The 144179-nt window shown below is 39.8% G+C and overlaps 3 protein-coding genes across 4 annotated transcripts in view; 1 reads left to right on the forward strand and 2 right to left on the reverse strand.

Moving 5' to 3' along the window:
- Positions 1 to 29435: 29435 nt before the first annotated feature.
- Positions 29436 to 37310, reverse strand: gpx8 (glutathione peroxidase 8 (putative)). Its single transcript, XM_028802616.2, has 3 exons — positions 37065 to 37310; positions 36264 to 36525; positions 29436 to 29773 (listed from the first exon to the last, which is right to left on the reverse strand). The coding sequence occupies exons 1-3, from the start codon at positions 37272 to 37274 to the stop codon at positions 29610 to 29612; spliced, it is 636 nt and encodes a 211-aa protein (XP_028658449.2). The 5' UTR covers positions 37275 to 37310; the 3' UTR covers positions 29436 to 29609.
- An 8341-nt stretch (positions 37311 to 45651) lies between these two features.
- Positions 45652 to 107526, forward strand: LOC114652884 (cell division cycle protein 20 homolog B-like). Its single transcript, XM_051928037.1, has 10 exons — positions 45652 to 46032; positions 47532 to 47641; positions 68262 to 68349; positions 72937 to 73050; positions 84640 to 84836; positions 88501 to 88595; positions 95480 to 95705; positions 97480 to 97605; positions 98416 to 98533; positions 107037 to 107526. The coding sequence occupies exons 2-10, from the start codon at positions 47627 to 47629 to the stop codon at positions 107141 to 107143; spliced, it is 1086 nt and encodes a 361-aa protein (XP_051783997.1). The 5' UTR covers positions 45652 to 46032; positions 47532 to 47626; the 3' UTR covers positions 107144 to 107526.
- Positions 107527 to 129860: 22334 nt separating this feature from the next.
- The window catches only part of LOC114652713 (mast cell protease 1A-like), a 17734-nt gene continuing 3415 nt past the window's right edge, over positions 129861 to 144179 (reverse strand). Inside the window, exons 1-5 of one of the 2 annotated variants that reach the window (XM_051928184.1) lie at positions 143267 to 143322; positions 137692 to 137848; positions 135039 to 135177; positions 131287 to 131532; positions 129861 to 130638 (exon numbers count right to left, since the gene is read on the reverse strand). In XM_051928184.1, coding sequence (XP_051784144.1) covers positions 130465 to 130638; positions 131287 to 131532; positions 135039 to 135177; positions 137692 to 137848; positions 143267 to 143318 — 768 coding nt within the window. In that variant the 5' untranslated portion in view covers positions 143319 to 143322 and the 3' untranslated portion in view covers positions 129861 to 130464. Of the gene's footprint in view, positions 130639 to 131286; positions 131533 to 135038; positions 135178 to 137691; positions 137849 to 143266; positions 143323 to 144179 lie in introns of those variants that run through there. The other variant, XM_051928183.1, reaches the window with a different exon arrangement.

Genomic DNA, 144179 nt, shown 5'->3' on the forward strand with positions numbered 1-144179 from the left:
CACAAACAGATGTACACTTTTGGGTAAAAATAGAAATAATTGCCATAAGCTTCTTATTCCTTCCATCCATCCATCCATCCATCGATCCATCCATCCATCCATCCATCCATCCATCCATCCATCCATCCATCCATCCATCCATCCATCCACTTCTTAAACTGGTTGCCCAGTTCAGTGTGTCTGGGAGCCACAAAGCAAATTGATGTTGAAATATTGACTGTTGGAAGTTCCATGCTCTGTGATACATCCAGTTTATATGCAGCAGGCAAAGAAAAAATTGTCAAACATGTGATCATTCTATTGCATTTGTGCTGATGACAGCTTCCGCCATGCCGGAAGGAGCTATAATGCCATACGTGGCATACATACTGTACCACCCTTTCATATTAGTATGAGTACATTGGTTGCAGAAGAGTTTTAGGAATGAAAATTTTGGCGTGACCATGCAGATGAGAAAGATGCTATCAAAAGGGGAAGAGCCATTCTGAGAAACTTTGTAGAGTAGGGGTGTCAAACTCCGGGCCTGGAGAGCCGCAGTGGTTGCAGTTTTTCATTCTAACCCTTTCCTAATCAGTGACCAGTTTTCATTGCTAATTAAATCTTCTTCCCTTCATTTTAAAAGCCCTGTTTTTTAAGGATTCAGTCCTCTGAATTAATAATTTTCTTCATTAAATGACAGCCAAACAGAAATGAGATATTAAACAGATGACCAGCTAAATTGGGGCTTCAAACTCCAACCAATTTCACTCCAATCATTTTCTTAATGAGAAGCCGATTCTTGCTGTTAATCAAACTCATTATTTAATTCCAGGGCTTGTTGCTACTCTCATTCTACCACAGCAGACATTTCTAAAATTGTTGATTTTCTGTTTTTTCTAAGAACACCGTCACAATGTTTTGGTAAGCTGAGAGATCAACCTTACTTTATTTTCAGATATTGTGTAGATGGGCACAGCTGAGCTGGTCATGTGGCAGCTTGTTTTGTGTCTCATTTTTTGTTTGGCTAAGGGGCCTAGGTCTAAGTAATTAAAATTAAGGCAAAAGAAGTTTATTAGCAGCAAAAACTGGTCAACAAATAAGAAGATGGTTAGAATGAAAACCTGCAGCCACTGTGGCCCTCCAGGACTGGAGTTTGACACCCGTGTTGTAGAGGATGTGTGTGTGTGTGTGGGTGTGTGTGTGTGTGTGAGAGAGAGAGAGAGACAGAGAGAGAAAGAGAGAGCAGGAAATAGGGAGAGATGATCAAGCACTCCAATAGCAGCACTTACTAGACTTGCTCTGCTGGTTAAGTTCATTGGTTTGTGTACATGGCTGTCAGAAAGTCTTGGGAAGGAACCTGACTTAGATCAGCTCATGGAGTTTGGGAAAGTGAGTGTGGATAGTGTGGCATCTGGCCTCAGGTGAACAGTGTGAGTGTGCAGACAGTGGATACAGCAAAGAAAATATCATTAAAGCCACATAAAAGAAGCTGAAGAAGTTAGGAGAGACAGAGGTGATGCTAGAGAACATCTAAGGAAGGAGACAGACTCTAGTAAACCTGGCACAAGGAAGTGAGGGAGAGACAGTATGCTTGACAATTAGACTACCAGCACCAATAACAGCATCAAAACATCACACAAAATAAAAGTCAATCAACACTTTTGTCATGCAGTACACTACCATATATCTTGTGACTGGGTGAAACAGACAGGGAAGCCAACAAAATGCTGGGGTGCCAACAAGACAACCCCTTTTAATCATAAAAAAATAAAAGGAATAATGCCTCACATTAGTCTATCTGAAGCCAAGCTCAAATGAAGATGGTATCTTTGCTGCACAACTGCACCATTGCTGAACAACACACTGTACTGAGTTTTCTATGGACAGAGGAAGTGAAACCTGCTGAAACTCACTGAAGAATGTTAGCTCAGTACGGCAGTGAAAACAGCAGGACTCAATAAAAAGATTATGAATGGGTAGAAAGGTTAAAAGAACAAGTGTAACTGAAGACGCTCGTCCTGGTCGAATATCAGCGTTGCACACACAAGCCCACATTGACATGGTGAATGCCTTCAACAGAGAAGACAGGCAAATTACATTGCCCACTGATGCTGCACATTCAGATATCAGCAATGGATCTGCACATGCCATCGTGCATGATGACTTGGGGTACTTTAGTGAATACAGTGCAGTTATACTAAATGCGTGATGTTTAAAATATAACATCTATCTATCTATCTATCTATCTATCTATCTATCTATCTATCTATCTATCTATCTATCTATCTATCTATCTATCTATCTATCTATCTATCTATCTATCTATCTATCTATCTATCTATCTATCTATCGTCATTCATGCGGGCACAGGGGTCACCTTAAAGGCTTTACTGAGGTAACCAATACCACCCCTGGATGGGACGAGGTGCTAACAGTAACAACTTCTCTTTTCCACCCATAGATCTGAGGTGCAAGCAGTAGAGGACTACTAGCGATACAGTGATGCTCAAAATAAGTTCTGCCCTTTCTGGGTTGGGGTAGCATATGTTCCAACCAATGGACAGAAAAAGGGGTCACATGGACTACCGAGAACCATAGGAAACAGGGTTTCTTAAAACTTTTGTCTAAAGAAAGAGCAACAGGCGGGCAATGAAGCCTTTGTTAGAGCACCGCACTCTTTAACTTTTGTCTGTTTCTCTTTGCTTTATTAAATGGAGAACAGCTGGTTGATGCCATAACATTTTTTTGGTATCTACCTAAGTCTGTGCCATCACACTATCTATCTATCTATCTATCTATCTATCTATCTATCTATCTATCTATCTATCTATCTATCTATCTATCTATCTATCTATCTATCTATCTATCTATCTATCTATCTATCTATCTATCTATCTATCTATCCTGTTAAAACAGATGGCAGGCAAAATGTTTTTTAATGAATTGAATATTGCTTACATTACATCCAAGTGTAATGTTTGGATTTATTGTTTAAAAAGTAAATAAATATGCATATAGAGTAATCATTGTACTCATTAATTTGAACAGCTTGTAGGTGAAATGGTTGTAAATCAATGAAATGTTGCTTAAATTCTGAAGTTCTCCTGACCTGCTCAAATGCTGTTAAATTTTGAAATCAATTCGTGGCCGTTGAGTGAGGGAGCTGCTGTCTCTTACTGCCTTAAGGATTAGACCATGAGATACAATACGTAGGGCGGCACGGTGGCGCAGTGGTAGCGCTGCTGCCTTGCAGTTAGGAGACCCGGGATCGCTTTCTGGGTCCTCCCTGTATGGAGTTTGCATGTTCTCCCCGTGTCTGCTTGGGTTTCCTCCGGGTACTCCGGTTTCCTCCCACAGTCCAAAGACATGCAGGTTAGGTGGATTGGCGATTCTAAATTGGCCCTAGTGTGTGTTTGTGTGTGTCCTGCGGTGGGTTGGCACCCTGCCCGGGATTGGTTCCTGCCTTGTGCCCTGTGTTGGCTGGGATTGGCTCCAGCAGACCCCCGTGACCATGTGTTTGGATTCAGCGGGTTGGACGATGGATGGATGGATACAATACATAAACAAGACCCTGGTACTTTTGAGGACATACAGGTCTGGTGTCAGGCTTTCACTTAAGTACAAGTTGATTTTCTAAATATAAGAGAATGTTTAGAAAGACCAGAGATCTCTTATTGGCTGAGCCAAGCATGTCATCATCCAGCTCTCTTCAAATCACAGCAGTCCTGCTCCACTCCGCTGACTATTTTTATCTCTTGTCACCTACCCTAAACGGTATTGGCCTCCTGAGCTGAGATAAGGCAAGTGCAATTGGAGCTCCCATGGCAGGTGTGAACAATGGATCAGGCATCGCATTCCTGAGGCCCCAACCTTGTAAACACCGTATCTGCCAGAGAGCCCTTTGCCAAGTGCAAAGCTACAACATCTTTCACCCTTTGATAGAAGTTTACTTTGCTTGCGTAACTCCTTACCTATTTGCTGTGCGTTCATTGCCTATAAATAGTGCACCACCATGAGGAATTCAAATCACCTTCAGTAGTTATTTGACTAAGAAGTCTAAGAATGACCACTGAGGTCATCCAGTCACTGTTTTCCAAAGGATACATGATTATGTCTGTGGTATGAAAGACCCTGATTTTCATCATTCAGACAATTATGGGAAGTGCAAAGTTAGAAAACTGGCAATTCTTAGGAAAAAACAAAAATAGTTTGAAGGTTTCCATATCAAACCTGGTGCACACATTATGTCACAACATTTTCCAATCCACCTAATCCAGACCAGGGTTGCGGGGTCGGGGCTGGAGTCTTCCTCAGCCAGGATAGGGTGCAAAGCAGGAACAAACCCTGGACAGGGTGCCAGTCCATTGTACGGTGAACACACACACACACATACCCACCACACACCAATGCCAATAAAGCATCACCAGTCTACCTAACCTGCATGTCTTTGGCCAGTGGGAGGAAACCAGAACACCCAGAGGAACATGGGGTGAACATGCAGACTCCACACTGGGAACACCTGGGACATGAACCACGCACACATTATGTATTTCATTAATTCTAACCAACAATTACTTTATAATGGAATAAGATTCATGACTAAAAGTCTCCATATTTTGAGGGGTCTTTTATGGGGTGAGTGTGATATGTGTGGAAAGGTACTGATACTGTGATGCCACATAAAATTACTTTCATTCATTTTGTAGTACTAGGGTGTTGTACTGTGTTAGCCATTATGAATGTAGAGAAAAGCCAAGCAAAATGACACCTTTTATTGGCTAACTAAAAAGATTACAATATGCAAGCTTTCGAGGCACATCTTGCCTGAAGAAGGGGCCTGAGTTGCCTCGAAAGCTTGCATATTGTAATCTTTTTAGTTAGCCAATAAAAGGTGTCATTTTGCTTGGCTTTTCTCTACTTTCATTCATTTTGAAACCCATCCATCCATTTTCAAAACCTAATTATCCTGAGTAGGGAAGCAAGGAAGCCAAAACCCACCCCAACAACCATCAGATCACCAGACAGGAACAAACTCTGGAGGTGGCTTCAGTCCATCACAGGGTGAACAAACACCACACAAATCACGGGCAAATTTAACATCACCAGTTCACCTAACCCTAGTGTCTTTGGATTGTCAGAGGAAACGGGAGAACCCAGAAGAAACCAATATGGACATAGAGAGAATATGCAAACTCCACACAGGAAGCATCTGCAACGTGACACCCCACTCTCCTTTGTTGAGCGGTAGACGCGCTACCACTGTGCCACCCCACCTAATGCAATTCAGGGTCCTGCGCAACTGGAGTCTATGTTGGCACACACCAAGTTGAAACCTATCCTGGTTTCCAATGTTGGTTCCTGGCTTGTGCCATCTAAGCATACCAAGAATTCATCTTTGTTGAGGAAACAAATGAATTGCAATCCCATCGAGGGTTACTCAGTTGCATCTGTCATAAAATAAATTTGGGGGGAGGGGGTCTTAAACCAGACCCCCACCCATTTCCCCCTCTCCTGTGGCAACACCTAAGTGTGTCATAAACAGTTGATTTCCATTTTGTCCTCTTATTATTTTCTCTATATTGGCACTTCATAGATCATTATTTGCAGTAAGAGTGCATTGTGAGCTTGTCGTTTATTAGCATCTGGAAAAAAGTTTTGTTAATTATCTACTTTTAATAATTCATTGATGAATACTTTTAAACATTTCTGCAGATTGTGAAGACAGAACAAAAGATGTAAATAAGATGTCTGACCTTTTTTACGTTGGTATGAGATAATTACTTGTTTTGTATATTTAGCTAATGCCAGTGGACGTTCGGCTAAGCTGTTTCTAAAAATGTTAGACTTCCACCTTGTGGCCATTCTTTAAATTACACTGTGCTTTTGGTAGAAGACCGGCGTTGAATTGTGGTCGGTACTAAGTCTGCTTTATTGTAAAAATGAGTAATGCTTACATATGATTTTACTAGGCATTACATACTAATTGTCAATTTATTTGGAATCAATAAAAAATTCTTCTAAATAGCCTTTATTATGTGCAGTAAATGTTAAAAAAAGTTAAATTATTGTGATTTCACTTACTGTTATGTGTAAATGCAAATGTAAGAAAATAAAGGTAGAAATAGGTAAGCTTTACTGAGTATTTTTAGACACATCAAAATATAAGTAACAAACTTCAGAGAATTGGTGGTGCAATAAGTAGAGATGATTCCTAATAAATCTGGAGAGGTGAGTTTAATGTCCGACCTGGTCACTGGTAAGGTGGTATCTGAAATACTAGGTGGGGTATGGAATGATAAAATCCCCAAAATCCAACAAGTAGAAGTCTACTTAACAGTATGAGGGGTGGGCTTGGGCTTGATGTGATTGGGAGGTTTTGACCCCCTGGAGCCCGGCCTGGTTAGACTATTGGGTGGTTGAGGGTACCTGAGATGTACTGGCATCCCCTTCAGTGTTGCTGGAGGTAGTTTGCCTGTTAAACACACCATGGCCATACAGCTTTACACACCTGCAAGCCTGAGCTGCACTAATTTTATTTAAAATCCTGCATCACCATGGACCCCTAACATGTAGGACCACAAGGGAAGAAATCCAGGTCAGCAAAATCATCAAAGCCATTGATAAGGTAGATCCAACAGAACAGATGAAATATGTACTCAAGGACATCCGTGGAAATTAAGGAGAAGTGCATTTAGGACTTAACCCAGGAAGTACATCTTTACTAAAAGAGTTGTGGGACTTTGGAACAAACCTTAACAACCTTTCAGAAGAATCTGGATGAGGTATTGGGACAGCTCAGCAGTTAACTAAACAAATGAGCCCGATGGACTGAATGGTCTCCTCTCATTTGTTCTTATGTTTAGGAATTTAATAGCAGAGTGCATAAATAATCCCCCATTCACCCCACCCCACCCCACCAGATTGACGTATCCTTTAGGAACCTACAAACATACTAGTAGTTTTAAATTTTAACTTTAAAAATGGTGGATAAAAAATGTACATATTTAATTACTTTACTGTTTTGCATTATTCTAAGCTATTCTAAATAGTTACTTAATTGTGAAAGAAAGCAAACGGTGGAAATTTAAACAAGATTATGATGTTCCTAGAGGGCAATGAATGAGCGTAAATAAAGTTCTATCTATCTATCTATCTATCTATCTATCTATCTATCTATCTATCTATCTATCTATCTATCTATCTATCTATCTATCTATCTATCTATCTATCTATCTATCTATCTATCTATCTATCTATCTATCTATCTATCTATCTATCTATCTATCTATCTATCTATCTATCTATCTATCTATCCACCAAGGATTCTTCTTAGGACTTTATGCTATCAAAAATCAAATATGTCAAGAAAGGAAAATCCCTGATGTGTTTTAGATGAGGCTTAATGTCTACTATAATATCACTCTCCTGTTTTAACCTAAAATTGTTCCTACTACACCTTTTAAAATGCTGGTCCTACAATAGCACTTTACTGGATTGTAAGGTTGCTCTTAGAACCATTGCTTGACAAAGAACCATCTCATTCTGTGAAAGTCATCTGCCCATGAAAGTGGTCCTTTGACCTACGAAAAGGTCCTTAATATGGGGACAAAACAGAAATCTATAATGTCTAGTAGGCTATCTAGCAGGACACTTAAAGAGCAAGTAAACCTGAACTTAGCCTATTATTGTATGCAGCAAGGATCCTTTTAAAATTAGGAACCTGATGGTATTCCAGAAATCTGTTATTGTTTGTTTATGTCTATTTATGCAACCTGTTATTGATCAAAATAAATAATGGCTTTTCCTGCAACCTTCAAATGAATGGTCTTCTTGGTATCCAAAAATGTTTCCCCTGTGGCATTGCTCTGAAGAACCACTTTGGCAACTTTATTTTTAAGAGTGTACTTGTCATTTGCAAGCTGCAGTTTTCCTTGGAATTAATACACCATCTATCTATCTATCTATCTATCTATCTATCTATCTATCTATCTATCTATCTATCTATCTATCTATCTATCTATCTATCTATCTATCTATCTATCTATCTATCCTGTTAAAATAGATGGCAGGCAAAATGTTTTTTAATGAATTAAATATTGTTTAAATTTTCAAAATTACACATGTTCCAAGTGCAATGTTTGGATTTATAGTTTAAAAAGTAAATAAATATGCATACAAAGTAATCACTATACTTATTAATTTCTTGTTTAATCAGTATTGATCTTAGTGCTAGAACCTGATGTTGCTTCCTACGGGAGGTCCAGTTAAGTTCAGTTTATTCGTATACAGAAGACAGGCACAGCAGTACTCACAATAAACTAAACACCCACCAAATACATCAAATGAAAGCCTGCTTCTGGTGAGTTAATTAATTGTAAATTGGAAGAATAACAAGGGAATCAATTAAAACAAATGAAACAAGCATAGGTGAAAGAAATATTTGAACAAAAGAAATGAATATATAACATCATTTCAAGTATTCTTTACAGGTTAACAGTAAGAATCACAAGTATTATGAAGAAACATATAGGCAAATTGAAAGCTTACACCAATGAACATAATAATAATAATAAACAAGAAAAGGTATCTGTGTTTTTATAAGCCTAGTGGGTACGACTTGAATTATTTTTTCTGTGAATTATTCACGTCTGAGAATTATTTTTATTTTTGCCTTACATGATTATCTTTGATAATTTAATTCATTTTTGACATTATTTTTCTGATTTTCCATTTTCTATATATTTTAGTCCATTGTGTTAATATTTTAGTTTATTCGTCAATAACTTTGCACACCTCTACTTATTTATTATTATTTTCATTGGTGTAATCTTTCAAGTTGCCTATATGTTTTTCATAATGTAGTATTACTTGTGATATTTACTGTTAATCATATGAAAACAATTTGTAACAACAACTTATTTCTTATATAGCACAAAATCACACAAGGAATGTCTTATTCACAATAATATAATATATTCTCACAAGTTCACAAACACAAAACAGCAGAAATATACAGAATTAGAGCATTTACTTGCCTGTAAGCACATGTTACTCTTAACTCTAATGCAATAAAACTATCTTGGTGCTTTGTTCTAATTGCTCATAAATGTTTAGTCTGAGAAACATCAGCTTTGAAGAATCAAAATAAAATGTAGCAATACTTCACACATTTATCTAAGAAATGGTAGAACCTGTTAAAAGCCTAACACCAGGAAACAAATAAGTCCAGAAAAACAACATGCCATAACATTTCATGTATTTTGTCAAGGAACACTTTATATGATTTCTAAGGAGGTTGTGAAATGAGTTATTTTCTTGTGAAGTTCAATTACTGTGATTGTAAAGTACAATAAATATGCAAACAGGCTCTACAAAGCAATCGGAGAGTCACTGTGAAAGGTGCTATATAATATAAAGATCAGGAGACTGATCGATCCAGAATGAACCGCCTGCTCAACTTGCCCTCAAAACGTTGTGATCTAATATGAAGTGTTTTAAGAAGATAAATGAAAGGCGCTATGAATTATAAAGAACTATGGCCTTTTTATTTTGTTGCTGTGCACTTTTTCTAACGTACGCATTATTTAAGCATTTAAAGAAAAGCAAAACAATACTGATATGGCGATGCGGTCTTCGTTTATTTTAATTTTCCTAATTGCAATGTCATGTGTATTTATTTGTTTAATGTTATTTTATTTCATTTTGTTTGCCTTTTACTATGCCCTTAGCAAACCTGTCAGGTAATGTAGTCCAATAAGTAAATGTATTTATTAGGCAAAGCCTTGTTGTTGCCCACAAATACCGATCTGATTACAGATTTAAAGGGCCGGGTGAAAATACCGTTGACTGTTTCTGAAAGGAACGCAGCCGTTTGCTGATTAAATAAGGAGTACGAGAACATTAACAGCTGGGAGCAGCGTCATTGCATCCCTAAAGTGGACTCAGAAGTGTAAACAGTGGGTCTGTTTCCTTGTGTTTTGTTAAAAAAAAACAGCTAAAGGCTTTAGAAGCCCTTTGTTCGGGGGCCAGGCACGGGGGACTGTGTGCAGCGGACATTTCTGTCCGTTATTGTGTCACTGGCAGCGCCAATATCTCCAGAATGGCGCTTGCAGGTTGAAAAGAACTTTTCCCGGTGCGAAATACCCGCCAGTCCCCGGCACAACGCAGCGGTCACCTCGGTAACAACGACCTACCAATGCAAACAGGCCGCAGGGATTATATCTCCATGGCAACCAGGCCAGCCGGGGTCGTAACCCGCCCTCACCTGAGACGGTTTGAGAGGGGAGATGGAATTCTTCAGAGTTAAAGACCCACTAGTGATAGGCGGAAGCTGAGATCAGCCGCTGCTGACGCTGAGAAGTTCAAGAGTGCCAAGGTGAACTGAAATGACAAATACATGCAAACGAAAACGATAATAAGCTCTTATATTAATAATCTGTGTTAGTGTTTCAAGATTTCTACCCTCCAGCGATAAACGCCAGAGAGGAACCAATATGGTAACACAGATACGCAATGAAAAATTGTTTTGATTACTTCATTTGATACCATTGTATTTTTAATTGCTGAATTCAAAAATGAAAACCATTTTTCTCCATCACGTAATTTGTTTCACAAAACAGATTTGTTGATAATTATCTATCTATCTATCTATCTATCTATCTATCTATCTATCTATCTATCTATCTATCTATCTATCTATCTATCTATCTATGCCAGTATAAAGTCCATCCATCCATCCATTTTCCAACCCGCTGAATCCGAACACAGGGTCACGGGGGTCTGCTGGAACCAATCCCAGCCAACACAGGGCACAAGGCAGGGAACCAATCCCGGGCAGGGTGCCAACCCACCGCAGGACACACACAAACACACCCACACACCAAGCACGCACCAGGGCCAATTTTAGGATTGCCAATCCACCTAACCTGCATGTCTTTGGACTGTGGGAGGAAACCGGAGGGCCCGGAGGAAACCCACGGAGACACGGGGAGAACATGCAAACTCCACGCAGGGTGGATCCAGGAAGCGAACCCGGGTCCCCTAACTGGTGAAATAATATTAATTTGAACCGAGGATTTATGTGGCTGTGGTTGTGCCTGTTACAACAGTAACAGATTGACTTCTGGAAATTGAGTCAACTATATAAAATCTATGTATAGTTACAACCCACGAATAGGGGGCAAATATATTATGATATTATAGAGTTAATTTCTTCATAATTGTATCCACAGTTAATGGTTTGGCATTTTCTGGACCTCAGCAAAGTTTTACTTTGTTATGGTGCTGCACCAGAAGAACACATGTGTTTTCATCCTTCCATGAACAATATATTTTAATTCTGACAAGTATTCCGTACCTCAAAATGATTATGGGCACATCCTTAGTTCAATAAAAATACATAATGTATGTCAGTGTCATTTTCATCTATAGAGATTACTAACACGCTGAATGCTATATAAATACCACATACGCTTTGATCATCAATATAATTGACTCCTTTACACTTTTCCTGGGAAGATCACAGTAAAAAAACATACTGCTCTAGGCTGATCTACGGTATCTTTTGCAGCTTTCTCCAGACCTTCCAAGGGAATGCATAGGAGTTCCCATGCCATCTGGGAAATATAATTGCTTGGGTGTGTCCTGTATCTGCACCTTGGCCTTCTCCGAATGGGCTGCACCTTCCACACCACCTGTGGATGACACCCAGGGCATACTGCAGGGGCGGCCTTAGGGATGTGCAAACTGTGCAACTGCACAGGGCCACCAAATCCCAGGGGCCGCCACACCAATATATATTGAATATAAAACAGAAAGAGAAAATAACGACACAGCTGACGGCAATGTGGCCGAAAAACATCGTGTTTCTTGTTAATTAGTACGCTGTATTTACTAATGTCGCTAGAGTTGGAGCAGTAATATGTCATGTACGCTTGTGTCATGAGCACGAGGCGGCTATGCAGTGTCCGCAATGGACGTGGCCAATCGCCGTGCATAAGATACCATATCGACATTGGCGCCACTGATTCTTGCTCTGACCAGGGCTGCCATGAGCCTAGAGCCGCCCCTGCATACTGTAACTATCAAACTCACCTCAATGGACTCTTTTTGATTTGGAGGAGCAGCTGTTCTACTCATGTCCTCCTGGAATTCAGAACAGGTAATCCACCTGAAGCTAAGCTTATCTGATCCTGGCCAGTGCATGGATGGGAAACCATCTACAGAAAACTTAGTGTACTGTTGGAAGAGGTGGAGTGGGGCACGTATTCTGTGGTCTGTGTGTGGATCTCACTGCCCAAGTGCAGAGACAGGAAAACTGTGCTGTAAAAATTGGTGTCATCCTTCAGATAAGATGTAAAACTGAGGTCCTGACTCTTTGTGGTTATAAAAGATCCCTGGAAATCTTTTGAAAAGAGTAGGGTGTATGATGTCCTGGCAAAATTACCTATCATGGTGGGCTTGTCCACACTGGAACAAGTCATCCGCCTGTCCATAATTTACTACTGTATCTCTCTCACTGCTTCACCTCATAATAGCTAATGTGTGTTGAGTGTATTGACACACAAATGGCTGCCTTTGCACAATTCATGAGGATGCTAGACATTAATGGTGCTTGAAGTGGATCCCCATTATCTACATAAAGCACTTTGAGTAAATTAGAAATGGCCAATATAAATGTAATTTATTATTATTATTATTATTAAACCCTGCATGGATGGTCCACCAGTCCCTGTTCATACTTGCTCACTCACAGTGCAACCACCACATAGCTCCATGGTAATGGACTGTCAGGTAAGTAGCTGGTGGTTTTTGTGTCATCATAATGCCTTAAACTAATCAATAAAATCACATTTTAGGATGATATCTTTGTTTCTGACTGCCTTGTGCCCTGTGTTGGCTGGGATTGGCTCCAGCAGATCCCCATGACCCTGTAATTAGGATATAGTGGGTTGGATAATGGATGGATGGATGGACCTTTGTTTCTTTAAAGCAGTGAATTGTGAACAATTTTAGTTGGTTATAACAAATATGTTTGGCAGTATGATATCACTGTAAATGAAAAGTTTTTAGCTATCCATCAATTTTTGGACTTGGTTATCAAGGTTATGTTTGCACTGACCAGAAGCTGTCTTAGCAGCAATAGGTAGATGATGGGTACCAATCCTTGATAGAGCTCCAGGCCATTTCTGGGCACACAACCATTCATGCCATTATGATCCTCACTGTCCCACCCATTTTCTGAACTTGCTTTATCTATGGAGAAGCTGGAGCCTATCTCATCAAGGATAAGGTGCAAGGCATTAACAATCCCTCGACAGGGCACCGTTCTATTACAGGGTGAGCACATCCACAACTAGCATCACCTAACCTGCAAGTCTTTGGACTGTGGGAGGAAAGTGGAGCACCAAGAGATGGGGAGAACATGCAAACACCACGCAGGGTGGAGCCAGGACATGAACACACCCACACTAGGGCCAATCATCAAACCACCTAACCTGCACGTCTTTGGACTGTGGGAGGAAACCGAAACCGGAGGAAACTCCTGTGGACACGGGGAGAACATGAAATTCCATGCATGGAGGAGCTGGGACCTGAACACCAGCCTTATTGTTACAAGTTAGCAATGCTACCACTGCGCCACCATGCTACACACATTCTGTATTGTTAAAATTATAATTAAATATGCATGAATTGTATTAAATAGCCTAGCTCATATGTCATTTTTAAAAATCATGTTGAAAATTTAATTAGCTTTACTTGCAAAGACATAAAGGAATAACCGATGTTTTCCTAAAAAAAGTCAAAATAAATATACCACCATATTATTAGGGGCACCTTATTTTTTTGACACCAAGGGGTGGTGTCTACTGCTACGAATTGAATTGAGTTTTTTCATTTTTGCTCAGCATCTGCTACTTTCCCGTTGAAAACACCTGGCACACCACCGATGGATGGGACCAGTAAGTGCGGAGCAGCATAGAACTGTGGAACATATGGTGGTGGCAGGTGGCGAAAATGCAGCGGCTCTTATTTTCATATCACCGACAACACGAGTCCGCAATGCACGCTTGATGAACACCGGGAAAGGCCGCACGGATGAATTTCCTAATTGTGGCCGCTTCGTTTGTCACTTTAACCCATATGAGGCATTATTAAACTGCATTGTGCTCCCCGAGCAGCACAGTTCTGGATAAGGGCGTCAAAAACGAAAGAATGAACGAGTGCATGTGCGAGCGAGTCGTGCTCTTCACACGAAAGGCGCGTTATTGTATCGTCAGCAATGCGTCCGATCAGCCAATCAATCTTTTAGTGTAGCTCCTTTATTAACGAAGAAGACAAAACTTTATGAAAAGCAACAGCCGATCTGTATGTGATGAACTAAATAAGCTGATTTTAGATTACGTCATAGTAAAGATGTTAACGATTTCTATATTTAGCAAAACAAAGTTCGTTTTAATTTAGCATAGTCATTTCGTCTCTATCTTGATCACCAAGGCCAAAACATTTCGAATAAAGTAACACTTACTTCATTATTTCATAATTATAGTAGCTCTGTTGATCTGACACGAAAATTAATAAACAATAGCGCAGAGCTTAGCACCACTGTCTGACGGGTTAAGTTCCAATCACGGTACGGATACTATATGTAGCGCATGCGCATTCTCCCCAGGAGAACATATGGTTTCTTTCTGTTTCCTAAATATCTGCAGGTTAGGTTAGTTGCTATCTTTAAGTTACTCCAGAGCGGTCTTTGAACTGGATATACACAGACACACACAGTGAAGTCCCCTGGGGTTGTGGGTGCAAATCCTTGACACTGTGTGACCATGAGCAAATCACTTGACCTCCTTGTGCTCTAATTGAAACAAAATAAACAATTGCCTCTCTCAGATGTGGTAAGTCGTCTTGGATAAAGGGGTCAGCCAAATAATAAATAATACCACTCTGTGATTGTATTCTGTTGTTTTTTGTGCATAAAGTCAAAATGAAATATCACGAAAAGCTAACACCTATTGTCAAAATATCCAGTGGTGTGTTGATGACAGATTCTTGAAAATGTGATAGGGGAACCAGTTTGAGTTCCCAAAAGACCCATCCAAGTGAAGGTTCTGGAATGAACCCTTCTTTTTAAGATGTGTAATAGGCTTCATACAATAAATTACCACAAGATGGTAACACATTTGTGGGGCACAACACATACATGGACGTGGTAGTGCCGGGAGAAAGGGTAATGATTAACTGCAATGAAAAGCTTGCTTTCTAGAGGAAGGGGCCCACGGGGACTGCTTATGCATAGGGTCCAGAGTTCTGTGTTACATCCCTGACACATGGGTCATCATTTTAAAAGGTCTCTTGCTGCATACAACAGACTAAATCCAGATTTTCTTAATCTGTTAGTGTCCTGACAGGTAGCCTATCATTCGTTAACAATTTCAGTTTAGGATGTTTTTCCAAACACAAAGAACTAGCTTCATATGCAAAGAATCCTTCCCAGATTGAAATGGTTCTTTGTCTAGTAGTGGCTTTATGGGGAACCATACAACCCAGTAAAGAACCATAAAGTGCCAACAAATAACTATTATTTTTAAAAGTGTTATAGAGAAATCAAATCCTACCTAGTAGTATTTTTAACTACTGCGCCACCTTGCCTTGCGCTAAACAAAAACCTGCAGTAAATAACAGGCATGGCTCAGTTTCTCCCCCGCTTCGTAAACCGCCACATCGCTTTTGCTGATGACTTTCCCCCGCCAGTCTAATGTTGAATTTGGCGGGTCTTCATTCCCAGAGATTAAAACCCCAGCCAAGGTGTTGTGTGTGCGTGTGTCTCCAGAGAGACTGGGAGCTTCTCGCCTTAGGGGATCTTCGAGTCGCGGAGCTTAGGAGAGGGAATCCCTCACTCTGACGTAACATATTGTTTGACGGCTGCTCTAGCAAATCAAATCAAAGTGTGGGTGATTCCCGCTGCGCAGGCCGCCGATGCCGTCTATTTAAAGGTAACTTAACAACCGCACAACAGAGCAGGAAGGGAAGTGAAAGACAACAGTAGGGTTCAAAAATCATAGAGTCATGGTGCTTAAACACGGAAAACAGTAGAGCGGAGCAGCCTTGACACATGTAAATATTCGGTTGTAGATAATACTGACAGGTAAATCTGTTCATAATGGAATGGAAACTGGAGCGGTATTCTCGTTACAGAATTAAATCTGAAGAAGCAATGCTGTGGGTAAGTCCTGTGCCAAAGTCGTGTTGCTTATATTTTTTATGGAGCTTTTTAAATCAACCTGATGCGATACTGTGCGCAATCTCCGAATGCTGCTACATTAGTTAAGAGTTGAATATTTAATTACCGTGAAGGAGTTCAGTCTTTATAAGCGTTTGACAATGTTTCTCTTCTAGGGAAATATTATGAAAATACTCTCAGACGATTTCATGCGGAGCAGAAAACACCAACGCAAGACAGGCAAGGTAAGAGCAGTCTGATAGCTGGGGCTGGACTGACAGTTTAGTTTAATCGGTTTAATTAACGCACTTTGTGTGTTAGTAAATCCTTTATTCCTGGAATGTATCACACAATTTGTAAGACTATTTAGTTCTCTATTCTGCAAGCACTCTAATGGTACCACTCTGGTATCTTTATTTTTAAGAGTCTATCTATCTATCTATCTATCTATCTATCTATCTATCTATCTATCTATCTATCTATCTATCTATCTATCTATCTATCTATCTATCATACAAAGGTTTATTTCATGGAACGGTCCTTTTTATTTCTCCCTGCTTTATTTACCAATCAAAGGTTAATCAATATGTAAGTCTAAGCACTTCATTTTACAGTACATGTGCACACATTCCAAGAGTCTCCTCCAAACTGTTCTGTGGTAATCTCAGCTAAAACGACTTGTCTGACTTGTGTGCCCTGTTTAGAACCATTGACCATGACGTCATCCTTTCCTCACATGACACCAACAAGGCACATGATGTTAAAGAGTATTTTAGAGCCCAATAAGGATCCATCCATCCATCAGTTTTCCTAGCCTGTATAAACAGAGCAGGGTGATGGGGCAGCAGTCATTGTGTGCAGGGCAGGAACAACAAATGGACAGGGCACCAATCGATCCCAGGGTGAACACACACACACACAGGCCAAATTAACACTTAAGCAATCCTGGAATTCACGCAACGTACAGATACAACACTCGCTCATTCTGCAGCCTTTGCAATTGTATTTACATTGTGTGTGATGTGTTTCGTTCAGCTGGATACATAATTTATTAAATACATACGTTTATTTTATTTAACGGAAAACACAAATCAGCTTGTTGTCAACTGAACCTCAGGGAAATGCCTTATGTTCTCAGTATATGACGGTATATAAGTATTTCTTCATATAGGTACTGTATATGCGTATGGATATGTATGTAGACATTCTTATATTGTACGTATACCGTACAAGTGCATATGCACTGAATTTTGATATATATTCACGTACATTAATTAACGTATACTATTCTGACGGGTTTTGAACATGAAGAAATGTTTGAATGAAAGTGTGCATTAAAAGACTCCGAAAGCTCAAGCGTGCGCAGTCCTATTAAACATACGCTTGATTCCGCACAGTGCTTTCAGAAGTCCAAATGCTCATTAAAAGTTCAAAACCAAGTGCCTGTCGTTTTATTGTCCGACCATTAAATGGTGAGTTGCACGGCATCCTGCGCCATGGGTCCTCATCCTAATAATTGCCAGTGCAATCCGATAAGCCAAAGTCAAAGGTGACACATTAGTGTAAAAAAAAAAAGATTATCAGCTCGACGTCATTTTTGCCATAATGTCTAGTGGCATCATTCATTACATTTTATCGAGCCAAACACCGACCGTTATAACGAAAGGAGTATTGTTTAAAGAAACGACGTGCTTTTTACACCAGTTGGCATCCTTAAATAGATAAATAACGAATAAAGACTTTCGCGAACGTGTATGTGCTTTGTCTTCGTTAAGATATCAATGTGTACTATGAGCAGCTTTACGATCAGAATCAGAATTCACATTATTGGCCAGGACACTAATGTGTATACTATAGTGGTTTGTCTTGGTAGAACTGATTGTGATCCAAGGACCACAAAAAAAATTAAATATATACTCATATAAGGGGAACAAAAATATACAGAGATAAAAAAAAACGATAAAATATGAAAAAAGAGCCACACGGCTGGAAAGTCGTGTCTGCTTGTGTCGGGCTGGCAGTGTACCGTTAGCTGGCTGCTTAACGTCCAGAGCAGCCGCTACTACTTTGCCACCTGCTGCAAGACAAGTACCTGAATCATCCTAAATGAGGCTTGCAGAGAAGAAAGGAGAGGAGCCGCAGCTTCCAGCTCGGATTACGTTAAGCTGCATGTGCTGTGTGGCGAGATGGCAGTGTGACGTTAGCTGGTGTCACTGCATCACAGCAGCTGACGTTTCAGTTGCTCTTTTGCTGCCCAGATCATACCAACCTGGAAACTGTGAGTGAAGATCATCAGCAAGAAAAAAAAAAAAGCTGGAAGTGTTTCGGGATGACTGGGAGGCAGTGTAAAGTTAGCTGGTTTATGCACAGCCGCCAGCTTACTTTTCTACTGCCCTCCGGTTGTTCTCGTACAGAACATCGAGTGCAGGGAAATGTCACACGGGCGAATGTTCAGGGGGTACTTGAATCACTAAAAGCTCTTTTATTGGAATTTATTTGCACTGCCGCTCTGCGTGTCAGCTACAACACTGCTGTTTGGTTTGTTAAGATCAAACTCCGCAGACACGTGCACTAAATTCCTAATAAATGTAGCTTAACACGTGTGGGCTGATAAGGCAGTGCACTGTTAGCTGGCTGTCTGCTTACACCAGCAGCTACTTGCACTTCCACATCAGTACACGCCCTGCGGCAGGGACATGTGGCCACTCAGTCATTTTGCTTTTGTACTGTAGTTCCAGATGTACGGTAAAAGGCTTTGTGATTGAGGAATCTGAAGACAGGGGCAGGCATGGGAGGAGGGGACCCTGGGCTAGAACCACTGTTTGGGCCCCTCACAGCAGTTCTGAGGAATCCATGGAAAATCCAGTATGTAATCTCAAAGCTTAGAAGTCGCACTACACAGGAAGAGCAATAAGTAAATGTAGGGCCATCACAGAACAGCATCTGAGATTGGCAGTGATATATAGAGACGGGGATCCAGAGTATAACAATACCATAGCTTAGAATTATTGATAACCACCAGAACCCAGAATGGAGTGTCAGTGGATTCAGACACGCAATTTATTGTGTTATGGATTTAATTTTAAATAGGTAATTAGACATTTTTGCACATCAGTCTACACCCAATAACCCATAATGTCAAAGTGAAAATGTGTTTTCAGTAAGGTTTGCAAATGTATTAAAAATCAAAAACTGAAATAGCTCATTCAAGTAAGTGTTCAGACCCTTAATTCACTACTTTGCAGTACTTTGGTAGCAATTACTGCTTCAGCTCTTCTTGGGTTAAGTCTCTACAAGCTTTGCACACCTGGTTACAGACAGTTTCCCTGATTCTTCCTAGAAGATCCTCTGAAGCTCCATTAGACTGGAAGGGAGAAATCAGTACACAGGCATCTTCAGGTCTCTCCACAGATGTTTTTTTGGGTTTTAAGTCTGGGCTATGACTGAGCCACTTAATAAAAAAAATTTAAAAACACTTATTTCTTTAGCATACAAAGGATGTAGCTCAAAGTGCTTTATAGGATGTCAGACAGTTACAAAAATTAGATAAGAATGGTAATGAATAAGTAGTACACAAAAATAAATAATGTACACTTACATAAGATAGATATTGTGACAACTAGAGGGTGACACTGAGACTCGAACCACAGACATAGCAATATTCAATACAACCCCGGGTTCAAATAAAGAATTTTCACTGGCCAAAGTGCCTTCCACATACAATTAACAGCAAAATAAACCATTCACAATGCCTCCTTCCTCCTCTAAAAAAATGCTGCCCACTGCCTCCTGACTCTGACTCCATTAAAGTGAGGCACTGGGCTTTCTTTTTGCTGTTTAACCTGAGAAGTTTTTCACTACCCTCTGTGCCTGCACTCATTATAAAGTGCAATACAAAAATAAATTCAATTGAGCATTGAAATGCCGGAGCATATCTGGGTTGTGTGGAAGCCAAGACAGACCCCCAGCGGCAGCACCCTCTGGTGGTCCTCATAACCCTGACAGGGCTGCGTTTCCAGACTCCAACTCCCATGCCAACCTGTGAGTGCCATAAACTGGCCCAACCTTGAGGAACACTGTTGCCTGTCATGTGGGGGAATGAATGGTGAGCCCATTCGCCTGCTCCTTCCACTATGGCCTCCTAGCCGGGCATGAATCCTTCCTTTATCCCAGCCAGAATGCTTGTCCTTCCTCTCTGGCACCTACAATATATAAATAAGATAAGCACAGCCCTTAAATATAGAATTGGTCCTTTAAGTGTGTAAATGTGAGTCTGATGATAAGGTCAGGTGGCCAGGGTGAACAGAGAAAATACAAAAAATCTCCATTTAAGCTGAAGAAAATAACCAAGCTAAGTAACCATGCAACCTCTATTGGGCATTTATCCTACCATAAATGTTCTAAAGTCATTCTTTATTGCTTTTTTTAAAGCTTCTTCTTAGAGGATTTAACACAGTGGGTCTCATGGAAGGTGGGCATATCTGCTGTCATTCGGCCATTCAAACATCACAGGCAGCTGCACAGGACTTGGCGCATAACACCACCACCACAGAAGAACCAGAAAAGAAATCAGCGAAAAGTATAATAAACACTGCAGATACATTGAACAGCATAATTATATACATATCTAGTTTATTAGGAGTAGAACTAACGTGTATCTACAAAAAAAAAAAGTAAATAAGAGGTCGTTTAGGAGTTTTTTTTAACATGATCCACTAAAGGACATGTCCCAAAGGTACTCAAGTGTTGTCTTGGCTGCATGCTTTGGGTTATTATCATGCTAAAAGGTGAACTGCCAGCCCAGACTGAGGTCATATACAATCTAGAGCAGGTTTTAATAATTCTTTGCATTTATATAGCACTTTCTCACTACTCAAAGCGCTCAGCAATTGCAGGTTAAGGGCCTTGCTCAAGGGTCCAACAGTGTAGAGTCTCTTTTGGTATTTACGAGATCCAAACCGGCAATCTTCTGATTGCCAGTGCAGATCCCTAGCCTCAGAGCCTCCAGTGATGGTTTTCTTCAAGGATTGCTCTGTATTTGGCTGAGGTCATCCTTTTTTCAGTTGTTCCCCATAGCAGGATGCTGCCACCACCATATTTTGGAGTTCAGCACAAAGAGTTTGATTTTTGCCTCATCACACCAGAAAATCTTTCAGAGTGCTTTAAAAGCAATCTGGTAAACTAAACCAGTCATTCCGACAGGTTCTCCCATCTCAGCAGAATACTCCTGAAGCTCTGTGCTTATGGGAACACTCAAATCTTTAGAAATGGATTCATCCCCTGTCCCCCATTTCTTTCTCACCATAGCTTTATCACTGAGGTCTACAGTCGTGGCCAAAAGTTTTGAGAATGACACAAGTATTGGTTTTCACAAAGTTTGCTGCTTCCATGTTTTTATGATATCCTTGGAATTATACTTCAGTATACCATAGAAACCTCTGACAAAAAAGATCTAAAAACACTGAAGCAGCAAACTTTGTGAAAACCAATACCTGTGTCATTCTCAAAACCTTTGGCCGCGACTGTACAAGGAGTTCCTTGGACTTCGTGATTTGTTTTTTGTGCTGTATGCAGTGTGAATTGTGGGATCTCATATACACAGGTGTGTGCCTTTCAAAGTGATGTTCAACTCAGTTTGCCATAGATGGACTCCAATCAAGTTTTTGACACAAGTCAAGGAGAATTAAAGCACACAGAATCCACAATTTGGAGTGCCACAGTAAAGGGTCTGAAGACTTACAGAAATGAGAGATTTCGGCTGTTGAGTTATAATAAATTTGCCTACTTTTCTGAAAACATGTTTTCAGTTTGTCATTTTTAGGAATTGAATGCAGACTGATGGGCGAAAATGACAAATGTGTCTATTTAAAATTAAATCTCAGCACAACAAAGGGGTCTTCTTCTTCTTCTTGTATTCTCAAATTGACACACGAGACACCCAAATGAAAAACTGCTGTACATTGTAGGTCCTCCAGGCTGCCATGGAGCCTCTGGTGACTCCAGATCTGGAGTCTCATGGCCTCGCTGAATACACCTTATGGACAACTCAGTTGCTGTACAATGACTGCGTTTCTTCATGCCAAATGACTTTTCCTGATCAGATCTGACTTGTCAATAACAACATTTTGTTCACATATGTAAAGCGTAAAGAACCTATCCATCTGTGCCTCAAGAAACAATGTTGTTTGCTGAAAGGATTTCTCAGTAACGTGCAAAGTGACATAAAACAAAATGCAAACACCAGAGATGTACTCTGGGCTGAACTATTTTTCAGTTGTGACCTGCTGTTCATAAGCTCATATCAAATAAAGGTTTTATTGGCCAGTACATTTCAACTTCAGGATTATGGATTATTATATACGATAAGTGCAAAATAGTCAATAGCTTGTCATACCTTACATTAAATCACATGTGTGTCCTGTAATTTTAGTGAGTGACGCTGGATGAGTTGCTGTACACGTCTGTTGGGCTCAGTCACAATTACATCTAGCATGCTATTACTTATGCACAGATTAAAATTCTGTAGGTGATCATGTTTCTCATACATCTGTCTTGTGTTCAGGGAATCAGTGAATGGCATCTTTGACAATGCCACGCATTCTTGTTACACCAGACACATTGAAACATGGCATTGCAGTTACCGTTTAGGTAAAATCATTACCGTCATATGCTTTGCTATCAGTAGAACTAAACCCTGTAATGCCGTCACTGGCCATTTATGAGGAACTGTCACTATTATAAAATGAAAAATCTCGTTCTACTTTACACACTTTATACTCTGACAGCATGTGTTACACTGTAGCAGCAGCCACCCTGCGTCACTAGCTGGAGTTCACAGGAGATGCATGAGCTCAGGGATGACAGTGTGTGTGTGACTAGCAGTTTAACTCAATTGAATTTATTTTTGTATTGCACTTTATAATGAGTGCAGGCATGGAGGGTAGTGAAAAACTTCTCAGGTTAAAATAATTACATAATGAGTACATCGTGCAGCCATACCACATGCACTTCAGAACAGGTCATCCACCTGAAGCTAAGCATATTCGGGCCCACCCAGTAGATGGATGGGTGACCAACCAGGAAAAAGCTTAGGTTTCTGCTGGAAGAGATGTTGGTGATGCCAGCAGGGGTTCTGAATGTGGATCTCAATGCCCCGGTGCAGTGATGGGGACACTGTGCTGTAAAAATGGTACCAAAATCAAGGTCCTGACTCTCTGTGGTCATAAAAGATCCCTGAGCAGCCTTCATAAAGAGTATGGTGTATTCCAATGTCCAGGCTAAATTTCCCACGTGCGCCTAGTCATTCTGGTCCACTAATAATCTCCTGTCTCTAATTGGCTATCTCTCTCACCCACTCACCACTTAATAGCTCATGTGTGGTGGATATACAGTGTGGTCTGGATATAATTATGCAATTATTGCTTTGCATTTCATTAAAAGTTGCATAGTTAGATCTAGACCACCTTGTACTGGCATAAAAATGGCTGCCATCACATCATGCAGGTGGATGCTACACATTAGTGGCGGTTGAAGTTGCTCCACACTCACTATGAAAAATGTTTTGAGTAGTGAGAAAAGTGCTATATAAATGTAAAGAATTATTATTATTATTAAGACGCCAAGTAATTTGAAAGTTATTAACATAGATGGAATCAGCAATATCTACCCATTAATGAGATTGTTGAACTGACATTGGAAGAGAGGAAAACTGAAACTCCCTAGAGAAAATAAACTTCTGGAGTGTCCACTGTCAGATATAACAGAGAAAGTGAAAAGAGAAAGTCACACACAGTCAGAGTCCTGGAGACCTCGTCCAACTAGCCATCCACCTCTTGGACATTCTACTGTAGAGTCAATGATCTAACGACAGAATTTTTCCATCCATTAATATTTAGGCTCCCAATATCCTGGGTGACTTTCCAGAGGGCCACAGCTTGGAAGTAAAGCAATGGCACCAAGTATAACAGCAGAATAAGGAGAAGAGAAACTGGACAGAGGAGCATGGGCAGAATTTGACATGTAGGCTTAGTTGGCAGAAGAACCATGAAAAATAACTGGATTTTCTGAGTCTCAACATTACTGCTATTTACATCACATCCCATGTCAAATATGGGAAATTGGTTATAATATAAATTTACAATATGAAGTAAGGCTCACTTACATTAACACATTAAAAAGTCTGAAATTATGAAAAGTACTCAAATAGATTAATAAAGTATACCAAAAAATTTAAATAAAATACCATTGGTGACATTTAAATGACAGAAAATGTTGCCTTTTACATTTGCATATTTTAATTGTCACAAAATAAGCACATCTGTCTGGCATCTGCCTTTTCTCGAAACTGTGAGAATCATGGCGGCCCAATGCCATTTACCTTTTTACAGTGCTCATCACTGTAAATGCCATTCATTAGATATAATAATTCTTTGCATTTATATAGCACTTTTCTCACTACTCAAAGCGCTCAGCAATTGCAGGTTAAGGGCCTTGCTGAAGGGCCCAACAGAGCAGAGTCTCCTTTGGCATTTACGGGATTCGAACCGGCAACCTTCCGATTGTCAGTGCAGATCCCTAGCCTCAGAGCCACCACTCCGCTATGAGAGTATGCCAACTTTGCCAGTCTTTTTGACCAGGATACCTGCATTGGGCCAGGCATAATTCAAATGCAATCTGTCTGTCCTTAAAACTGTGAAAATTTGGGTGGCCCAGTGGAATTTAACCCTGTATAGTGACACTTAAAACATCATAGTGCCATTCATTAGATATGGAAATGTGACAAATCTGTTCGACTATTTGACCCATGTAACAGCATTGGATGGGACAAAACACGACTATTATTTGGCAAAGTCATGTCTTGCTGTTAATGCTGAATAAGTTAACTGGTGTGCACAGGCTGTGTGAATATGTATCAGGCTGGAAGCGAATAAGGAGCTGCAAATGAATAACGAACTTCAGCCTTTGTGCATCTCCCTTATGCATATTCATTGAATATTAATATTTTTACATTAACTGTAAACTTTAAAAAAGTAAAAAAACACTTTATTTCAGACTTACTTTACAGTAACATACTGTAGTTCTTTCATTTGGGGTGGGGGGGGGGCAGGCCCCCTTGGCCAACCTTTAAACTCCACCCATGCAGAGGGGGTTTAGTAACAGTTAATAAATATCGTAATTCTTATATTTTTCATGCAACATACACAGCAGATCAGCAGCTCTAATCATGGTGTGCTAGAGTAAAGTTGTGAGTCTTCAGCCAGGATTTAAAATTCTGAGACTGAAGGGGCACCTCTTATAGAAACATGCAGGTCATTCCACACATTTGGGGCCCTAAAAGCTCGATGTCTGACTGTTATTTTATTAATCCTTGGAATCTTAAGAAGGATTGCATCTTGAAATCTCATTGTGTACTCAGGATTGTAAGTAATGATATGTTCAAACAAGTAAGCAAGTCCTGGGCTCTTTAAGGCTTTATATGTAAGATGGAGGATTTTCAGATCAGCTCTAAGCATAATTACAATCCAGTATAAAGATTTCAGAAAAGGAGTTATGTGGTTATACTTTGTAGTTCTTGTAATGATACTTGCAGCAACATTTTGATTTAACTGAAACACCTGTGAAAAACACCTTACAGTAGTCAGTTGTGCTGGAAAAAAGTCTGAATTAGCATAAGCTATCATAATTCAGGGTGTTCATAAGAAATGCAATGATTTACTTCATGAGATGGAAGTACATAATAAACAAGAATAGTAACATCATATATTTGAAATATTAAAATGTGTGCTTCAATTCAAATGTTTAAAGTCTAAGTGTTCTCCCATTTTAATGGATTTTGTTTACATTTTTTCACCCCCGATAGAGGTCATAGAAGGCTAGATCTATAGTAAAAAATGAAAAATGACACCATATTTGTAATCAATGAACTTGAAATAGACTAAAGCAATGCCCCACATGCTTATGATTGACATTTATCATTTTTAATCTTCTGGAAAGGTCTCTTAGAGGACTAGGATTACTGGTAAACAATCAATTATCAAAAAATAGTATCATATTTGTGATTATCAACCTCGAACTACCATAAAATGACACGCCACACACCTATATTATCAATTCCCATTTTTTCAAAGTTTTGTGAAAAGGAATAACTTTGACCCCTTGTATTCTTTTATGGGGTCAAACCCTGTATTAGGCTGATGTGGCATGCGCAACTTCAAGTCCTTCTGATCATTTTTGTTGAAAACACCTACTGATTTACTCTTTATCATAAGGGTGTTATTTCCTGAACATAACTTGGCCTGAAAATTGCCCAAAAGTGAGAGTTTTTCGGGTCTAGAGGGCAAAAATAACGGTACCCCAAAAAGCTTGACGTCTTGCATAATTAGACACAGAGACCACATCATATGTGAGGGTTTCCTTGTACCGGTAAGTCAGGAGGGACAATGAAAACAAATGATTTAAAAAAGGCAATTCAAAGTGATTCTAATGAAAAGGAAAAAATGAAAATTTGAAGTGTCCCAAAAGCACAGGCACCCAAAACATTTCCAAGGTTGCCCACTAGAGGGGGGAAATACCCCAACTAGAAATAAAAAGGGCCAAGATAAATCTTGATAAAATAAAAGGTTTATTTTCACAAAAGACTGTGTAAGCCCCAAAGCTCTGAAGAGCACAAGGAGATGCCTAAAGAGGCAAGGAAGACACAACAAACAAAGTCCCAAAACAGAATTCAAAAATCGTGGTCAAAAAACAGAGTAGAGGTTGAAAATAACAATAAACACAGTCCTAATATGAAAACCAAAGACGTGGTCAAAAAGTAGAGCACAGGGTCGAAAAGCCAATAAATTAAAAGGTACAGTAAATAAAGAAACACTCAAGTCCAAGCGCATTCAATGAAACGCAAGGAATCATGGGATAGATCCTGCCATAAATAAGATGGAGGGCCGTTCCTAGTGGTAATGGACAGGTGGCCCGCCCCTTGTAGGATCACCCACAAAACACAAGAGACAAGGACAAATGAACACAAAGAAAAACATCCATAATAAACAAAATAAACCATAATATGGATAAATGGCATAAAATCACACAAAACAAACAGGAAACACAACTTTGAACACCAGCCAAGGGGAACATGCTGGCTGAACCGTGACAAGCATGAATTCATTTTTCATTGTCCTTCATATTTACCAGTGAACACATTATCTCAGGAATAATGGAAAGGGGGACAAAATGGCTGGTCTGCAAACAGTGATATTTCTTTAATAAAGAGAAAATATTTTGATTATTTCGGGGCTAATTTACAAGAATCTCTGGTGTGGCTATGGTGGGTTCAACACATAATGATACAAGAAGTTGTTGATGATAGAAGTGCTTACATCAAAGTACCCCGATGGTGGATGGGGTACAATATAAATGGACCTTAGTTCCTTTGGTTAGTAACTTAAGAGTTGGGAGACTGCTGGTGACAAGAGATCAGCTATTCAGAGAGAGAAAGGAGAGTCAAAGTAGCAGAAGATGAGCAGGAGAAATAAGTGACATGGCAGTCACAGGCTACTGCTGACTAGACAGCACCAGGGGAGTTGAGGGGGACGTTTCAGAAGTGTTAATTATTTTCTGTTCCCCTATATTACCTAATTAGATTTTGTTATTAAAGTCTTTTTTTTTGTTTTAATCATTTTTGAACCATTGCTTTGGCATTAGGGGTTTTGGCATCAGCTCATGAAAGCTCCCAGAGGTGACACATAGCACTCACAATAAGCGATAGTTAGAAATGATGATGAATATCCAACCATACAAGCTTTCAAATATTTAAAGATCAGATATTAATATACAACATGCATGAGAGAGAACAAGTAACAATCAGGCAATACAAGTAACTGAGTGCCACAAATGTCACTAGCTGTAAATCAAAAGTACAAACTGATGGACAGTATAGCAGCTCAATAATGATGGGTGAAATGGGAAAGTTTCAGTTCGCATACAGCTGAGTAAAACTGAGGAAAGCTGGTAGAGAAAGACCAGTGCCCACTGACCCAAGGCTGTCATGGCTGACCACAGTGACCACAAACAGGTGATCTCCATTAAATTGCTTCTAAAACCAATTGGCTGCACAAGTGATTATTTAGGTTTGTTATATTAAGAGGGGTGAATACTTCTGTGTGATCAATTATTTTGTGTTTAATATTCATAATTCATGTATACGACTCTGCAGAGAGTTGCTTTCACTTTGACATTAAAGAGCAAAAAAAGAAAAAAAAACAAAAATTAAATTCACTGTAATTCAATGTTGTATGGATAATAAAAATATGAAAATGTCCTTTGGGGGGTGGTTCTTCTTATAAGCACTGTCACCATTTCCAAAAACTAACTAAAACTTGAAAAGGTATTGGAAATTCTCTTCTTGGCATTTTGACCTGCATTTTCAATCAACAACACATTTATAAGAATCACAAATGACAAAAGAATAAAAATGTGTAAATGCTACTTCTTTTTAATAAATAGCTCATTTGCACAAAACATATGTGATGGTACAATTAAACCTTAACATCTTTTGACTGCTAGCCAAATCAGTTGTGCTAGAAACAGAAAAAGCAGGCTGCAGTTTAAGAATGCAAAAGTTTTGGGGACAAAACAGTAATTGTCATCCATCCGTCTTGTACGCCATTTTTCTTCTTCTTTTTCGGTCAGGTATGAGGAAAGCCAGTCTGGCCAAATTGATTAGCTGGAATCACCTCCTGATAGAAAGGCACCCAATTTGGAGTCTCCATTCAAACTACCGCCATATGCTTGAACTTTAAGTTGAAGACCACCTAAGCACAAGGGTTATGTGGTGGCAACCTGCCCAATTCTTCACAGTAATACCATGTCATACCATTTTCCAAGCCTGCTAAATCCCGAGGTGGGTTGTGGAGTCTGGAGCTTTTCTCAGCAAGCACAGGGTGCAAGGGTGGGTGGGTACCTGTCCATCACAGGGTGAACACTCATACTCACACACACACACACACACACAAACACACTAGAACTAATTTAGCATCACCAATCCACCTAACCTACATGTCTTTGGTCTGTGGGAGGAAACCCACATAGACATAGGGAGAATATGCAAACTCCTCGCAGGGAGGACTCTGGACACGAACCTCACTGAGAGGCAGCAGTTCTCCCATTGCACCACTGTGCTGCCCTTCACAGTAATATGTTATACTTAAAAAAATGAGTAAGAGGGGATTAATCTGATGCCAAATGCTTTGCCAAAATAGTCATTTTGCACTTTCAGACTGGACAAACAATGGCTGTCACACACAGAGCCTATGAAAGGCTACAAATCTTTCAAAACATGTTTAGACCCTTCTGGTGCCAAACATGCAGTGGTTATGAAATAAGTCAGTTTTGAACCAATGCCTTAAGCAGAGCTTCTTTAAAGTTCTTCTTTCTTTTTTAAAATGATCTCTCTCACCATAGCAGCAACTTCCTGTTTGATATTTTCAAATGGCTCATCTGGTCGCCAGAATTTTATCACTTGACCTTGTGGATTTATGAGGTATTTCCAGAAGTTCCATTTTGGTAATTGCTTAGTAGAATCTGGTTAGAGAAAGGAAGAATTAATAAGCATTGATCACAGTTACAATTCAGTTTTGTTGTTGATAATCATTATTAATATATCAATTGGGTTTCATTTCCATTATCATCTCACTGATGCCACCATGGTAGAGGCATTAACACTACATATATATATATATATATATATATATATATATATATATATATATATATATATATATATGAAGAGTTAAAAAGAGATATACATTACCTAAATATGTGAAGGTCATATCAAAGGAGTGGTCATTAAAAATTCAGTAAACAAGACATTACTACATCCATCCATCCTCTTCTGCTTAACCGAGACATTACTACAAGTCGGTCAAATCTATGTTGTTGGCTGGCATACAAACATCCTAAACTGATTGGTTCATTTTTGCAACCATTCCAGAAGCCCGAAGTTTCTCTTACAGTAGAGCTTTACTCAGGCTGTATGCAAACAACTGGAATTCATGCTGTATGACTTTTGCAAATTAGAACCTCCGAGTCAAGTCCCAGTCCTCGGGCAAGCTATGGAGCACACAAAACCGTCAACTCTGACTCCACAATTTATTGTACCTCCGACTCAAACTTCGACCCCACAGTTTCTAACTAGTCTCATATATGTAGTACTAGCGATCCCCCGCAGCTCTGCCCGCATAGTAGTGAAACGGGACAAACTTGAAAAATCATTAAAAAATTTGTATTGAGAAGAACTTATAGTAATAGCTTTCGTCTCCAAGGGCCTCTTGACATACAATAATTTTTAATTTCGCTATCAGGGGCGAGAATGTAGCTATGATCTCTTCGCCAAAAATGTAAAAATTTGGCAAGGTATCTCTGGCCAAGCGAAAGGTAGGTACACTCCACTGTATCTAATCGTGTTCAGCTCTGATGGGAGAGCATCCCCCGCATGGGGTGAAGAGCACGTGACCGTGATATCTCTGCCAATGAGCAGGTACCCTCTAAAACACACGTAGCTGCAATCTCTCTTTCAAAAACATCAAATGTTACTCTCTAACAATTTCTAGATGATAATGTCTGCTGAATAAACAGGTATCAGTAGCTAAGTGAAGCTCCAACATGTGGCGAGAGGTAGAGTGACTTGAATGGAGGCTGGCGCATGACTGAGGATGGCCCCACCCAGCTCCCTACTCCTAAGGTCCCGCCTCCCCCTTCCCGCGAATAAATTGGTGCATCAACTGAACTATAATACCAGAATGTTCAAGCAAATTATAGAAAAAAACTTGATCTAAATCCGTTAAGTAGTTCTCTTGTGAAAAGCGGACAGACAGACGTTGGATTTTATATATAACAAGTCGTCCGCCGCAGCTTCGCCCGCGTAGTAGTGAAACAGGACAGTGAGAAGGGCCCTGCCCGGCTCCCTACTCCTGATGTCACGCCCCCCCCACCTTGACTCGCAGCCTCTTTGTCTCAGATTAGCGTGAATATATCGCTCCTTCAAGCGAAATACGATTCTTAGCACAATGAGAGAAGTCGCAAAATCAACCGGAATGTTCAAGCAAATTATAGAAAAAAAAATGATCTAAATCCGTTAAGTAGTTCTCTTGTGAAAAGCGGACAGACGTACAGACAGACATTGGATTTTATATATGTAGTATGTTGATTGAAAATACGTAGCATACTATACAAGACACAAGACAACTGCCAACATAATTCATCAGGCTACTCTTTAACACCCTAACCTGTTAAGCTGCAGAGAGATGCTGTTGTAGGTTTTAATACATTATACTATTCTATATTTATATCAAAAGGCTAAAAGAAAAAAATAGTTTAATCAAATTAGTATATGCGAAAATTTACATTTTAACACATTAAATTACAATTTACATCTAGTCAGAGTTGGTACATTTTTTTCGACTCCGACTCTAGTAACCCAATAATTGCTTTCAACTCAGACTCCACAGCCATGATCCTCACAGCTGTTGAAATGTTGTGACATGATCTGAAGGTTCAGCATATCTGTAAATACCAGAAAACAGTTCCATGATGAAGAATGGACCAGGTAATCTACTAAATGCTGCACAGGTCTGATCAGACAAGACAAATTTCATTGAGGTTACCATATTTGGGCTGAAGCAGGTTCTATCAGATAGATAGATAGATAGATAGATAGATAGATAGATAGATAGATAGATAGATAGATAGATAGATAGATAGATAGATACTTTATTAATCCCAATGGGAAATTCACATTTTCCAGCAGCAGCATACTGATACAATAAATAATATTAAATTAAAGAATGATAATAATGCCGGTGTACTTTATCAGTTACTTAATCTAAAATTCTTTCAGAAAGTATTCAGATCTTTCTACTTTTTTCACATTTTGTTATGTTACAGCCTTGTGCTAAAATCATTTAAATTAATTTTATTCATTCAAATCTGTTGGGCCATTAAGCAAGGCCCTTAATAACTTGAAAATTGCTCCAGGAGGCGCTTGTGCAATGGCTGACCCAGCACTCTAACCTTCAAAGGTCTTGCAAAAATATAATTTTCCCCACAGTATATCAAATCAAATTAAATTCATTCATTCACTGTCAGCAGAACTTACCACCTGTGCTTCAGAACAGGTAATCTGTCTGAAGCTAAGTATATTTTGGCCCAACCAGTACTTTGGTGGATGACCATCTAGGAAAATGTGGGGTTGCTATTGGAAGAGGTGTCGGCAAAGCCAGCAGGGGATGCTTACCCCGTAGTCTGAATGTGGTTCCCAGTGCCAAAGTGAAGTGATGGGGACACTGTGCTGTAAACATGGTGCCGTCCTTCAAACAAGGAGTAAAACAAAGGTCCTGACTCACTGTGGTTATTAAAGATATCTGGGCACCTTTCAAAAATGAGTAGGGTTTATCCAGATGTCCAGGCTAAGTTGCCCATCACGGCCTCCATTCTGGCCTCCTAATCATCCCCTGTTGGCTAGCTCTTTCATCACTTCACCACCTAATAGTTATTGTGTGGTGAGCATACTGACACAATAATGGCTGCCATTGCATCATCCAGGTGGGTTCTACACAGTGGTGGGGGTTGAAATGGTTCTATATTGTTGATACAAGAAGAAAATGTAATTAATTATTGTTTATTATTATTTTTCCCTCATCAAACAGCAGTACCCCAGTATGGCAAAGTAAAAACAGAATTTTTGGAATTTTGCAAATTTATTTCAAATAAAACACAGAAATATCACACTGATAAAAATATTCAGGCAGATTTGCTATGGCACTGTGACAGTAGATGGATCTATACCAGCACTTAACCCAACACACACAGATGCAGGTGGCACACTTTCAAAAGCACACCTGATTTTATTTTCTTCTCCGTTGTGGGAAATGTCTTCCCCGTCTCCCACAAGCTCAACAACACAGTCCAAATAGCACAACCCAATCCTTTAGTTTTCTTTTCTTTTTCTCCTCCATTCCTCCTCAGCAAGCTTTGTCTCCCTCCTCCTGACTCTGGCTCTCCGAGTAGTGGCTGCTGACTCCTTTTATAAGGCACTCAGAAGTGCTCCAGGTACTCGCTGAGCTAATTCTGGCAGCACTTCTGGGTCTGGCGGCACCCCCGGATCCCAACAGGGCTGTATCCAACTCCATCTCCCATGAAGCCCTGCGGGAGTCCAAGGCACCACTGCAACCCAGGGGGGCTGCCATCTAGTCTACCGGGGGAGGTACTGTCCTGACTAGGCTTGCTCCCTCTGTCCTCCCAGACAAGAGGCGTCCTCCATGACAACACTTAAAATCAGTGTCTTATGCATCCTGTTCTATTAATCATCACTAAAACGTTTCTACACCTCATTTGGAGTCTGCCTGTGGTTAATTCAATTCATTGGTCCCGAGTAGGAAAGGCACACACCTGTCTACAGAAGATCCCACCACCGACAATGTGCATCAGAGCAAAAACCAAGCTGTGAGGTCCAAGGATTTGCCTGCTGAGCTTAGAGACAGAATTATGTTGAGGCACAGATTTGAGGAAGGCTACAAAAAAAATTTCTACAGCATTGAAGCTTTCAGAGAGCACAGTGGCCTCCATACTTCTTAAATGGAATATGTGTGGAACAACCATGACCCTTCCTACACTCTTAAAAATAAAGCAGTTCTTCAGAGTGATGCCATTGGGGAACCATTTTTCGTTCCAAACAGACCCATCCACGTGAAGGTTCCAGAGAGAACCTTCATTTATTTAGATCTGTAACAGGCTCTATATAATGAGTAACCATGACTAGATGGTAACAAATTTGCGAAATGCCAATGGCACATAACTTTACACACTGTGTACGTATGTAGCACAGGCTAAGTCCAGGTTTTCTTTATCTGTTAGTGTTCTGCTAGGTAGCCTCCATTAAATAGGTGGCTGTACATTTAATATTTCAGGTTTCCTCTACATATTAGGAAGTTTTTCAAAGCACAAAGGACCAACATCATATGCAAGGAGCTCTTCCCAGAATGAAATGGTGCTTTGTCAAGCAGTAATTCTACGAGGAACCACACAACCCAGTAAAGAATCATAAAGCGCCATTCAAGAACCAGCATTTTTAAGAGTGTAGAGCTGGCTATCTGGTCAAATTGAGGAATAGGAGGAGAATGGATTTGGTTAGAGTAGTGACCAAGAACAAGGTGGCATCTCTGACTGAGCCCCAGAGAACCTATGTGGAGATGGGAGAAACTTACAGAAGCTCCACCACTTTCATTTTTTGTCATTCTGAAGTATTGCATGTTATTTGATGAGAGAAAAAAAAAGTGAATTTAAACAATTTTAGCATAAGGTTGCAAAATACCAAAATGAGAATAAAGTGAAGGAGACTGAATACTTTCTGAAAGGCACTGCAAATAACAGCAAGACTAGCTGACATTTTGAACAAGAATGATCTAGCGTTGTTTGCCAGTATAATTCCCATTAAACCATCCATCCATTTTCTGAACTGGCTTTATTTCTTACATAGTTAAATAAGAACCAACTCTGGACTGGATTTTGCTTCATTGCAGGTATCACACTAACTTACTCAAGAAACACCAGGCTACAAGTATTTTAAATATGCATTCCTATATTATAGAAGTTCTTAAGATTAGTCAATTGACCATAATTGATCTCATTGTTTAATTAACTGGTCTTTCCTTTTTTTCTCATTCAACATTCAGAATAGCGCAATTCTATAAGAGATGCATAAACATTTGTGTTTTTTCTATAGCCTTAAAACTTTAACTCTCCTTCATCATTTTCCTATTATTTCACTGTTTTTTGTTAGCTCATCCCTGTACTGTATCTCAATGATGACAGTTAATGACAAGTGGTGTAGAAATGAATGGTGAAAGGCTGCAGGTGCTGGAGTGTCACATCCACTAGCATTAAACATTAAATTATTATTCCAGTATTAGACATATATAAGTGAAAGACCTGTGTGTGTGTATGGAGCAGTCCCCTCTGCTCACACTCAACCACAACCACTAGATGGCGCAGGCCTGCACTTTTACATTTTCTTGGAGCCTGCATGCACCTCATTTCTCACTACTAAAGACCTATGTGGAGTAAACGCCACCATACAACAACAGCATTGTGCTAATGACACAGATGAAAAGACACCACATTGAAACAAAGCAAACACCACGGCTCACCAATGTGCAAATAAAACATCTCAGCAATGGATTTTCAAATTTTCACTAAAACATTGTCTATCTCAGTGGTTCTCAATCTGTGGGGGGCATGAAGTAACAAAAAGGGGGGCACGAAGATGTGAAAAAAAGAAAACAAGAATCAAAAATATGAAAAATACATCTATTGAAACCAAAACCATTTAACTTAAACTACATTCTGATACTAGAAAAATAAATATAGAGTTAGATAAATGTCGATAAAAGTTAAGTAGGTATAATAAAATATGCATCTATGATATATCAATAATTTAAAAAGAACAATTTGGTATTAGTGGTCTCCTTTCAAAAAAACGTGTGGGGGGAGGGGGGGGGGCGATTAAAACTGTTATGAAAACTCGGGTCGCAAATACTTAAAGGTTGAGAAACGCTGGTCTATCTGGAGGTATTTTCTGCCTCTTCAGTTTCACAAATATAGTAAAACTGCTAGGGAGTCTTCGGGTTGTTCTTTTGTCCCAAAGACCACACACGCTGCTAGTTATGCTATATTTGAAAAATAATAATAAAAATAATATTGTTTTCTAATTTCTGCATTTACTCCAGAACATTAAAACCGGGAAATAACAGCTCACTTAATGTATACTTGAAGTATTAAAAAAAAGTTTTTTAGGAGGAATGCTTACAGCTGTGGAGTCTCTTAGCCATAAATTGAGAATTACTGTACTACCATAGAACGTCCACATGGACAAAGGATCTGATCTACTGTTGAACCCTGGTAACTGAAACAGTGAGGTAGTGGGGCTAAGCACTGTGCCATCTTGCTACTCTTATATAGTTACGTCTCCACCGCTACAGTTCTGTATGTGTAATAATTGTAAAAGATGGTGTAATACCTGTGATGTATTGAAAGGCCGGGCTGGCTTCTGTCCCCATAATCTTAATCTTGCTGAAAAGGGGAAACGTCACACCGTAGTTGGCCTTAGCGAATGCTTCAATATCCCGATCCGATCCCGGTTCGGTGTCTCCAAACTGGCCGCAGGGGAATGCCAGGACAGTAAAGAGCGAGGGCCCCAGCGATCTGTACAGCTCCTGCAGTCCTTTGTAGTTACGCTCGGTGTGCTCACAGTGACTCGCCACGTTTACAATCAGAGACGCCTGCAATGGAGAGAAAAGGCGGAGGGAGAGATTAGAAACAAAGTGGAGTTAAACGGCCAGAACTGGACATCCCGCCGCGCTGTCACGTATTAATAACATCTCGATCACTAGGCAGCGCCGGCATATCGAAGTGAGGGGCTGGAATCAGTTGAGGGACGTGGATGGGAAAGCACGCGGCAAGGGTTCAACAACTGGGGGATGTGGAGGTGCATCGGGATTACACAGCTGCTTGTAACAGTTATGGTACTCCAGCGGCACACGTGTAAACCAGAACTCGACTTGAGACAAATAACGGACATGAAATCGAGAACAGAAATTTCAAATGACAGCCAAGTAACTGCTGGCGCGGACAAACGTATATCAAGCGCGACTGGAATACTCCCAGCTGGTGTGTTCTGACCCAGCCCATTGGATAGCAGAAGTTTTGCTTTTTTCTTTATTTCTAACAAAGAGATCCTCTTTTACGTTGCGATCGGATTGTGTTAACTACGATATCTAAACATTAGATGTTGTGAAGCGTACGGACTCGAGTGACTTACTTTGCCTCTGTACTTCTCCAGAGATACGCTTCTGCCTCGAATATCTTTCACCTCGTACGAATAAAAGTCTTTAGGCTTTCTCGCCCTCGTCAGTTGGTTCTGTAGCAGGAAAAGTCCGGCCGTGCAGATGGTCATCGTGAGTAGCACGGCGAACATGCGGGCCTTCGGGACAGAGGGCTTCAGCGGGATCGGCGGTGTCTGCGGCTCCATGTTTGCGTTTTTAAAAAGAATTTTGGGAAGAAAAAGCTCATGGAGGTGGGCTATAATGAACGATGTAATACGAAACCAGGGAATGCTTCAAAAGGGGCGGACAAGACAGCGCTTCATAAGCGGCGATCGAGAGGGGGGCTGCATTCATCAGTAAGATTTGTGACAGACTGAAACGTTCAGCTTTAGTTTCCCCTAATCATATAGTAACATTCTCAAATCTACTCAACCTAAGGGCTTCAACTGTAGTACTGAGCGCAGGGAAAGAAACCAGGCGTGGATAAAGAGTCGGTCCATCGTAAGGGGGGGTTATGGGGGTGTGTTAACATTAACATCTGAAGATAGTTTAGAAAATGAAGACTCGATGGCAGATCTGCATTATGGTGCATCCCTTCAGTCGAACAGGGACTGTGCACATGCAGCAATTAATAGTGGAGTTTCTTAAATCAGGTGTTCTCAAACATTTTCAGACCAGGGACCTCGTAGAAAAGGGAAAAATAACAGACCCCCAACATAGGGGAACACCAAATAAATAATTTATCATCACAAAATGCATAGAACTTTAGAAAGTAAAACATTTTTCACCTTGTTTAGATTTAGAACTGCACTATACCACATTTTTGCATATACTTTCAATGCATTTCTAATTTAATCATCATATAGGACATCAGTGGAAATTAAGGGGAAGTGCATTTAAGACTGAAACCAGGAAGCTCTTCTTTACCAGTAAAGTTGTGGGACTCTGGAATAAACTACCAAGACAGGGAATTGAAGGAGAAAACTTGACAACCTTTAAGAAGAATCTAAGTGAGATACAGCTTAGCTTTAGCTTGATGGACTGAATGGTCTCCTCTTGTTTGTCAGATTTGTTATCTTATGTTCTAATATCCATCCATCCATCCATCCATCCATCCATCCATCCATCCATCCATTCAGTTTCCATCCCGCTGAATCCGAACACAGGGTCACGGGGGTCTGCTGGAGCCAATCCCAGCCAACACAGGGCACAAGGCAGGGAACCAATCCCGGGCAGGGTGCCAACCCACCGCAGATGTTCTAATATGTACCTGGTAAATCCACAGGATGGGTATACGTGTCACTGACTGCATAGTTTCTCAATCCTGGGAGTGTGAATGATAGGCAAACTCTGAAATCAACCTCCACATTCAAACGTGCCCTGTACTTGTCTTGATAGCAGTCATTGCTACAAAGCCAAATTATATATAACCAGTAATGGCGGACTGCACGATAACGTGCAGTGAATACACTTGACTTACAGTATTCATCCTCTTTCTCTGTAGGTTTAGCATTCGTTTGCTCAGAGGTTGATGTACTTGCTGCTTCCTGAGCAGCTCTTGTTTTCTCCACCCTAGCGGCCCAATTCTTCTCTTCTTCTGTCGGCATCTTTTCGCATTAAAACTGATTAAGTCAGTGTTTGTGTTGCAATTACTTAGTACGTTTTTCTTAATTTTTCACTTAAGCTGGCACTTAAGTCTTCAATCTGCCTCAAGAATGATTTAAGATATGAAGAGGTAGAGGAAGTGACGGCGAAGGTGATAAGGATGAGAATGGCGCTCGTATGCATGTGCTGCACGGTTGCCCTACTGCACGCTGCCGAGAGTTGATTTTACAATAAAATAAAATAAAAATAAAAAGAACAATAAAAATCATCACCCCAAAAGTGGGCAGTAGAGGTCACGTAGTATATGTGTGCCAAATTTCAGGTCAATCGGTCAAACGGTTTGTGAGCTACAGGTGATTTAAAATCTTAGACAGACAAACAGACACCCTCGGTAGAATATTATATAAGAAGATTGTCATAATATTTTCCTTTTTTAGATGAGGCTAGCTTACTATCACTTGACGAAGTAGACGCTTAACCCATGAATCAATCCGTTACTTGAAAAGTTTTCTATTTTTTTCCAAACTAGCTAAACCAGTGTCAGTGCGAAATAGCAGAGTAATGAGTGATTGACGGTCATGTGATTGACAGCCATACATAGAAAATGAGTGATGCGAGGCCTCCCAATGACTTTTATTGGCTCAGAAAATTATGGGAATGACTGGCACAAATGTAAGATTGTGTGCTTATGCTCATGCTTGGTGCAGGGGGTGTCGATATGTGTTAGAAAGGTCGGTCTTCTAGATCAGTAGTGAGCAGCTTTGGAGTTGGAGGGCCACAGTAGCTGGAAGGTTTTTGTTCCAACACAGTTGCTTAATTAGATTAGATTCTATTCAATTTCATGCCTTGTTAATGTCTTAACTCTACCATGTCAGGTCATTCTTATATCATAGATTTTTTGTCTTTACAAGGATATCATCCAAATGATTTCTCATCCCTTCACTTTTTTCTCTTCAATTTCCTTCCAAATATTTTATTAAAACCAAATAGTTCACGATGATTATAGTCAGGTGTAAATGGAGACAAGCCAGCTGTTGAGCTAGTGGTTCCTTTGTCATTTGCATCTCATTGCTAATGAGGAGTAATGAAAAACAGTGAATGATGCTTTTTAAGACAAAAATAAGCAATTGAGGGTGGGAAATTTTAACATGCAAGACAACTTAACAACTGAAATGGAGTGTTAAAATGTTGCTTGAACAGTAAGTGCTTCATCAGCAATAATTTACTTCGCATTAAGAAGTTGGGTTGGCACAAAAAATTGCAGCCACTGTGGCCCTCCAGGACGCACGTTGCTCACCACATTCTAAGTTACGATGTTCCCCTTTAAAAGCTGATGCACAGGCGAGGAGTTTTGATTGGCTGTCGGAAATCAGTGTTAGTGGGATATACTAATGTTAGTGCATGTACAAGCCTTTGCGTTGTCTGGAAAGTTTGTGTGATGTTTAGCACTTCTTTGGTTTGTTTAATAAAGGGCATTTTTTTTACATTCTAATCAGATGTCTCATTGTGATTGTTTAAAATAAGTGAAATGGAGAACAGAGAAGAAGAGAAAAACCAGACAGTTAGTACACCAAGTATCTGTGATATTTATGAATAACTTACCAAAATTTACCAGGTATTTTGCAAACATGTATCATGGACCCCCAGGGGTTTGTGGACCCCACTTTGAGAAGTGCTGTCTTAAACTATGGGTTGTGGACATTGTTGGTGATAGGTCATCATATGATTGTATTGTAAAATTAACCAAGTTTAATCAGATGTGAATTTTGTGGCGAGCGATATTCCTTCTGCCATTTAGTATACTTTTTATTGTGGCAGTATGTGAATAAATGCCATTGACCCATCATTTAATGCTTACATTTCTGTGACACAAAAAATTAACAAGCATTCTCCACCTCCAATATCCTGTCTCACTATTATATACGACTACCGAGTAACACAGGCATACATCACCACATAGACGGGGTGCAGCTCTATAGTTGGGTTCTTCTCAACTCAAGTCTATACCAGCTGTTTCACAACAAAAGCGACATCAATACATGTCTACACTACATACTAACGACACTATCCCCAAACCTAAACTTCCCCTAATCTTAACTGTTTATACTACATACTAATCAGACTAAGTCCAAACCTTAAGAACACTTAATCCTAACCTTAAATTACCCTAATTATAACATAAAAATCACACTAAGCTCAAACCTTAAGTTCTGCAGCTCTGTAGATGTATATTATTAGTTTAATGACAGAAGTTTGGAGGTTGGCACAAATCAAATTGTTGACATGCAAACCAAACCAAACCCTAACCCCTAATCTTAAGTTTATAGTACACGCTGACCATACTAACCCCTAACCTTAACTTCCATCCTAAAACTGCTGGTCTAGAACTGCTGGTGTAAACCTGCAGTGGCATACAGTATCGCTGTGCTGCTCTGCAATTGTATATAATAGTGCAGCTCTGCAGGTGGATGCTTCTCAAATAATCGGTCTGAGAAGACTGACAGCTAAGATACAGTTTTAAGAAAAGAGGGGAGAGGAGGGACTGAAACAGACAACCTTGTGAGGTGAAGAGAGTGTAGAGCTAGATTAAAACGTTGAAATGAAAACAACAGATACAGAGTACAAAATGGGACATTTTCGGGGTATTATGTAGGTTGAGTGAATTCAAGTACTAGTATTTCTATAGTGCTATGACAGTGGTAGTGTTAGTGACCATTAAAACTCTTCTGTGACTCATTGCATGTTTGCTGTTACAGCATACACTGAATCTAAGTCTGTAATTGCAATACAAAGAAGATTTTGCATTGGGTTTATTGCGCCTCAGCGAGGAAGAATTCCTTCTTGTTACACTATTTTAAAATGGTTTTTGATAAATCTCCGTCTACTGGTATTGTGTTTGTTAGACCATTGAGTACTGTAACAATACCAGAAAATATGAAAAGGCTGAAACAAGTAGTAGACATTTAGCATGGTGTCAGTCAGGAGAGTTAAACAATTCAGACAGGACTGTTCACCGAAATTTCCAGCAAAATTTATCCCATCACTCATATAAAATACAAATAGTGGATACATTTGTAGAAGTAATTTAGCCCTTATTTTTTACTTGGTTAATTAAACTGTTAAATGGAAACAGAGTTGTGTTAAACTATTTGCAAACTCAATTAGAATAATGATTTCTTGAAGGGGATGAGTTCGGTATTTTTCAATTTGAACGTATTTATTCACAAACATGGTATATATGCATTTACAATGCAAACGTGTGTTCTAAAGTTAAGTGTTTTTTTTTATAAATTTAAAAACATACCTTGCCCTCACTGGTGCTTTACAATGGAGGCTAATGGGGCGTGGGGAATTACCAGAAAGAAAAAGCTTAAAAACTTACCAAATACATCCAATACGGTTGTCCAGTATTGATCCGTGTCTTGCAATTTCAGACACATTGTAAAATAGTCTACAAATGTCACTTTTGAACAAAAAAACAACAATATTATGAGACAGAGTCATTTTAAAAGAAGATTCGCTGTACGCACCATCTCAGGCTTGTCGTCTTCTGTGATAACCTTTCATATCCCCAGGGAATGATTTCCTCTCAAAAGATGAAATCACAATAAACATCTTATGCCACGTCATTGGTTTTGTTTTGATTTACTGCCATATTTAAGTGAGAACTCACAGAAGCGAATAGAAAACGTATTCTTACCACAAGAAAAATAGTACCAGGAGTATGTGATAAAACGTTTATTTCCAGATCCCTTTTGTTGTCACAAATGTGTGCTGAAAAAACACGGAAGGCTTGTTTTCTTATATCAAACACTTTTTCGCTTCATCGGTAGGTTTTTAGCCAGAAATTACTTGTTTGCTGTGATTGCCTGTAAACAAAATATTTGGTTAAGGGTCCCATCATTTTTCTTCATGAAGCAAAACTCTAAAGCAAAGTCAGATTTTTGTTGAATACGGAATAAACAATGGTGGGTGCCAATTATTTTTGTTTTATAGTTTTAAGTTATTTTAGAGACCATTGTGGGTTCTTCTTTTTTCACGGAGGAGTACCAACAAATTTGTCCATGTAAAAGATCCTGGGTGGAAATGCCTTTTTCACATGCAATTACGAAATATTATTGACATGTTGATTCACACTGGACTAGTTTAACCGGAGATTATTTTTTACAGACTTTTTACAGAAGGTAAATGGCTGTGGACTCTTTACTGAGACATGAACACGCAGTCCGTAAAAAGCTACTGAAATGAGTGTCACTCTACCACACCTCCTGGTTTAAAACTACTTCAGACCAAACAGGTCTTAAGTTAACCCCTTTTGCGCCCACCCTCAATAGAATCTTTCTCAGAATTCCCCAGAGTGAGCTTGTTTGTGATGTCATCTGGGCAACAGGGTCAAGATGGTCCTCTGCAGTTCCTGGTTATCTGAGCTCGGTGGATTGCTCTAAGATTGCAAATGAAAGAAATCGTTTATTTTGTTGACTTTCTGGCTAACAAATTGTTTGCCCTTGTTTTTTGACCCCTATCTTCTGGGGCCTCATGTATAAATGGTGCGTATGCACAGAAATGTTGCGTAAGAACGTTTCCACGTTCAAATCGCGATGTATAAAACCTAAACTTGCCGTAAAGTCACGCACATTTCCACGGTAGCTCATACCCTGTTGTACGCAAGTTCTCTGCTTGGTTTTGCAGACTGGCGGCACCCAGCGTCAAAGCAGTGCTACTGTTCCTGTGTGGTTTCCCTTTCTTTTTTAGATCCACATCCCTGACGCGGCTTTATAAATACACTGAAATTAACTGCATATTGTTTAATTAGTTTAATTCATCTGATTGTAATTAACCTGTAACAATATAATGGTCCACAGAATGGTCAAACTATTCTAAATGCCATAACTGCTTTAGCGTTGTTACTCTCACTGCATCTTCTTCTTCTTCTGTTAGCTGCTTCCGTTAGGGGTTGCCACAGCGGAATATCTTTTTCCATATTACTCTCACTGCACCACTCGGAGTATTTATAGCACTGTATCTGAGTGTGAATCACAGATCTACAGCAACTGATCGGAAAGAGAATTATCGGTATACAGCATCAAACACTCGCTGCCTCAGCCATTTGCTATTTGAACTGCTCTCATCCGACCAACGCTTCAGAGCCTTTCCTGTTCAGACCTCGCAGTTCACAAACAGTTTAATCCCAAGAACTCTAAACACACTCAATCAGTCCATCAAGTGCTCCTTGTAGAACTGTTTGTACTTGGAAGTTACCGTGAGGTAATGTACTTATGATACAGTTATAATATTGCACAACCTGAGCCACTTTATAAAGTGCATATTTACATGTGATGACAATATCATTTTTAAGATGAAATGCAGCAAAATATATTTATTATATTATACAGATAAACTTTAACTTTAACTACACGGTGCCGCAGCGCTAGCGAGAAACTTGAGCTTCGTTCACGGTTTGTTCCTGCCTCGCGCTGTATTCATGCTGTGGCTGACGCAACACTGGAAGGATAGATGGATAGATTAAACATTACGAAGATATTTTGATGTTCCTTAAAAGTTTTGAAGAATCAGCGTTCTAAGCTTACAGATGGCTTAATGTCTATTACAGAGCTGATTGTGTGGCAATTGGGTATTTGGAGAAAGAAAAGTAAGGACTGGAATTGGGGGTTAGAACGTTTCAAAAAGACAGTACTTCTGTAATAAAGCATTTCATCGAAGGTTGCGCATGGCACAGCAAGCATCTTGCATAAGACATGAGCAATCACTGCGCCACCGTGTTCCCATGTTTAATAACATGCTTTAACTCATATCATCATGAAAATGATATCACGTATACTTCTCAGTATTTTAATTATTCAGAGAGCTGTAATATTACGAATGTAATGGATTCTGTGTCCTGTCGGAGGAAGAGCACGTAGTAATTCAGGCACATAGAGCACATAGAAGACCAAATACAAAACAAAGCATTTAACGTGCTACTTTAGTTACGATGGGATTTGAGAAACTAGTAAATTAAACGATTTTAATATGACGTTTAGGATGTTCTACTTTAATGACAAAATAAACTACGTGATTAAAGTGGAAATTTCGAGATTAAAGTTGACATTTCATGCTTTTTTCACAATGTGTGCCTTTTTTTTCACTGTATCCTAATAAGCTTTCATATGACACTCAGAAGTTGGGCTACGAGTCGCCTTTTCACGCCGACTTTGATATGTGACAACTTCTTTTTTATTTCGGGCACTGTGCGACTTTGTGAACTTGAGCTTTCGAGTTTCTCCGACACGCTATGTCACTCGATCAACTTCCTTTTGTTGCTTATATAAGTGTTTAAACCAACAAATAGTACGTTTTTCTTTGCCTCCACTTGGTATTCGCTGAAATTCTTCTATTTTTCCTTGTACTTTTGCCATTGCCTTTTCACAGAACGCTGAGCTTAAGGGCTATTTATATTGATTTGCATATTCAAAGAGGCGTAATTCTGGGAGGAGTTGGGGTGGGACAGCAGGCACAAGCGTTACTTTTCATGCTGACCGGGATTTATGTAACGGAAGAACGTGGAAGTTGGCGAACGCACAGATTTACGCATCTGGATTTTTCTGTGCGTAAGCACATTTCGGCTTTTGTGCTTACGTCATGTAATAGTGCGAATTCTACGCATGAGGCCCCTGGTCATTTTTGCTAATTCTTGTCAGTATACTAGGTAAATAGGATGGATGAACCTTTTGGGATGAACGTCCTGTTCTCGTCACAATTATTTTAATGTTCTAATTATGTTCTCCATATTGACTCTCTGTAGTGTTTATTTCATTTAAAGCATACTTGCAAAAATAAAATTGTAGTTTTGAACCCCTTGGAATTATTCCTGGTGTGGAGAGAGACCTTTCTAAATTAAATCTTAGTGATGATGGTGTCATAGACTTTTGATATTATGATTCTAAAAGACAACACCTGACATGCAAAGTGATTTTCCAATTATAAAATTTCAGTAGCTCCTAATTATGTAGTGTGGTCTTCTTGTATTTGTGCCCCTATAAACTATTTAAACTTGTACATGCATTTCTGTTCAATTGTGAAGATTTATCATACCTACAAGATCTTCCTCCATCTCCCTCTTACAGATCTCTGACAGAGGAAAAGTATCCTACACCAGATTTAAAAGCCAAATAGTGAGAAGACTGAAATCTCAGCTCCCTGTTGCTAGTAGCCCCTTGGTCACAGGATGGCAGCGGTCACTCAGCGCAGAGTTTGATAACGTCTGTCAGAAACTTGCTTTGGATCAGTCATCAACTTCTGAAAACACTTCTGACTCCGAACAGACAATTGAGCCACTGGAGACAACCTTAACGCCTGAAGGTGAGAGAAGTTTTTATTTGAGGAGTAAGCCTTATAAAGCCTGTTGCTAAGATTAAGAGTTTTATAAAATTAAACAAATTGAGACCACTAAAAGTAAATACTTCAAATTAATGCAAAAAAGATGACAAGATGGTGTTAATGTACTTTTTTCATCAGGGTCACCATAGAAGCAAGTCCACATTACTTATTATACAGTGTAGCCCAGGGTTTCTCAAACATGTTGCTGTATAAATAAAATGTATTATTATTATTATTTGCATTGTTAAAAGAATAGTTAGGTGGTACAGTAGTTAATGTTACTGTCTTACTGAGCCAGTGTGCCGGGTTTGAATGCCAGATGTAAGTGCCACAGTGCATGGACTGGTGTACCAACTGGGATCTTGCCCAGCTGGGAGGCCGTAACAGAAGGACAATGTGTGAAGACACACATCCCAACCGGGATGGTGTTTGATTCTTTTCCTAGTCAGGATAAAAGAATAATGAATCAACTGGGGGATTTTGAACACTTCAGTATGAGATGGTGCAGTGCTTCTCTGCTTTGGCCCCAGCCAGAGAAGTGTAGTTTCAAAGGGTAGCTGCATCGGGGTCCTTGGGCGCCGCCAGGGTGCACTGTTGGGAAAACACCTCTCTGATTTGGGAGGTTCCTGTATGACCTAAAAGTGCTTTTGTTATACAAGGCCATGGCTCCGGAAGTACTCCTAGGTCTAAGTTTATCATAAAAGGAAGCCATCTCGCTCTAGCAGTTGAGTCAGAGTCGGGAGGCAGAGGGTAGAACTCAAATGGAGGAACAGAAGGTTGTAAAGGTTGGGTAACAAAATATTACTTTAAGGGTCCCATCATTTTTGTCCATGCCATGCCAAAACTCTAAAGCAAAGTCTGATTTTTGTTAAATATAGAATAAACAATGGTGAGTGCCAATAACTTCTGGCAGTTTCAAGCTATTTCAGAGAAAATTGAGGGTTCTTCTGTTTTTGTGGAGGAGTTCCAACACATTTGTCCACATCTGTTGTGTGTGAGTTGAAACTGTGGTGGACTGGCACCTCATCCAGGTCTATTGCCAAGGCTAGCATGAATAAATTGTGATACCCTAGAACTCTGAATTGAATTAAAACGGATTTTATAGTGTTATTTAATGTTGTCACCCCCCAAAAAATGCTATAATGAGCATTTACATTATTTAGAATAAGTGATCATTATATAAGGATAAACTAAACCTTTGTCTTCTCCAGCTTCTTTCTCACAACCTAAGGTGTGCATGTTAGTTTAATTAGCGACTCTCAATTTGTCCCATTTAAACAAATGTGTCCCGTCTTGAACTGGTGACCAATCTAAGGCTAGGTCCTATCTTGCACCCTGATGCCTGCATAATAGGTTCCACCCTCCTTGGGGTCCTTAAACAGTATTAACCAGATTCAATAGCAATCTGCCTAGATTTAATATTTAAACTTTTACTCCATGTTTATTCTTGCATTCAGTGTTATTTAACATTTTGTCTTTAGTGTCTCCTGTGAAACTTAAGGAAGAAAACAATCAAGAAGCAGAGGCATTGCTCCATTCGCCACAAAAGGTGCCCTCATCAAGTACCGATGCAAAGATGGACAAGAAGGAGGTAGACCATCTTTTTTCTGTAGTAGGTAACACATTCTGTAAAGACACACTTTCATTATCCTAACCTTTAATGCCTAAAAGTCCATGAGGAACAGAGCTCAGTTCTGCCCAAATGTGTGAAGGCAGCATTCAGTGTAAGATGGGATCCCAGCTCTTTGCAAGTGACACTCATCCAGTCATATCCACTCAATGACAACATTAGGCCAATTCAGTATTGCTGATTAAAATATATATTAAAAAAATACCATGCCTCTGGACCTTTGGAAGTAACCAGAGCCACTGGCTAAAATCAACATGAGCTTTCCACACAGATGGTCACCATCTTGAAACTAAAATGGGGTGCAGCTTCTATGAGATAACATCATGTCCATCTCCACCCATATAATGAGAAACCAAATTCCTGATGGCCTGACCTTTACAGTGAGCACTGAAGACAAAGAATGTGTTGATGATGGTAATGCTGGAGATTATGATTTAGATCAACAAGCTTGATTTCACTTTTCTAATATATTGCACTGATTGGCAATGGAGGAGGAAGCCTCATGTGTGAAAGGCTTATGTACTGTGAGGGTTGAACTGGAATCCCAGTTGGGATGGACCCTGCTCCCTTGTTTGGCCAGGAGACCACAATAATGGAAGGTCAGCGTGGGAGCTGTGATATTCTCCTTCCATGCCAGTTTATGGACAAGGAAGGATGCTGGAGCACCAATTACACCCAGAGCTGGTGTACCAGCAGTCCCAGAGGGACACCCTGGTTAGGCCTGGGAGGCTGGAAGGACAAGACAGTTGGTTACTGCCCACTATGAGTAGAGAATCCCCCTATACACTGATGTACAGCATTCTATTGAGCAAACCCCAGTATAGATATCTGCAGGGCAGCATGGGAGTTGTGGTCCCATGGGACTGCTCAGTCGGGTTTTATGGGGAGTCGCCAGTGGGAGCTGTCGGATATTGACTCTAGAAGGACCAGTGTGGTCCATCCCGACTCATACGTGCTTCCCAGAAGCAATTGATTAAGCACCAGTAATGCTCCCAGGTCGGGTGTTGAAAGACTTGGTCCAGAGAGTTGTGTGGAGTTGGACAACACTTGCCAGTGAAGAGTGGAGGAGAAAAGAAAAGAAAGGAAAGGGTTGGATTGGATTGAATTGTGTACTACTGAGGGGCAGATGCCATCAGAGGTACTGCTTGAAAAATAATCATTGGTTGAACCTGGGACTGTCCTTCTGTAGTTGTGTCTGGGTGGTGCCCCAACTGGCCACAGTTCAAAAGGATCCACATGGGTTTTTTTTAAAAGAACAATTGAAAATAAAAAAATTACAACATTCACCTTTTCTTCTCAGTTTATCACAATATCCACCCTTAAGAGACATTTTTAGCATTAATGTGGTACAATGAAGTACTTTACGCATCAATAAGATCTTACTGATCTATTATTATTAGGATTTGCATCTAGTGGGATATTCTGTGTGTCTCTGAGTAAATTTCTAACTAATTTACAAGTGGCAGCAGCGTTCTCATTTTCAAATACATTTTAATATACACCAGAGGAAAAAAGAAGAAGAATTATGTATTGGAGATCAATATTTATAAAACATGAACTGAAATAATGATCCTTATAAATCTTTGTAACAAGTCTTATCAGCTTTTGTGTTGATGTCTTCCTTATGTTTCAACTTTGGAGGAATGTATTCAGAGCAGAAGATGATGGCCTCTGAGTTGGATAATCAGGTACATAAAATAGATAAATAATTAGATAAATAAAAAAATGTGTTTGACACCGAGACTTCAAGGATTGTATCGGTTTAATGAAGTGCACTGCTTGGATGCAGTGTGGCGAAGTTATACAACCACATGACTAATGATGTTCAACCTTTCAAACATCACTGAAGCCCTGACCATAGACATATATAGATAGATGCTACATTCATTGTGTTGCCCAGTCGACACGATACGTCAGCGCGTACGCCATATTGCGAGTGGCAAAAGTGCCATTTAAACTAATACAGGTAAACGTGGAAAACGGGTTTTCTGATGAAAAAACAATAACGTTTTAAACAGTATCGTTTACATACAACAGATTTTGGCGAATCGTTTAAATGCAATTATTTATATCCATTTATACACTAATAATGGCAATTATTAAATAATAATAATAATTATTATTATAAAATAATTCCTCCCATATAAGTAAAATTTCTCAGACTGCCTTCTTCCATTTCCGAAACATTTCTAGACTGTCCTGTTCTTATACAACACAGTACTGAAGTATTGGTTAATGCCCGCGTCACCTCACGTATAGATTACTGTAATTTTATTCAATCTGGCATCCCACAAAAACTTATCAATCGTTTACAACTTCTTCAAAATTCTGCTGCCAGGATAATAAACTGCTGTTCTAAATCCACTGAACATATTACACCAATTCTCTCTCAGTTTCACTGGCTCCCTGTTAACTACTGAATACAATACAAAATACTGCTCTTAACATTTAAAGCTCTCCGCAGTCTCGCTGATCTCCTACAGACTTACACTCCTCTCGCTCACTCAGATCCTCATCTGCAGCTCTACTTTCTGTACCGCACATCAAACTCTGTTCTATGGGAGCTCGAGCATCCTCTCCTAGTGCTCCTCAACTCTGGAATTCTCTTCCCTCTCATATACGTCAGCTCAATTCAATAGCACATTTTAAAAGTATCCTCAAAACTTATCTTTTCAAACTGGTATATCAGTTGTGCATTTTGCACTGTTACTGGCAGTTATCTTTGTTTGTCTTTCTTTTAACAGTGAAACGATACACTCAATGATAAAAATAAAGAATTTTATTGTATACAAATTGGCTTAATAATTTCTGAAAACATTTCACTCATTCCTCTCTCAATCTCTCTCTCTCTCTCTCTCTCTCTCTCTCTCTCTCTCTCTCTCTCTCTCACACACACACACACACACACACACACACACACACACACACACACACACACACACACACACACACACAATGTGGTTACTTAAATATATACAGGATAGGATCTGAAAGCCTTGAAACAGAACTGTCTTCCATAGCTTTTTCCGTGTATTGCCACTCTGTTATTTGAAAGCATTCAGTCTGACAATATGGTGCAGCCTTAGTTTGTGGAAGACAGACACAACTAAAGACATGAGCATACAATGATGGTTGTCAATTTCAAACTGTGTGTCCTCAATGTGCTCCTTGAGAAAGAACACATCATCTGAACCAATCTCAGCCCGAACAAACTGATTGATCAAAGATACACTGACAGCTTGCCCTAATGTCGACTGTCAGATAACACGCTCAGCTACTTTGACCACCTTGACTGTACCCTCAGAAGGAATCATCGAACCTCCTTTGTTTTTTAATGTAAGCAAGTGGTAGCTTTGATCATATGATACCGGTACAGCATCTGTTACCAAACTAGCATGGCACACATCACAGGACAGCTTCCTCAAAATCCCGTTTAAGGGCTACCTCCCACTGCTTCCTGAGGTGGATTTCTTTGGGAAACTTTCAAAGTTTTTAGAAATGTTAACAGCTAACAACAATCTACATAGTTAGTGACTAAATACGTTTAGCCAAAACATTGTTTGGAGCCTCACTTGAGCACATAAATGCATAGCTTTGCTATCTGAGCCTGGCGTAGCTAGAGTTAAGATTATAAAACGGGATTTTCCAATGGCCAAATATAACCAAAACAATTGTTCAGCCTTACCTATGAAATGTAATCCCTGTGATCTGGTTTGGAGCGTACAGCGGTTTGTACAAATCCCAAGCAGCACATACGTGAGGCATCTTTGTCCATTACTTCACTCCACAGCAGTGCCACTCGCAATATGGCGGCGATGTTGACGTACGATGCTGCTGGTCATGAGGCGTCTAGTAATTCTATGTCTATGGCCCGGACAGCGCTCTGACTGCTTCAAAGCTTTGCGCAGACCCACGTGGTACGAAAGGGGCCGTGAAACTGCAGCTCATTATGGCAGGCCGCTTTAACATTTAATCTGTTTTGCATTATATCAGCAGTTACAATGGTGATATCGTTGCTTTTAAATTTGATATCGAGATTTAAAAAATTTGATTTCATGCTTTTGAAATTTGATATCAAGCTTTTAAAATTTGATATCACATTTTTGAAACTTAATTTCAAAAAAGAGAGTTTAAATACTTCCATAATATGGCAGATCACTTTAACATTTAATCCATTTGTCTTTTTATGAAATTTGATATCGAGCTTCTGAAATTTGATATCAAATTTCAAAAGCTCGATATCAAATTTCAGAAGCTCGATATCAAATTTCAAAAGTGTGATAACAAATTTCAAAAGTGTGAGAACAAATTTCAAAAGCTCGATATCAAATTTCAGAGGTTCGATATCAAATTTCAAAAGTGTGAGAACAAATTTCAAAAGCTCGATATCAAATTTCAAAAGTGTGATAACAAATTTCAAAAGCTCGATATCAAATTTCAGAAGTGTGATAACAAATTTCAAAAGCTCGATATCAAATTTCAAAAGGTCGATATCAAATTTTAAAAGTGTGATATCAAATTTCAAATGCACGATATTAAATGTTATAAATGTGATATCAAAATGAGAAAATATGGTGTGAGAGTTTAAAATACAGATATATTTGCATTTCAGCTGTCATATCAAATTTCAAAAGTGCAATATCAAATTTGAAAAACGATATCAATTTTCAAAAGCACAATATCAATTTTTAAAATGTTGATATCAAATTTCAAAAGCTTGATATCGAATTTTAAAAGCGTAATATCAAATTTTATAAGTGCTGATATCAAATTTAAAATTTAAATTTATTTAAATGATATCAAAGTTTTGAAAGCAAATATCAAATTAAATGGATTAAATGTTAAAACAGCTTGCCATAGCTCATATCTTATACACAGAAGGTATTGAATTAAATTAGGAGCACAGAAGCGTGGAACCTGTTACTTAACAATGAAGTAAATCCTATGCTATACTATTTTTTTTTTTTGTATATTTTTATTTTATTAATTTTCATTGTAATCATTCCATAAAAATAGATCAATTTATAACCCAACAAAATTGAAGACAAATCAAACCCCACCCCTGAGAAGGAGAGCTTAGCTAAAGGAAAATTGCTTAGAGCTTTTTAATAAGGCAACGTTAAACAAAAGAAAGGGAGAAGTAAATATATATATATGAATAAGAGATGGAGAAGGGAGTTAAATGCGGTAATAGTTATTTCTCTTATTCTAAAATAATATTGATTAAATCCTGCCAGGTTTTGAAAAAATTTTGTACAGATCCTCTAACTGAGAATTAGATTTTTTGCAATTTCAAATAATATAAAACATCGGTTTCCCACTGACTTATCAGAGGAGAATTAGGATTCTTCCAATTTAACAGAATAAGTCTGCGTGCCGAAAGTGTAGTGAATGCAATCACCATTTGCTTGTCCTTCTCCACTTCAAGTCCATCTGGAAGAACACCGAACACAGCTGTTAGTGGGTTAGGAGAGATTGTGATACCAAGGCTGTCTGAAAGGCACTTAAAAATTTTTGTCCAAAATGATGTTAGTTTGGTGCAGGCCCAGAACATGTGACCCAGTGAGGCAGGAGCTTGGTTGCAGCGTTCGCAGGTTGGATCCTGGCCTGGAAACCTTTTCCTATGCTATACTATTGTTTTGTACATAAACTTATAACGTGCCTTTAATCCTCTAACCCAGTGGTTCTCAGTCTCAGTCCTGAGTGCCCCCCGTGGCTGCAGGTTTTTGTTCCAATTAACTTTTGTTTTTATTTGAACTGTGTTTTGGAGTCAGTGTAAAAATTACAAAACTAAGTTAGGTAAATGTTTTACTAAAATGTACTAAGCAGTTATATGGCAAAAGAATTTTTTACTTTTTAACTATATTTTCATCCTGATTTTCACTGTTCTTTTCCAGGTTTTCTGGTTATTTCATCCATTATTTACTAATTAGTGTGTCCGACGCTCAAGTGTTTACAGCCTTTCATCATTTAGCATTGTTTTCCCAATGTGTCTGCTCTGCTTCTTTTTAATTGTCATTATTAGGATTTAACTTCTGTTAGGGCGAAAGAAGCAAACTGCACAGAAAAAGGTCGAAATAATAGAAAAAAAATGAGTTAAGCATTTCAAAATATAAATACTTCTAAATATTTTATACATGTAAAATGATACTATTGTGCTTTTCTGAATGCAGAATAAGGGAAGAGAAAAAAGACCAGCTAATTAAATGAGATCTGTTATTGTGAATCTGGTTGGAAATAAGCTTGCAGTCACAGAGGGTCCCCAGGACTGAGTTTGACGACCCCTGCTAGCTTACAGCAGGCACATTCTCTAATCTTTCTGATGTCTGCCCGGGTCCTCAGGCACATTCCCTAAATTCTGATATGATTATCTTTGCCCCTTAGGGCAATTACTGCCCAAGTACAAATGGAAAAATATTAATCTTCCACATTGTCTCGTAGCAAAAACCGCGCTGACGTGATAAAGGAGTCACCTAATTATCAATCAATGGTGGACCGTAATGAATGGCAGCGTCTCGCCGGGTCTGAGCACCGATGCATTTTTGTAACTATGCTGCCGACTTACATGAACCTGGGCAAGAGTAGTCAGCAGTTTTTTCTGGCATTCAATCAAAGCAATGAGCAGTTTAGTGCCATCTGTAGGGGATCCGATGAAAACGACAAGCTTACCAACGTCTCAAAATAATTCTAACAAGTGCGGCAGCAACAAGCGGTCCTTCTTAAGGATAGTGCAGGTACCTAAGAGTCACGTGAAGAGGGAGGAGCCATTGCCGCGTTTCAGGTACAATGTTCATAACGGCAGCAAATTACATATTTATGACTAATGATAACATAATTGCCATAAGATCAAAATGAACGCACATTAGTGTTTTGGCTCACCTGTCGGTTAGTAACTATGTGATCAACAAAAGCGAGGAATTCTTGGGCTATGTCGAGCTCATGGCTGCTGTGGTTTCTTTAATCAACCAGATGTATTTTCGAAGCTTCGAATCTTTTTCCTGCACATTCAGAAGAGACGCTTCAAAAGTTTAACGGGGCTCTGTGGGCCAATCACTATAAAAGTGCATACACTACACACTCCCTTACATTTTAACAAACAGCAGCAAATATGAAATTAGCCACTAGAGGGCGCCAAAGCATCATCAGAAAAACAGGCCTGTAGCGGAGAAAAAAATAGAAACACGCTGGCTTCTTATTATGGGTGCCAAAATGTTATCCTGGACGGTTGAGGTGGCTGTAGGTTCTCATTCCAGTCACTTTCTTCATTACTAACCAGATACTGCAACTAATGGCACACGCTTTCTTTGCCTTCATTTTAAATAAATCCCATTTTACAATTCAGAACCTTTGTTTCTGTTTTGGAGAAATAAGTGAAGGTGTGAGAAAAATCAATCTGCAGTCTTCAAAGTATTTAATGGTACTCTAAGAAAATAGAAAACCAACAAGTTTGTAAATAACTGATGTGAAAAAAATAAAAGCAGAAAATAAGCCATAAAATTAAGTAATGTATCTCACTAATAGCAAGAATTGGATTGTAATTGATAGGAGTGAAAATGGTGCCCCTTCTGGGGCTGAGGCTCAGACCCCTGAGTTAGCTGGTCACTTTGTATCTCACTATTGTTTGGTTGTAGGTTAAGAAAAAAAAAAAACAATTGAGGGTTCTGAATATTCAAAGCACAAATGAGGACACGTGTCTGTTTCATTAGAAGCAGTAATTGGCTCCTAATTAAGAAACTGGCTTGGACAAAAACCTACTGTTTTCCATATTTTGAGTTTGGCACCCCAGGTTTATAGAGTTTATAATGTCATTATTGTCACATGCACAGAGAAAGGTGACAATTTTACTTACTTGTGCTAATCAAGATGCAACACACTTCGCTGCTCTCCATGACTAGTGAGTAGAACCGTCTTACCTCAGGACAACTGATAGATAGATAGAGATAGATAGATACTTTATTAATCCCAATGGGAAATTCACATTCTCCAGCAGCAGCATACTGATACAATAAACAATATTAAATTAAAGATTGATAATAATGCAGGTAAAAAAAAACAAAAAAACAGACAATAACTTTGTATAATGTTAAATGTTAACGTTTACCCCCATGGGTGGAATTGAAGAGTCGCATAGTTTGGGGGAAGAATGATCTCCTCAATCTGTTGGTGGAGCAGGACAGTGACAGCAGTCTGTCGCTGAAGCTGCTCTTCTGTCTGGAGATGACATTATTTAGTGGATGCAGTGGATTCTCAATAATTGATAGGAGCCTGCTGAGCGCCCGTCGCTCTGCCACAGATGTTAAACTGTCCAACAATAGAGCCTGCCTTCCTCACCAGTTTGTCCAGGCATGAGGCGTCTTTCTTCTTAATGCTGCCTCCCCAGCACACCACCGCGTAGAAGAGGGCACTCGCCACAACTCTCTGATAGAACATCTGCATCATCTTATTGCTGAAGTTGAAGGGCGCCAGCCTTCTAAGGAAGTATAGTTGGCTCTGTCCTTTCTTGCACAGCGCATCAGTATTGGCAGTCCAGTCTAATTTAACTGTCATCCTTACACGAGAAATCTCGGAGCCTACATATTTGTCATAAATGCATACCTTATAAATTATAGGTAAATTATGAAGAGGGGGAGCAGGAACAGGACTGTTCATTTGAATAACAAATGTAACAAAACAGCACTACATAATATTCTTTACTCACACAGTCAAACTCGCAGACTGCTTAATCCAATTCAGCATTATGGGGGAAGAGCCCATGTGGACAATATGGGGTACAAGTCAAGAACCAACTGTGGATGAGTTGCCAGTCTTTTTCAAGGTCCACTCCTGGACATGCCCACAACCCACATTCTAACTGGGACAATTTAGAGTCACCAAATAATTTCACCTGTACCTCTTTGTGTAGGGAAGGAGGAAGACCAGAATACTCAAGAGCGTTAAAACCCACACAGACACAGGTAGAATGTGCAGACATGCAGGGTTTGAATTCAATGCCCAGATGTTGTCTGTGTAGAGTTTACACCTTCTCCCCTGTGGCTGAAAGAATTTTTTTTTTTCTGGGCATTCCAGCTTTTCTCCTACATTCCTAAAGGTTAGGTTATATTAGGTTGATTAGCAAATTTCAAATTGGTCCCAGTATGAGTGTGAGTTTGGGTCTGTGTTTGAGTGGGACCTATGATGGAATGGCAGGATTTTCTTAAGCAGGCCATCTATTCCTTTATGTAAGAGTTTTACCGGTTTGGTAAGCGTATGTGTATGTCCAATACCCAACGTCGACACCACTATTAAGGCGAATTAGGCATTCACCTAGGGAGCAGATCATAACTTGGTGGGGAGGACCCAACCCCAGTCAGTTGGTGTACTAATAAGGTTGGCCTTGGGTGCAAAATAACATAGCACTGGCACTGCCGGTACCTCTTTAACAGTCAGATACTACATGCACCATTCAGCCACAACATTAAAACCACTGACAGAGGAAGTAATTAACATTAATAATCTCTTTAAAATGGCACCTGTCAAATGGTGGGACATATTAGGCAGCAAGTGAACAGTCAGTTCTTGAAGGTGATGTGTTGGAAGCAGGAAAAATGGGCAAGCATAAGGATCTGAGTGACTTTCACACGGGCCAAACTGTGATGGCTGGATGACAAGGTCAGAGCATCTCCAAAATGGCAGGACTTTTGGGGTGTTCCTGGTATGCAGTGGTTAATAGATGCCAAAAGTGGTCCAAGAATGGACAACCAGTAAACCAGTGGCAGGATCATGGGTGTACAAGGTTCATTTATGTGCGTAGGGAGCAAAGGTTAGCCCGTCTGCCAGTGGCGTAGCTCGAGTTTATGCCGCTCGTGGCGGGGTGGTTCTTCAATTTTCCGCCCTCCAACATATCTGAATATGTTAACCTATTTAAATAGAAAATTAAAATGACATATAGAGAAAAATTAAGATACATTTTGCATAGATGTATTCATATATAGAGAAACAGCAATAATTTTTCACATATAAGCATCAACTAGACAAGAATATAGTATAGGCGCACTGATAAGCCATGTTTTAATTATTAGTTTAATAAAATTATGTTGCGAAAACCAGAACCAGTGCAGTGTACAAGTGATAGGTAGGGATGTTTTCTGCACAGAGCAAGAACGCATTCGGATTGATAACGAAACAAAATTATAAATTGTAAATTAGTTGTTTATCTTCCTAGAAATTATTATCGGTGTAATGTTTATGTTTATTTTTGTTATTGCCTCATAAATTTCAACTGCTGTGTCTGATGCTGTCACAGAAGGACAGTCTGAAAATTATATTTGAAGCATTTGTGGATAATAATCAGAGAATTTTACTTTTTTCATTCATGAGTGATATTTTTCCAAACCCAGCTGCTTACATACAAATTGTACTGAGGCTTTTGGCCAATAATGCCACCCCCAAAAATGTGCTGCCCGGGGCAAACTGCCCCCTTCGCCTGCCCCTGGCTACACCACTGCCGTCTGCTCTGATCCCACAGAAGAGCTACTGAAACACACATTGCCTACAGAATTAACACTGGCCATGAGAGGAAAGGTGTCAGAACACGCAATGCATTCCAGCTTGCTGTGTATGGGACTGCGTAGCCGCAGACCGGTCAGAGTGTCCATGCTGACCCCTGTCTTTCACTGAAAGTGCATACAGTGGGGACATGAGTGTCAGAACTGGACCATGAAACAATGGGAGAAGGTGGCCTATTCTGATGAATTATATTCTCTTGTAGGTCATGTGATGGTGGAGTACATATGCGTCATTCACCTGGGAATGAGATGGTAGCAGAATGCACAATGGCAGGGCTCTTCAACTGGCGGCCTGCAGGCCACAACCGGCCCGTAAAAAAAAATGATCTGTTCTGTTAAAATGCATTTATCACCACAGAAAACTTGTTTCTGAGCACCAATGCACTGATTTGAAATTCCTCAAAGAGAAAATGGCTTGTTCTCTGTGAAATGATTGAACAGACACAGAAAGAGGTTTGGGGGCAGCCACCCGTATACTTGAATCAGGCTGCCAGAATGAAAGATTGGTTCCAAATGACATGTCTCAACAGACTTCAGGCCAACAACAGAGTGGCAACAATTAGGCAAACATGGCGGTTTTAAAGCCAGCTAGGGGAAGTGATGTTATCGGGCTCGGAACCGGAAGTGGTATCAATGGAACCGGAAGTGTCGTCATCAGGCTCGGAACCGGAAGTGTCGTCCTCAAGTCCAGGTGAAATTTCCCGTGGTTGGTCTGCCGATGAAAAAAAGGAAGGATTATTGCACTCTGCCACCCCCTGGTCTGGCATGGAATTATCCCTTTGTGAGCCCTTCAGCTGCCTCCCATCCTATGTGTGTGACACCTCTTTGCTCCTTCCCTTGCTGTCCCATCAACTTTAGAGGCCCTTGCTCTATGGGAAGAACGCAAGCCAGCTGAGGCAGTGTGATTCTCTGGGATGTTCTGCTGGGAATCCTTGAGTCTTGGCATTCATGTGGATGTTATTTTGACACATACCACCTACCTAAAGATAGTTGCAGACCACGTTCATCACTTCATGGCAATTCTATTCCTTAATGACACTGGCCTCCTTCAGCAGGATAATACACCCTGCCCCACTGCAAAAATTGTTCAGGAAGGGTTTGAAATGTGAAAAAGAGTTCAAGAAGTAGACTTGACTTCCAAATTCTCCAGATCTCAGTTCAATCGGGCATCTGTGAGATGTGCTGGAAAAACAAGACCAATATATGGAGGACCCACCTCATAAATTACTGGATTGAAAGGGATTGCTGGTAACATCTTCATGCCAGATACCACTGGACACCTTCAGAGATCTTGTGGAGACCACGTGTCAACAGGTCAGAGCTGCTTTGGTGGGACAAGGGGGATCTATGCAGTATTAGGCATGCAGTTTTAATGTTGTGGATGATAGGTGTACTTTCTATGTATTAGTTTGCTACTGCTTGGTGTGCATTATTTAAACTACATCTTGTACAGTACCTCAACATATTGTATGTATTCATGTAGAGGAAACTCTTTATGAGAAAATGCATTATAGATGCACAGGCACTGTAGTGAACATCAGTGTGGAAAAATTCATTTGCATTAAATCAACTTGGCACGTCTCACAGTCAGTCAGTAGTCAATGGTAATCACACCACAACAGTAAATGACACCTCCACTACTTATCAGTATGAAGTCAAAATATCTTTGTGAATGACTGAGTGCAATTATATTTCATTTTCTACTTTAATGTATTTAATGTGACACATGCAGTATGGTGCATTCAGTTGATGCTTTGTACACCAGTCACTTATCATTTCCACACTTTCATTTACTGTACTTAGGTGGTAGTATATGGCATGGTTGTTTTTGTTGGTGGTTTTGCTTAAAACGTTACACACTTTTCATTCATTCAGACACAGCTGCAAGGGAATTTAGCAGAAAGTGAGATAACGTTTTTACTCAGAACGCAATTTATCAGGAAGTTGATGGTTAATCCTGAAACTAAAACGTATCAAGGATTTAAATAAATGTTACGCCAATGCCTTCAAAATAGGAGGCCCGTAAAGGAGCACTCAATGGGCGGTCCACATCACCCTACCCTGACACCACTGCAATATATGACTCTAGAATCAGCATGCATTATGCATACGATGGGCCTGACTAGTCTTACTTTATGCTACAGCAGATATGACACGCTGATTGATGGCTCTTTATTACCCATGTACAGTATAAGTGGGCCTTGCAATAGACTGCTGCTCTGTCCAGGGTTGGATGCTGCCTTGTACCCAATACACTCAGTAACCCATAATGACAAAGTGAGGACATGTTATGAGAAAGGTTTGCAAATGTATTAAAAATCAAAATCTGAAACCTCTCATTTATTTACAGCAGGTATTCTAACCATTTGTTGGGGTGCTCCAAATGGAGGTCACATGTGCCTTGTTTGCTTTAATCCTCCTTGAGATGTTTCTAGAACTTGATTGGATAGATAGATAGATAGATAGATAGATAGATAGATAGATAGATAGATAGATAGATAGATAGATAGATAGATAGATAGATAGATAGATAGATAGATAGATACTTTATTAATCCCCAAGGGAAAATTCACATACTCCAGCAGCAGCATACTGATAAAAAACATTATTAAATTAAAGAGTGATAAAAATGCAGGTATAACAGACAATAACTTTGTATAATGTTAACGTTTTCCACCCCGGGTGAAATTGAAGAGTCGCATAGTGTAGGGGAGGAACGATCTTCTCCGTCTGTCAGTGGAGCAGGACATTGACAGCAGTCTGTCACTGAAGCTGCTCCTCTGTCTATTGATGACACTGTTTAGTGGATGCAGTGGATTCTCCATGATTGACAGGAGCCTGCTGAGCACCCGTTGCTCTGCCACATATGTCAAACTGTCCAGCTCCATGCCTACAATAGAGCTTTATTTATTCTTTATGCTGCCTCCCCAGCACACCACTGCGTAGAAGAGGGCACTCGCCACAACCGTCTGATAGAACATCTGCAGCATCTTATTGCAGATGTTGAAGGACGCCAGCCTTCTAAGGAAGTACAGTCGGATCTGTCCTCTCTTGCATAGAGCATCAGTATTGGCAGTCCAGTCCAATTTATCATCCAGTTGCACTCCCAGGTATTTATAGGTCTGCACCATCTGCACACAGTCACCTCTGATGATCACGGGGTCCATGAGGGGTCTGGGCCCCCTAAAATCCACCACCAGCTCTTTGGTTTTGCTGGTGTTCAGGTGTAGGTGGTTTGAGTCGCACTATTTAACAAAGTCCTTGATTAGGTTCCTATACTCCTCTTCCTGCCCATTCCTGATGCAGCCCACAATAGCAGTGTTGTCAGTGAACTTTTGCACGTGGCAGGACTCCGAGTTGTATTGGAAGTCCGATGTATATAGGCTGAACAGGACCGGAGAAAGTACAGTCCCCTGCGGCGCTCCTGTGCTGCTGACCACAATGTCAGACCTGCAGTTCCCGGGACTCACATACTGAGGTCCACCTGTGGCAAATTGAACAAACTGGACAGAAAGTCGCACAATTCACACTGCATGTCAGGATAAAAACCAAAATCATGAAGTCCAAAGAATTCTCTGTAGACCCCCATGATCAAATTGTTGAGAGGCATAGATCAGGGCAAGGGCATAAAACAATTTCTAAAGCTTTGAGTGTTTCCAGGAACACAGTGCCCTCGATAAACATGAAATTAAAGTAGTCTGGAAGCAGCAGGAGTGAGTATGAAAGATGTATGTGAATGCCTTGAAATGGACTGACATCCCATCCAGTGTTGGTTTTCTGCCTTGCACCTAATGCAGCTGGGATAAGTTCTGCCACCTGGCCACCCTGTATAGAGAAAAAAAAACTTGCTCCAAAAGTATACAGATGGCCCTTGACTAGCCTTCACATTATTATGTGAATCAGCTCACGGCCATCTTAATACCTGGGCACACTGGGCAGTTCCCCGGGTGCCCCACGAGCACAGGGGCCCCATGATAATCTATGTATGCTGTGACTTGCTGAGTGGTTGTGTAGGTAGGGGCCCCAGTGCACTCTTTTGCCTGGGGGCCTATAATACTGTTAAGATGACCCTGAATATGTTCTCTAATTCTACTTAACTTTAAGTTAGTTGTACAAAATTTTAAAGAGAAAAGCTTTGCATTTGGAAAATTTGGCCACATGATGGCTCTCTATACAAGGCCATCTTTATAAAGCAGTTGTGTGTTTCCTATGTGGTGGCTCAAGCATATAGTTGTAGGTCATTGTCAAATCATGCTATTTAGAAAATGTAGTTGCTTGGATGCTTTATGGCAGACGTGAGTGATCAGGAAATGACCCTTATAAAGCAATGCTGCTTGTTTCTGCCTTCTTCTGTGCAAAGTGTGTAAATAAGCCAATACACTGATGGATTATCAGTAATGTATCAGGTCACTGGGTCAAGTAGGAAGTGTGGTGAAGTAGCTGAGGAATTGTTTTTTAAACCATAAGGTGGTTACTTCATGACCCTGCATGAGTCACTTTACCTGCAGTACTTCAACTGAAAAAATAAGAAGCATACATATTGATGCATTCCCACCCTTGATTAAGATAATAAAGGGTCAAAGTTGGCCTGGAACATGTCTCAGCAGCACAGCAGGACAGGGCACACATACAGTACATGGGCCAATCTGGGGTTTTCAGTTAACATAACTTGTGTTTCTTTGGGAATGTGGGAGTAGAACTAGAGTCTCCAAAGGACAACTCATGTAGACAATGCCACACAAAGATAAAATATATAAAATTTATCGCAAGGACATTGGATCTCTGAGGTCATAGTGCTAACCTCTGAACCACCATATATGCAACAGTTATATGTATATCAATAAAGTGCTTTGGGATGGTGTTCTCTATAGAAAGGTGCTTAAGAATTGAAGGTTATTTGTAATAATATATGATTTTTGGGCAAGTTTCCTAACCCAACTAAACTGGAAGCTTATTGTCAGCTCCACTTACAGTGCCTTCTGAAAGTATTCAGGTCCCTTCACTTTTTCACATTATGGTATGTTGCAACCTTAAACTAAAATTGTTTTAAATTAGTTTCTTCTCTCAAACAACACTCAATACAACAGAATGAAAGAATGAAAACAGGAGTTTGGGAATTTTTTGAAATTTATTAAAAATAAAAAACTGAAATATCACATTAACATTGGGGCATCCCATTCTATTTATCACTGTTCAGATGTTTCTACACCTTGTTTGGAGTCCAGCTGTGGTCAATTCAAATGATTGGACATGATTGGGAAAGGTGCATGCCTGTCTATAGAAGGTCCCACAGTTGACAATGTGTATCAGAGCAAAGACCAAGCCATGAAGTTGAAGGAATTGTCTGCAGAGCTTGGAGACAGGATTGTGTCAAGGAACTGATCTGGGGAAGGCTGCAAAACAATCTGCAGCACTGAAGTACCAAAGAGCACAGTGGCCTTCATAATTCTTAAATGGATGAAGTTTGAAACGATCATACCTCTTCCTGGGGCTGGCTCCCCAGCCAAACTTAGCAATCAAGAGTGTAGGGCCATGGTAAGAGAGGTGACCTTAAACTTGATAGCTCTCTGGCTGAGCAGGCAGAGAAATTGTGTGGAGATGAGTGGAATTTCCTGAAGGAAAATCATTGCTATGACACTCCAGTGAGAAAAACGATTCTCTAGTCTGATGAAACCAATACTAAACTGTTTTGTCATGTGTGGAGGAAGCCAGGCACCGCTCATCACCAGTACAGTACCATTTTGACGGTGGTGGCAGCATCATGTTGTGAGGTTTTTCCAATGGCAGGATGGGGGAAACTAGTCATTGTTGAGGGAGACCAAAGTACAGAGATATTCTTAAGGAATACCTGCACCAGAGCACTCTGGACCTCATAGTGGGCTAAAGGTTCACTTTCCAACAGGACTAAGACCCCCAAGTACAAAGCAAGGCATGGTTTAAGGAACACTCTGTGAATGTCCACGAATGGCCCAGCCAGAGCCTGAACTTAATCAAACATTTCTGGAGAGACCTGAAAATAGCTGTCCATCGACTGATGGAGCTTGAGAGGATCTGCAGAGAAGAAAGTTAGAAACATTTATAAATCCAGGTGTGCATAACTTTTCATGTCAAGCCTAGAAGATTCCAGCCTTCCAATGGGGCTTAAATAAAGTACTAAGTGAAAAGTCTGAATACTCAGTTTTCTACTTTTAATAAATTTGAAAAAAAATTCTAAAATCCTGTATTCGCTTTGCCATTCTGGGGCATCGAGTGTCATTTTTAATGAGGGAAAATTTAATTTAAATGATTTTAGCACAAGGCTGGAACATAGCAAAATGTGCAAAAAGTGAATAATAATAATTCTTTGCATTTCTATAGCGCTTTTCTCACTACTAAAAGCGCTCAGCAATTGCAGGTTAAGGGCCTTGCTTAAGGGCCCAACAGAGCAGAGTCCCTTTTTGGCATTTACGGGATTCAAACCGGCAACCTTCCGATTGCCAGTGCAGATCCCTAGCCTCAGAGCCACCACTCCGCCCTAAGGGGTCCTAATACTTTCTGAAGGTGCTGTACATTTACTATTCCTTGTTTTATATGACGTGCTAAGCCAGGGGTGGCAAACTCCAGTCCTGGAGTACCACAGTGGCTGCAGGTTTTCATTCTAACCATCTTCTTCATTAGTTTTTGCTGCTAATTAACTTCTTTTGCCTTAATTTTAATTAACTTGACTCAGGCCCCTTAGTTGTTTCTTTTTCTTTAATTTGCTGCCAAACAATAATGAGACACAAAACAAGGTGCCAGATGACCAGCTCACTCTTGCCCATCACACAATATCTGAAAATAAAGAAAGGTGAAGGTCTCAGTAAGGCTGATCTCTCAGGTCCCCAAAACATTTTGACAATGTTCTTAGAAAAAAACAAAATCAACAGTTATGTAAATGTCTGCTGTGTCAGAATGAGAGCAGCAACAAGCCATAGAATTAAATAACGAGTTTAATTAACAGCAAGAATTGGCTTCTCATTAAGAAACTGGCTGGAGTGAAATTAGTTGGAGTTTGAAGCCCCGAATTAGCTGGTCAACTGTTGACTTGTTTCACATTTGATTTCTGTTTGGCTGTCATTTAATGAAGAAAATAATTAATTCAGAGCACTGAATCCTTAAAAACAGGGCTATTAAAATGAAAGGAAAAAGAAGTTAATTAGCAGTGAAAACTGGTCACTGATTAGGAAAATGTTTAGAATGAAAACCTGCAGCCACTGCGGCACTCCACGACTGGAGTTTGCCACCCCTGCGCTAAGCCATTGTCTGTGAGGAGTGCACATTCTTATGTGCATGGATTTTTGCAAATTCCCAAAGATAAGTGTGTTAGTTTCATTGGTGATTCCACATTTAACCTGTGTGTGTGTGTGTGTGTGTGTGTGTGCGTGTGTGTGTGTGTGTATGTGAGACTGGTGGAATGTACGAGAGTTGGTACCCCAGCGGATCGGCTCTCCCACCTTGCTCTTGATGCTGCCAGGATAAGCTTTAACACCCTGTGGCCCTGAAGTGCATTCATTGGATTGATCTCAGAATGTCATATTTGTTTGTCCCACACAATTTGCTCTCAGGAGTTTTTTCTCCCCAGTGCCATTGACTCTTTTATAAAACAGTCTTACAGACAGCAAAGAATAAGGAACGCAGAGACTTGCTTAATGAGAACAGGACAAATGTTTAGGCAATGTGTATGTCAATTGTTTTAAGTACATATCAAAGTTTCAATTATTTATGTATTTTTTAATTATGTAAATGCTGTGATGGGCTGGCACCCTGTCCAGGATATGTTTCTAACTAGCGCCCCATGCTAGCCAGGATAGCCTCCTGCACACCCTGTGACCCTGATTTGGATTAAGCGGGTTAGAAAATGACACAAAAGAATTATGTAAATGTTCTGTGTTTAATGTAAATTTACTCTGTCCATGTGTTCTGTGTTCCATTTTGTATAGACATGACTAAATAAAAAACTTAAATGTCTTAGTTATAAATGTCAATAAAAATACATTGGGCATATTGGCCCGTATGTAAAAAGTCCACACATAAAGTCTTTTCAAAAGTATTTCCTATTGTAGCAAAAAGGACAAGTGCCTATGGCTCTTTTAGGTAGCTTGCTATCCTTAGAACCACTTGCTCTTGCCATACAAGTTAGAATTCTACAAATGACTTTGGCGGGCTTGTCATTTTTTTTGACAATGGATGGATGGAATGCCAGCTCATAATATTGGTTGGTTGCTCATCCCCCAATGTGTTGATGCCATATACAGTACTTCTAAAAATATCCACACTCTTGGAAGGTTTTAAATGTTATTGCCATACAACGTTGGATCACAGCGGATTAAATTTGGCTTTTTCAACACTGATCAACAGACAAGACATTTTAATGTCAAAGTAAAAACAGATCTCTGTAAAGTTTGTCTAAATTAATTAAAAACATAAAGCATTAAATAAGTATTCACCCCCTTTAATATGACACACCTAAACCATCACTGGTGCAGCCAACTGGTTTTAGAAGACACAGAATTAGTTCAATGGAGGCAACCTGTCTTGGGTTTTAATTGATTGTGGTATAAATGCACCTTATCTAGAAGATCCAACTTCTGGTGAGCCAGTACTATAGCCTAACCTACACAATGAAGATGCAAGAACACTGCAAGCAACTCTATAAAAAGGTGATTGAATAGCATAAGACCAGAGAACATTTCCAAGTCACTGAATATGGAATGTGGAGTATGGCACAACTGTAAATCTGCCAAGAGCAGGCCATTCACAAGAACTAAGAGAGTGTGCAAGGAGAAGATCCGTGAGACCTCAGAGAACGCTGAAGGAGTTGCAGACTGCAGTGTCTGAGATTGGAGAGATAACACAGACAGCAACTGTTGCCTGAGTGCTTTATCAGCTTATGGCTTTATGGTAGAGTGACGAGGAGAAAGCCACTGTTAAAAAAGTGAGCATGACATCCCAGCTACAGTTTGCTGCAAAGCACTTGGGTGTCAGCTGAAAGAATGCTGTATGGCCTGATGAAACAACAATTTAGGTTTTTGGTCATCAGACTAAATGCCATGTTTGAATACTGCACATCAGAGTGGGCGACATAGGTGGCTGCCTAAGGTGATGTCATCTGATGGGTGCCATTTATGAAAGTTATGGAGCTTGTGCTCTGGACACCAAGGGGGACAACGCCTACAGGCCATCAAAGTTTAATAATACCAACTACCTGCTATGGACCATAAAGGGAAACCTCCATCATCCCCACCTAGGGCTCCAAATGGGCTTCTACTGCCACTGCTGTAAATTGTCAAAACCACACCATTACACATAGTGGTGGCAGGATCATGGGGGTGCTCTTCTGACGTAGGCTTTGGAAGTGTTATGAATGTAAAGGGTAAAATAAATGCAGCAAAATACAAGCTGAACCTGAAGCAGTCTGCAAGAAACAAGAAGCTTGGGAGAAGGTTTGATTTCCAGCAAGACAATGAGCCCAAGCAGAAAGTCAAAGCTACACAGGAATGTCTTAAAAACAGCAATGTCAATGTTCTGGAGTATCTGGGTCACAGTCCAGATCTCAATGCAATTGACAATCTATGGCTGGACTTGACAAAGGCTGTTCTTTCGCAATCCCCATGCAATCTGACAGAGCTTGAGCAGTTTTGAAAAGAATAAGTGGGGAAACACTGCAGTATCCACATGTGCAAAACCGAAAGAGAAAGACACCTGAGCACATAGACTCAAGGCTGGCATGGCTGCCATAGGCGTGTCTACTAAATATTAACTTGAGGGAGATGAACAGTTATGTGATCAACAATTTTGTATCAGTAATTCATTTAGATCACTTTGCAGAGCTCTGTTTTCACTTTGACATTAAAGAGTCTTTTCCGGTTGATCAGTGTCAAAAGAGCCAAATTTATTCCACTGTGATTCAATAATCTGTAAAAAATAACATTTCCAAGTGGGTGAAAAACTTTTACAGAAACTGTAAAAGAGGTAATTTGATTAAAAAAAAAATATTTTTTTTTCCTTCTTTTTTTTAGGACAGCTCACCCAAAACAAACTTTGCAAGAAAAGAAGACAACATAATATATGTTGAAACTGAGAGGAGCTCACCCTACCTGTGTAGAGGTAATGCATCATGACAGTGACATATCTCAGTAAATGGCTAGGGTTTAATTCTCAGATGTAACAGTTTATCTCAAAGACATAAAGGAGATTCCCAAGTTAAACTAATTTAAACTGGTACAAGTTTATGATTTGGGCTAATCAACTAACCAGAGGACAGCTTTGACAAAAGCACGCCATTCAATCCGACAGCATAGTCATGTCAAGATGAGATGTTACCTGATAACTTGTTTTCGGTTAAACCTCAGAGTGAATAATTGACAAAGCAGACATGATCATCTACTTCATAACTGTTACAAGCAGCAGTTCTGACAGGTTTGGAGAAATCGGAGTATTTTCTGTTTCAATAAACCAGCTATAGAAGGTGAAAAAGGTGACCACCATTAAGAAGAAAGAAACCAGCAATGGTTTCTTCTTAGGACTGCTTCTGCTTGCTTTGTAAAATTTTTATCACCCTGCTACCAACTGTGGTTTATAAGTTTTGTATCACTCTGCAAATTCATGAGAGTGATAAGCTTCAATAGATTGCTTAAACATTTTTTTCAGTTTACCATGTTAAACAGGGTGTTTAAAGTAAATGCCCATCTTTTTCATGTCCGTCATGAACGGCGTCTTCTTCAGAAGTGAAGAGAAGGCACTTGAGAGAACAAAATATAATAGGTGGGTATTGCAGTCTTGTAAGCACCTACAAGGTAGCCAACTGTATTTTCAATTACAATAATTATTCTCTTGTCTGAGATGGGAGCTTCCATTGTGAAAACTCAAAGTTGTTAAAGCGCTCAAATGGATTTATTTTCCCAGTCTAGTGAGAAGTCAAGTAAAATGACACCTTTTATTGGCTAACTAAAAAGATTACAATATGCAAGCGTTTGAGGCAACTCGGACCCTTTCTTTAGGAAAGATGTAAAGAAGCATCAGACTCAAATGGTGTTGTTAAAAGCACCACAGAGACAAGCTCATGGTGGTCTGGTGTCTCAGTGACCAAAATGGTAGTCGATAATGTGGCCGGGTATAGAATAATAGTAGAGAACCCCAAGATGTCCTCATTCCTGCTACATTTTGGATACTGACTTTGCAAAGTTATTGGTTCTTGATCGTTAAAATTAAATTAGTAGTGTAAATACACCAATTGTTTTCTGAGGATAGTCCTGTGATCTTTATAGCAGCACCTAATTCTAGAAGAATGTATGTATAGAATGACCCACAGGTGAGACGCAATGTCTAACCCTGGCTATAATACTTAACAACAATTTATTTAGCAGAAAGAAGAATCTGCAGTTGAAAAGGAGGTATGACAGGTAACTTTGTGCGGTTTAAATGATAAGAGAACTGAGCAACATAATTTTAATGAGTTTTATATAGCGCTTTTCTAAAGCACTTTACATAGATAGTGGGGTAACACTTCAGCCACCACCATGTGCAGCATTCACCTGGATGATGTGACGGCAGCCATTCTTGTGCCAGTATGCTCACCACACATTAGCTAATCTGTGGTGAAGGGATGAAAGAGATAGTTAGCCAATGAGAGACAGAGGATGATAAGGGGTCACAATAATCAGGCCATGGTGGGCAATTTAGCCAGGACATTGGGAAACACTCTACTCTTTTTCAAAAGATACCCAAGGATCTTTTATGACCACAGAGTGTCAGGACTTGGTTTTATGTCTCATCCAAGGGATGGCACCAATTTTTAAAGCACAGTGTCCATGTCACTGCACTGGGGCTTTGGGATTTAACTACAGACCACAAGGTAAGCATGCCCTGATGGTTTCATCAACACCTTTTCCAGCAGTAACCTGTCTTTTCCTAGATGGTCTCCTATCCAAGTATTGGCTTGGGCAAGACATGCTTAGCTTCCGGCTCCCCATCTTTATAAAAAGCACTTTTATATAAAAGCAATGTCTTCTCAAAGACTAGTTTTGTAGGTCCATCACTATGAGTACATATTATTCACTTTTTACACATTTTGTCATGTTGCAGCCATTTTCTAAAATCATTTAAATTCATTTTTTCTGCACATCGAGCAACACCAAGTACCCCAGAATGACAGAAAAAAACAGGATTTTAAAAAATGTAAAATAGTTTGATCAGGTTTAAGTCCGACCCTAAGCCACTCCAAAGTTGCCTTTGCTTTGTGATTGGGGTCATTGTCCTATTGGAAGGTAAATGTTTGGCCCAGTCTAAAGTCCAGAGTGCTCTGGAGCAGTTCTTCATTAAGGATATCTCTGTAGTTTGCTTCATTCCCCTTTCCCTCAACCCTGTCTAGTCTCCTGGTTCTGAAACCACACACTGCATGATGCTGCCAAGACAATGATGCACCATTGGAAGAATATTGTGCAGGGGATGAGCAGTGTCCGGTTTCCTCCAAATGTGACGCATAGTATTAAGGCCAGATACTTTAATCTTTGTTTCACCAGACCAGAGAATTTTATTTCTCATGGTTCGAGAGCCCTTTAGGTGCCCCTTTGCAAACTTTAGGCAAGCTTTCATGTGTCATCTGGTCACTCTGCCATAAAATCCAGATGAGTGCAGTGTTGAAGTGATGGTTGTCCTTCTGCAAGTTTCTCCCATCTTGACAAAGATTCTCCGGAGTTCACTATCAGGTTCTTGGTCATCTCTCAAGCCATTGTCATTCACCCCTTGATTGCTCAGTTTAGCTGGGCAATCAGTCCTAGGAAGAGTCATAGTTTTTCCAAATTGATTCCATTTAAAGGATTATGGAGGGCACTGTGCTCTTGTAAATTTTCAATGCTGCACAAGTTCTTTGTAGCCTTCCCCAGAGCATTGTGTCATGACAAAATCTTGTCTCTAAGCTCTACAGGCCATTCCTTCGACCTCATGGCTTGGTTTGTGCTCTGATACATATTATTGTCACCTGTGGGACCTTCTGTAAATGGGTGTGTGCTTTTCCTGATCAGTCCAATCAATTGAATTGACCACACGACTCCAAACAAGATGTCAAAACATCAGGAGTCATAGCAGAAGATTTGAATGTGTGGTATCAGTGGGAAGTTTCCGTTTTATTGCATTTGCAAAAATTCTTAAGATCATTTTCGTTTTTTCATTCTGAGGTATTGAGTGCTGTTTGATGAGGGAAAAAAATAATGTAAACGCTTCTAGTGCTAAGCTGCAACATAACTCATTTTTTTTAGAAATTGAAGGGGTCTGAATACTCTTTGAAGGCACAGCAGCTCCCAAAATTAGAACATTAGAACAATCTAGATGAGAACAGGCCATTCAGCCCAACAAAGCTCACCAGTCCTATCCACTTAATTCTTCTAAAAAAACATCAAGTCTAGTTTTGAAAGTCCCTAAAGTCTTACTGTCTATTGCACTACTTGGTAGCTTATTCCAAGTGTCTATGTTTTTCTGTGTAAAGGAAAACTTCCTAATGTTTGCACGAAATTTACCCGTAACAAGTTTCCAACTGTGTCCATGTGCTCTTGATGAGCTCATTTTAAAATAACATTCTCGATCCACTGGACTAATTCCCTTCATAATTTTAAACACTTCAGTCATGTCTCCTCTTAATCTTCTTTTGCTTAAACTGTAAATGTTCAGCTCTTTTAATCTTTTTTTATAATTCAACCTCTGTAGCCACTGAATCAGCCTAGTCACTCTTCTCAGGACCTTTTCTCGCACTGCTATGTTCTTTTTTGTAGTCTAGAGACCAAAACTGCACACAGTACTCCAGATGAGGCCTCACCAGTGTATTGTAAAGCTTCAGCATAACCTGCTTCGACTTGTACTCCACACATCAGGGTGCTATATAACGTAATATTCAGTTTACCTTCTTAATGGCTTCTGAACACTGATAGCATGATAGTGGATAGTGTAGAGTTCACTACAACTCCTATATCCTTCTCATAAGGTGTACTCTCGATTTTCAGACCTCCCATTGTGTACTCAAACCTAACATTTTAATTCCTATGTGTAATACTTTACATTTACAGACATTAAATTTCATCTGCCACAAATCTGCCCAATCCTGTATGCTATCCAAGTCCCTCTGTAATGATTTAATGGATTTCAAATTATCTGCCAATCCTCCTATCTTGGTATCATCTGCAAACTTAACTAGTTTGTTACTTATATTTCTATCGAAATCAGTTAGAAGTATTGAAAATAGAAGCGGCCCTAGCACTGACCTCTGTGGAACACCACTCTTAACAGCAGCCAATTCTGATTAGGTTCCATGAATCAACACCCTAAAATTAAGTTATTTCAGTATGCTGCATTGCCCAGATTGAAATATACACTTTTTTCATGATGTGTAAGCGTTTGTAAGGTTTTGTTACATACAAGTATGTGATTAATGGATACATTATGGGCAGATTTTAATCTAAAATGTTACCAAATTTGTTTTATGTCTGGGATGTGTAAAAAAACAAAATACCATGGAGGAAATCAGTGCAGATATGGGAAGAACTTGCCTAATGGACTGAAGCATATACTTTGTGAAGACATGTTATTGGAACCAATGGAAAATCTGACAGCTGGATTAAGAAATGTCATTATGATGATTAGGTGACTGATTAATAAAAGGAGATGAGGAATTTTACACTTTTTTTTTCTCTCTTTGATATTTAGATTCACAGAGTCCGCATGAACTGCCTCTAATTAAATGTGCTGATATCAACTCCAGGGTGCGTCCTCCAGAACTTGTCATGAAACTGAATATTACGGGACTAAAGGATGACTATTGTAAGTGTCATGTTCACTTGTGAGTTATACGAACTTTCTAATATTAATAACTAATTTCCTGTGCCTAAAACACAGCTTCCTGGTATCCCTTTAGAAATGTAGCTTAGCCATCACCGGGTTCTATAGGGTGTGTAATAGAAGTCAGAGTGTAATTAACTTGAGAGAGGAATTTAGCACGCTAAATGTTCTCATCTCACCTCCTTGGATGGATCAAAGTGATGTGAGAATAGCATTTAGTACCAAATACACTATTTATGATCTTTATTTCTTGTAAGGCATCACTTTCTGCACTGCATCCACTAAACAGCGTCATCTCCAGACAGAGAGGCAGCTTCATCGACAGACTGCTGTCACCGTCCTGCTCCACTGACAGACTAAGGAGATTGTTCCTCCCCCACACTATGCGACTCTTCAATTCCACCTGGGGGTGGGGGGTAAACGTTAAAATTATACAAAGTTATTGTCTGTCTGTATACCTACATAGTTATCGGCATTGTTATCACTCTTTAATTTAATATTGTTCTTTATCAGTATGCTGCTGCTGGAATATGTGAATTTCCCCCTGGGATTAATAAAGTATCTATCTATCTATCTATCTATCTATCTATCTATCTATCTATCTATCTATCTATCTATCTATCTATCTATCTATCTATCTATCTATCTATCTATCTATCTATCTATCTATCTATCTATCTATCTATCTATCTATCTATCTATCTATCTATCTATCTATCTATCTTGTTAGGAATTTCCTTCCATATTTGCATCTAAATACAAGGCTGTGCAATTTAAATCTCAGAATGGTCATGTAGTGTCAAGTGTGTGGGTAAAAATCGTGTATTTTGTTTGATCACAAGTCCATCAAAAATTCATTAAACAGAGACAAACAGTCAACCAAGAATGCAATTTAGAAGCACTGGATAGGCTTGGGAATTTTGCTCGAAGGAAAAGACCTGAAATGATGCCTGACATCCATCATGAAAATACCCCAGGCCATGATGTGCTTAGTGTTCATTAACTTCCTTGCTAAGAAATTTTGAGTAAGTTATAAAAGCACTGTGTAAATGGAATTAATTTTTATTGCTATAAGAAATCAATTATCAAATTGGATCATCCATCCTATTCACCAGACTCGGCCACTTGTGATTTCTGCATTTCCCAAAAATAAAACCAGCCAGGAAAGGACTATGATTTTCAGACATGTCTGGCATCCAGAGTAACATGACACTCCAGACACAGATTTCCAGGTATCTTTCCAGCAATAGCAATGTCATCTAGCTAAATGCATAGCAGTGGAAGGAGATTACTTCAATTGTGACAGTAGGCGCTACTGAACAGATAATAGACACTTTTTCTACAAGTTCATTCCAGGAATTAAATTGTCACAGCTTGCAATTACCTTACAAAAATGTCAATGACAAGTAACACACACAGATTAATGGATTATGTGTAAGGCGGGAGACACCCCTGAGCTATACCCAAAATGTGAATTACATCATAAAGACTAGAATATATACAAAAGGTACAGTATTTAACTTGAAATAAACACAAGGGATAGGATACAGGGAAAGAATGGCAGAAACACAAAACAAAAATAAAACAATCTTGATGTTTCTCAGGTCTTTCCTAAAGGCGTATCCTTTATTCATGTAGTGGAATAGCTTGCCTACTTTCCAACAAAGCACCATCATTTAAGCACTTCTTCTTTACCTTTCCTTCATCTCTGGAAACTCTCTCCATTAATCCAGTTGAATCTTTGTCATCCTGACCTCTCATTCTCAGGTTCACTGGTGGTTCAACCAGGAGGAGATTTTAAGTGTCACCTGAGGCTGTTCCCTGTAGAACTCTGTCTCCCTCTAGAGGCCACCAGTCTTGGCTCTGGCACAATATTAGGAAACAGGAGGCCATGCATAATTTAAAGAGGCTCCTTACTGCCAATTACCAAACTTAGAGACAACAACATAATTATACTTCATCTCCAAAAGACATTCTCCCAGTTCTGTTCCACCACTTCTGGTGTATTATAAATAAATTATCTGCCATTAACTAATGATAGTCTTCCTATTATAACATCCTTTCAGTTTGCCTCGATAGGTTCTGTTTTTTTTCAATAGAGGTCCTTGCTGCCTGCCATTCAGGACCTGACCTGACACTTCTTGGCACCATCTATTGGCTGAACATGTTTAATCCCATTTATATGGTCAAGCAGACTTTTCAGGTATCATCAGGAGCAAGGTAAAAATCAGCCCTGAATTTGATGAAGGTTCATCACATGCATCATTCTGTCATGATTTACAGGACAAACTCCCTAAGGCTAATAACACCCACATGATGAGAATCCCAAGGAGGCAATTCTCACCTAAAAGCAATAACAGATATGAAATTAACAACATAGTGAATAATTAAATTGAGCAGAAGTAAGAAATGAATAACACAAAGAAATATATCATTGTAGGTATATACCGATCAGCCACAACATTAAAAGCACCTGCCTAGTATTGTGTAGTACCCCCTCATGCCACTAAAACAGCTATTATCCTTTGATGCATGGACTCCACAAGACCTCTGAAGGTGTCCTGTGATATCTGGCACCAAGACTTTAGCAGCAGTCCTGTAAGTTGCAAGGTGTGGTTTTCATGATTCAAACTTGTTTTTCTAGCACTGCCCACAGATGCTCGGTCAGATTGAGATGTGGGGAATTTCAAGGTCAAATCAACAAAGCGAGGCTGTGGCTACTATTGTCCCCAGAAAAAAATATCTTCTGCTGGAGATTTTTAAGGGAGAGAGAGAGAAAGAAGAGAGACCTGGAAAAAGATAAATGGGATGAGATAAAGGGATATGAGTAATCAAAATCAAACAGACAGAGAATTAGAGATAAAAGATAATTAGGATTGGTATTTTTTATTCATTTTTATTTGCTTTCCTGGGGAGTTCTGGGATGTCTTGATGGTTATTCTGAGGTTTCTGATGTAAAGTAATGTGATACAAATATTTACTGACAAATTGAATGTCTTATTACTATTATTTGTGGCAGGATTGGCACTCCAGCCACTGTAAAGAACTTCACACTTTTCAGTGTTGAAACGTTTACCACTGTGACCACAGGCACACCATATTTCCATTTGTATGTGGGAAAAGCTTAAATATCAGATGATTAACAACAGTATCCAGTGCATGATGGATTTAATTATAGTTGGCTGTAGTCTGTGTGAATTTTTTAGGTTTGCTCTGTAACCCCATGGCTATTGTTGTACTCTTTAATCCATCCATCCATTATCCAACCCGCTATATCCTAACTGCAGGGTCACAGGGGTCTGCTGGAGCCAATCCCAGCCAACACAGGGTGCAAGGCAGGAAACAAACCCCGGGTAGGGCGCCAGCCCACCGCAGTGTACTCTTTAAATTTCCTTAAATATACAGTAGGAAGGTGTTCTGGGTTAATGAATGCCTTTGTGTAGTTTGAGCGTATAGTGTGATGTTGATGAGATGGTGCCCGCTTTTTCTCTTGATGCTGCTAACTGTGCAGCTCTGCCGTGCTTAAGCTCTGAAAAATCAAAGAGGATGAATGTATGAAGAATACAAATGTTGATGTGTCACTTTTACCATAAATGTTGCACTACAGTTTTCCTATAAATGACTGCCAGTACTGTTAAAATGACCTGTGGTGATATAACATACCTGACCACTAAGGTAGACAGCTTAACATGCGACCTAATGAAGCTCTTTCAAAGCACTTGGTACCAACTTTAAAATACACTCTCATCATTGGCACTTTCCTCCTTGCATAAAACGACAGCAGCTTTTTAAACAGTTTTGCAAAAGTGTGGTTTTGCTGCAGCATATTTGCCGATAAGCACAAAACCTAAGCATAAAATGAGATATTCAGCCTTCCTCTGATTTGCAACATTAAACCATAAGTAAAGTTTCTCAAGGAAACCCAATAAAAATAGTAATGCCACAGTTGCAGCATTGGAGATGATAAAGATACACTGTGGTCATGTCATCATGGGTCAAAAAATTAGCATGATCAACATTCTCAGAATTAAGTTACTCCACAGCAGCTTCATCGAACGCTTTATACCACACTCCATTTCTGTTTTCTCATCTCGATGTGCAGGAATGTCTAGGTGCTTTAAAGTCACCTTCATGAAGGAGTCTCCTCTTGCAGTTTATTGCATCTTGCCATTTTCACAAAAATCAATATAGAGCAGCATTCCAATAACCACTAAAATAAATCCAGGTGGTTCTGTCCTGATGGTCTAGTAGGCACCATAAAAATGAAGCTGCGCAAAGGAAAAGTAAATAGTCAAACAAGTTAGCTGAAGAACCTTTAGGAGTCCTTACTGATGGATCTACTGTAAGTCTGAACCTACATACAGTATTTATGAATGGTATTATGCACCATGCACCTTACCAGTTGTTGACCCCACTCTGTGACTTTACGTGGTCTTCCACTTTGTGGCTGACTTGCTTTTGTTCCTAAATGCTTCCACATTCCAATAATACCACTTACATTTGACCATGGAATATCCAGCAGGGATGAAATTTCACAAAGCATCTTATTGCACAGGTGACATCCTAACACAGGACTATGCTTGAAGTCACTGAGCTCTTCAGAACGACCCATTTTGTTTCACAAATGTTTGTAAATGAAGACTGCATGACCAGGTGCTTTATTTTATACACATGTGGTAATGGGGCTGATTGAAACACCTGAATTCAATAATTAAGAGGTGGGTCCCAAAACCTTTGTCCATATAGTATACTTACTTGATCAATTACTTTGCATTTTATATTTGTAACTAATTTAGACTACTTTGTAGAGATCTGTTTTCAATTTGACAAGGGTCTTTTTCTGTTGATCAGTGCCAAAAAAGCCCAATTAAATTGACTGTGATCCACTGTTGTATAACAATAAAATGTGAAAACATCCAAGGGGATGAATACTTTTTATAGGCTCTGCAGAAAACACCCATAAGGCGCAAGTAGAAACTGTGTGCTTTGCATTCAAGTTACATTAAGACCAATCTGGTGTCGCAGTAGATGCTTTTATCGACCTCTTGAACCCTCAGGTACCACGCCAAACACCAGGTAAAAGACCAATTATTATTTATTAAATAATAATACTGTGCACAAAGCACCCTCCACTCCACACTACTCATACAATAACCAATATTCTCAATACAATAATCACTCCTCCTCTCCCAGACACTTCACCACCCTACCTCCCAGCTCAGCTCAGTGTCTGGGCTTTCCCAGAGTCCTTTTATACCCCCTGACCCAGAGGTGTTCCTGCCCAACAGTCCACAAGTCCTTATTACTTCCGGGTCAGGGTAAAAGTCCTTTTCTTCAACCTGGAAGTACGTCATTTCTCCTGTTCATTTGACCAGGATGTACTTCCAGGTTATAGGGCACATAACAGTCTGACAGCCTCCCTACAGCGACTCCTGGTGGCCCCCATGGTATCCAGCAGGGCTGTGCATACAAACTACAAAGTCCATGAGGCCCTGCTGGAATTCGGGGAACTTCCATGCTGTCGGGAGAGCTCCACCTGGCGGCCTGGGGGTGAGGGCCGGAATATTTAGCCGGCCATCCACCACACTGGATAATGGAGGTGCTTTTTGCATCACCCTCAAACCCAGAATAAACGCTAAAAAGTCCAAAGTTGAGGTTGACTTTAATAACACAGTAAAGAACACAATAAAGTGAATCAGGAAAAGGATCAACAAGCACAAAATAAACAGAACTCTACCTTTTCTTTGAGTCTATCAGGTCTTGAAGGCCAGTCTATCTGCTGAGGTACTTGACACACAGGCCCATCTATAAGTACTGTACCTCCTTTCATTTATTCCTTTTTACTCTGACCTTCCACACCCCTTTCTGTCCTTGTCTCACCTTTCTTCTCTCAGCCAAACCTTTCTCCTTTTGATTTCCTGACCCAAGGTTCAGCTCTGGACTAACTGGAAGGACTTTTTTAAGCTCTGCTCAGGGAACTATTACTGGCTAAGCCCTTAGAAATAACTTTGGAGGTCAAGTTAGGTCTCTAGAACTTCAGTGGTCATCCTCTAAGAATTCCCCCAAGTGGCACCAAAAGTCTCTGTCATCTCAAACTCCAACGTTTTCTTCAAGTGACTGGAAGATCCATATTACCTTTGCAGTCTATTGAGTAGCAGACAGCCATGTGTAACATACAAGAGGGGGACCCATAAATTTCTGGTCAATGGCACAAGAGTAGGATGTAGTTATCAATTATGCCTATCATCTAGGTAAGCCTGTAGTTTGGCTAATCAGTCTACTGAGTGGCACTGTTCTGAGTTGATCTAATGTGTATTTTTGGCATTTATTCTACAGTCATACAGGTGACTTAGAATTGTTTTTTTCTCCAAAACACCATGGCAGATGATTACATTCTTTGACATTGATGGACTTAATCATAGATTGTCCATGTGGACAGACTGTTAATCAGTGACACTAAATTAAATTGCTGAGGTATCTATGGGAAGATTCAGGAAAATAAAACTGAAGAAGTTGCTCAATCACAACTGCATTTTGTACCTTGACAATGCACGTTCACATATCCCGCTGTCCATCAAAGAGTTCTTAACCAAAAACAATATGGTTGTTGCTTTATACCCACCGAATTAACACTGTGACTGAATGGAAGAAATCTGACATGGTCACAATAGATGAGTACAGGAAATGTTTCTAAGATTGAGAGAAGCTCTAGGACAAGTGCATTGCATCTCATGACGAGTAGCTTGAAGGTGACTTAAAGGGAATTGCTGTAAGTTGTATAATAAAGTTTTTTTTAACAATTAGAGGGATTTTTGGCCACCCACCATATACCTTGCCAACCATGTGAGTCTGGTGAGTGTCTTATGGGGTCTTCTTTAGTTAAACAGAGGGGGAAGATCAAGAGTGATCAAATAGCCCTAAACCAACCATTATGGGTATTTTTTGGGTCAACTCTTGTGCAGAGTCTCCCTGATGCCATTTATACTTGGATACTTCCCCAGTGTCCTTCCACTTCTGAATTCCTGCTCTCAGAGTTTTACAATAAACCTCTGACAACTCAGTAACAACCGTCAGGGGGGTAGCCACCCCTATTTAGCAATGGAGGAAAAGTCTTCCAGCATCCTGGGTGAACTTTCTCTAATGTGCTTTCTAGAATTATAAACTGAGCTTGTGGAAGTGACACACAGATCAAGTGGCTTATATCATTATAGCAACCATAATATAAAACATGGCTGCACACAGCTCGCAGTGTCCAAATGATTGATTTTCCAAATACACATGACTCCTTGTGGTTTATTTGCTTTTAAGAATTCTGATTTAGAACTCTGTTTTTCAGTTTTTGTTACGTTTTGTTATGCCAAACTTTTTGGCTCTTATTTGGAGAAGGCTGCAGACCACTCTGTGGCTGCTCCAACCAGAGGACCCTGGACCCTTGCAACATTATTCAGGAGCCTGAGTCTGGAGGCGTAAAGTAGAGATAGCTGGCAAAGAACTATTTTGAAAATTTGCAGTTTGGTAGATAGATAGATAGATAGATAGATAGATAGATAGATAGATAGATAGATAGATAGATAGATAGATAGATAGATAGATAGATAGATAGATAGATAGATAGATAGATAGATAGATAGATAGATAGATAGATAGATACTTTATTAATCCCCAAGGCAAATTCACAATTCATACCTGGTTGGTCTCCAGGACTAGTGGATAGACATAGGTGTGCACATAAAGGCTGAAATGAATGCGGAGTATAAATAAATAAATAGGGGCAGAAAATAATTAAGTCCAGAAAATAAATGCATGACTGAACATATCAATCCTTGTAGCAATTCCATACTTTGTTTCTATGCAATTCTTGTCATAGTGGGCCTCATGATGGCACAATAGTTATTACTCCTGCATCACAACTACAGAGGCTCTGGCCTAATCTACTGTAATCACTGTCTTTATGAACTTTATAAGTTCTCCCCATAACCATAGAACTTTCCTCAAGGTACTTAGATTTTCCTATCTCATCCTAGTCTCAAGAGTGTTAGGTGTATTGTTGGCCCTAAATTAAAGAATGTGTATGATTTTGCCTTCCAATAGATGGGTTCTCAGCTCAGGGCTGGTTTCTGCTTTGTGATCTTTTGATAGAAGAAGCAAATGTAGAAAATGAATAGATGGATGGAAATGAGTCATCTGATCTGCGAGATAGAGGCTAACCGATAGTCATCTTACAAACTTACTCTGAAATTTGCTGAAACCATCATTTAGGGTTTTGGGTTGATAGCATGTTTGGTTTTTCGTAGTAAGATTTTGTATCATTCTAGTATAACATCTTACAACCTATGTTATTTTTTGGACAGTGAGCTTAAAAATGCTACTGCGATTTTATCCTTTGATTTACTGCATATCTAAGCTCCAAGTTGTAAAAATAAATATTTCAGCTATACTATAACTATTCTATGTATTACATAGTGTACTATCCTATATACCAAGGGTTCCCAAACTTTTTTCAGCCGCAGACCCCTTTACCAAAAACTTTTAAAACCGTCGACCCCCTAATTACATGCAATGGTTTTTCATATCCGCACTTGCTTTGATATGTTCGATAAGACAATGAACAGACATGTTTGTGCTACATGTATTTTCATGCATTCTTACGTGTGACTCTTTTAATGACACATTTTACCTTTTCGTTCGCAAATTTGGTATGTAATGTGTTTTTTTTAAATGATTTTACTTCTTAATTAGGTACCTATTGGAATCATAGATATTTTGAAGTAACAAACAAATAGCAGTAGTAAGGGGGTCTATTTTTGCTGTCGTTGACCCCCAAATTTTTTCATTGAAACTATCGACCCCTAGAAAGTTCAAATCGACCCCAGGGGGTCAATATCGACCACTTTGGGAACCCTTGCTATATACTATACTTTATCTCAGCAACTGCAAAGCACATTGGAATCACCATAGCAAGATGTTATTATGAAGTAATGGTTAATTACACTGGAGATAGAAGATTTGCTTCCTAGACATTTTTGGTTGCTTTATCCTGATTCTCACACAAATCACATGTACTTTTTGGTATCATGTACCATTTTATTGTAATTGCCTATTTTTGTGATTTCCTTTCATGTTTTACATATACATATTGTGAGAAGCAGCCCGGACACGGACAGACGGACATCATATTGTCACCCAACACACGTTTATTATACATATTTACAAGTTATTAAATCGCACAAACCCAGTGCCTCCAGCACCGATCCCCCAGAGTCCAGGCCTCTCTCTCCAGTGCCTTTCCTCTTCAGGCTGCCTCCACTCATCTCCAGTCAGACTCTTGTCCACCTCCACCCTACTCCAGTCACTGTCTGAAGGGAGGCGGCCCCTTTTATGCACACCCGAATGAGCTCCCGGTGCTTCCCGACACTCCTCCACCGACACTCCCCTGTGTGGCGGAAGTGCCGGCTGTACACCCAGAAGGACTCCGGGTGTCCCCATTCTTCTTCCCCCTAGCACTTCCGGGTGTGGTGGAAGTGCTGAGGTCCAGGGCTCTCTAGGCACTGGGGTGCCCCACGGGCCCCTACAGGGTTGGGCTTCCAAGCCCTGCACCCGTGGTCCCCAACGCAACCAGGGCGGTTGCCCCCTCGTGGTCTGGAGGAGGCGCAAGCCTTCCTCCGGTCCTCTCGGGCGTCCCGGCTGGGTACCAACCCCAGCGGCCTGCCACAATATACTGTGCTACAACTTCAACTAGAACATCTCTGGTGATCTAAACATAGTGGTGCTGTTACTAGGAATGCAATTCCAATTCTTAGTACTGTGAATGGGACAGCCATGCTAAAGAGACTCATTACAACCGGCCTCTCCATAAGCGTTTTATTCCAGGGCACAAAAATGTGGCAAATAAACCGCTTGTTGGCCCCAAAAAGATATTTTTGGCCAATTCCTCATACATACATCATGATGAAACATGTCATGAAATTGATGAAAAAGGAAGGTGAAGGATTTCTATATTTGAGATAGATGTTTCCACAAAGCTGTTGCTAAGATTAAGGAAGACATTTTTGCTGACCCACAAATCAGACGCATCATCAGTGAAAAGTGGTCTGAGGATCTACTAGTGAGACTGGAGGAAATCACATGGAAGGCATTCTCAAATGTTGTTGAGAATTTTCTTGGCTATCACAGATCACAGAGCAGGAGACTACATCCAGCTGGTTGAGAAAGTGATTCAAAAACACAAAACCGTGAAGTACAGCATGTCACTAAAGATTCATTTTTTCTGCATTCACACTTGGACTTCCCAGCTAATCCTGGTGCATTTAGTAACAAATGTGGTGAAAGGGCATTGCAATGATGGAAAAGTGGTAACAGGGCCTGTGGAATCCATCACTGATAGCCGACTATTGATGGACATTGAAACAAGAGGCATCATGCTGAGTACAAATAAAAAACAGCAGCAAAACATTTCTAACTCTGTTGAACTAATAATCATTAAGAGAGTAAACACACTAAATTAAGTAAATGTTATTTTAATGTTTCTCTGATTCCCTTCATGACATGCCTGAGGCTCTATCTATCATAATTTGAAAAACAAAATTGTTATTTTGTTATTTGCTAATAACATGAATTCACAAATGTCACAGTACTATATATACTGTATATAATTAGGTTCTTCTGTAAAAGTGGGAGGAGGCAGAGCAATGGAGTCAGGTGGAGAACTTTGTTTCTTGGAACAATGAGAATTGTCTGCAACTTAACATCAACAAAACCAAGGAACTGCTTATTGAGTTTCACCGCACCCAAGAGCCTCTGTGCCCAGTCCATACTGAAGGAGTAAATGTGGAGGTGGCACATGGCTACAAGTATTTGGGGGTCCACATCAGTGACAGGCTGGATTAGTCTAGTAACAAAGAGTTGACTCTTTTTTCTTGGGAGACTGCATTTCTTAAATTTTTAATTCTGACATTTCAAGGCCATGTGGATTAGTTTACATAACAGCTCTATATTGTTCCAGGTGTGCAAGTGAGTGAGCACTATGATGGACTGGCGTCATGTCCATCACTGATTCCCTACTTGTGCCTAATGCTACCTGCAAAGACACTGGATCTGTATGTCCCTGACCTGGATAAGCAAATTGGAAAACTGATGGTCAAAATGTGAGATTACACTGTGGTTCAATGGTTAGCTCGGCTACCTCTCTGCTCCAGGACATTGGTTTTGAACATCAGCCCTCTTTCTATCTAAGTAGAGTTGCAATGTTCTCCTTGTGTCATGATTGAGTATGATTGAGTATGGTTGTTTTCCAGATACTCTGGTTTTCCTCCTACACCCCAAAGACAAGCTTGTTATGTTCATTGGCTACTTTATATTAGTCTGTTATGAGTGAATGTTGGTTCTTCACTTGTGCCCAATTCTGAAATTGGATAAACAGGATTCAGTTAATCAGCGAACCAAGTGGTGCTCTTTACACGTGTTCGTTATTTAATTTTTTACACATGTTTGACTTGTTTAGAAATGTTGGACATAGAGTTTGCCAATATGGCTTTCTTCTTAAACTTCTTCTGTTTTGCTTCTTTTTTACAGACCTAAATCTACTAGACTGGAATGCACAAAACTCTGTTGCCATTGCCTTGGACGCCTCTGTTTGTATATGGAGTACTGAACATTGCAGGCTGATGTGTGAAATTCACATGAACTCAAACTCTAAATATGCTTCCTCAATTGCTTGGATTAAAGATGGCAGCTGCCTTGCAGTTGGGACAAGTGACGGTGAAGTTCAGGTAACAGAGCATATTTATGAATAAATCAAGAGGTCGTGAAATGTCTTAAGAAGGAGGAAGTAGAGATATTTTTAAGTAGAATTTGGGAGATAAAACATTACGTTATAAAATAAAGAAAGGTCAAAATCATGAATCTTTCCTGTATGTAGTCACAGCTATACTGTCTCACAATAAACAAGAAAAATAAACTATAAATGAGTAAGAGAATCAAAAGTCAAAAAACAGTCAAAAGATCAAAACTGGGAGACAAGGAAATCTTCAACAAAGCCAGAACACAATCAGAAAATTCAGAGTCAAAAACAATGACTTGGATTCCCAAAACCAGGAAAGACTAAATTAAGATCTTTGGATGCAGCAACACAAGGTTTATCTGTGAAGATTGAATACCCAAGAAGTGCTTGGGGTGATCTTTGTATCATCACAAAATTTACATCACAAACAAATGTACCCTGGAGAATTCTGGGAAAGATCTCCACGGAGATGTCAGAAAGAGAAGCTCAACACAACAGAGTCCTGCAAACTGGAAATAAAACAACGTCATGATAGGAGGTGATTAAATAATCAACTTTTTTGGAATAGATTTCATTGGTCACAAAATTTTATAATCCAAATTTATATTAATAGAAACTGCATAGGAATTTACACAGAACATTTATCAAAGCTGGAAATCATAACAGTATCTCTCTATTATAAAAAAAATCTTGGGACGAGACGAGACTTTTTTTCCTGCGATGAGATGTGATCTTTTGTAGAGAGACAGAGAGACACTTGGTCAAGTCACGTCATACTCCCTACTTACAACCATTTTTAAACAAGACCATGGTCAACTAAGTTGTTGGAATGCTTTTGGCAGACACACTTCCTGTGCTCTGAGCTCTTAAAAATGTTATACATTCTAGATGACACGTCAATGACTAAGCTAGAAGAAGAAAGTGCAGCATGTCGAAAAGAGACCCAAAAGCGTTGGAGAGAAAGAATGCAAAAAGAACAAAAATAATCTATGTGCAAATTCTGAAAATAAGGAAAGTAATAATCAGCCTGTCCCGCGAGACTAGACTTTGTGCCAAGAGATTTAACCACGCCCGGGGCCGGAAAAAGACAAAGTAGAATGTTGTAAAGAATTAAAAAATGTAGGTTCAATACACATGCAGAGCAGGCTAGAGATAATGGAAGTAGGAAAATTCGAAAGTCACAAAAAAATGACAGTAAAGATCGAATTAGCGCAAACAAATGGAAAATATTACTCGGTGAAATAATGGAATGGTGAAATAACAGAATGGTGAAAAGAGATCGAATATTGTTTGAGGATGTCTCGGGGAGAAGAGAGACAAGGCAGTGAGACAAAAGGACAGCTGCTGTACCTGCTTTTAAACGTTCGAAGCGCTGCACGAGATGCAGATCATGCAGAATGGCAGCAGCAGCAAACCAGCAGCTGATCAAGCAAAGAGGATGTAAAAAAAAAACTGTATTTGTTTCCCATTGTATCACTTTTTAAGTTGGGTTTCGGAGGAGCAACTGCATCGCCTTGGGGTGCATTCAGCCCCCCTGTTCACAACAGCGTGTAGTGCTGGCGTGGAAGAGGTTGGCGAGCGAAGCCCCCTAGTCTAATTAATTAAGAAAAACGTTGTCAAAGTACCGTTGCACAAGTTCTGAAATTAAGGAAACTATAACTATTATGGACACTCTCAAAGTTTTATAGTTTCCATACAATCTCAAAAAATATGTAGTGTGAGCTAAACACGTGGTACCTGCCTGAAGTCTGGAGAAATGACTGTAGAAGACAGATTTGATTACAGTGTAGGGAAGCCACAGACAAGCATTATGATTACATTTATTTGTTCAGATGATACTTTTTAAATGATCCTCATAAAGTGCATCTGAGTGTCCCCTGGCAGGTTAAGTGTCACTTAAGAGATGCAATATGAGCTGACAACGTGGAGGTTCACAGTCAAGCACTGTCTCTAAAAGTCTGCCTGCCTCGTATGATCCAAGCAGGCTGACAAACAGACACAGCAGTGCCATAGGCTGCCTTATTCATTCCTCAAGTATTTATACAATTGCATCTTCAAAAACTATTTTTACTGTTTATAGAGCTTTTAATATTTAATGCATTACATTTGTCACTTCCTAATGTTAAACACAAGTAGATGGCTCTGCAGTGGATTCAGTGAGTATTCAGACTCCTTCAGTTTCTTTACATTTTGTCATGTTATTGCCTTGTGTTAAACATCATTTCAATTGATTTTTTCCCCACATCAAGCAACACTCAATACCCCAGAATGACAATGGGAAAATGATTTTAGAATTTTTTAGAAATTTATATCAAATAAAAAACTGACATATCCCATTGACACAAATCTTCAGACCCTTTATTCAGTACTTAGTTGAAGCCCCTTTAGTAGCGATTCCAGCCTAGAGTCTTTTTGGGTTTGACATGACAAGCTTCACATAGTTGGATGTGGGGATTTTCTGCCATTCTTCACTTCATATCCTCTCAGACTCTGTCAGGTTTGATTTAGACCATCAGTGGACAGCTATTTTCAGGTCTTTCCATACATGTTCAATCAAGTTTAAGTCTGGGCTCTGGCTAGGTCACTCAGGAATATTCCCAGAGTTGTCCCTAAGCCACTTCTGTGTTGTCTTTTTTGTGCTTAGGGTCATTGTCCTTTTGGACAACAACCCCAAAACACAATACATGCTTGACCATTTGAATGGTGTTGCACAGATGACAAGTGGTGCCAGGTTTCCTCCGGATATGACGTTAATCTTGGTTTCATCAGACCAGAGAATCATGTTTCTCACAGTCTGAGATTCCTTTAGGTGCCTTTTTGCAATCCCTGAGCAAGGGTGACCATCGGCTTCTTGATTACCTTTGTTACCATGACCCTCTCCCCATGATTTCTTAGTTAGGCTGGGTAGCAAGCACTAGGAAGAGTCATAGTTGTTCCAAGCTTCTTCCATTTAAGAATTATGAAGGCAACTGTACTCTTGAGAACCTTCAGTGCTGCAGGGTTTTTTTATAGCCTTCCATAAATAGATAGAATCCTGTTTTTAAGCTCTGAAGGCAATTCCTTTGACCTCATGGCTTGGTTTTTGCTCTGATACATTTAGTCACCAGCTGGACCTTCTATAGAGAGGTGTGTGCCTTCATAATCCTGTCCAATCAATTGAGCTCACCACAAGTGGACTCCAAACAAGTTGTAGAAACATCTCAGTGATGATCAACAGAATGGGATGCAGCTGAGTTAAGTTTCCGATGTCACAGCAAAGGGTCTCTTTACATGCGTCCATGTGATTTTTCAGTTTGTATTTTCCTATGATCCTATTTTCACTTTTTCATTCTGAGCTATTGGGTGCTGATTGATGGGGGGTGGGGGTGAATTTAAATGATTTTAGAATAATGTTCCAACATAAAATATGAAAAAAGTGAAGGCATCTGAATACTTTCTGAATCTGCTGTATGTAATGCAGTATATGGAACTTTACATCAAGTCTTGGCTGATACTATGAATAATTCGATTTTCACCTTGAAAGGCTAACACTTCAGAATATAAGTATACTGGTGTTCACTTTGTAAGGTGCTATGAATTTTAGAGATAACACCTAATTATGATTTTCTCATGATTTTGTTTTCCAAATATGCGTCTTTTTTCCATTCTTGCAGCTATGGGATATCGAAACAAGGAAAAGACTTCGAAACATGTGTGGTCACACGTCTGTTGTGGGGGCATTAAGCTGGAATAACCACATCCTTAGCAGGTGGGATGTTCTTTTTTTTTGTCAAGAATGTTTACTCCATTAAATGCAAAAGTAAAATGATACACCTGGATTTAAATACTGAACAGCAAAGTTTCTTTCATGATGGTTTGAAAAAGAATTGGAAAATGTGGCAGGGTTCTAAAACTAAAAAGATAAAATTTTGTCAAACCAAATGAAATAGCTAAATAAACCTGTAATCACTAAGAGAGCATAAAGTCAAAGCCTAAAAACTGAAAAAAGAAATTGATTGACAAACTAGTTTTCCTTTCACTAAAAAGGGTATTTTATTTTCTTTATCTAAACAAAGTTGAGATGATTACCAAACACACTGTTTTACCTTAACTCTTTCAAAGCAGGTGTCAACAAAAATCGACATAAAGGTGTAGCTGTTTTTAATGCTGACACATGTGGATTATTTGCTCCACTAGATGGCAGCAATGTCTACACACTAAACTTGGACTCATACACTTCAGGTATCTCTTCTCCTTATAGCAGAGTACCAAAAATTCAGACATGAGCGTCAGTAGGCTTTGTGCCCTAGGAACCAAGTTACCTGAACTATTCTGTAACATTTCAGTAATTATTTAACACCCTGATGGTGATCTTTCTGATCATAAAATAAGTAAATACGATAGCAAGTGACGAGAAGAATTCATAATTAATTTCAGATTTACAGTATTTGAGGGTTCCTCTAGAGTGCCTCTTTCTCTTGCACGATTTCGCTCAAAAACTAATCAGAACATCATCAGCACATGGTCACCTCATAACAGGTTTAAGTTTTGAGTTTGGTATTTTTCTGTCCAACCATTTTAGCTCTAGACCGTCCTCAAGAATCTGTGACACACTGTAATGGTGACTACATATTTTATGTGCTTTGTTTCTGCACCTTGTTCCTATGTCCTAGGAATTAAGTATTTTAAGGATATCTGTGGGTCTTTGCATAAATGCGCTGATGTGTGTCATAAAAGGAGTTACTGACTGAAAAAAGACAAAGAGGTGCGCATTTTACAAAAAAAGGAGAGGAGTAGGAGTTGGGAAAGAGGGTTAGAAAGGGAGCAATCTGTAAGGCATGAAACGCTCTGTATCTAGATTGGTTCAGGCACACGCAAGAACGAGTGCTGGCTGACCAGGGGAGGACATTGGTGCGCACGGCGCTGCCTTTTATTTGTGATGCTTGCATCTTCCATTAAGGGACGTTAAAGCCATTACACCCAGAGGTGAGACGGACTTTGGCATTTATCTGTAATGGGCAAATGTGACAGTGGTATATTTGACCAGTGTGCTGGATTTAACAGCAAAATACTCAGCCTAGTTAGATCCAAAGCTAAAAAAAGTGCGATCTAAAAGGGACTGGGGAATGCGTATGAGGTGTATGTTTGACTTATATTTGTATTTATATGTATATATATATGCATGTGCTGTGAATATTCTTGTGCTATCTGTAAGTAGTCAAATTTCTTTTTTTTGATTTGTCTCATTTCCTTTTTCTGCTTTAATGTTTTTCTGGGTAGTGCATTTAAAAGGGGTATTCAGGGGTGGGGTCATATTAATTAGTATCTGTTTATTGTCTGTCAAATTTTTGTATAGGATTAGTCTAAAAGGGAATATGTTTATAGTTCTGTTTGGGATTCAATAATATACTATCTGAAATACCCAGCGTTGGCCGTGAGGAAAATAATTTTTTTTTTTAAATTGTTTGAGAAAAATATAATTAAAAAAAAAAAGCAACTTTAAAAATAAAAATAAATTAACAAGCAATGAAGACTCACTAATGTGCTTGTCTTGCAGTCTTGTATGTATGTTATCATCCAGTTGAACCGGCCACCTCTATTTAATTGGTGGCGCTCAAACATAAAGAATGCTGTCAGTCACTTCCAGTTCACCCTCTGGTGGTCTTTCCGAGTGTCAACTGGATGATAACATGCATACAAGACCGCAAGATCACTCCCACCCTACCCAGAAGGGGGTGGGTTAGGGCTGATTTCACCCTACAGTATTTTTAGTCGACCAACGAGAAAGATCTGTACCGAGTTTCATGAAAATCGCTCCAGCCGTTCGGAAGTGATGCTGAAACATACATACAGTACATACTGTACACACATTGACTTTTATATATATATATATCTATACTAATTAATAAAAGGCAAAGCCCTCACTGACTGACTGACTGACTGACTGACTGACTGACTGACTGACTGACTCACTCACTCACTCACTCACTCACTCACTCATCACTAATTCTCCAACTTCCCGTGTGGGTGGAAGGCTGAAATTTGGCAGGCTCATTCCTTACAGCTTACTTACAAAAGTTAGGCAGGTTTCATTTCGAAATTCTACGTGTAATGGTCATAACTGGAACCTGTTTTTTGTCCATATACTCTAATGGAGGAGGCGGAGTCAAGTATCGCGTCATCACGCCTCCTACGTAATCACTTGAACAAAAAACAAGGAAGAGATTTACAGCACGAGTCAAACGCGGGAACGAAGGTAAATGACGTTAACTGTTGAGTGTCTTTTAATACTGTGTAAGCATACATATTAACACATGTGCAATTAAACTTGTGCATTTACGGGGTGATTTCTCAGGTTTAAAAGCTCGCCTTTTATCAAACGCGGGAACAAAGGTAAATGACGTTAATTTTTGAGTGTCTTTTAATACTGTGTAAGCATACATATTAACACATGTGCAATAAAACGTGTGCATTTACGGGGTGATTTCTCAGGCTTAAAAGCTCGCCTTTTATTAAAAAGGTAAATGCTAACTGTTTTCATTCTGAAGGGCACAAACCACGTTAGATTTCAGCCGTTAAACGCGCAAAAATGTCTGTACACCAGATAAATAAGCGCAACATATTATCAGTTGTATTGTATGCTTACAATACATATAGAAATGTGTTAATCGTTAACTAATAGTATCGGATGGTGTTTTTCGACTCGCGCCTTGATTTAAACGATTGCATGTCTTGGTGGGTTTGCATAGTTTATTGTCAATATCTTTACAGCTCTTTTTAAGACTTATTGACTGAAACGGGCTTTCATGAAAAAACTTAGGGCTTTGCTGCAAGATACACCCTCCACAATTTAAGGAAGTAAAAATAAAAGGTATATATTTCTGTTTTATTTAAACCTTTTAAGTTCGTATGCATAGCCCCATTTGGCTGTTTTAGGTTTTTTTTTTTCTTCAGTAATATTTAATCTCCTTAAAGAAAAACAACATATGCATTTTACTTTTTTTGTATCTCTTTAGTAATATTTTAGTGTTAAAGGATAATGAACATTTAAACCTTTTATGTTACTTTATAGTTATTTTACACAATGTTGAAAAATTAATAAGAAAGCTACATATTTTGGCAGCTGCTGCTTTAATTTTCAATGAAATGAAAAAAGCTCTCCAAGAGAAAACCTCAATGAAGAAGAAACAGTTTGCACTATCTAAAAAGGAGAAACCCTCATTTATAAAGGTTTGCTGCAGATGACTTAACTGAAAATAAATGAATAGTTCCTATGTGTATAATACATATTTATCTATTTGACTTATGCCTTTATTCCAGCAACTTGCAACATCTGAGGTACAATTTGTTACATTACTTTTGTTTTTTGCAGCACAGGCAGGTGAAGTGACTTCCTCAGGGTCACACAGTGGTGTCAGTACCAGGATTTGAACTGACAAGCTCCGGGTTTGCTGAAATATTACTGAAGAATGAAAAAAAACGAAAACGGGCAAATGGGGCTATGCATACAAATGTCCATCCATCCATTATCTAACCCGCTATATCCTAAATACATGAGCCAATCCCTGCAAACACAGGGCACAAGGCAGGAAACAAACCCCGGGGAAGGTGCCAGCCCACCGCAGGGCGCACACACCCACACACACCCACACACCAGGGACAATTTAGAATCGCCAATGCACCTAACCTGCATGTCTTTGGACTGTGGGAGGAAACCGGAGTACCCGGAGGAAACCCAGACAGACATGGGGAGAACATTCAAACTCCACGCAGGGAAGCAAACCCGGGTCTCCTAACTGGCACCTTTCACTGCACCACCATACTGCCCGCATACAAACTTAAAAGGTTTAAATAAAACAGAAATATATACCTTTATTTTTCCTTCCTTAACTTGTGGAGGGTGTATCCTGTAGCAAAGCCCTAAGTTTTTTCATGAAAGCCCCTTTCAGTCAATAAGCCTTAAAAACAGGTGTAAAGCTAAACTTGCAGCACCGCTATTCAATTACACTTGCCTAACGCCTCTCCTAAGGGGACATATTGTGGGATCTGGGCATCCATCAAAGCACCAATCACAGGCCCGATTAGAAAGCGGGAAGCTGTGATTTGTCGTCTCCCTCCCATGTAACAATCACAGCTCGTGTTACAATGCACTATGTATGTATGTATATATGTATACGTGTGTGTTTATGTATGTGTGTATATGTATGTGTATATATATATGTTGATATGTGTATATATATATATGTATATATATGTGGATGCGTATATGTATATATATATGTATATGTAGATATGTGTATATGTAGATATGTATATATGTATATATGTATATGTATATATATGTTTACATAACCTCTTTAACACACTACTTCTCCGCTGCGAAGCGCGGGTATTTTGCTAGTATATATATATATATATATATATATATATAGATAGATACTCTTGTTTGTTTAATTTACTTAATTGGTCTGGTGGTTATTTTGCCATTCATAAAGGCCACCTCCATTAAAGTTGATCACATTAGGGCTAAGATTCTGTTTGTTTCCGAACCTGATATAATTAGTCTCTTGTAAGAGTAGGAGGTTCTCGTGTGTGTCGGGCTCCTCATCTTACATTTGGAGGAACTCACTACAATACAGACAGACACTTACTATCATAGAGATATCAATGTTTTCGGTATCAGGGGACCCTAAAATTTCAAGATCTGTTAAAAGGCAGAGATCGAAATTTTTGACGATTCTAAAGCTTTTGCTCTCCCCACCATAGACGATTGGTTATGCTGGGGGAGGGCACAAAGCAAAAATTGTTCTCAGTTGCCAAGCGAGCTAACTGAACATTGTTTTCCATCTGCCTATGAAAACAAGAAATACAAGAGTTACAATTTGCAAATCATTTACTGATTTTTCCAGGGTTAAATACATTTTAGTGGACTTCTTACAAAGTTTAGTTTTTTTTTACTTTAGGGAATCTTTTGTAATTGTCATTTGCATGATTTATTTTGATTTGAAATTTTTGTTTTTGTTGTTATTATTAACTTCTTATTTTTGTTGTTCCTATTTTGTCTATCATGGGTACCTTTATTTTGAGGTTTGGAGTCATGTGAGATCTGGTAGTTGCAGAATGAGATATCATTGGGTCAAACAAAAAAAAAACACCATTATGTGAATCGAAACTTGCCTGTTTCACCCATCACTAGTCTATTCTGAATCATTTGCTGGTTGTAATAGTGGTGGGATGGATTTCCACAGGAGTTGTTGTATGCCAATAATTATTTTCATATGGCAAAACACACAGCAGAATTAACTGAGAGGATACTGAAAGTTACAATTCTTTAGAATAAAGGAGACATCACTATAGTGATAGCAGCAGGTATGGAAGCAATTGGTGTAAGAGTGTTGTTGCATATGTGGTATGACACTCCATGTTTCCACATGTGTATGGGGAAAGCTGTACAGCCAGACAGGTTTAGGTTTAGAGGTTGAGAGCATGTGTAAGCCCAAACAAAATTATCACTAAAGTGTGGATAATTATTGACTTACACTCATACATGGAAAGTACATAAATCCAAACTTGTAAGTGAGCATTTTTAGGACAATGACCACACCAGTGGTTAAGATTTTGGAACTCAGACCCTGATGTTGTGGGTTTAAATCCCACTGCTTACACCATGTGACCAGGACCAAGTCACTTCACCTGCTTCTGGTGCAATTGAAAAAACAAAACAGACGTAACTAATTGTATCTCAAATGTTGTAAGCCAAATAAGTAAATATAAACTATGGCATTAAAAAGTTGGCCAGACCCCAGGTTTCATGTCCTTTATTGGTCAAGGCAACACTTAATGTACTGAGTAATATGCTGTAGGGGGCTGATATAAAAATGTCTTTTTGTCAGCTGTTTAGGATCCAGTAAGTTGAGTACAGTATGTTAAAAATGTTCCAGTCTCAGCTCAATTCTGCTATTGATAGGTGAAAAGGAAATGTTGAGTACTCTTGGGTCAAATAGTTTGTTTTCATGAAACATGTTATTACTGGGCGGCACGGTGGCGCAGTGGGTAGCGCTGCTGCCTCGCAGTTGGGAGATCTGGGAACCTGGGTTCGCTTCCCAGGTCCTCCCTGCGTGGAGTTTGCATGTTCTCCCCGTGTCTGTGTGGGTTTCCTCCGGGCGCTCCGGTTTCCTCCCACCGTCCAAAGACATGCAGGTTAGGTGGATTGGCGATTCTAAATTGGCCCTAGTGTGTGCTTGGTGTGTGGGTGGGTGTGTTTGTGTGTGTCCTGCGGTGGGTTGGCACCCTGCCCGGGATTGGTTCCCTGCCTTGTGCCCTGTGTTGGCTGGGATTGGCTCCAGCAGACCCCGTGACCCTGTGTTTGGATTCAGCGGGTTGGATAATGGATGGATGGATGTTATTACTGTTCATGTTTCCACCTTATGAAAAGTTAAAATTGGTTCAGAAGTGGGCTATTTAATATATTTCATTCTATTCACAATGCATATATTAACTGTATTTTTTATATTCCCTATCTCAGTCCACATTATTTATAGCGTTATTCACTTTGAACAGCATTTACAACTCTGCAGCACTCTGCTGGACTTTGTAAACACCTCTGTGGTTTATTTTATGATAACCCTTAATAAAATGACTCTTCTTTCACAGTGGCTCACGTTTAGGATTCATCCATCACTATGATGTAAGAATGGCTCATCACCACATAGGCTCTCTGCGTCACACCAAAAGTATTTCTGGCCTCAAGTGGTCACCTGATGGCTGCCGGCTTGCAAGTGGATCCAGTGATGGCATTCTGAATATTTGGCCCAATGACCCAAACACAACATTTCGCTGCCGACCCTTGCAGTCTATGGTCCACCCCACAGCTGTAAAGGTACTGTAGGAGGTAAAGCAACAGATTTAGAGCTTAGCTATAATGGTGCACAGAGAAAGGTGGAGTGGTAGATGCATTTTGTTTTGGTTTTGAACTATGGAATTTTGTCTTAAATGTTGGTTTGGAGACCTCATGATAGCATCTTTGGTGGAGAGATGTTATCAGATGCTTTGCTTGGGTGTACCATGGGTGGGAAGTTTCCTGCACCAGCTACTTTGACCCTTTACACTTTGAAGCAGAGCAGGAAATCTGTAGACACTGTAATAATTTATGATATCCTTTTCACCTGCCTGATACTGTGGTACAGCAAGTGGACACTAGAAGACACCATTGTCTAATGGATTACATAGCTTGGGTGTTCACTTTGAAACTGTAATTGACTCCATAGTAGAATATAAGTGCGTGTGAGTCAGGGAATAGCAACAAGTTGTCTAGAAGGAAGGTAGGGTGGCCATTACTTATGGGAAAACCAATAACGGGTAAAGTATTTGTTGGAGAACAGTAATGTCAGATCAATTGAGAGTCACCAATGAATCTTACACATCAATCAGTCTTTTCATTGTCAAAGATACTTTATGCAGTTTAGGGTTCTGGAGGCAGAGTGTACCCCCGAAGCATGGGACAGAAGGTAGAAACCAATTCTGGACAGAACGCTAGTCCATTTCAGGACATGCATGTGCACATAACCACACTTTCAGGCCAGGTTACAGTCATCAATAAATCAATATGTTGTTAATATAAGTGTCATTTTGTAAGAATGCCTTTATTACAGGTGCAGGTTGATGTTAAGGAAGGCTGTTGAGTTTGTTTTTTCATCCCTTAAGTGAAAATAAATATTACAGCCATCTAAGATATATCAAAAGTAGCACACCATGATTGTTTACTGTACAAGTGTCCACACTGTACTCAGTGTAGAGGTATTACTAAATAATTTGAAAAACCCTTGGGTAATAGAGGGCATAAAGTATATTGAAAGCAGATTCTTTCTAAGTTGAAAGTTAATTATTCAAATTAAATTCAGTTTATTTACATATTGAATGAGGAAAGCGGGTCTGTCTATGCCTCATACTTTACGTACCAGAACAGAATAGAAAAAAAGAGTTAAAGGTCAGAGATTACTTCAGAACTCACTTCAGCTGTTAGCCCTTCGTACAGTGCAGGCTCCGTCAGGCAACACACTGTTGTCTTTCAGAAAAAGGGGCAACCATAACTGTGCTGGCAGATCATTGGCCAGTTGGTAAATGTGACATGAGCTGTGAATTTCAGTCATGTAATTCGACATGGCGCAGCAATTAGATCAGGAACTGTGATCAGCAGATTTAGCATGCTCCACAACAAAAAGCTGTGTAATGTGACATCAACTTTAGTCTTCCATATTTTTATCTTCCCAGTCACCAGAAATGAATGATCCTGGTAGGACATCTGAGAAAGGCTTTTTCACCTTTGTCAATAAAGCATAAGTTGACTGAGTTTCAGATAATGCCACCATATATATCCAGGCAGGATTTCTGACACCAGCCAAATCCATGCCATGGTGAATTCATTGATTCTGGTGACATGTGATTGATTGTCCATTATCCAAATAGGGAGTTTGTTTTGTTTTGCTTTGTTTTGTTTTTTCTTTCCTTTTCTGCCTGAATTGTTAATTTCACATATTACAAATCAGTTACAAAACTTTCTTTTTTTTTTTGCCTTTTCTTACTTGTCATAATCATACCAGACGTTGCTGGTGCCACTAATTGTTTAAACTGCTATGTGATTCTGGTTTCATTAGGCAATGGACTGGTGCCCGTGGCAGTCTGAAATAGTAGCTGTCGGTGGAGGGATGACAGATGGAGTTGTACGTGTATGGGACATAAACAATGGGAACTGTCTTCGATCTACCGAGACCAAATCACAGGTTATTTTGTACATCATATAAAATGGTTGCTATATTCTTTTTTTTGGGATCATGTTTCTTTTATCAGCTAGTTATGACGCGATTGCGTATAGCAACATCATCATCAGGCACATCACCTTATGTATAGGGACATGCTTAACTCACTATCTATGAACTACTCTAGTAATTTACAACATGATGATGTGCTATTACCATCAATGTGTGGAAAATACATTAATGAAAACATCCAACCATCCATCCATTATCCAACCTGCTATATCCTAACTACAGGGTCACGGGGGTCTGCTGGAGCCTATCCCAGCCAACACAGGGCGCAAGGCAGGAACAAACCCCGGGAAGGGCGCCAGCCCACCACAGGGCACACACACACACACCAAGCACACACACGCACACGTACACACACACACACACACACACACACACACACACACACACACACACACAATACACCTAACCTGCATGTCTTTGGACTGCGAGGTAAAACCGGAGCACCTGTAGGAAACTCACGCAGACACTGAGAGAACATGCAATCTCCACACAGGGAGAATTTGGGATGTGAACCCTAGTCTCCTTCCTGCCAGGTAGTACTGCTACCACTATGTTATGCAATATTACAGTTATCAATATTTTTTCAAGTTTCACCTCTCTTGGTCAAAAATGCCTGTAGCATCTTCAGCTGTTGCCATTTACTGCAATATGCAATACTTGCAAAAGATAAATAAAACTGCTAGAAATTTTGGGTCTGGCTTTTGGGGCATACAATGGATGAGATCAGTACTGACTTTTTCACAACTTTCTTTCTTTTAAAAGATTTGCTCTTTACTATGGCTAGCATGCAGTAAAGAGATTGTGACAGGACATGGGCTTCCAAAAAATCAAATTGTGAGGTGGGATTTTCATTCACTTACAAGAAAGGCCGAGATAAAAGGTAAGACGATATGATCAATATGATATAGTGATTTATTTTATAATGAAAACATTTTTAAAGAAGCACCGTGTGTCATGTTTAAATCATTATCCTTCATTTTTATTTTACCATTTTACCATTTTTTGGAATGCAGGCTTATGATATCATTAGAGGTGCCATTTTGGAATTTAGTTGCTATGACCACGCAAGTGTACGATTGCGTGTGACATCATAGTGGCCATTTTATTTATGGGTGAACTGCTTTGTCTAAGGATGACTGATACTTATATCAATTAAGGATAGTTTTTTGAAAAGCAAGAGAGGAAAAGGTTACTTTTCCAGGCATTTTCTTTCCGAAGTTGTAGAAAAGTGTTTGGGTCCTGTTTGTTTTAGTCTTGATGGGCCAGACATGATTCCTGAACGAGAATACACATCTGGGGAGAACCCATTAAAAAGTTTGTAGTGAACAGCTGGTGAAATCCTGCGCTGCAAAGGCTTTACCCACAGGGCTTCTTCCTAAAACTCTTTCCCCGATTTCTACAGTCTGTGCATTTTAAACCACCACCGGGGATTCAGGAAGACAGCAAAAGATACTGAAAAAAAGACGACGCTGAGAGAAAATAAAAAGCTCACCTCTAGGAGCTCAGTAGCACAAAACAACTGAAACGTAATGATTAATTTATACATTTTGATGAGTGCTGCAACAGAAGTGAGAGTTACTTGGCTGCACGCGCTTGAGATGTGCTTCTGTCAGCTATGAGATCTTTCTGTTATATTGACTGTTGCATCACTAAATGTCATAACAGCAAACAGAGTCTGATAAGCATTGTGGTCCATATACTGTTCATTAAAACGCTGCAGCAATTCTAGCATGGCATGTTTGCATTTTCAATTAGACAGTAATGTTAACTTGTTTTAGTTATTCATTTAGACGTGCAGTCAGAAGATAGATAGATAGATAGATAGATAGATAGATAGATAGATAGATAGATAGATAGATAGATAGATAGATAGATAGATAGATAGATAGATAGATAGACTTTATTAATCCCAAAGGGAAATTCACATACTCCAGCATACTGATAAAGAAACAGTATTAAATTAAAGAGTGATAAAAAATGCAGGTATAACAGACAATAACTTTGTATAATGTTAACGTTTACCTCCCCGGGTGGAATTGAAAAGTCACATAGTGTAGGGGAGGAACGATCTCCTCAGTCTGTCAGTGGAGCAGGACATTGACAGAAGTCTTTCACTGAAGCTGCTCCTCTGTCTGGAGATGATCCTGTTCAGTGGATGCAGTGGATTCTCCATAATTGACAGGAGCCTGCTGAGTGCCCGTCACTCTGCCACAGATGTCAAACTGTCCAGCTCCATGCCTACAATAGAGCCTGCCTTCCTCACCAGTTTGTCCAGGCGTGGGGCATCCCTCTTCTTTATGCTGCCTTCCCAGCACACCATCGCGTAGAAGAGGGCACTCGCCACAACTGTCTGATAGAACATCTGCAGCATCTTATTGCAGATGTTGAAGGACGTCAGCCTTCTAAGAAAGCATAGTCGGCTCTGTCCTCTCTTGCACAGAGCATCAGTATTGGCAGTCCAGTCCAATTTATCATCCAGCTGCACTCCCAGGTATTTATAGGTCTGCACACAGTCACCTCTGATAATCACGGGGTCCGTGAGGAGCCTGGGCCTAAAATCCACCATCAACTCTTGCTGGTGTTCAGGTGTAGGTGGTTTGAGTCGCACCATTTAACAAAGTCCAAAGAAGTTCAAAGAAGGTGGAATCTGTGCAGCTGTCTCATTCTTCTGCTGGTGTTGTGAGGCAGATGTGTTATTTTGGGTGTGTTGTGTACTGAAATCTGCAACTACTGCGGCTCTTTGTTATCACCTCTCTTAATGGCAGTTCTTTTGATGGAGTGTGACACACCATTTACTTCAAATGGATATTTTGCATTTCATATTTTCATGGACATAGCTGCCAATTCTTATATCCACTTCCATCCAGCTTACATTCACTTCTACACTATCATCTTAACGCTGAACAACAGAAAGCACACATAGCATCTTTTGATGATGTGTTTTTCAAATTTGATAGCTTTGAATTCTAATTGAGTGTGTTATGTTTATTTATAACATGTGCAATGTGCTCTGTACACACTCAAAACACACATATGTTTTACAGGGGTCTTTTTAGGAGACTTTTCTGCTGTATAAGTTATCGTAATCAGATGCTTGCTGTCTGTAGGACCAGGATGAGTTCAAAGTTACCGTCCCTACTTTGAGCTCCACCTTCCTGAGACGCAGGATTGGTTTAGAAACGTGACACTCAGTGAGCCACCTAATTGTTTCCACCCAGTTCACTCAAGGTTGTCTCCAGACATATATATTATACTGTATGTCTGGCTCAGCGAGACTAGGTTTGTTTTGCTTCTAACCTTGAGCTCAGCTTTCACTTTTGATTTGGCTAATCATCGTGTGTACTGACCTCTGTTCTCTTCTACTTACAGTGTAATGTGAATGGTATTCCGAGTTTCTTATTTTGCCCAGTGTTAAATGACTGAGCTTAGACATATCAAAAAGTAGCTGTTATTGTGTATTCTTGTCACAGAATTTAAAGGAATACTCCACCTGAAAATTATATTTTTATTATGTTTCTTGCCACAGTAGTAGTCAGTAGAGATTTTTGAAAAGTTTTCAATGATTTCAAGTAGAACTGAGATAACAAAGTTTCTAAAATAAATGGTGACCAACACTGGACAACAGCATACAATATCAAAAAGATCTGTAAACAAATCTCACATTACCTGTGTTGTATTTTCCACATATCATATCATCCGGTCATATGCTCTAAATATCCCAAACACATGTGTTTTTTTTTTACTAAAATATTGTTTAATAAACAATTTCCTCAGAGATGCGAGATTGTGTTTTGTTTGGACATGAGCACAGGAGAGATGCTGGGTATACTGGGAGAAGAATGTTAAGGATAGAGCTGCCAGGTAAGAGGAAAAGAGGAAGGCCTAAGAGGAGGTTTATGGATGTGGTGAGAGAGGACATGAAGGTGATGGATGTGACAGAGCAAGATGGCGAGGACAGGAAGAGATGGAAGAAGATGATCCGCTGTGGCAACCACTAACAGGAGCAGCCAAAAGAAGAAGAAGAAGAAACCATTTCCAGAAAACACTCTCGGAAACAATAATTGAACAAACTCAAATGTAAGCAAGCATTTGATTTGAAGATCCCACCTCATTAGATTTATACTCCTGTTCACAACTGGGATACCTCAGGATTATTTAACAGCAGCCCATGTAACTTCACAGATGAGTTCACCTTGTCGTTGAAGCATTCCGGATATGCACAAATACGAGGCACGTTCCTGATAATGTTATCACTCACTTTTATTTTATTTTTCCTTTAACCTGTAGTTGTATTTGTCACTCAGTGCAGTTTGCAATATTGACATCACATTATGTTATGGAATGGACATGTATGTTTTCCCCCAGTCCTGGCATACTTATTGATGATAGAAATGCTAACGGCAATGGTACAATGCATTCTGAGGTGGATAGAAATATCTGATCTGCTCGAGTTCCAGTCAATGCCTCCAAAGTCATTGGATAGCACTTCTTCGTACAACAAGATAAACATCCCAAACATACTGCTAAGGCAACACAGGAGTTTGTCAAAGCTAATGAATGGAAAATTCTTGAATGGCCAAGCCACTCACCTGATTTAACTCCAACTGAGCAGGCCCTTCTAATGTTGAAAAGAAAACTTAAGTGGACGAGCCCCAAAACCAAGCAGGAGCTGAAAATGGCTACATTAGGCTTGGTATAGTATCGCCAGAGAAGATCCTCAGCCCCTGGTGATGTCTATAAATCGCAGACCTCAAGCAATCATTACTTGCAAGGGACATGTGACAAAGAACTAAATATGACAGATTTAATAGACCTGCCATTGCTGTGTCCCAAACATTATGGTGCCCTGAAATGGAGGGACTGTGTAGAAAACATTTTGTTATTTCCACACAGTGTGACCGAAAAGTATGGAAATCCCCTTAAATGAAAGTCTGCAATGTGTACTTCAATCCCGTCTAAATTGTTTGTTATTTTAAACTGTGGAGCAGAAGGGTAAGTCAAAGAAAAATGTGTCTTTGTCCCAAACATTATGGAGGACATTGTATATAAAAAATAAATAAAAATGCTTCCTATCTTATTGAACTTCTCATTATACTTTGTTGTGAAAAATGTCTGAAACATTACAGGAGATTTTTGTCTCTGCAAGTCAAAAAAGCACATTGTGCTTTCTCAGTGATTAATTAAAAATGTAATTAATTTAAAATTAATTTAATTAAAAGCTGCTATATCACTAGTAGCGTCAGGTATAGCATATGAATCAGAGCGACAAACAGAAATGCTCAGCCTGCAAAAAGAATATTCAGCAAATGTGAATGGAAAACAAAACATTTACGGCTGAAGCTAACACCTTATGTGAAAGTGTACAGTCTTTATCTGGCTAATAGTGGTCCATTTTAAAGACAAAACTTCCTTTAATATTTGTATTGCTAGGATGTATGAGGAAAGTAAAGTAGAAAAAGAAAGAGGACATGGGGAGAACGTATAAATTCCACATTGATGGTGATTGGGCCAGTGTTGTCAGAAAGGACAAGCAGCACCATTTGGTTAAGGGTGCATTAGATATACAGGATGTTCATAATTGAATATGTTGATTACAGTTTGTAATACTTTTTAATGAACACTGATAATCAACAGTGGCTAAAAAGGGGACAAATATAAAATGAATAAAAATATAAAAAGAGTTCACAATTTTTTTACCTTCAGATTAGGGATTTTTCCCATACTTTGCTGTGAAGAATTTCTGAAAGGTTACAGGAGATTTTGCTTCTGCAAGCCATAACAGTGCATTGTATTTTCTCAGTGATGGACGTCATCTTAAATTAGGAGCTACTATAGTACTACTTGTGCCGGGTATACTAATAAAGCGTACTGAACATACAAGAAAACTCCATGTGCAAACAACAACAACAGCAAAAATTTATTTACATAGCACATTTTCATACAACAATGTAGCTCAAAGTGCTTTACAAGATAACAGAAGAAAGTTACAAGAAGAGAAAACAATTAAGATTAGGCAATATATCTCTTTCTATATGAAATCCAGCATCTGTCTGTCTGTATGTATGCACAGTGCATCCGGAAAGTATTCACAGAGCATCACTTTTTCCACATTTTGTTATGTTACAGCCTTATTCCAAAATGGATTAAATTCATTTTTTTCCCCAGAATTCTATACACAACACCCCATAATGACAACATGAAAAGTTTACTTGAGATTTTGGCAAATGTATTAAAAATAAAAAAATTGAGAAAGCACATGTACATTATTCACAGCCTTTGCCATGAAGCTCAAAATTGAGCTTAGGTGCATCCTGTTTCCCCTGATCATCCTTGAGATGTTTCTGCAGCTTCATTGGAGTCCACCTGTGGTAAATTCAGTTGATTGGACATGATTTGGAAAGGCACACACCTGTCTATATAAGGTCCCACAGTTGGCAGTTCATGTCAGAGCACAAACCAAACATGAAGTCAAAGGAATTGTCTGTAGACCTCCGAGACAGGATTGTCTCGAGGCACAAATCTGGGGAAGGTTACAGAAAATTTCTGCTGCTTTGAAGGTCCGAATGAGCACAGTGGCCTCCATCATCCGTAAGTGGAAGAAGTTCGAAACCACCAGGACTCTTCCTAGAGCTGGCCGGCCATCTAAACTGAGCGATCGAGGGAGAAGGGCCTTAGTCAGGGAGGTGACCAAGAACCCGATGGTCACTCTGTCAGAGCTCCAGAGGTCCTCTGTGGAGAGAGGAGAACCTTCCAGAAGGACAACCATCTCTGCAGCAATCCACCAATCAGGCCTGTATGGTAGAGTGGCCAGACAGAAGCCACTCCTTAGTAAAAGGCACATGGCAGGCCACTTGGAGTTTGCCAAAAGGCACCTGAAGGACTCTCAGACCATGAGAAAGAAAATTCTCTGGTCTGATGAGACAAAGATTGAACTCTTTGGTGTGAATGCCAGGCGTCATGTTTGGAGGAAACCAGGCACCGCTCATCACCAGGCCAATACCATCCCTACAGTGAAGCATGGTGGTGGCAGCATCATGCTGTGGGGATGTTTTTCAGTGACAGGGACTGGGAGACTAGTCAGGATAAAGGGAAAGATGACTGCAGCAATGTACAGAGACATCCTGGATAAAAACCTGCTCCAGAGCGCTCTTGACCTCAGACTGGGGCGACGGTTCATCTTTCAGCAGGACAACAACCCTAAGCACACAGCCAAGATATCAAAGGAGTGGCTTCAGGACAACTCTGTGAATGTCCTTGAGTGGCCCAGCCAGAGCCCAGACTTGAATCCAATTGAACATCTCTGGAGAGATCTTAAAATGGCTGTGCACCGACGCTTCCCATCCAACCTGATGGAGCTTGAGAGGTGCTGCAAAGAGGAATGGGCGAAACTGGCCAAGGATAGGTGTGCCAAGCTTGTGGCATCATATTCAACAAGACTTGAGGCTGTAATTGCTGCCAAAGGTGCATCGACAAAGTATTGAGCAAAGGCTGTGAATACTTATGTACATGGGATTTCTCAGTTTTTTTATTTTTAATAAATTTGAAAAAACCTCAAGTAAACTTTTTTTACGTTGTCATTATCGGGTGTTGTGTGTAGAATTCTGAGGAATAAAATGAATTTAATCCATTTTGGAATAATGCTGTAACATAACAAAATGTGGAAAAAGTGATGCGCTGTGAATACTTTCCAGATGCACTGTATGTCTGTCCGCTTTTCACGAGAGAACTGATTAACGGATTTAGATTGCTTTTATTTTATGAGAATTTGCTTGAACATTCTGGTAGATTTTGCGACTTCTCTCATCATGCTAAGAATAATAGTTTGCTTGCAGCAGTGATTTATTCGTGCTAATCCGAGACAGAGGCTGCAGGCTGAGGGGAGGGGAAAGCGTGATGTCACGCGGGGCCCTCCTCACTAACATGCCAGCCTCCATTCAAGTCAGTCTACCTCTCGCCAAGTGTTGGAACGCTCCTTGCCTCCGCTTAGCTAGTGATACTTGTTTGTTCAACAGATATTATCATCTACAGATTGTTAAGGAGTAATGTTTGACGTTTTTGAGAGAGAAATAAGAGCTACGTGTGTTTTAGAAGATATCTGCTAATTGCCACAGATATCACGGCCACGGGCTTTTCTCTGCACACGGGGGACGCTCTCCTGTCAGAGCTGAACACGATCAGATACAGTGTCAACATTTGTCTTTGGAGCATACCTACTTTCCGCTTGGCCAGAATTACAGTTTTTTAATTTTTTTATTGATTTTTAAAGTTTGTCCTGTTTCACTACTATGTGGGCAGGCCGCAAGGGACAGCTTGTTAAACAATAAATAAAAACAAAACAAGGTGAGGTCAGATGGCCGGGAGGAGAGAAAAACAAAGAAATCTCCAGGTAGGCTGGAGATAAGAAAAATCTGCAGGGGTTTCAAGGCCAAGGGTCTGCCCAGACCCCACTGGGCATTCTACCTAACATAAATGATCCTAAATCAAACCTCTTAGCTTTCAGGCTTCACATGATAGGACTTGATGAAGTTGGTCTTGTGGATAGCTGAAACATCAAAACATCCACATTCATTCCATCATCTCAGGGGCCTGCATGGTGCTTTGATCAGGTGGTGGTGGCGGCACAGATTGCCACCACAGAAGAACCGGCAAAGACAGCAGAGAATAGTTGGGACTGTACAAATTGCAGATCTCTGAAGAATATAAAAATTCTACGCCAATATAGTCTATTATGAATACAACTGAAAAGTAGTTACGAAAAAGCCAAATTAAAATAACACATTTTTAGTAGTTTTTTAAAAATGTTCCGCTGTATCAACCTGTCGAATTTCTACAGGTAAAGTATTCCAGATTTTAGGCACATAACAGCAAAAGGTCGCCTCACCGCTTCTTTTAAGTTTGACTCTTGGAATTTTAAGCAGACCACCTTATGACTTGGAGTGTAGGGGGACAGGCATTCCAAAATATAGGACAGAACAAGATTATTTGAAAAAGAAATTGTATAAAAGCTCTTCCATTTTAAAAACATGGTACATTTTAACTAGTGGAAATCATTTTTGGATACTTTATTACTATTAATCCACCTTAAATTAGGCAACCAGTTTCTCTAAATTTGGAAAAATGAATTCAGAATATAAATGGACACAACAATGGATGGATGGGTTTACACCTGACTACCCTATAAAGGTCCCCCTTCATTTACAGCATTTATCCGTACACGTCTTGAACTTGTTTTGTTGTGCATGGTCTTATAAAACTGGTGTCTATCTTGGTACTATAAAGTTCAAAGCAGGGACTAATCCTAGATGACCCGATTAAAGGGAGAGCACATTAATATTTTAGATATGTCTTGTTCTCATGTGTTGTTGTTTCATGCTGTTTTTCAGGTCACAAAGGTCGAGTGCTCAGCCTCGCACAAAGTCCCAGTGGGAGTCACATTTTTTCAGCTGCAGCAGATGGGACAGCTTGTATGTGGAAAATTTCTGGGGATTAAAGCATTGGAGAATCTGGTCTTTGAAAATTCATTAAATATGGATTGAAAACAAAGTATTTACGGCTGAAGCTGACACCTCAAGTGAATGTGCACAATACTAAACTGGCTAAAGCACTTTTTATGACTTGTAGAAGACGATTCTTTCTGTCTGTTTCTTTCTGTCTGTCTGCATGAGTCTATTGGTGGAATTGCATTTTCAATAAAGGAAAAAAGCACCGTCAGACATGACAGCAGAGACAATGTGCTGCTGGTGTGGAAGGGATTTACACTACAGCCAGAATGAAGAGCATGGACTATGTTAGTGCAATTGAAACTACAGTACTACTCTGAAATATCAGATACCAATATTTATATATTTATTTAATGGAATTATTATGAATAAAGATCTGTCTCAGTCAGTTCTGAAAAGCATTCATTCTTACTTATTGGTTTCTATCACACTGTTCTGTTGTAGGTGTATTTTCAGATCTTTGTCATCATACAGACAAATCACACTTTTTCCATTATGGTTCCCTAAGATGATGAAGTAGCACATCTTTGAAAAATGTCACACTTTTATAATTAGAAATAACATTTTAGCTCATCTGCAAAGCAACAGGCTGCTGCTTTGAATACGTCAATCCCGACAGTCAAACAGAGAGAAAACCAAGCTGTGCACAAGCTGTAGAAAAAGTACCAAGCCAGCATTTGTGTTCAGATACCACAGAGATAGTCTCATGGTTCTTGGTATTAAACTTAAGGCTGGGTGGGTTATAGAGATCAGGGCCATCACATAAGCCAATGTGATTTTAAAAATGTGTGGCAGACATTGTGGGGAAGGAACAGTTGGAGACCCATCCAGGGGAAAGTATTTCTGAAGCCTGGCATTATAATTGGCACAAGACCTATACAGTGTACTCATGGAAGAAAAGTGTCAAACATCAAGTGTCATGTCCATATCACCTTCTGTGGTCTTCAGAATTCTCAAAGGTATAAATAAATTTGATCTGTCATAATTGTTTTAATTTAATAGGAATTGAATGACCTACCCAAGGACACAGGATAATAAAACTGTTATGCCAGAGTTCTGTTTCAAGAGTTCAGCTCACCATTTAACACTGTTGTACCAACAAAGCTAACCACCAAACTCCTCATTTTAAGACTCAATGCTACACTCTGCAATTGGATTTTGGAAATCTGAAGCGACAGACCTTAGCATGAGCAGATTGGCAGCATCACATACTCTATGTTGAACCTCAACACAGATACTCCACAGGGTTGTGTACTGAGCCCTCTTCTGTAGTTCTTGTTAACCTCTGACTTTGTGGCCAGACATTCCAAATCCATCAGTAAATTTGTTGATGACACCATCATCATAGTCCAGATCACCAACAATGATGAGACAGATCTGAGAGAAGAGGTATACCTTGCGACTAAGCAGAGCCAAGACAACAATCACACCCTTAATGGCAAAACCAAGGAGTTGGTCATAGACTTCAGAAAGTAGAAGGCAGGCCACATTGACTTCTGCAAAGAGGGAGCAGCTTCAAATTTTTTGGAATGAGCATCACTTATGAGCTGAAGAGGACACAATTAGTCTCACCTGCACCTCTACTTCCTCAGATATCAGAGGAAAACGTGGATTTCTTCATCTGCTCTCACAAACCTCAACAGCTGTGCAGTGGAGTCCGTCATCACTGGCTACATCACATCCTGGTATGGCATGTCCTCAGTTCAAGATTAAAATGAACTGCAGAGAATAGTGAAGGTGGCACAGAATATTACTGACACCCTGATGCCATCCCTTCAGAACATATACAACATTTGCTGCCTTAGAAAGTCAAACAGGATGATTACAGACCTCAGATATCCTGCACAGCCATTTTTCTCACTCCTCCCTTCTGGCAAATGGTACAGGACGACAGGCACTTGAACGGGCAGATGCAGGGACAGTTTTAACCCTTTGGAGATAAAGAGAACACCACAGACAGAAAAAGCTTTGGGTAACCACCCTGTGTACTTGGAACCAGTAGATGAGGAAATAAAAACACGTCTTTACAGACTGGAATTCAAAACAGAACTGAGTAGTACAATGAATACGGCAGTTATACAGGTGGACTGGAGGAAGTGATGTCAGAATGGTCGGAACCGGAAGTGACGGCCTTAGACTCAAGCGGGATTCCCTTTGGCTGGTCTGCAGAGGAAAGAGAGAAAAGGTTAGAGAACACTGCCATCCCCTGCTCCGGCATGTAATTACATTTTTTTAACCCTTTAGCTGCCACCCATGTGCATGTGTGTGACAACCCATAAATTATAAAGATGATGAACGGTCAAACATCACAACAAATACTGTATAATACCAAGCACTGTGTATATAATGCTTGCAAACAAATAAACAGAACGAAGAGCAGCAAGCAGTAGACTGAAGATGTACCAGTGGCTGAAATCCATACAATGCTTTCTGCACAATACTGAGATAGTATTTTACCACAGTTGAGTTTTTATGAATGGACTGAGAAGTTAAAAAAATGGACAGTTAAATGTAATGCACAAAGAAGGAGTGTGACTCCATCTCCTTGTCTCACCAGGCGGATTGGATTTGGATATGGAGGATGGACAAAGCTTTTGTATGAAGAGTGGAGGAGGAAGAGAAAGAGGAACAGTATGAAGAATTGTATTGTGTTTTTGTACATATTAAGGGGAAGCCTTTAGAAGATATTATAATTGCAATAAATCTTTCTGTTTGTGAGATTGTGTCTGGGGTTTGGGGTACTGCATTGTCCCCTACAGGTCACTCTCTCCATATGGTGACAGAGAATTGGGGTCCCTTCCTGGCCTAGAGGCCAATATACTGTAAGGACCGAGGAGGAAGATGTGCACAGAACAGAGTGCTAGATGGAAACCCTCCAGGATTGCAGCGGCACCTCAGATTCCTGCAGGGCTCCATGGGAGCTGGGTTTTGTGGGGGCCATCAGGGGGAGCTGCAAAGCCCTCCTTTGCGTTTCCACCACACCTGAGAATACTTCCAGATAATGCTGAAGTGCTCCCAGGTCAACATAAAAGGGGCCGCCTCATTTCAGTCGATGAGTCAGGAGGAAGAGGAGGAAGCTTGCCTAAGGAGGAGGAGTGGAGGAGAAGGAGAGAGAGAGAGAGAGAGAGAAAGAAAAGGCAGTGAGAAAAGAGGCAAAGTGCTGTTTTATTTATTGTGTTTTATACTGTGCTGTGCAGGTGGGAGACTCGGGAAACGTTTCCCACATCCAAAATAAACGTGTGCTGTGCTGGACTTGTGCTTTGTGTCTGTTGAGTTTGGAGTTTGGAGAGGTGGTGCGTCTGGGCTGGGCCATGATATATGTACATTGCAAGGGTAAGGGTATGTAAAGACAAGTTAAAAATTAGGAAGTAACCGCAACATACATTTGTGATGCCATCATTTGTGATGGCTTATGGGAAATCCAAGCATGCACACCACAGCTCTTTGCCATTAATCCAGTTGAAGCCAAACTCAAATGAATATGGATGCTCCACTGGTTGACTGCATATTGTTGAATAACGCACCGAAGTGAGATTTCTTTGTGCAGAGGGAGCAAAACCAGATGAAATTCACTGAAGGGTGTTATCCACAGAGAGACAGTGAATACTGCCATATTTATAACATCGCTTCCATGATGTCATCCAAAAAGCATTGCATAAACAATAAAAAAAGAGGGGGTAAAAATAAAACAAACTTAAAATAAAATGAAACCTTTAGAAACAGAATCTTGATAAAAAAAAAAAACCTTAAAGATGTATTCTGGTGGGATTAGTTTTACAGTAGAATGTGGGGTATAGTAATTATTATCAGAGAATCTCTGTAATTTTAGTCTCATTTGGATTGCTCAGATAACAGAATTTTACTGACATGTCAATTCACATAGGACATAATCTGAATCTGAATCTGTAAAAATTTGCTGACTAGAGTGACTTGTATGTGACTAAAGTTACAGAGGTCCTCTGGTAATAATTACCACTCTTTCAGGGGTAAAAATAATCTTTAAACTAGTCATTTCAGTGATTCAGATGGGACTATGTTACATAGAATTCCTAGAGGGGGCTGGGTGGTCCCGTGGCCTCAGAACCCCTGCAGATTTTGTTTTTGTTTTTTCTGTCCTCCCTGGCCCTCGGACCTTACTTTTATTCTATGTTAATTAGTGTCCCCTAACTATTTTCTTATTTTTGTCTTTTTTCTCTTTCTTCATCATGTAAAGCTCTTTGAGCTACGTCATTTGTATGAAAATGTGCTATATAAATCAATGTTGTTGACTAAAATTACAAATATCCTCTGATAATAATATTTTACCTTGTCATCTGATGTAAAACTAATTCCATTCAAAGAGTGTTAAAGAGACCAAAATCCTTGAGTAACATTTCTTAAAATATCCCACTGTAGCCCTATTCAGACAGACATCTGGCTATTAGGTGTTCAATGGTATGTGGTATTTGTACTGGCAGTGGCAGCTTCTGCAGTCTTGCTAGTAACACTCCTCCACAAACTGGTAGTGTTGTACCTCAAGATTATGGAAAGCATTTTTAAAAGTATTTTTACACATCTGGCTTATAATTGGTGGTGAAAACACCAGTTAAGTCACTTGTAGCTTAAGTCCAGACCTGGCTCTGTGTCACAAAATAAAATACTGAAAAATGAATATCAATACATTTGTTGATGATCTACAGGAATACAGCTGGCCAATAATAATATCCATCCATCCATCCATCCCTTCATTTTCTGGGTATGCAGGGCCATCGATTTAAGCAAAGATGTCCAGATGTCACTTTACCCCTCCACCTCCTCCATCTCCTCCAAGGGGATACCAAGGCATTCACTGGGGAGACCAAGAGGTTTAAGCATGCCCAGAGTCTTTCCTCCTGGCTGGACATGCCTGAAGGGACTCCACCCTTTTCCAACTGAGAACCATGATCTCGGATTTTGAGGACTTGATCCTCATCCCGGCCACTTCACACTCAACTACAAACCAACCCCAGTGCGTGTCCGAGGTCACAGCCCGATGACGCTAGCAGGACCACATCATTTGCAAAAACAGAGATGTGATCCTGAGGTCACCAAACTAGACACCCTCCACCCAACAAATTACATACAGAGTGGGTGACAAAGGGCATCCCTGGCAGATTCTCGCACCCTTAGTGAACAAGTCTGACTTATTGCTGGTGATGTGAACCAAGCTTTCTCTCTGGCTATACAGGGACCAAACAGTTTGCAACAGCAAGCTTGGTACCCCATACTCCTGAAGCACCCCCCCATAGGACACCCTGAGGGACGTGGTTGTATGCCATTTCCAAATCCACAAGACACACAAACCCTCCAGAATCCCTGAGAGGATAAAAAGTTGGTCCAGTGTTCTGTGACTGGGATGAAATCCACATGTTTCCTCCACTGAATATGTGGCTGAACCAACAGCCAGATTCTCCTTTCCAGAACCCTGGCATAGGCCTTCCCAAGGAGGCTAATGCCTTCCCCATTTCCCAGAAGCACAACACAGTCTCAAGCACAGCAATACCCCAATTTCCAGAGAAGAGCGACTAGGCTGATTCAAGGGCTTCAGGGGATGAATTATGAGGAAAGATTAAAAGAGCTGAGCCTATTCAGTTAAAGCAAAAGATGATTAAGAGGAGACATGACTGAAGTGTTTAAAAGTCTGAAGGAAATTAATCCAGTGGATCAGGACTGTGACTTTAAAATGAGTTCATCAAGAACACAGGGACACAGTTGGAAACTTGTTAAGGGGAAATTTCACACAAACATTAGGAAGTTTTTCTTTACACAAAGAACGGTAGACACTTGGAATAAGCGACCAAGTAGCTTTCTACCCAGCTGCAATCAGACTGATGAACAATCAGTATCCTTGTGTCACTTCCACTGCTACCTGCACATATACTTCAGCCAATGTCTCTATTTATTTCTAGGATTCTGGTTTTATTTATTTTCTTATTTATATCCATATATTTATTGTTTTTTTTTTTTTTGTCTATGTTCACTGTCTGCGGGGGCACATGCAAGCAAGCATTTCATTGTACATGGTACTTGTACACATGACAATAAAGAATTGAATTGAATTGGAAAAGTAGTGTGGTAGACAGTAGGACTTTAGTGACTTTCAAAACTCGACTTGATGTTTTTTTGGAAGAAATAACTGGATTGGACTGGCGAGCTTTGTTGGGCTGAATGGCCTGTTCTCATCCAGATTGTTCTAATTTTCTAATGTTCTCTTCTTCTTTCTCTCTCTTTTTCTCTTCCACTCCTCCTGGCAAGCGTTGCCTTCCCCCACCCAACTCTGGCTCCTAGAGTTGGGTCTGCTGGCTCCTTTTATAAGGCCCCCAGAAGTGCTCCAGGTGCTTATTGACACATTTCCAGCAGCACTTCCAGGTGTGGCAGAAGAGCTGCACTCAAGGGCTCAGCAGTAGCTGAAGCACCCCCTGGTGGCAGTCACGGAACCCAACAGGGCTGCTCCAAACTCCAGCTTCTATGGAGCCCTGCAGGAGTCTGAAGCACTGCTGCAAATCAGGGGGGCTGCCATCTAGCGCTCCGGGGGAGGTAATGCTCTGAATATACTCCCTCCCCCGGTCCTTCCAGCGTGGAGGCATCCCGGATGGGCAAGGGCCCCGGCCATACACCACAGCCTCTTGGCTGCCTTCATAATTCTTAGTAATGACTTAGTCTGACCCCATAATACTGAGACTATGTAAGGACATAAGAAATATGACAAACAAGAGGAGACCAGTCAGTTCAAAATATGGACTGTCCCAGTATTTCATCCAGATTCTTCTTAAAGGTTGTCAAGGTTTCTGCTTCAACTACATGTAGTTTGTTTCAGAGTACCACAACTGTTTCCATAAAGAAGTACTTCCTGGTTTCAGTCCTAAGTCCACTCCCTCTGTTGAAAATGGCTCACAAGAATCTCCATTTGAAAAGGCAGTTTTTCATTACCAAGCCTTTTGGTCATCACTAAGACTTTTGGACCTCAGAAAGCACTAACAGATCCACAGCTTTCTCAGCTTTGAGGAAGCAACTTTGGAAAGTCTCCTTGGAGCAGTGACACTGCTGCCTTAACCACTGGGCCAACCTAACAAAATATGCAGGATGCACACTTTAAATTGCTTGACATCTTTTCAGGTTTATTATAAACAGAAATAAAACAATGCCATATTCTCAGATGATGTCATGGTCCTTAAACAGTTTGGTAAAAAGGTGAAGACTAAATACACCTACACACTCGCACATACACGCCACACACTATCAAACAAAGCTGTACTCATCTAAATGTTAGCTGTATGCTGCCTTGGTGGTCAACTTTGCCTTTCACAACATTGTGTGCAACCAAAGTAAGCGCTGAACACTTGAAGTCACATCTGCATGGTTGTGAGAGAAGTGCACAGTGGTTCCTAGGTTTACTGAACAGAGAGTAATTCCTGTAAACTTGGGTAAAGTATCAGGCACTATATTCACATGAGAAAGACCACAGGGTAACACTCATCAAAGACTCATACAATGTGAATATATCTGATAATGTGTAGCTCGGTAAAATAAAAATATCTATTATCAGTTATGAGTGCTGCGTCATACCAAAAGGTTGACTGTCTAGTTTCAAGTCTGGTTGGAGTGTGTGAAGCAACAAAAGGCATAAAATAAATAACAAGAGGTGTTATAATCTATTAAGTTGTCTTGACTAATATGTAACTTGGCCAAGTGCTTCATTTATAAATTTTTTATAATTCATCGAGGTCTCTTTTTCAACCCTATGCAATACAATACAATGCAAGTTATTTTTATATGAAACTCCTCACTGAGTGCAGGCTCAGAGCCCAGTAAGTACATTATCAGGTAACAGCGAAAGTATAGATTATACTAATTACTAAATCCAGAATTAGTAGATGTACATGACAACCACATGACTTAATCTGATGTCAGATTGTACTATCAGACTTGACTACAACAGTTGCTGATCTCATCAAATTGTATGGCTAGCATTCACATGGTATGCCAAATTAGATGATGGTGTGCTGACTTTTCTGCACAGTTTCACATTTTCAAAGTATCACAAACTCGTCCCTTTTTCTGTCAGCCAATAGCATTCCAGGTGCAGTGCTGTACAGCCCCAATCTCACCTCTATTTTATTTCTTTTTGTTCCATTTCTCCCAACCCTGTTTAACATTACTTGCAGTAGCAGGCTTCATAAATCTTGTAATTGAATGAATACATATTATGGGAAGTCAGTTTGTGCTTTCATTATAATTTTTTTAAAGCTTCCAAACTTAACACATTATGGTTTTGATTAGGTAAAAAATGCAAATGTATATTTATTGTCACGACTGTACACCTGGGGATCACCTTCCTGGCTTTGCTGAGGTAGGTGGTACCAACCCAGGACAAGAGGGGGAGCTAATGATAACTGTCTCTCCTTTTCAACCCACAGACCTGAGAAGATGCCCAGTGATGGATGCCCACTATGTTCAGAGCAGGCACAACCATCTTCTACTTGGAGCTCTATAAAACCAGAAAGTATTGGAAGGAAGCATATCATTTTGGACCTTGATTTGGAGAGAGTTCCTGTGTGATTCCTGGCTAAAAAACCCTTCATTGGGCCAGTGCAGCCATTATTTAAGTTGTGTTGTTGTGCGTTCTTTTTTTCATTTATTAAACAGGATTAAAACAGGGTCACCCAGTTGGTGCCCAATTCTCACTGCTGCAGTTCTGTGGAGTGCCACCCCAGTATTTATATATATATATATATATATATATATATATATATATATATATATATATATATATATATATATATATACATATGGTTGAAATAGTTTACTGTCAAATAATGCAAAGAGTACGCGACACGTGTTTCGCCCTAATTCTGGGCTCATCAGGCGTACACACTCACTGCACTCCCTCTCGGGAATCGAACCTCGGACGTCAGCGCCAGAGGCGAAGACCCTAATGTTGCGCCAAGGCATGTGGTTCGTTTATTTGACAGCATGTAGATCGGGGTAATTACATTCATGGCATTCGTAGTCTGTGTCACAATCTGATTGTATGGGTGGTTACCTACCAGGTAACGCCTGTGGTTGGCCAGCGAGTCTGCTAACATCCACCACGGTGCCCTCAGTTGTGAGAAGCAGATCATAGAATGGTTGAAATAGTTTACTGTCAAATAATGCAAAGAGTACGCGACACGTGTTTCGCCCTAATTCTGAGCTCATCAGGCGTACACACTCTCTCTCTCTCTCTCTATATATATATATACTGTATATATATATAAAATGTATGTATGTAAATATTTATATATATATACTGTATATACGTGGTAATTTCAGCTGGACTAGTATGCACTGACCACTTCAGTACATTGCCACCACAAAAGTGGTTTTCAGGGGTCAGACAGCAAGGAAGCAAGGCAGGCAACACGACTGCAGCCACTTGTCTGGCAGCAGATGAGACAGGAGTAATCTCGGTGAAGGAAGGTCACTTTATCGTGGGCCACCCTGTATATATGTATATATGTATGTATCTATCCAGTACTGTGCAAAAGTTTTAGGCAGGTGTGAAAAAATGCTGTAAACAAAGAATGCTTTCAAAAATGGAAGTGTTAATCATTCATTTTCATCAATCAACAAAATGCAGTGTAGATAGATAGATAGATAGATAGATAGATAGATAGATAGATAGATAGATAGATAGATAGATAGATAGATAGATAGATAGATAGATACTTTATTAATCCCAATGGGAAATTCACAAAATTTTGTATGAACAAAAGAGAAATCTAAATCATATCAATATTTGGTGTGACCACCCTTTGCCTTCAACACACTTGCACACAGTTTTTGAAGGAACTTGGCTGGTAGGTTGTTCCAAACATCTTGGAGAACTAACCACAGATCTTCTGTGGATGTAGGCTTCCTTACATCCTTCTGTCTCTTCATGTAATCCCAGACACACTTGATGATGTTGAGATCAAGGCTCTGTGGGGGCCATACCATCACTTCCAGGACTTCTTGTTCTTCTTTACGCTGAAGATAGTTCTTAATGACTTTGGCTGTATGTTTGGGGTCGTTGTCCTGCTGCAGAATATATTTGGGACCAATCATACCCTGATGGTATTGCATGATGGATAAGTATTTGCCTGTATTTCTCAGCATTGAGAACACCATTAATCCTGACCAAATCTTCAACTCCATTTGCAGAAATGCAGCCCCAAACGTTCAAGGAACCTCCACCATGCTTCACTGTTGCCTGCAGACACTCATTATTGTACCGCTCTCCAGCCCTTCGACAAACAAACTTCCTTCTGCTACAGCCAAATATTTCAAATTTTGACTCATCAGTCCAGAGCACCTGCTGCCATTTTTCTGCACCCCAGTTCCTATGTTTTCGTGCATACTTGAGTCGCTTGGCCTTGTTTCCACGTCGGAGGTATGGCTTTTTGGCTGCAACTCTTCCATGAAGACCACTTCTGGCCAGACTTCTCCGGACAGTAGATGGGTGTACCTGGGTCCCACTGGTTTCTGCCAGTTCTGAGCTGATGGCACTGCTGGACATCTTCCAGTTTCAAAGGGTAATAAGCTTGATGTGTCTTTCATCTGCTGCACTAAGTTTCCTTGGCCGACCACTGCATCTACAATCCTCAACGTTACCTGTTTCTTTGTGCTTCTTCAAAAGAGCTTGAACAGCACATCTTGAAACCCCAGTCTGCTTTGAAATCTTTGTCTGGGAGAGACCTTGTTGATGTAGTAGAACTACCTCGTGTCTTGTTGCTGTGTCCAATCTTGCCATGACATGAAACTGTCTTCCACAACCTCACCTTGGTAGCAGAGTTTGGCTGTCCCTCAGCCAGTTTTAAGCCTCCTACACAGCTGTTTCTGTTTCAGTTAATGACTGTGTTTCAACCTACGTGTGACATTGATTATCATTAGCAAATGTTTGGTAGAATTGGTTGATCATACACCTGACTGTAATCCTACAAAATCCCTGACTTTGTGCAAGTGTACCTATAAGAATTGATGCTGGTTAGAAGGCAAAAGGTAGTAACATCAAATATTGATTTGATTTAGATTTTTCTTTTGTTTGCTCACTTTGCATTTTGTAAATTGATAACAATAAACAATCATTACTTATATTTCTGAAAGCATTCTTTGTTTGCAGCATTTTTTCACACCTGCCTAAAACTTTTGCATAGTACTGTATATATATAACACCAACTTAGGGGCCTCAAACACCAGACACAACTCAGCCAAACACAGATTCAAGGCTAAATAAAAAGTTATTTATTTTACAATATATCCTTCAGAGGGGGTTAAAGTCAGTCTAGCACCATATAATATTCAAAATAGCACCTCTGTCTCTTCCTCCTCCTCCTCTATGAGTGTTATCCACTGTCTTGCTACTTCTACACACTGATGGAGAGGAGGAGGCTTCTTTTATGCCAGACCTAGGAGTACTTCTGGTGCTATGGAATTGCACGTTGGACACACTTCTGAGTCAGGTGCAAGCCCCTCAAAGCCGTGGTAGCATTCCCCTGCAGCTCCCCTTGGTGGCACTCAGATACCCCAATAGGGCTGCCCATCTGGACTACAGTTCCCAATATGCCTTGAGAGTTCCGCCAGAGGGATGCTGCCACACTGTGTATAGTGGTAATATATGGCCCCAGGAAGCAGTCTTCCTCTGACCTTCCATTATGGCCTCCCAGCTAGGAAAGGTACCAGCAAACAACCTGACCAAAATGCATGTCCTTCCACATATTTCCATTATGGATTCCCATCCAGGTAAGGAATATAAATATAGTTATACAAACAAGGGAAAGTACCTAAGTAAGAGTTTCAGTTAGATGTTTTGAAATTATCACTAGATGGAGATGTTAATCAACAAGTTAGTGTGATGATATCAAAAGTGCTTAAATGACTTTCTCTCTAATTTCTTCAAACAATTTAATAAGTACTCAACATTCAATGATATCACTTCTGATAATGCTATTAGAGTCTCCTAAAACATGATATTTAGTAGATATTAACATGAATTACTATAAAGTAGTTAAATACAAAGTTATTGTCTGTTTTTTATCACTCTTTAATTTAATATTGTTTCTTTATCAGTATGCTGCTCCTGGAGTATGTGAATTTCCCTTTGGGATTAATAAAGTATCTATCTATCTATCTATCTATCTATCTATCTATCTATCTATCTATCTATCTATCTATCTATCTATCTATCTATCTATCTATCTATCTATCTATCTATCTATCTATCTATCTATCTATCTATCTATCTATCTATCTATCATATAGTGCCTTTTCTGTCTATCTATCTATCTATCTATCTATCTATCTATCTATCTATCTATCTATCTATCTATCTATCTATCTATCTATCTATCTATCTATCTATCTATCTATCTATCTATCTATCATATTGTGGCCTTCATATCTATCTATCTATCTATCTATCTATCTATCTATCTATCTATCTATCTATCTATCTATCTATCTATCTAAATAAATAAATGGATATACAGCATTGATTCTGAGTTTGTCTGATTTTTTTCATTGTTTTTAAAAATCAGAATTTTTCCATAAAATACCACCAGAGGGCGCAAATAAATCATTTCAATTGCACAGAGCATTTTTTTCATTAGATTCTTTTTAAACCGATTTCCATGTGACATGTTAGTATTTTTAGAGATATCATTGCACAGAGATATTAGTGAAATGATGGCAGTGTAATTCAACCACAATCATTTTATGAAGCAGGCAGTGCGGGCTGTGCCTAATTACCATTTTCCTAAACACAGCAGGAAATATTTGTAGGTATGTGATAATTGAGAGATGTTTTTAAATGAAGAATTTTAGGTCATGTTCAGTTTTCTTTTTCAGTAGCTTAATGAAATCTTGCAAACATAAATGTATTTGTTCCATGCTGTAGCAGTCCGGTGCCGCTAAGATTCACACTGTCAAGATGATGATGATTTATTTATTTTTATGGAGGAGATCCCAGGGACGCTCCCAGCCTTGGCCCGACCCGCACACACTCACAAACAGAGACAAAATAATGCACATGGGAATCAAACAACAATTAAAGAATATAATGAAATAAATGGAAACAATACTACCCCTGTACCCCTATGGCAAAATTACATAAACACGAACAACCCACCATAGCAAAGTCATTGGAAAACAGCACTGGATGTAATGAATGATGACGATAGTAAGTCCAGAGATCTACACGTTGGCAGAGAATAAAAAAAACAGTCCTACCGGTAGTCCCTAAAAATGGTGAAGACGGGTGGATGGTTCAGGAGCGCTCCTTATTTCGCTGGAAGGCCATGACCCCCTATCAGTTCTCAGCACACAGGTAGACAGAATACAATCCAGATCCCAACAATGAAACAATCCAGGACACGACGACTAAATACGGTTAAACAACAGTAGGCAGCCAGACAAGTATACAGAATAAAGCAAAAAACAATTTTTTTTCACTCTTTGGACACCTGCCCTCCTTTTATGCCACTCTGACCTCCTTTGACCCCACCAGCCCCTGCAGGGACTGCTGGGAGATGCTGTTTTAACTTATAGTAGCACTGCTACAATGCAATGCTAGGGTTAATTCCAGGGATAGGGTTACATTCTGTGTAATACTAGGATTAATTCTGGGCTAAGGTTGTCTTCCATATAATGATAAGATTAATTCTTGGGTTAGGGTCATGTTACGTGCTATTTAGATTGTTGAGGGGCTGATATTGGTAATAATATTTGAAAGAGCATGCTGTGCTAAAAGCCTTGGCTCTGTGCTGTGCAGGGATTACAAAAATTAAAGGTCCTTCCTTTTTGAACAGCTTTGGAGATTTGGAGAGATGGTGTCTATTCCAGCAGTAGCGGGCACCAGATAGCAACTAACGCTGGCCATTGTACTAATGCATCTCAGAGACCACACATTCCCACATTAATTAACCATTTTACAGTCACCAGTTAACCTAACCACACATCTTTGGGATGTGGAACAACAACGATTTTTTCTTTGTATAGCCCAAAATCACAGAAGGAATGCCTCAATGGGTTTTAACAAGCCCTTTTATTTAACAGTCCCTCCCCAGCCTTGACTTTCTAAGATTACAAGAAAAAACTCCCAAAAAACCTTGTAGAAAAAAAAAAATGGAAAGGGTAATTCAAGAAGAGACTCCCTTCTGGGTAGGTTGGGCGTGCAATGGGTGTCAAAAAATGGCGTAGGTGGTTTGAAAATTAAGATACCCATAGTGAGGGAGCGTCAGTTACCGCACTATGGCCATGCAGTGTAAGATCCTCATTGTTGGGGACCCGAGTGGCTGGACCAGGCCAAGGGATCGCCCACATAACACCTGGCTGCGGCAGATAGAGGGTCATTTCTGGAGGGTGGTACCGGACCGTGTGTCTGCCTGGGGGGTTGCAAACCGGGATCCCGAGTTGTTTCGTCGTGTAGTGGGTGGGGCAACGTGCTGTACCAGTGCATGCTCCCCAACTTGACTTGACTTGACATAGAAATAAATTTAAGTCACACATCCAAAAGGCGTTTCAGAAAAAAAGTGCTGGTGAAGAAAAGAGTGAGAAGCCATACGGGATGAAGTCTTAGAGGGGAGGGTAGAAGGTTTTCTTGTTTGTGTCTAGATAGAGAGGAATGTCCAGATTGACAGTTAAGGGCGAGGTTAACGTCTTGATGGAGAGTGGCACCACAGATTATTCTGGTTCTGCGACACGCCAATAGATGACTAAATTACATACATGAATGAATGTGCAGGATTTATTGGGGTGATGTCCAGAATTAGCTCCTGCTGCTCTGGAGGCCCATATTTTGTATAGTATCTGGAATGATGTCTGCCTAGGAGATATCAGGCATGCAACATACATGAATGGCTCGAAGTGATCCTACAGTGTATTAGGTTTACGTGTCAGAGTTGGGTGCCAAAGAATAAAGAATGATGTGTAATATACCATTTTCTGCTTGCTTTGTATCTGCAGTCTCACTTTCTTACTGTAAATGACAATATTTCTTGAATGTAATTATGAGCCTTTTGTCTGCAGTATGAAAGTCCTAGATAAGTATTTCTGGGCAGAGACCCAGCCATTTTTTTTTTTGCCATCAATGTATAGCAGTTTCCTTTCACAGTACACCCCTCTCCCCTTCTATAGTACCACTACACAGACGGTGGTTTGGCTCACTCTCAGGTGTTTCTGTTTCATGTCTATGCCCCCTCCCCACTTTACTGTGTTGAAGGTGCCCACCATACAGTATATATTCCTTCCCTCAACTGACCTCTGCACAGTAAGTGACTGAGTCAGCTCTCAAGCATTTCTTGGCATTGTAAAAATCTATTTATTTCCCTCAGTGGTTAGAAGGTGTCTACTGTGACCTTCCTCTCTTGACTACAATCTCTTTGTTGTGCATTCCCTCCTGCAGAATGCAAAACAGTGTGACCAGCCTGACAGGCTAAAAATGTGCCCTCATTGAAGGGGGTGCTAGATGTGGTACAAATGTCAGTAATGTGCAGAGATCTTCTGATGAGTAGTGGCTCACAGAGGGGAGAAGGAACGTCACAGAAGACACGTGTGTTATATTTTAATCCTGGACACAAATTAGGGCTGATTTTTATTTGTTCCTTTAATTCTACATGAATGTCAGAGGTATTATAATATTCTCAACCTTGGCAAAATGATTGCTGATTTTGTCAGATTATCAGAAATGGCAATGTACCCATCTACTACACATATGTTTTACTTGCCTAGTGTATTATTGCAGTGATCTATGTCAGGGTCCATAGCTGTGCACAGGCTTTTAATAAAAACAGTGTGGCTGAGGCTCCATGAGTGTGCGTGTGGTCGTGCGACCCCCAGGATGTTTAACTCTTTGAGGGCTGAATATTTTTTGCAGGCAACTCACTTTTCTGAAGAGCACACAAAGCAAAGGTTTCATATGTTGCTGTGGCTGCTGTCAGCGCCAGTTCAGGGTCTCTGGTGGCTGTGTAGGGGGGCCGCTCGATGGCCGGTAGGAATGCATGGTGGACTGGCTGCCTGACTGTCTTCGTATGGCAGGGTGACACAGTCTGGTTTGTACCTCCTGTCATCGTAAGTGGCGGTCCTCCCAGGCGAACGTTGCCGTAGGCGCATCAGCTACACAAGCGTGTGTTCAGCACCGCAATCAGCTGGGGGCCGACCGACCAATCAGCTGAAGCCGGTTCCTCACTTTTGTCTTCAGGTCACTTACATCAAAATCAGAGTTCGACAAGTCAGAGTCCGAGTCGGCAATAATACGCAAAACGTCATGCACCGAATATTTTGCTTTGTACTTTTGCTTTGATGCCATTTTAGAGGTTGTTTGTTCTTCGCTACTCATGCATGCACAGATAATTGAGGTCAAATCAACGAAGCTGACTTTCCTTCTAGCAAAGAGAGCCAAACTAAAACAAAGCAGCAAGTTTTACAGCTGATTACCGTCCTCTACTCCTGAATTTCGACAAAAGTCGACATCTGCCCTGAATGAGTTAATGAAGGTAGGGGCTGATCAAGCTTGTATGTGGGGATATTGTTTGTTTAGATTTCCTCATTGACCCTCAGTGAGTCATAATTAGGACTCCACACCCATGTAGCATGGGACAGGGGAGAAAGAGAAAAAGGAATTGTGAAAGAAAGACAAATAGAAGGAGAAAGGCAGAATCGTGTGGGTGAGCCAACACGGTAGAGAGGAGGCAGAACAGTTAATGGCAACACTAGGGAGCAAAGAAAACAGTGCTCCAGGGGTGGTCCCCCACCTGAAACGTCTGGAACAGCCTGGGGGATTAGAGGCATCGCCCTAGGAGTCTGGTAGACACCAGGAATAGGGCATATGGAAAATGGAGGTCCACCTCTGAGCATCCCAGCAGATGCTGCAGGGTGCAGAAGGGATGAGAGATGGAGGATGGGACTACTGGTGCTGGAGTCTCTGCCTGTTGCAAGATTGGTAGGGTGAGCTGCGGAGACAGGAAGAGGAGGAATGCAATGGGCTTAGAGAGTATGATTACCAGTGATAATGGGTCATGATGTCTGCATAGTTTTATTTTTCAATGTTCTTAAGAGGATTTATGTATTTATTGCTTTTAATGTAGCACTGATTTTATTGGGGTATTTATTTAGTTATTTATTTAAAAGAAGAAGCACTACACTTTGTTTTTGTGAAGTATTAAAGAATAAAAGTGCGGAGTACTTTGTTGAACCTTACTCTGGCTGTGTTACATGTCCTCATTTCCTGGCTTATCTCAGACATGACTATCGATGGTCCCAGGTTCAAGGGTACATGGCAGCTAACTCAGACTGTCACAATGAATCTTGAAAAGATGAAAGTGCAAATAAAGGACTTCCCATCTAGTTTCACAAAATATCAAATGGACTTTAACAGCAAGAATTCACATTACAGTACATCACTACAACTTAAATGCTGTGCACAAATACTACATTTTTATGCTACATGAGTTTTAATTTAAAGGCAAATTAAACACAATGGTATGGACCACAATTATTTTGCTGTTGCCACTGTAAAAAGATGAGCCACAACACAGATGAAGAGTTGAGACACCAGCCAGTGATCCCATATATTGTGAAATAAATTTTGCCAATAAAAAATTTCAAACAGATGCGAGCTCATGTATCAGACTGTCATTTTCAAGTAGTGGTGGCCAATATATATATTTATATATATATATATATATATATATATATATATATATATATATATATATATATATATATATATATATATATATATATATATATTTATCCCAGAAGGGGAGGTGCTTTGTGTGGAAGTGGGTGTGTCTTAAGTTATCCTCAAGTCTTGAATCCTCTTCTCTGAAGAAGATAAAAGAGAAGAATGGATAAATGACAGCACCACCCTTCCCCCAACACTACTAGCCTCAGGAATTCCCAACTTCCATCTGCACTGTGCAGGACCTTCCCCTACATTGACATCACATCTGTAGTCTCCAGCTCCCTTCCACTCCATTGACTGTGTGTCTCTGTTGATCAAGTGAAGAGAGAGCTAGGAAAACTCTGTATAAACAAGGCTTCAGGGCTAGATGGAATCAGTTCCAGGGTGGTGAAAACATGTGGCAGCTAGGTCTGCGGGGTCCTTCAGCACCTGTTCTCCTTTTCCCAGAATTTGCAAAAGGTCCCCCAGCTGTGGAAAACATCCTATGTGGTCCCAGTGCCAAGGAAAGGCCATTCCAGTAATACCAAGTACTTCAGAACAGTTGCTCCTACTTCATGAAGACCTTTGAGAGGCTGGTAATAAAACAGCTACAACCCCTGGTTTCACAACATCTGGATCTTTTGCAGTTTGCCTATCAGGCAAATATAGGTTTGGAGGATGTTCTCATCTGCATGCCCCACAAATCCTACTCCCACTTGGGGAGTAGTAGTCAGAATACTGTTCATTGACTTTTCCAGTGCTTTTAACACCATTCTGCCTTGAAGACTTGGGGGAAAAAATTAAAGGCTATAAATTTTAATGCTCCTACAATCTCCAGGATCATGTACTACCTGACCAACAGACAATAGTGTGTGAGGCTGAGGGACTGTTGTCAGAAATGTTGGTGTGTAATACTGGAGCATGGAGCACATCAGGGAACTGTCCTGTTTCCCTCCCTCTATAACTGTACACAACAGCACAGCACCAATGTTTGCCATCTACAGAAACTTTCAGGTGACATGTTCGCCATAGGCTGCATGTAGTACAGGAAAGTTATGGCAGACATCATCTAAAGGTGTAAGGACAACAACCTGCAACTCAACACCACCATGACAAAACAGCTGCTGGCAAACTTCTGATGCGCCAAGAAACCACTGAGTCGCCATTCAGGGGGAGGATGTGGAAGTGGTGCAGAGCTACAGATATCTCGGGTTTCAGATAAACAACAAACTGGACTGGTCTGACAACACAGTGGCACTGTACAAGAAGGGCCAGAGCAGACTGTACTTGCTATGGAGACTGTGCAGACAGCTGCTGGAAATATTCCATCAGTCCATAACAGCCAGTGCGACATTCTACGCTGCAGTCTCTGGGGAAGCAATTTGAGCTCACAAGAAGCACAATGTCTTAACAAACATATCAAGAAAACCTGTTCCAACACAGGGCAAACTCTGGTTGCACTGGAAGCTGTTGTGGAAATGGGATGTCATCGTGAAAAATCTTCTTCATCCCCTCAAGGATGTGCTCTGTTGGAGCATTTTTAGCCACAGGCTCATTCCACCATGGTGTGCTAAAAACCATGCTCTGGGGAACTTCCACCTGATGTTCTTTCTTTCTTTCTTTCTTTCTTTCTTTCTTTCTTTCTTTCTTTCTTTCTTTCTTTCTTTCTTTCTTTCTTTCTTTCTTTCTTTCTTTCTTTCTTTCTTTCCCAATTGAGTGATTGGATGTACTATCTGTCCCATGAGTCTTTATTCTTGTTTATGTTTCTGCTGCTGCTTCCATTTTAATTTCCCTCCAGGATTAACTAAAGTTTATCTAATCATATCTAAAACAAACATATCGAATATGTATCTCTTCACTCTAAATGCATTTCAACCAAAAAATGACATTTCAGATAAGAACAGGTAACTGAAGCTACAATTCGCACAGGCTCATCAAAACTGGACAATAGAAGACTGGAAAAACATTGATTTCTGCTGTGATATTTGGATGGTAGGGTCAACAACCTGAAAGCATGGATCCATCCTGTTTGTATTAACGTTTCAGGCTGCTGGTGGTGGTGATGATGTGGGAGATATTTTCCTGGTCCATTTTGGGTCCCTTAGAACCAACAGGGTATCGTTTAAATGTCACAGCCTACCGTGTTGTTGCTGACCATGTCCATTCCTTTATGACTGCAGTGTACCGATCTTCTGATGGTTACTTCCATCAGGATAAAACACCATGTCACAAAGCTCATATCATCTCAATCTGGTTTCTTGAACGTGACAATAAGTTCACTGTACTCAAATGGCCTCCACAGTCACCAGGGGCCTCATGTATAAACGGTGCGTACGCACAGAAATGTTGCGTACGAACCTTTCCACGCTCAAATCACGATGTATAAAACCTAAACTTGGCGTAAAGCCACGCACATTTCCACGGTAACTTGTACCTTGGCGTATGCAATTTCTCCACTCGGTTTTGCAGACTGGCGGCACCCAGCGTCAAAGCAGTGCTACTGTTCCTGTGTGGTCACCCTTTCTTAGATCCACATCCACGGCGGCGGCTTTATCAAATACACTGAAATTAACCGCATATCGTTCATAAATTTAATGCATCTGATTGTAATTAACCTGTAACAATATAATGGTCCACAGAATGGTCAAACTACTGTTCCTGTGTGCTCATCCTTTCTTTCTTAGCTCCACATTCCTGACGCGGCTTTATAAATACACTGAAATTAACTGCATATTGTTTATTAGTGTAATGCATCTGATTGTAATTAACCTGCTGCAATATAATGGGCCAGGGAATAGCCATAGTATTCCAAATACCAGAACTGCTTTAGCGTTGTTACGCTCACTGCATCTTGTTCTTCTTTTTGCTGCTCCCGTTAAGGGTTGCCACTGCGGATCATCTTTTTCCATATTACTCTCACTGCACCACTCGGAGTGTTTATATCACTGTATCTGAGTGTGATTGGAAAGAGAATTATCGGTATACAGTTTCAAGTAGCCTACACACTACCTCAACCACGGCAAAAAACGTCAAAGCCTTTCCTGTACGGACCTCGCGTTTCAGAAACAGTTTCATCCCAATAACTATAAACGCACTCAATCAGTCCATCAAGTGCTCCTTGTAGAAATGTTTGTACTTATAAGTACAATCACCTCACTGTAAACTTACACTACAGTTATAATATTGCACAACCTGCGCTACTTTATAAAGTGCGTATGATGACAATATCATTTTTAAGATGATGTTGCAGCAAAATATGTTGCTTATAGTATACAGATAAAACTTTAACTTCATTTAAATAATCTGTATTGTTAATAATTAAACATGTGAGGACACGGTGCCACAGCGTATAGCTAGTTCACGGATAGCTCCTGCCTTGCGCTGTATTCTTGCTGGTGCTGACGCGACACTGGAAGGATAGACGAATAGAATAATTAAACATGTACTACGAAGATATTTCAATGTTCCTTAAAAGTTTTGAAGAATCGGCGTTCTAAGCTTACAAATGGCTTAAAGTCTATTACAGAGCTGATTGTGTGGCGATTGGAGAAAGAAAAGTATGGACAGGAATTGGAGGTTAGTACGTTTGAAAGAGACAGTACTTCTGTAATAAATTATTTCATCGAAGGTCGCACATGGCGCAGCAAGCCTCCTGCGTGAGATATGAACAATCACTGCGCCACCGTGTTCCCATGTTTACTAACATGCTTTCATTCCTATCATCATGAAAATGATATCACGTATACATCTCAGTATTTTAATTATTCAGAGAGCTGTAATATTTCGAATGTAATGCATTCTGTGTCCTGTCGGAGAAAGAGAAAGAATGGAAGCACGTAGTGATTCACACACATAGAAGATCAAACACAGAACAAAGCATTTAACGTGCTACTTGAGAAACTAGTAAAATAAACGATTTTAAGATGAAGTTTATGATGTTCTACTTTAATGGCAAAATAAACTACGTGATTAAAGTGGAAATTTCGAGATTAAAGTTGACATTTCGTGCTTTTTTCCCACTGTGTGCCAATGTTTTTTGTTTGTACCCTAATACACTTTCATATGACACTCAGACGGTGGGCTACGACTTGCCTTTTCACGGCGACTTTGATATGTGATTTCTTTTTTATTTCGGGCACTGTGCGACTTTGTGAATTTGATCTTTCGAGTTTTTCCGACACTCTGTCACTCGATCAACTTTCTTTTGTTGATTATACCACTGTTTAAACCAACAAATAGTACGTTTTTCCTTTGCCTCCACTTGGTATTTGCTGAAATTCTTATATTTTCCCCTGTGCTTTTCCCATTGTCTTTTCACAGAAGGCTATTTATATTGATTTGCATATTCAAAGAGGCGTAATTCTGGGAGGAGTTGGGGCGGGACAGAAGGCGCGTGCACGTGCGTTACTTTCTACGCTGATCGGGATTTATGTAGTGGAAGAACGTGAAATTTTGCATGCGCACAGATTCCTGCATCTGGATTTTTCTGTGCGTACGCACAATCCCGCTTTTGTGCTTACGCCATGTTATAGTGTGAGTTCTACGCACGGCGTTATACATGAGGCCCCAGATCTCAATCCAATAGAGCACCTTTGAGATGTGGTGGAACGGGAGATTAGCATTACGGATGTAGCCAACAAATCTGTAGCAACTGTGTGATGCTATCATGTCAATATGGACCAGAATTCCTGAAGAATGCTTCCAGCACCTTGTTGAATAAATGCCATGAAGAATTATGGCAATTCTGAAGGAAAAAAGCACAGATAGGGGTTTTCCAGGGGTGTGCTGAACTCAAAGGAGTGCTTTTAAAAGCAACACCACTGCTGCATTGTGAGGCAAGCTAAGTGCTACACCACCTGACACCTGCACAGGACAACAAAAGCATTACTGCTATTTAAAATGTGTGCTGTGGTTATGCAATTCATAATAAGCTAGAATCTCTCTCATTTAATAATAATGTATATTCTGTTTTTTGAAACACATATAGTGCACATCTTAAAGAAATAAAACAGTTGCTTTCAAATAACGTTTTATTCAAGCAATAAGAAGCAGCAAAGTACAAAAGCTTCAGACTCCTACTATCACATTAACCCCTTCATGTTTGAAAGTAGAGCTCACAGTGCCAGATGAGTCTGTGGATTAACAGATTTGTTAAGACAAAAGCAGAAATGATGCTGCAATTAGCTTTATGGATTGTTTTATAGTTGTTTCTCTTGACACTATTCATGCACCATTTCCAATCTATTGTTGCCCTTCTTCTATTATAAACACTAAGGTCTGCAAATACAAATCCTTTTTGCAGGCTGATTCTTTGAAGTGACCAGCATCCACACAAAATAAAAATGTGTGGGACCAATTAGTTTGTAAGCATCAAAAAATATTCAAACTAGCCATGGGACTATATGGGATAAATTACTTTGAGGATAGAACAAATGCCAGGCCCATCATGATATTAAATCCAGAGTTAGTGAAATGTTTTACTGCTGTGTGCTGCTGCGCTCATAGCTGTAGTTTAAAAACAGATTTCTGCTTGTCTGTTTAGCTAAGCTTCAAATATCACTTTAAATGGAATAATCACAGGAAACTGAATCTCTGAGGCACAGATGTTTTCATAAATTAGGGTGGGATCCGATTCAAAACATTGTCAATCCAGGTCTGGTACTCGGACACCTTGGTGTAAACATCACAGCGATTGGGATCATCACAATTACCAGGTTTTAAAAAAGACACGACCCCAACAGCTGTGTCCACATTGCCAACTCTACATACCAGTGGACCACCAGAGTCACCCTGCAGTAAAATAAAATCAACAATTATCAGTTAATCTACTCAAGACCTTAAAGTAGAGCTAGCTAGATCTTTTTTTGTAATAACAATTGCCATAAGACAGAAAAACTAACTACATCTGATGTAGTAGATATATAATTACATCTTTCCTCGTTTTTTCAGATTACCCTGCTGTGCCTTGATGAAATGAATGTCTACTGTATTATCTTCCAATATTGCATATTGTATTCTACAGTTGTCTGATCAAAGACATCACCTGAAACTCTGCATGAACACTGCATACATTTCTGATACAATTTAAATTTTTTTCTACACAAAATTTTTCTGTACAAAAAAGTATTGATAAGCTGTACTTGACATAATAAGATGCAGCACCAAACAATCTGGAGAAAATTAAAGTTACAGCAGAGGTGGAAGGTGATTGCCTTTTTTGCGCCTTTACTGTCATATAAACTACCACAGACAGTTTTTCTTGTGGAAAAATTCTTCTAGGCAGAAAGATACAGTATCTCTGTTCTCATGTGGATAGTGAGGCGCCAGACACACTATTAGATTTCTGAAATTAATTTTTTTGTACAATTTCTCTGCACAGTTTGGTTGGATTTAAAGAGTCAAGAACAGCTTTTTAGCATTTTTGAGTCACACACTTACTCGGCAGGTTCCCTTTCTATCATTGCCTCTTGCACAGATCATTTTGTTGGTTAGAATTCTTCTTCCACACTTAGTTCTGTTCAAAATATCTACTTGCACTTCTCTCAGCACGTCACTTGATGCTGAATTATTAGATGTTGTACCCCAACCTGCCACAGAGCAGTGAGTTCCAGGTGCCAAAACAGTTGCACGGCTTGCATACCGGATTAACTGCACATTTGCACTAAATGTCACATCCTGACTCAGCTGTGTGGAAAAATAAAAAACAGGAAACAATTAGACCATTAGTCATGTTGTATAAAGTGGTCCTAATGTTTCAGAGAGATTCAATAAGTTAAAAAAGTAATCTTCACCATTGTTATAACTGAATTATAAAAAGAAAGCACAACACTTAGTAATAAAGAGATAGGAGTAAAATCGATGAACACCAAGAATCCATTCAAGAAAGAAAACAAAGAGGCATAAAACTGAATCTGAATCCGAATCTTATTATGTGATATCATCTACTGTTGAATTCTGCTCTGTACTTGTAATATTTCTATTGCACTATTGCATTGTATTAAGGATTATTTGTGTTCTTTTCTATGTATTGTGTTGTATTGACACCCTTTTTTTTGACACCCACTGCACGCCAAGCCTACCTGGAAAGGGGTCTCTCTTTGAACTGCCTTTCCTAAAGTTTCTTCCATTTTTTCCCTACAAGGGTTTTTTTGGGAGTTTTTCCTTGTCTTCTTAGAGAGTCAAGGCTGGGTGGCAGTCAAGAGGACAGGGCCTGTTAAAGCCCATTTCAGTACTCCTTGTGTGAATTGGGCTGTACAAAAATAAATTGTATTGTAATTATATTGTATTGTAAAACCCTAAGAAACTGAACTAATTACAGGAGAGTATTTAGTCATTGGGTTTGTTGGTTTAGGAAATTCATTTCAATTTCTGTTCTTTAACAAACTTCATTGAGTACACTTGAACAAGTTTCTAGTTACAGTATGTTATACAGGTGCTGGTCATAAAATTAGAATATCATGACAAAGTTGATTTATTTCAGTAATTCCATTCAAAAAGTGAAACTTGTATATTAGATTCATTCATTACACACAGACTGATTTATTTCAAATGTTTATTTCTTTTAATGTTGATGATTATAACTGACAACTAATGAAAGTCCCAAATTCAGTATCTCGGAAAATTAGAATATCAATTAAGACCAATGCAAAAAAAGGATTTTTAGAAATGTTGGCCAACTGAAAGGTATGAACATGAAAAGTATGATCATGTACAGCACTCAATATTGAGTTAGGGCTCCTTTGGCCTGGATTACTGCAGCAATGCGGCGTGGCATGGAGTCGATCAGTCTGTGGCACTGCTCAGGTGTTATGAGAGCCCATGTTGCTCTGATAGTGGCCGTCAGCTCTTCTGAATTGTTGGGTCTGGCGTATTGCATCTTCCTCTTCACAATACCCCATAGATGTTCTATGGGGTTAAGGTCAGGCAAGTTTGCTGGCCAATCAAGAACAGGGATACCATGGTCCTTAAACCAGGTACTGGTAGCTTTGGCATTGTGTGCAGGTGCCAGGTCCTGTTGGAAAATGAAATCTGCATCTCCATAAAGTTCGTCAGCAGCAGGAAGCATGAAGTGCTCTAAAACTTCCTGGTAGACGGCTGTGTTGACCTTGGACCTCAGAAAACACAATGGACCAACACCAGCAGATGACATGGCACCCCAAACCATCACTGACTGTGGAAACTTTACACTGGACCTAACGCAACGTGGATTCTGTGCCTCTCCTCTCTTCCTTCAGACTCTGGGACCTTGATTTCCAAAGGAAATGCAAAATTTTCTTTCATCAGAGAACATAACTTTGGACCACTCAGCAGTAGTCCAAAGGCGAGACGCTTCTGACGCTGTCTCTTGTTCAAGAGTGCCTTGACACAAGGAATGCGACAGCTGAAACCCATGTCTTGCATACGTCTGTGCGTGGTGGTTCTTGAAGCACTGACTCCAGCTGCAGTCCACTCTTTGTGAATCTCCCCCACATTTTTGAATGGGTTTTGTTTCACAATCCTCTCCAGGGTGCGGTTATCCCTATTGCTTGTACACTTTTTTGTACCACATCTTGTCCTTCCCTTCTCCTCTCTATTATTGTGCTTGGACACAGAGCTCTGTGAACAGCCAGCCTCTTTATCAATGACCTTTTGTGTCTTACCCTCCTTGTGCAAGGTGTCAATGGTCGTCTTTTGGACAACTGTCAAGTCAGCAGTCTTCCCCATGATTGTGTAGCCTACAGAACTAGACTGAGAGACCATTTAAAGGCTTTTGCAGGTGTTTGGAGTTAATTAGCTGATTAGAGTGTGGCACCAGGTGTCTTCAATATTGAACCTTTTCACAATATTCTAATTTTCCGAGATACTGAATTTGGGACTTTCATTAGTTGTCAGTTATAATCATCAACATTAAAAGAAATAAACATTTGAAATACATCAGTCTGTGTGTAATGAATGAATCTAATATACAAGTTTCACTTTTTGAATGGAATTACTGAAATAAATCAACTTTGTCATTATATTCTAATTTTATGACCAGCACCTGTATAACATAATGACAAATAATTAAATCATATAGTATAAATTAAAACACACTGAGAAAGATTCAATCAAGCTAGCATAAAATATTTTTAACTTAAGTTAATTAACATTAAAATTAAGGTATGGCACAATAGAAAAAGTGAATCTGCATTTATTGATATCTTAAAATTATATTTAGATATCTTTAAATGTTTTGAAAGTACTTGCATTTAAAGGTATCTGTGAATGTTTTAACAGTATTGTTAAATGATTAAAGATATCTTCAAATCCAATTCATCAAAACATGTTAATTGAATTTGAAGACATCCATAAAAGAATTAGCATTACTTTAAAATATATACATTTTATGATATCTCTAAATAATACTCTAACTTGCCATAATAATGACTGCCAACAAACAGAGATGCAAAAAGCATTTAAATACCAACTACTAGACTAAAGTCATGAGTCAGGATTTAAAAACTGAGACTAAAAGGGCATCTCTCATATAAGCAGGCAGATCATTCCACAGCTTTGGAAACCCTGGAACTAAAACCTCGACCCCTCAGTGTTGATCTAAAAATTCATATTTTTGGATCATCTTGAGATCATAATTAATGCTCTGGAGTGCACATATGGATAATTTAATAGGCATGACCCACTCACAGTAGATCAATTTTGTTAAAATTTAGCAAATTTAACTTTTGTCTAGACAGCTGACCTTTTGTTGAAAATATGTTGAATAAAGCATACTGTACAAATTGGTGAATTTGCAGAACTGCTGTCTTTAAACAGAAAAATTCTGCTTTATTTGTGAATTAGTTTGCTATTTCAAATTTACCTTTGGAGAGGACACTTTAACTGTAGGCCTACCAAATAGTGCAGTGCTGGTCTTTGCTACTGCCACAGCCAATCAAGCACACTTTCTGCATGCACCTCAGTTCCCAGTACCTCCTCCAGCCATCAGCATTTCCACATCAACTACATGACTCAACTCTTAGTTCCAGATTTTCATAGACAAACGCTTATGGTGACCTGTTCTAGTGCACATATGCAACACCAAAATTGAGGGCTGGTACCAATGTGTGAGAAGTACAGATGTGACAAAAATCGTAGTCAGTGTTTTCTCGTTCAGCTTGCATTTCAACTGAAATTTCTACCTAGTTGAACATTACAGTTACAACGATTCTCACCCTCAGCAGCATGATATCATTTTCACGACTTGGGAGAGTGTAATTTGGATTGGGATAAAATTTGTGCTGCACAAGTATTCCTTGATTTGGTCCTGCATCTCTAGAGCGTGAGTGAATCCCAACATATGCTCTGATTATCCTGCAGAAAATTAGAAAAGCAAAATTAAAAATGTACTCTTTTCATTTTTGAACATGATTAATCCAAATTAAAGGTTAAAGGGAACTCTAAGCCATTCCAGCAGCACTGGCAAAAGAGCAGGAAATAACCCCAGTTGGGCACCAGGAATTTTCTTTACATAAGGGAACAAATACCTACTTATACAATATTTATCCCTTTCTAAGTAATTATTATCCAATCATCGGTATTCTCAACTCGCTTACAAGTTAAAGTTAGAAGGCTCAGAACAATACACCAGAATTGCAACAACTTTGTGCTGTAAAACACACATACAGTAACTTTGGTATTAGGAACACATTTCAGCTTATGGGCTTTCCATAAAGAAGACATTGCAGGTCAGAGATCAAAGTGAGGTCCATCACTGATACCAACATACATATTGAGAGTATGACATTATATTGAACAAAGAGATTAATGTGAAAGTTCAATTCCAGCCTGGATTAAGACCTCCAAAAGGCTGCTCAGTCACCCCTAAAGTGACTTAGCTAGTTAACAAAGAGTTGATCATACTTTTATCAGTGTAGCATGTAGACACCAAGTTGTTTAATGTGGTGTGGTATTTCCCAGTATTGCTTTTGGTGCATGGAGGCTCAATGATTTCATCAAGCAGGGGGGTGAGTATGAGATGGTCCCCCTTAGTTATTTCGGGACACGGGGACTCAATCGTTTTATCAAGTGGGGAAGGTGGGGATGGTCCTCCTTGGTCATTTTGGTGTACATCAAGCTGGAAGGGGACTGGTGAAAGGCACCTTGCCATCGTGACCCCCTCAAGGCATGAAACAAGTATTCTAAATGTACGTTTTTAAAAGACATGTCTTTCCTGTCCGTGTTTTGCTGTACTACTCAAAAGGTTTGGTCACAAATTATCCATATCAGAAAGTATTGTAGCTCCATCTGTGTTACCTGACAGTGAAGCCCCATTTCATAAAGCTGGGAAATGGAATTGTGAACATGAAGATGACTCTTTGTCTTTAAGAGCAATGTACATTCTCCAGAGTTTGACATAACCAATGAATCTGAATCATCCACAAACAGTGGTATAAGTGGGAGCGATGTCACGAGTCTGTCATAGTCATACAAGGCAGAGGAGTACATAAGAATTCACTGGAGAAAAGGAGGAAGAATAGCCAGTGAAAGATTGGATGTAAGAAGGAAAGATAACGTGGTCATTGCAGAAAGAGTCAGTCTGTTTCTGCCATTCTGTCATCTTCAGTTGAGCACAGCACGGTCGATAGATTCATTAGCAGTTTGTGTGTACATTTCAGCCATTGTGTGCTGTTTACTTAAAAAAAGACTAAATTTGGAATATTATTTATGTGCCTACAAGTGACACTGCAGCACTGTCCATTTAGACACATTCAGTGGCTTTATGCTAAAAAGTAACCCGTGCAAATGACATGTCTTGGGAACCACAGTGAGACTGTCCCTTTGTACTACCAGACATTGGGTGTGGCAGAAATATCAGAGTAGTGCAAGCGTATTTATTGTAGGTCTCAGGGGTTTGTGTTATAAGTTAGGTATTTCCAAAGTCAAGATAACAAAAATCATTTGAAACTGCATGACATTAGAGTTTTGCTATCAAAACTTTGCACGTTCAGGAAAATATAGAAAACCACAAAGTTTAAGTTTTTTTTACAAGTGCTGCTAAGCAGAAGATGATGTCCTGAGGTCCATTATTTTGTACCTGCATATTAACATTGTACCAGAATTCTTTTGCCTCTCAGGCAGCAATATTTAAAGCACAAAATGACTGAAACATTTGCAAACAATATTCTACAGTATTTATTCAGACAAAGTCTGCTACATTATGCTTCATCTGTTTGAAATTGGGATTACACTCACCAATTCAGGTACAAAGGCACTAAAATTATTTTATTTTTTTAGTGGAATAGTTTGTAAAAAGGTAATTTTCATTTAATTAAACTTGATTGAAAACTTGGATTTTATTAAAAAGCAGGAGGCATAAAAAAGATTCTTCATCTAAGATCGGTTTAGCACCACCATCATCTACCAATCATTTCTGGCTCAGATAACCAAAGAAATCATTAACAATCCCTGTAGCTTTCTTACTACCTGACATCAGTCAGTCTGGGGTTGCTCTTCCAGCCTTTCCTTCACAACAAGACCTCTATCACTGGTTTAATAGAAGGGAGAGATGAGCTGGCTTCCAAGCTGAGATGGATGATGGATCCATTATCAGGCTGGGATTCCACTAAAATGGAAGGACAGAGAGAGACTGCCTTGGGCCAAGTGCTCCTTCATGCAAGAAAGTCGTAGTTTTAGAAGGCAGCCTTATTGGGGTCCACAGGTACACTAGTGTTATAGTAGTACAGATGTGCTTTTTTTGTTGTTGTTTTAGAGTAATTATGTGGTATATTTTTATTAATTTTTATGTTTATTTTCTTCTTCAGGACAACTGCTCCCTACCCCTTACACTGTTCACTCAACAAAGACTGAGGTTGCCTGGAAACTTACAGTCCATCGCAGTGGGCAGCTGTCACAACAACATTCCGACGAATGAGGAACCCTCCACACCTGGAAGTTCCATTTATTCTCAAGACCACCATGTACGGTCTACTATGGGCTGTAGCCTCATTTCCATCCACGATCTTGTATCCAATTGCACATGTGCCTGTGATATTGGATGAGAACATGAAAACAATGGCCAATGAAAGACATTTTGTTTAATGTGAATTATGAAAGATATTTTTATACATTACTGTTTTATTAGATTTTGTTATAATGTACTGTATATATTACAAAGCATTACTAAATCTTACTCAGATCAGACACCCCATGCTTACCCTTCTACAGAACAAAGAAAGAGATTTAATGTAATCAGTCACAGAAGATGAAACATCCAAAAGGTTAGAAGGGGTTCCACAGGATAAAGGACTGCAATATTCTAAAAAGTTTAGAATTTTTTCCCATTATTTGTTTTTCAAACTTTGGTGTCAATTCCAAATGATCTTATCTTAGGTGAGTTAGGGAAAAAAGAAAATGGTGCTAGCACTGCAGTGTAGTTTAGGGTTAGACAAGAAACAAGAAATAAAATGTGGAAAGGAGTAGCATACAATGAAGAGTATGTAAGAGAAATGTTATAACAAAGAGGACAAAAGTGTGTAACAAAATCACATGAAGCTGAGAACATGTGATGATTATGTAGAAATGAAACTGAGTACAATTAAAAAGAATGTGGCCCTAAATGAGAGGAGTTTTAAAGGACCTCATTGGTGGACATAGATTCTTTGAAACACAATTCTCCTTACGTTTGTAGCATAAATATTACTTTGCACATAAAATATCAGAGTTCATGTTAGTTGCTGAGAAAATACTTAAACTTTTGAAAGAAGTTAATAGAAGATGACTATTGATTAACAAAAGAGGAATTTGTGAATGCTGTATCATGTCCCTTCTTCAGGAGCTCAGCATAATAGAAAAAAATTCAGGACTAATGGAAAAGCAATTAGAACATTAGACAATTTAGATGAGAAAAAACAGGCCAGTCAGGTGTCCTCTTAATCTGCTTTTGCTTAAACTGTAAAGGCTCAGCTCTTTTAACCTTTCCTCATAATTCATCCCCTGTATCCCTGAATCAGCCTAGTTGCTCTTCTCTGGGCCTTTTCTAGTGCTGCTATGTCCTTTTCATAGCCCAGAGACCAAAATTGCACACAGTACTCCAGATGAGGTCTACACAGTGCATTATAAAGCTTGAGTATCCTCTAACCTCCTGTGACTTGTACTCCACACATCAGGGCGCTATATAACCTAACATTCTGTTAGCCTTCTTAATGGCTTCTGAACACTGTCGGGCAGTTGATAGTATCGAGTCCACTATGACTCCTAAATCCTTCTCATGAAGTGTATTTTTGATTTTCACACTGGAGCTATTAATATAATATCCTTATGCAGCTGTTTTTTTTACTTTTGCAGTTTCTTTTCAACTCTCTATTAACCCATTGTGGAGTTTTTTACATTTCCTACTAATTCCAAATTTAGTAATGTCCCTGTCTTGCATTATATGTAAAATGCTTTTACTGAAAACCCGTTCCACTGCTCCTCAACTGTCTCCACACTTAAAAGCTTATCCCAGTCTATCCTCTTTAGACTTTGCCACATCTGGTCAAAATTTGCCCTACCAAAGTTAAAATGAACAGTTTCAACCTTAGCATCCACACTCTTCCAAAACACTGAGAATTGTATTATTTTGTGATCATTTGACCCTTTTGTTGCTCAGTCACCTGTACAGCCGCAATTCTATCCTCATTATTACAAAATACTAAATCCAGACAAACCTCACCCTGTGCTGGTGCTTTAACATACTGCGTTAAAAAACAGTCACTGATTACATCTAAAAACTCCTGCTCTTGTGCTCCGCTATTTACAAGATTATCCCTGCTGATATTCAGGTAGTTAAAGTCCCCCAAGACTATAATATCCCCCTGCAAACTTGACTTTTAATATTACCAAAAAGATGTGCATTGAAATTGCTATCTGCATTGGGTGGTCTTTAACAGACTCCTAAAATTAGGCCTCTTTCCCTAATGCTTTCCAGTCCAAGTCACATGTCCTCACTAAGATTGGGCTCATTGTCCAACTGAAGAGGACTTACATTTAAATTCTGTTTGACATAAACAGCAACCCCACCTCACCTTCTATTCTGTCCATCCTTCCAAAAAATGTATATCTCTTTATGTTATACTCATCTCCATCATTGTTATTTAGCCAGGTTTCCGTTATTGCTAAAATATCATAATTATGCCCCTCTACAAACAACACCAATTCCCTTGTTTTATTTTTGATACTTCTAGCATTAAGGCAAGCTATTTTTAATGTGTTGCTCCTTTTACTCTTGTATTTAAACATTGGGTTTGAATTTACATTACTATGCATTTTTATTTTTACAGTATTCTTTGTTCCTTTATATACAGTTCTAAACCTGGTCTGTTCTAAACTGCCTGCCCCATACTCTCATTTAAACAATCTTTGACTAACCTACTCATAGCCTTCCCAACATTTTGGTGCCCCTCTGATTTAAATGTAACCCATTGCAGTAAGAAGTCCCAAAGACCAATAAACCTGTATCCTTCTACTCTACACCAAGATCTGAGCCATACGTTAAGCCTTCTAATCTCCTCAGTCTTACCTGGACTTGCATGTGGCACAGGCAGAACTTCAGAGAAGAGTACCTTGTCAGTTCTGCTCCTCAGCCAGGTGCCTAACTCTTTAAATTTGGATTGCAGAACTGACAGACTACCCTTGTGTATGTCATTTGTTCCAACATGGACAATGACCACTGGATCTACCCCTACTCTGGCCATGGACCTTCTAGGGAGGTCTTCCACCTTTGCACCCAGAAAGCAACACACCGTGCAAGACTCTCTGATTCTGCAGCAAACATGCGTTTAAATCCCCCAATGATTAAATCCCCAATTCTCATTATCTCTCTCATTCTGGGAACTAGTTTTGAGGTGACCCACTGGGGCTCTTCATGCCTGCCTACCACTTTAGATTCTTCAGGGGCACCGTCCAGCTCAGTAAGGACCTGAAAACGGTTTGACACTTCTGATTCTGTGGTTGATGCAAGTGTGCACCCTTTACCTTGTGACAGTTACCCTACTATCTTTACTTGTCTGGTATGGAATTTCCTCCTGTGCCACCTTAGGGGTGCACACTATCTCTCTTTGGGACACCTGGGCCAGGTCCGCCAATTCTCTACTACAACGCAGGCCAGCCAACTCCTCCTCCAGTTCAGCGACCCTGAGCTTTAGGTGCTGGATCAGTTGGCACCTCCTGCAGATGTAACCCTCATAGAAGACTGGCTCCTCCAAGCCATTCTCTAGAAAGTCCGACATTCAACAGGATTTGCACTGCACTGATCTCATTATTAAATTTGAGTTAGGATTACTAAAACTGCCTTTAGTTTTTTACTTTATTAAAATTAAATGAATTAACTTACATGGTTAAACAAAAAAAGCCAAAGAAATTACAGATTAAAGAACTGCTACAGTTATTATACACCTTCTGGCCCCTTAAGCTTCTGTAATTTTCTTCCCCTCAGCTGTCTGCTGAGGTAAACTTTACTTTCTTTGTCTGCTCTCCTAACTTTGCACGCCTCTTATTCCTTACTTAAAAGTTCTCCATTTGCACCATATGTACTCCATCTTATTAATGAACTCTTATGCTGTCACCCACTGTCATGACCACTAAAAACTTTTTAATCTAGAGAAACTTTCCTACTGTCTTGTCTGCTCCTGCCACTTGTGCCTAATTGGCATCTTAATGCTGGTAGCATGGGCGGCACGGTGGCGCAGTGGTAGCGCTGCTGCCTCGCAGTTAGGAGACCCGGGTTCACTTCCCAGGTCCTCCCTGCGTGGAGTTTGCATGTTCTCCCCGTGCCTGCGTGGGTTTCCTCCGGGTGCTCCGGTTTCCTCCCACAGTCCAAAGACATGCAGGTTAGGTGGATTGGCGATTCTAAATTGGCCCTAGTGTGTGCTTGGTGTGTGGGTGTGTTTGTGTGTGTCCTGCGGTGGGTTGGCACCCTGCTCAGGATTGGTTCCTGCCTTGTGCCCTGTGTTGGCTGGGACTGGCTCCAGCAGACCCCTGCATTCGGATTCAGCGGGTTGGAAAATGGATGGATGGATGCTGGCAGCTTGCCTATGTACTACTGCTGAGCCTCTCTCTTTACCACTTTGATGTCAGCCACTGCTTTTCTTTTTTTCCCGACTAAGGAATCGCTGTTGTTTTTACTAATAGCTATTCCTTGCTATGACACCAGTTATTTACTTACACAGAAGCTGGTGTCCACTTCCTGCTGCTTACTGCCCTGCCTTGATGATGCTAGTTTAAATACAAGTAGCAAATACAAGTACAACTAACAAGTCACTCTTCCAAATGTTTCTCCAAACACTCAGCTGCTTTTGCTCCTGTGCAGGAAAAAAAGCAAAACACCCTAGCGACAACCAAAACACTATGTTTTTAGCACCAAAATGTATTTTTTAATTAACTCTGACACCACAGTATACAGGTACAAACACTCTGAGCTGCTTCTCATTCATTTGCAAAGATGACGTCAGTACGTCTGAGTGTCAGTGTAGTGTAACGAAGAATCAGAAACGAATCTTAAAACAGAATCAAATAATGATAAATTAAAAATTATGTAAATACTGCATATGAATCCTCAATAAACATAAATTAAACTGCATCTAACCTTACATTCAAAGTATAATCTCATGTTATAAGAAGAAAGTCACTCAGGGCACAGTGAAAAAAAGTACTGTTGAGATCACCCTGGATATCAATGATTCATCCAATGGAGTTAGCTCACTGCTCTTGAAGAATTTTTGGTCTTATTTTTCTACTCTGTGAGTGCAATATTATCATGTACTAGCTGAGTTACCCAGTGTTACTGCAGGTGAGAAACTGGAAAGGTAGAAAGGGAAACGGTAGTTATAAAATATATATTAGTAAACTTTATTACCCTTTAACTTGATGCATTTCGTATGTAATTGTTAGTATTACAAAAAGCATTATAAACGCATGTATACAATATTCAGAATTATTCCTTGTGGTGCAAAGAATCCCAAATTACAGTTAAAAAAACCTATGGACATAATATGGCTTTGGGCTATGACAAAGGTACCTAGAGAAATGCATTTTTAAAAAAAATAAATATAATAGTTGAGAATGAACCCTAATTTGTTTCAAAAGCATGCTGACCCTTAGAACCTGTGTGGCACTGTTTGTGTTGACAGATCACACTGTATTGCCCCGGGAAAGCAATGCTGAAAGTTACACTTGACAATACAACTACTATTACTATTACTTCTTCTACTGCTGCTATGTGTCAAAAAATCAGACTTTTGCTAGGAAGTATCTGTGTGCCAAATTTCAAGTCTGAAGCTTGAAATACAAAACAGGGCCTCAAGTACAATCAAATTTACACATATATATATAAATATAAATATAAATAAATATAAATATATATATATATATTTAAATAAACCTAAAATTCATGATTTTTTTTTTACCTCACCAATCAAAAGCTTACCAGACAGTGCCAGGCAAACAGCGAAAACCAGGCTATAGTTTGGTCCGGTCATGGCTCTGCTCCGAAGTCCTGCTGAGTTTCTTCTCAGGCTTATTTAACAGACCTTCAGAGCAACCACAAGCCACAGATCAGATGTGAAATGACTCTTTCAAAAGGAAATGCAAAAGTCAAATGTTTCCTTTTTAGGAGTTTAATTTTGCTTTATTGTTATGATTATTAATTTCCAAGCTCTGTACCCGTGGCCCCCAAAGCAACCAGGGAGGACGCCCCCTCGTGTTCTGGAGGAGGCACAAGCCCTCCTCCGGTCCACCTGGGCATCCCGGCCGGGCATGAACCCCAGCCGGGTACCACAGTGCCCCATCACCAGTGAAGACCCGTTGGTCCAAGCGACACACCCCGTGAGGGCGGTTCAACCCCGAAGTGGGTCCTACTATTTGTCCAGGGTCCATTCCGGCACCCTGGAACTCTCTTCTTCGGCGCCCTCTCCGAGGTTTTTGCGCCCCTCTGTTCTGCGCCGCTCGTGCCTTCGTAGCCTCTGCTGGTTGTGGGGCTGCCCCATAGCTAACGAAGTGTCGTCCTGCCAGACGGTTCATCCGATGAGGGTCGGCTACCCACGAAGCAGGTCCTACTGCTCGTCCCGGGTCCAGTCCTGCAACACACAGAAACAAGGGGGCAGAGCCGCTGCCTGGACACCCTTCCCTGGCGTCCCTCCGTGCCATGCACTGGCAGCGCCCCCCTTTGACGAAGACCCCGGAACTTGCCTGTTCGGCACCCCCTCTGTAGGTTCCGTGTCCCTCCAGCTGACGACACTGACAGGACAGCCTGCATTCCTTTTTTCTCCGCTGACTTTGGGGAGTGGCCCTTCTCTAGACGTGCGCACCCAGCTGCACGTCCCTTCCTGTCGGAGGAACCG

This window comes from Erpetoichthys calabaricus, chromosome 5, assembly GCF_900747795.2.
Source record: "Erpetoichthys calabaricus chromosome 5, fErpCal1.3, whole genome shotgun sequence".
In the NCBI taxonomy this organism is placed as follows: Eukaryota; Metazoa; Chordata; class Cladistia; order Polypteriformes; family Polypteridae; genus Erpetoichthys; species Erpetoichthys calabaricus.

Coding starts and splice junctions, on each gene's coding strand:
- gpx8 (XM_028802616.2), bottom strand. CDS start 37,274: ATGGAGCCGCAGACACCGCCGATCCCGCTGAAGCCCTCTGTCCCGAAG. Junction 36,526..37,064: donor TGGAGAAGTACAGAGGCAAA/GTAAGTCACTCG, acceptor TCTCCATTGCAG/GCGTCTCTGATTGTAAACGT. Junction 29,774..36,263: donor GGCCTTTCAATACATCACAG/GTATTACACCAT, acceptor TTCTCTAACCAG/ATTCTACTAAGCAATTACCA.
- LOC114652884 (XM_051928037.1), top strand. Junction 84,837..88,500: donor CAAGTGACGGTGAAGTTCAG/GTAACAGAGCAT, acceptor CCATTCTTGCAG/CTATGGGATATCGAAACAAG. Junction 97,606..98,415: donor CTACCGAGACCAAATCACAG/GTTATTTTGTAC, acceptor TTCTTTTAAAAG/ATTTGCTCTTTACTATGGCT.